We start from the raw sequence: 119998 nt of genomic DNA, 5'->3' as shown, positions 1-119998 counted from the left end.
ACCTCATGAACTCAATTTCGAAAAAATACTTGAGTTCCCCTAGGTACTTAACCTTAAAAAGAATGGTGTTGTTACTATCTTCTCGGAAAGTTATACAGTACCTACGAGATAAATTTATGATATTTTTAATATATATTTAGGTTTGTACACTTGAGTAATTATAGGAGCTGGCTCAATAATCAAATGATTGCTGAAAGTACGAAGCGTAAGGTTGATGGTTTGATTCTTACTCCCTTCAAGTGTTTTTAAATATTTTTATTAGTCAAAATTCATATCAAGGAGTACTTTTTAAAATTATGCACACTCTTTATAAAATGACTGACTCCACCACTATCGCGTGTTTAACTTTTATTGTGTTATTTTTGAACTATCTTTTATGAAATTTCTGACTATGTTACTGTTATATTTAATGATTTCATCAACATATTTCCTTTCTTTCATACTCTTTTTGTGAATGAACCTAAAGCTCTTATCTTAGGGACCCTTGCTTATTAAGAAACCAGAAGACCACAAGATTGAAGTCAAGAATTAAATTATTATTTTAGCTAAGAAATTTACATAAGAAAGAAAATTGTGGAAGATGTGAAAGAAATAAAGGAAAAGGAAGAGAAAAAAAGTATGTTTTTTAAATTGATTTAGAAATTTTAGCCAAACTCATGTTATTTTAAAGCCCACAAACACAATATCTCTCACTCGGAAGGATTAACTTGCATAATTCGAAATCAATTTCTACCACACGCATTGGTTAGATTGTAATGTATTATATCGTGTCGTATTTTTTTTAGAAAAATTTATATGAATATATTATAATAAATTTTTTTTATATCATTTATGGTAATAACATTTTTTTCACTTAATCATTTTTAATTTATTTATAAATAAGTTTAATACATATTACAAATAACAATTTATTATTCACATATAGTACAAGTTTTAATGATGGATAATACATTTATCCCACATTTTAATACATTTATTATACAATGTGTCAATTTTTTACCAAACAAACATAAATATATTTCAAAAAACAATTATAATTCATATATATTGCATACATAATTCACTTCTAATACATATGACAGATTTAACATAGTATTGTTATAAATGATAATAAATAAAAAGTGTCACCAAAATCAGTAATTATTTATTAAAAGGTACCAATTCATGTATTTTATTTTTTTTAATGAATATAATATTTGGATTGTGTTCATTCACATAACTTATCTATTTGGGCTTGTCCACCGTTCATGTGGCCCATTACAATCTTGATATTGGGCCTATATGATTGTAAGCTTCATTTTGTAATGATCTTAGTTGCTAGGTTTTACATTATTTGGATGACTTTAACAAATAGCCACTTTAAAGGCTGTTGATTGAAAACCAACCATCATTTAATTGAAATTATGTCATACTTTTAAGTACACTATATTTAGATGATAACACCTTTTCTTATATCAATGGCACATAAAAATGATTCTTCTATATGAATTAGTAACATATATACCTTCACTTCTTGTTGTTCAAGTAAAAAATTAACAATTTGGTTTTGTTTATTTGTATTTTTTTAGAAGAAAAAAAATCAATTTTGTTGATTTGGTTTTAGTTTAGATTAAAGTTGAACAAAACCAAGTTGGCCAACTCTTTTACTAGCTCTAGATAAAATTTCATTTGCACTAGAAGCGTAGCTAGGTCGGGGTTCGTGCGTTCGGACGAATTCAATAGCTTTTCGATAGATTTTGTATTTTTACTAGAAAAATAAATAAATATTTATGTATATTAACTCGTGAACACAGTTCAGTGCTAAAAAATGACTATGAAACGCTAGAGTACGTTATATAAAAAATGAGCTTTAGCTTAATTGCCGCTAAATATATATATTTTTAGTGGCAATTAGCACTCTTAGTATGTGTCCCTAAAGGCTTTAGCGACATTGGATCTAATGACACTTAACTAATGTCGGCAAAGACTTTAGCATTCTTTATTGCTATATCTATTTATTGCCTCTAAAAGTTTATTTTATTGTAGTAGTCGTAAGTTCGGACCCCCCTTAATCCGAACCACCATTTATTATAGAATTTCAAACTCTGGCTTCCCGTCTTATTTACACCATGTGTCTATTTAAATCAATACAACTCGTCATGATTAAGTGGTTTAATAAAGTAAAAAGCATATTAATTTAGTCATGATCAAAAAAAAGTTATTCAAACTTACTTGACGTAGATTACGGGATAAGTTTTTCTTTGGTCAAGTTAGCTTGGTGACAACTTCTTCATACATATTTGGAATTGTCGAACAAAAGTTCTATTTCTGTTTGATTTCTAACTATTGTTGAAAAGAAAAAGAGAACTTAATTTAGGCAAAAAGTACATAAACATCAACCATTTGGAAGTTAATATATTGCATCCTATCCTTAAAAAATGTTCAAATTATAATAATTTTCGACTTTTTCGAATTTATGGATACATTATTTCTTTCACACGATATTTTTTTTTAAAAGAAATACATAAATTATGTATCATATATATATATATATATATATATATATATATATATATGTTAGGGGTGTCAAAAAGTTGATAATATCGAACTGAATCGAATTAATTTAATTTTTTGGTTTGACATCAGTATTATTTTTTTGAAAATACGATTTAGTGTCCAGTGTAAGGGTCTCAGAACTTTCGATGCACCGAAGAACATAACTTTTATTTTTAAAAAAATAAAAAATAAATGAACAAATCAAAATAGCAACAAACGTACAATTAATAGTAAACTTCAAATATTAGTTTCTAAGAGAACAAATTATATTTTTATCAATGTACGTTATGTTAAGAACTCATCTTCGTCCTTATTTTTTCTTGAAAAATAGTTGAAGGCACAATATTTTTGACAAAGATAAATATAATCTTTTACTACCACAATAAGTACTCCTTCATTAATATACTTTTGAATTTAAGTATCTTATATATTGTGATATTGTTCTCATTTTACTTTTTATTCACATCAAAAATTTAATTTGAAAACACCAAACTAACATGAATTGAAATAGAAAAAGTTTGAATCAAATCAGATTAATCTGCTTTAATATACTGTTCATACTTTTATAAAACTAAAGAACCAAAATCCTATTCCTTAATTATAAATTAAATTTCAGATAAATAACTATAAACCAGATTAAAGCACAAAATCTATTACAATTTCTATATCGACGTAACATTACGTTCGTATCTCTCTCTCTTTATTTTGTTTTTTGTATAGAAAACAAAGTTAAAAGATAAGGCTGACAAAATGGTTTTAAAAAAGTAAACAATCATTTATTATGATAAGTTAAATAATACGTGTTGGATTAATGTTTATTATAATGGAACAAGCACTAAAAGATAGATAATCAGATAGATAATATATATGTCCACTAAAAGATAAATATTCATATTGTCATGAATAGTATTCAATTTATTTGTAACTTTTGATGAGTTTTTTTCCTTGATGGAAGTTTAAAAGTTTATTTTGAATTTTAGCGATTGTTTATTGCGCAACTTATATGAATAATTATATTTATAGGGTTATTAAAGTTTAATAGATATAAATATGTTATTTATTAAAAATGATTATTTCTTAATTGAATATCTAGTTGTATTTGTGTGTGTGTGTTTTTAATTATATAGTAATACAATTGGAATTATAGTGAATTAAAAAAGGTCCTGAAACCCTTTAATTATGTGCTGTAATTCTCAAGTTCCCATTATTACACTAACAACTAATGATTACCTAGTTAATGTGCATACTTTCGGATTCCAATTACTTTTTTTTAAAAATGGATACGTCGTATACAAATTTTCATTGTCGCTATTGTTTTTGTTCAAACCTAAAGGTATTTCACTTAAATTTCTTTAGTTAAATTGATTTATTGTAATTGTGAAGAATCTTGTTTGTTTCGATTTCAAATACACGATAAGCATAATTGTATCTCCAAGATTGCTCAATACAATTGTGTTGATATATCAATACAATTGGACAATCAAGAAAAAAATGACAATGAACTATACTACAATATAATTATCCAAATGTACATGTATTTCACTCTATGCACAAAAAAAAGGATATGTTGTATGCGTATACATTCAAATCTATGTAATGTGCTAATTTATTCAAATGCACTTGTATTTCTAATTGGGCAATCCTAGTGGCGAAGCTAGAAATTTTACGAAGGGTGTCCAAATATTACATAGTATTTTTTTCGATGAATAGATGCATTAAAAAAATTTAAATTGAACTACATAATATTAATATTACTTTTTTTACGAATAAATATTCCAAAATTTTAAAAATCAAACTGCATAATATTTTACTTTAATATTTGTATTTAATTTAATATAAAGTGAACGAAAAAAGCAAATAAAAAGAAAAGAAAAGAGGGGAGCATTAAGCTTAAAACGAAATCACTTTTACGTTTTAAGATTTCACTAATCTATGGTGATGACAACAATAACGATATATGAATAATGAAAGCAGATCAAATGAGGTGATCTTTTGTTTGCTTTTAACGGTTTTATAGAAATAGTTTAGAATTTGTTTATTAACTTTAAATTAAATAATTATATTTAAGTTTTATTTCATATTTTAATGAGACGAAATAAAAAGTCAAATTCATTGAAATTCAATTAGCTATTAAATCTAAATTTTTAATTAAGAATTTAATTTAATTAGTTTAGACAATTAAAGAAATAACGTTATAAATAGCATTTTACTTGTATATACGGTATATTTTTCGAGCGAAAGGTGTCCAATTGGACACCTTCGGGACACTGTAGCTCCGCCACTGGACAATACATGAAAAATAACAAGTATTCAAATGTATATGTATTTCCATTGTGTTCAACATTCAAATAAAATTATATGTGTGTATCAAGAGAATGAAATGTATTCATGTATTACAACATTTATATCAAAGTGAATTATAACATAATTAAATTATGTATTTGAATGTCGGTGAAAAATAACTTCTTCAAACAATACGAAAATTGAGAAACATATATATATGTTGACACCCAATTTTGGCCTAACATTTTAAAAATTCGTGATTTTGAAGCTTTGTTTATTTAATAGCAAATTTTTGTCCGATGATTTTAAAATTCATACATTTTGAGTCAAATACAAAAAATAAAATAAAAAATGCCTTTCCCACATTGTCTCTCAAACAATTTTCAATTTTACAATAGTCCCACATCGGTATTTCATCCTTTTTGAGAATTTTTGGGTTTCTATATAAGCCCACTTCATTCACTATTTTTAAGAGGATTTAGAGGGGAAAACAAAAGAATACTCATAAAATTTTGAGAATTCTTGGTTCCCATAGTTCAAAAATTTTAAAGTGTTTTTGTGGTTTTTCGAGTTGAGGAGGTGGAGTCGTCTCTTTCAAACTCGTAGTTCCGGTTCGCCGTCCAGAACCAGGTAAATTTTTTTTACTTAGCCTTGTTTTATTTAATTCCCAGTTCTTTTATGTTTTCTGTTTATTATAAGTAGCTTGTTTTGTTTTTTAGTTTAATGTAGTACTAAAAGTTAATTAACATTTGTGTTTATTGTAGTTTTAATATTAGCATTATTTTACGATTTGATGTTTATTTATTTATTATTACTATTGTTTTAAAATTGTTAGTCAACTATTTGCTATCATAACTTTTCAGAGTTTAGTTATTATTCTATTTTAATGTTATTTTTAATTTTTATATATTACGTTATTGTTGTTTCCATTTCTAATTATGTTATTTTAGTTTGGTTGTTGTTTTCCATATTCTCTTGGGATAAGTTTGTTATGTTTTGTTATGTTCACGTTATATTAAATATATTTGTTAAAGGGCCAATGAAAAATCTATCCGTCGGGTTTAGAGGCCTTTCCATTTTAAAAGACGGAATTTTAATTCAAGTTTATATGTTTACTTGTTAAATGGCCAATGAGAAAACTCTCCGTCGGTTTTGGAGGCCTTCCCATTTTAAAAGACGGAATTTTAATTCAAGTTTATATATTCTAAAATTGTTAAATTGGCCAATGAGAAAACTCTCCGTCGGTTCTGGAGGCCTTCCCATTTTAAAAGACGGAATTTTAATTCAAGTTTATATATTCTAAAATTGTTAAATTGGCCAATGAGAAAACTCTCCGTCGGTTCTGGAGGCCTTCCCGTTTTAAAAGACGGAATTTTAATTCAAGTTTATATATTCTAAAATTGTTAAATTGGCCAATGAGAAAACTCTCCGTCGGTTTTGGAGGCCTTCCCATTTTGAAAGACGGAAAATTTAATCAAGTTTATATAATAAAGTGTTAAATGGCCGATGAAGAAATTACCGTCGATTTCCAAGGCCTCCCGTGTTAATAAGACGGATTTTTATTTTTATGTTATTAGTTGAGTTATTCATTTTTATTTATATTTATTTGGTACTAACTTTTTTACTAAGTGTCTTTACAGGTACCCTGAGATGTTTCTCCTTGAATTATTCGAATGAAGTTCGAGTCATACTTTGTTTTATTATTATGTGAATATTGACGTTAGGCAAACCTTAGGCCGATAATTATTATTTTATTTTATTGTGTATATCGTGTGTGTTTTTATATGTGTTTATTTTACATTCTTCCTCAATTTGAAAGAAAAAATTAATTCAGTCGGGAACCACATTTGTGGATTCCGAAGGGTGCCTAACCCCTTCCCTTCGGAATAACTTGAACCCCTTACCTAGAATCGATTTGGTTTCGTAGATTAATAATTGGTTTTCTAATTTCCCTAAAATTAGGTGGCGACTCTTTTCAAAATTCGTTTATTATTAAAACTTTGTTAAAATTGAATCAATTAATTAATTTTCGAGTTGCCGCGACGTTTCGCCCTATTTCGACAGAGTAGGGATGTAAACAGAATGGCGACTCCGCTGGGGACTTTTAGAGGTTTTAACCAATACGAATTTATTTATTTTTTCAAATTGAGAAAATTTTTGCTTTATTATTATGTTATATCTTGTATTTTTATATTTCGCTGATTATTTGTGTATTGTATTTATTCATTATTTATCTTGTTGTGGGTATATTATCATTGCATTCATGGCATAATATTTTCTGTCAAACGACAATTATTTCATTTCCACTAAAGGACGATTATGCGGGTTCGCAGTCGTTCATTAACCAAAGATTTTCTCGGGACACCCTGACGAGTGTAGTTGGCTACTTGATAGTCAACGATCGTTAACTGTCCCAGCTCAAGTAGTCCGCTTGGGTTACCTATTCCACTATAAATACAACTCACTCCTAGTAAACTAGTGTAGAGTCGAGCAAAATCCCAAAAATAGCGCATTTGAACTAAGATGACCCAATACCCAAGGCGTGTTGGGTCCATTAGAAGACCACCTTGAGTCCAAAACGGCCCACGGCTTAAATGGACGTTCATACTTATGTGTTTAAATTTGAAGGATGTATACGTTGTTTGAGAAAATCATTGTCTCATAGGATAAATATTAGATTATAGTTTGTTTAGGTTAAAGAAAGAGTTTCATCAGCTGCAAGCCTATTCGAAGATCTTAGCACCCGGATATGACAACAAATCAAGAAAGCAGAAGGATATTTCGCGAAGTTAGGGTCGTACCCATGTGTGGGACTGATTATTTTGTATACATTTCCCCTATTATGTATCCCCATTAAGTTTTATTTATAAAGTTTGTATAATTTTGAGTTTTGGGGCAATGAAATATTTTGAAATGACTTATACATCCTTCAAATCGATAGGCCTACCCTAGGCATAAAAGGGTCACATACTTGTATAGGACGCGCAATAATTGTTTATATACTGTGTGATATATTCAGCTTGTCTTTAATTAAAACAGTTTTTATGTTTTTTATTCATTATTTTTTGTGATATTTTGAATTATCCACTATGTACAGGAACTAACACTTTTACATTTTTGAGTTGTTCTTCTTCAAAGCGAAAAGTTGATATTTGTCCAAAGTTGCAAGAGACAAGAGGATTAGCGAAATTAGAGTCCTCGCATTTCTCAATTATATCACGTCAAAAACGATAAATCAGGGGAGTATTTGACTATGAGGTCACATCCACTTATTTTTATTATTATTTTGCATGACGGTCCTGCTCTCACATATTTCTCATATTTTTGTAGGAATACCGACCCCGACATCAGTCGGGGATGGTCATAACAGTGTTTGGATCTCGTGAAATTTGGAAGGAGACAAACGTCCAAGAAAACATCCAAAAAGAGTACAACAAATCATTACTGTACAAATTCGTAGGATACGTTCAACTGACAGTATAAATATTGAAGATTAAGAGGCTATAAAACGTATTGGTACGAAAAAAAAATTCATCACTACAAATTTAGTGGCGCTAGATCTAGGAATTTCTTCGAGTTGTCTAAATCTTCAAATTCTTATATGTCTTATCTGGACGAACTACGCGTACCTGATTCTCATTTTAATGAGATACGTAGGCAACCCTTCTTGGGTTCGGTATTATCTTTTCAAAAAATAAATAAAAAATAATAATAATAAAAAAAGAGTATGTGCATATTTTCAAAGTTATATATGCACGAACTACGCGTACCTGATTCTCATTTCGGTGAGATACGTAGGCAACCCTTCTTGGGTTCGGTATAATCTTCTAAAAAAAAAATTATAAAAATTGTTTGTGTATATTTTCCCAGTCATATCTGGTCGAACTACGCGTACCTGATTCTCATTTTAATGAGATACGTAGGCAACCCTTCTTGGGTTCGGTATAATCTTCTAAAAAAAATTATAAAAATTGTTTGTGTATATTTTCCCAGTCATATCTGGTCGAACTACGCGTACCTGATTCTCATTTCGTTGAGATACGTAGGCAACCCTTCTTGGGTTCGGTATTATCTTTTTTTTAGAAAAAAAAAAGTTTGTGCATATTTTTCAAGTCATATCTGCCGAACTACGCGTAGTTGATTCTCATTTCGGTGAGATACGTAGGCAACCCTTCTTGGGTTCGGTATTATCTTTTTCTAAAAAAAAAAAAAAAAGTTTGTGCATATTTTCAAACTCATATTTGCACGAACTATGCTTACCTGATTCTCATGTTAATGAGATACGTAGGCAACCTTTCTCGGGTTCGGTAATCATTTTTCAAAAAAAAAATTGTTGTTTGTACATACTGTTACAGTCATGTCTTCAACTCGGTCGGGACCTATATGGTTAAGAGCATGTAAATATATTCGATATGATGAAAAAGACTGACTTTGCGGTAAACTACAGATTCTCGTGGTACCTCTTATCTGTACTTCTGTGATGCTTGAAAATTCTCTTGCATTCAATCAAGATAAGAATAAAACTAACCTTATGTTTCATAGGCATTGTGTGGTGAGATTTTGATCAAAGTTCAATTGTGTTACACTGTTGATCTAGAACTTGACCTGAATGTTTTTCGAGGCGAAATCATGAGTAATGTTTGGTTTGAGAAAGGATTGTAGGCCTTTTTGACTCGATTGTGCCTTTCAAAGCCTACCAAATTACATTAATCCCTAGTTTTCCCATTTTGAGCCTGAAACCTTCATTTGAACAACCACATCTTAACCACTACCCTTTTGAGTGCTTACGAACACTATCCTCTCTTGGCCCAACCTTCTTGAGTGCACAAAGAATGTGCAAATTATAAGAGGAGTTCCGTGTTTGAAATTTCAAAAAGCAAAGATATTGAATCTCCCAAGATCAAGGAAGCAAAGACTCTAGAGAAAAAGAAAAAAGAGGTGGAAGAAATAAAGAAAGGTAAAGAATACCCTTACAGGGTCAGTGAAAGATGGGAAGGAAAATATTCCAACAAAAAAGGGAAAATTATTATGATAAAGAAGTGAGTAAAGAAAGCTCCAAGGAATAAGGACCAAAAAGAAAAAAAAAGAGAAGAGAAAAGCAAAAAAAAAGAGTTAAAAAAAAAGGGCGAGCGTTTAAAAATGAGAATTCAAAAGAAGATGAGAGGTGGGAGAACAATGAAGAGGATCTGACGTCAAAGACGTACCAATCATTAAGAGCACAAATTTTGTGTGACGCTCAAGGAGGAATTCAGTCACTTTTATCTCAAATAAATATCATACCCATCCCTAAGCCTACGTTACAAGCCAATGACAAGCCCTACATGATCTCATTCCAAATGTTCTCACATTAGTGGAGATTTACATAAGGGTCAAGCATATGGTATCACAGTTGTGTACATTGAACATTCTTGTGAGTGTGAGTGCACTTTGAAAAATGTCCTATAATTAAATGTCTCAAATATGTGTGAAATAGGACTAGCTTTTGTCGCGAGGGCACTTGAAACATGAGGATTGATACAATTCAAAATCTTTGTTTGAAACAAGATGAACAGATCTTGTTAATCCTTAAGTATATTTGAGGAACCACTTGAAGCTGTAGGAATTACCTTAATTCAATCTTAAAAAAAAAAGAGATTTACCTGCAATCTTAACTGTTGGTACCAATCGTGGTGAAAATTTGACTATCTCATCGCATTTTTATTTTTGAAAAAAAAAGAAAAAAAGAAAAAAATTGCCTTTTGAGTTGTTCATTATAAAAGGTGTTGTTAAGTTAATCTTATATATTTGAGACGCCTATTTTACTTCATTGGATTGTCCATCCCCAAAATGTGATATGTCTTGTTTTAGGCTTTGAATATAGTAAAGGATACCATTTGCATACTCCATCATGTTCATATTGTGCATTTTCTACTAATAATCTTTTAGATTTTTTGCAGCACTCGTCATCCACAAGAGGGGAATTACGTTTGACCTGATTCCTGCTCCAACGGGATACGTAGGCGCCACAACGGCTCGGTCATATTCCCAGCAAGATTTCCATCTCTCTTCATAATGAAAACTGGGACAGAATTTTTGAGAGGATCTCAAAAATTCATTGAAAGTTGGACTTCTTTAACAAGTCAAACAGGAACATTATCGAGCCATCCACCTCATTACAGTTGGAACATTATCGAGCCATCCACCTCGTTACAGTGGAACATTATCGAGTCATCCACCTCGTTACAGTTGGAACATTATCGAGCCATCCACCTCGTTACAGTTGGAACATTATCGAGACATCCACCTCGTTACAGTGGAACATTATCGAGCCATCCACCTCGTTACAGTTGGAACATTATCGAGTCATCCACCTCGTTACAGTTGAAACATTATCGAGCCATCCATGCCTCGTTAAAAATCATGCATCGAGAGTCAATTCATGCATCACTAGTCAATATTCATGCATCACTAATATTCATGCATCACTCGTTAATATTCATGCATCGAGAGTCAATTCATGCACCACTAGTTAATATTCATGCCTTGCGAGTTAATATTCATGCATTGCTAGTCAATATTTCATGCATCGCGAGAAGATTTCATACCTCGCAGAAAATTCATGCATTGCGAGAAGATTTCATACCTCGCAGAAATGTATGCATCGCAAGAAGATTTCATACCTTGCGGAATTCGGAATTCATGCATCACTAATATTCATGCATTGAGAGTTAATTCATGCATCGAGAGAAGATCTCATACCTCGCAGAAAATTCATGCATCGCGAGAAGATTTTATACCTTGTAGAAAATTCATGCATCGCGGGAAGATTTCATACCTCGCAGAAAATTCATGCATCGAGAGTTAATATTCATGCATCGAGAGTTAATTCATGCATTGCGAGTCAATATTCATGCATTGCGAGTCAATATTCATGCATCGAGAGTTAATATTCATGCATCGAGAGTTAATTCATGCATTGCGAGTCAATATTCATGCATCGAGAGTCAATATTCATGCATCGAGAGTTCATATTCATGCATTGCGAGAAGGTTTCATACCTCGCAGAAAATTCATGCATTGCGAGAAGGTTTCATACCTCGCAGAAATGTATGCATCGCAAGAAAATTTCATGCCTTGCGGGATTCATGCATCACTAGTTAATTCATGCATCGCGAGTTAATTCATGCATTGCGAGTTAATATTCATGCATCGCGAATTAATATTCATGCATTGCGAGAAGATTTCATACCTCGCAGAAAATTCATGCATCGCGAGAAGATTTCATACCTCGCAGAAATGTATGCATCGCAAGAGGATTCCATACCTTGCGGAATTTATGCATTGCGGGAAGATATTCATGCCCCGCAGAAGATCATGCATCGAGAGAAAATTCATGCATCACTAGTTAATTCATGCATTGCGAGTCAATATTTCTGCATCGCGAGAAGATTTCATACCTCGCAGATAATTCATGCATCGCGAGAAGATTCCATACCTCGCAGAAAATTCATCCATCGCGAGAAGATTTCATGCCTCGCAAAAAATTCATGCATTGCGAGTTCATATTCATGTATTGACAGTTAATATTCATGCATTGCAAGTCAATATTTCTGCATCGCGAGAAGATTTCATACCTCGCAGATAATTCATGCATCGCGAGAAGATTCCATACCTCGCAAAAAATTCATGCATCGCGAGAAGATTTCATACCTCGCAGAAAATTCATGCATCGCGAGTTAATATTCATGCATCGAGAGTTAATATTCATGCATTGCGAGTCAATATTCCTGTATCGCGAGAAGATTTCATACCTCGCAGAAAATCCATGCATCGCGAGAAGATTTCATACCTCGCAGAAAATTCATGCATCGCGAGAAGATTTCATACCTCGCAGAAAATTCATGCATCACTAGTCAATTCATGCATCGCAAGTTAATATTCATGCATCGATAGTTAATATTCATGCATCGAGAGTCAATTCATGCATCGAGAGTTAATTCATGCATTACGAGTTAATATTCATGCATTGCGAGTCAATATTCCTGCATCGCGAGAAGATTTCATACCTCGCAGAAAATCCATGCATCGCGAGAAGATTTCATACCTCGCAGAAAATCCATACATCGCGAGAAGATTTCATACCTCGCAGAAAATTCATGCATCGCGAGAAGATTTCATACCTCGCAGATAATTCATGCATCGCGAGAAGATTCCATACCTCGCAGAAAATTCATGCATCGCGCGAAGATTTCATACCTCGCAGAAAATTCATGCATTGCGAGTTCATATTCATGCATTGAGAGTCAATTCATGCATCGAGAGTTAATTCATGCATTGCGAGTTAATATTCATGCATTGCGAGTCAATATTCCTGCATCGCGAGAAGATTTCATACCTCACAGATAATTCATGCATTGCGAGAAGATTCCATACCTCGCAGAAAATTCATGCATCGTGAGAAGATCCCATCCCTCGCAAAATTTTATGCATCGCGAAAAGATTCCATCCCTCGCAAAATTGGCGCATCGCGGGAAGATATTCAAGCCCTGCAAGCAATCATGCACTGCCAGAAAAAGAATTGTGCATCTCAAAGGAAATATTTATCCCTCAACGTCAACTGACGTTAATGCCGAGGAGAGAAATTGAGTGTCGACATGGTGGAAGACACTGTCTTCCACTTAAATTGCATTTTAAGCTGACGGGTTTTATCTCAATCTTTGTCAAGAGCATTTGAAAGGATGAATTCCTTCAAATAAAAAAAAAGAAAAAAAAATCAAAAAAAAAAAATTAAAAAAAAAACAAAAAGAAAAACAGGTGCAAACTACTTCAACAAGGACGCAACACATCATGGAACCTTTTGGAGACAGGTCTGGGATTGACTTCCACCAAATGCAACCGCACTTCTCTACAAAGGTCATGTGTTCGGTCAAAATTGGGATTGTCAATTTTCGTTGTCCACGATTTCTTTCATCAATCATACACAACGAAAGGGACAGTTGTTGACACCCAATTTTGTCCTAACATTTTAAAAATTCGTGATTTTGAAGCTTTGTTTATTTAATAGCAAATTTTTGTCCGATGATTTTAAAATTCATACATTTTGAGTCAAATACAAAAAATAAAATAAAAAATGCCTTTCCCACATTGTCTCTCAAACAATTTTCAATTTTACAATAGTCCCACATCGGTATTTCATCCTTTTTGAGGATTTTTGGGTTTCTATATAAGCCCACTTCATTCACTATTTTTAAGAGGATTTAGAGGGGAAAACAAAAGAATACTCATAAAATTTTGAGAATTCTTGGTTCCCATAGTTCAAAAATTTTAAAGTGTTTTTGTGGTTTTTCGAGTTGAGGAGGTGGAGTCGTCTCTTTCAAACTCGTAGTTCCGGTTCGCCGTCCAGAACCAGGTAAATTTTTTTTACTTAGCCTTGTTTTATTTAATTCCCAGTTCTTTTATGTTTTCTGTTTATTATAAGTAGCTTGTTTTGTTTTTTAGTTTAATGTAGTACTAAAAGTTAATTAACATTTGTGTTTATTGTAGTTTTAATATTAGCATTATTTTACGATTTGATGTTTATTTATTTATTATTACTATTGTTTTAAAATTGTTAGTCAACTATTTGCTATCATAACTTTTCAGAGTTTAGTTATTATTCTATTTTAATGTTATTTTTAATTTTTATATATTACGTTATTGTTGTTTCCATTTCTAATTATGTTATTTTAGTTTGGTTGTTGTTTTCCATATTCTCTTGGGATAAGTTTGTTATGTTTTGTTATGTTCACGTTATATTAAATATATTTGTTAAAGGGCCAATGAAAAATCTATCCGTCGGGTTTAGAGGCCTTTCCATTTTAAAAGACGGAATTTTAATTCAAGTTTATATGTTTACTTGTTAAATGGCCAATGAGAAAACTCTCCGTCGGTTTTGGAGGCCTTCCCATTTTAAAAGACGGAATTTTAATTCAAGTTTATATATTCTAAAATTGTTAAATTGGCCAATGAGAAAACTCTCCGTCGGTTCTGGAGGCCTTCCCATTTTAAAAGACGGAATTTTAATTCAAGTTTATATATTCTAAAATTGTTAAATTGGCCAATGAGAAAACTCTCCGTCGGTTCTGGAGGCCTTCCCGTTTTAAAAGACGGAATTTTAATTCAAGTTTATATATTCTAAAATTGTTAAATTGGCCAATGAGAAAACTCTCCGTCGGTTTTGGAGGCCTTCCCATTTTGAAAGACGGAAAATTTAATCAAGTTTATATAATAAAGTGTTAAATGGCCGATGAAGAAATTACCGTCGATTTCCAAGGCCTCCCGTGTTAATAAGACGGATTTTTATTTTTATGTTATTAGTTGAGTTATTCATTTTTATTTATATTTATTTGGTACTAACTTTTTTACTAAGTGTCTTTACAGGTACCCTGAGATGTTTCTCCTTGAATTATTCGAATGAAGTTCGAGTCATACTTTGTTTTATTATTATGTGAATATTGACGTTAGGCAAACCTTAGGCCGATAATTATTATTTTATTTTATTGTGTATATCGTGTGTGTTTTTATATGTGTTTATTTTACATTCTTCCTCAATTTGAAAGAAAAAATTAATTCAGTCGGGAACCACATTTGTGGATTCCGAAGGGTGCCTAACCCCTTCCCTTCGGAATAACTTGAACCCCTTACCTAGAATCGAATTGGTTTCGTAGATTAATAATTGGTTTCCTAGTTTCCCTAAAATTAGGTGGCGACTCTTTTCAAAATTCGTTTATTATTAAAACTTTGTTAAAATTGAATCAATTAATTAATTTTCGAGTTGCCGCGACGTTTCGCCCTATTTCGACAGAGTAGGGATGTAAACAATATATGTATACAAAAATAAACTTCATATAAACGAGAAAAAATACAATTAGAAAATATCCGACGAAGATGATACAAAAATCGTTCATATAATGATGCAAAGATCTTGATTAGAAGGAAATTGGAGAAAAAAATAATAATAAAAAATACATTAATACATGTACATTGAAAGAGAAAAATATTGAATAAGGTAAGTATGGGGAACATAGCCCATAAAACGTGCATGATGCATTTATTAGATGTATAGTGACATCTTTCCTATTTAGTACTCCCTTTGTACTTATTTAGTTGTCCATTTTAGAAAAAACACACATATTAAGATAACAATAATTAACATAGTAAAGTTATAATTTTACCCTTATTAAATATGATTTCAAAAAGATGAATTAAAACTTAGAAATTTTCAAGAGGTTTAAATGAGGGTATAATAGAAATTATTTTTGTCATTTCTTAATTTGTCAAAATGGATAAGTAAATAGGGACATCTAAAAGAGAAAATATGAACAAGTAAATAAGGATAGAGGGAGTAATATTTATTTAAATACATATAATTTTTTTAAAATATATTAATAATTCATAATTAATTAAGTTTGCTAATTAATATGTAAGTATATCCATATAGCTCGAAAAAAATAAATTGTAGCTAGCTATATACAATAAATATAAATTGATGTACAATAAATATGAATAAGATGGATAGCTATTTCACCGATATTTCTTTTTTAATCATGTTGAATATGAAAGGATTAAATACTTTATTTATTTTCATTTAATATATCTATTTTTAATCAATTTATATTTAATTCAACTTGCTGCTTTCCGATCGATCAAATTTTGTTGCATGTCGTGAAATATCAATTATTTAATTTTGAGCGTTTTTATTGAAATTTTTGACTTTGTTAGATAATCGCTTTATATATATTTAATACAATAGGGATATATTGGATTCTTCTTTGAATTATTTTCAAAATAATGGATGTGTTATGTGTTAGATTCATTGGAGAACTTAAATTTAGCACATTTTGAAGTTGGCCCATTATTGATGTATAAACAATAAAATATTATTATTCAAACTACTCATATTATAATATATAAAATTGGTGGGGGAGAGGGGTATAAAATTGGGGAGGGGGGGGGGGGGGGGGGAATTTACGTGTTTATATTTGATTAATGTAATTTTTAATTATAATATAATTTAATAAAGTAAAATATATATTAATTAATTAAGATTAAATAAAATAAATTATAAACTTAAACACATGACATGTATGTATGTATTGAATTAGTGCAAAAATCTTTCCCCGTCTCCTAAGCAATTTTGGGAGGCTACAACTATATATCTTTGGTGATTAAAAGTAGATTGTATTTGATCAATGAATTTTAAAGTATTTTTGAATAATAACTAATGTTTAACTAAATTTTTTCAAAGCATCTTTAAGTGTAATTTTTTTTTCAAAAAAAATTCATTTCAAGAGAACTCTTTTTTTTTTCCTTTAGTTTTTGAAGAACACTCCATGCGTAAACACCTTATTTTTAAAATAAATATTTATAGTTTTAAAAGAATGTAAGGTTATACGATTAACCGATATTTATATATATTTAATATAATTTTAATTTTAGATCACACAAATTAAAGTTATTATTTGTTTTGTTACGTTATATGTCAAATCGAATTAAATTATCTTTTTTTAAATAGGTAGAGTAAATACAATAAAATATATATTTTTGTCTTATTTTCTCTAGATAGTTTTGCCCCATCCACATCTCCAATAATGGACATCATTTAATTTCATCACGTTAACATATTATTTAACATCACTTGTACACAATATCCTCATAGTCCCCACTTCGTTTATCAAATTAAACCAATAAATGCGTATCTATTTAACAAATCACGGGCTTTAACGTTTCTGGTGAATTGTGTCATGCTTCATATTAATGGGATAAAATTATCGATAAATTGAACAGATAAAAATGATATTGGTTTATTATTATTAGGTTAATGAATTTTTAATGCTTAAAAAAAATTATTTATAAGTTTGGTATTGATTTCTAATATTGGATTATTCGGTAAATCGATGTTCCATTAAGACTAGTAATTTCCTACTTTTACTTGTACATAAATAATATATATTAATCTCAATACCTTAGTAGTTACTTCCTCCGTCCACTTTTATTTGTCATGTTGTGCTTTTGGAAGTCAATTTGACTAATTTTTAAAGTTAAATTAGATTTATTAATTCGATATCATTTTTTAAAAAAATTAGATATTCAAAAACTATATGAAAATTAATATAACTTGTAATTTTTTGCATATCAATATGATTAAAAAATACATACTAAAATGTTAGTTAAAATTCTTATAGTTTGACTCTAAAAATAAAAATCATGACGAACAATAATGGACAGCGGGAGTACTATGTTTGTCCATTAGCCTTCAATTACCACTTGACAATGACTTCGAGTTCACAATATCACATTACAGAAAATGATAAAATCTAAAGTAAGAATCTTTTTTCTCTTAATTTCTCTTTGTGTTACACTTGTATAGTCCTTTTTATGTTTGTTATTACGGTTCTATTTTATGAGCATTAGTAAAGTTATATTATCGTGTTTTTGCGTCAAATTTATTAGAAAAGTCATATATTTGTTTTGCAAGTATTTTCTTGTTGGTTAAATCGAAAATCGAATCGTTAAGAACCAAAACCAATAAATCGAAAATTGATAAAAGAATATCTTATTGCTTTGGTTATTGGTTTAACATATTTAAAAACCAAAAATCGATAAATCAATCCAATAATACATAAAACCGAACCGAACCAACAAATACACAATTCTAGTTAAAATGAGAAAACAGAGGGGTTCCGGTACTTGATACAACAATTTATTTTAGCATTTAAACTATATATTCCAAACATTTTAACTTAATGTTTGGATGCTAGAAGAACATCATTGACCACCTTGTCAATGTTCCCATAAGATGATCCTGTTGATTTTTGAGCTGATATTTCAGCTAACTTTTTCCATTCCATTGCCTTTTTCTTCATTTCTTTGCCTTTTTCACCAACCATTAATTCCCTAACAAGGCTTTCCACTTCATCCCTTTTCACATTATTATCAATTTCCATACCAACACCCCATTTAGTCTCACTATACCAACAATTTGTTTGTTGTTCCGCGAAAAACGGCCAACATAACATAGGCACCCCACTAGTAATGCTTTCCAGAGTCGAATTCCATCCACTGTGAGTCAGAAACCCTCCTATAGCCGGATGGTTAAGAACTTCTTCTTGTGAGCACCAACTCGCAAGCATTCCCCTGTTTTTAGTTTCTTCCACGAATTCAGGTGGAAGAATCGATTCATAACCCGATACAATATCAGGTCTTATGATCCATAAAAACTCTAGTTTGCTATTTGCAAGTCCCCAAGCAAATTCAATAAGTTGATCAGGAGTCATAACAGTAATGCTTCCATAGTTTACATAAACAACAGAGTTTGGTTCTTTGGTGTCAAGCCATTGTGTACACTCTGGCTCTTCTTTCCACAGGCTCGACCCAAGCCCCTTCAAATTCTCGTCATCAACATGTTTGACGAGTAAATGCAAGGGGCCTATTGGGTAGACAGGTGGAAGGAGAGTCCGGAGTGATTCAAGAACTTCACTCTCCAGTGTCTCGAATGTATTCAGGATAATCGCGGAGGCATTTCTCGCTCTCTCTGTTTCTTGGAGGACAAATTTGAACATGAAATCATCTGAATTTTAGTTCTCAAGAAAGTTGGAAGATCCCTCAAACGTACATCTTTCATGCCTGGTATGCAATCCAAAGTTGTCTCTAGGTATCCATTTGTCAAATAACTCACATCTATATAGAGAAAAAAAAAGATACATACGAAATTTATTTCAATTTGAGGCCTCTTATTAAAATTTAGTTTTATAGAGAACTGTTTATGTATACGTACCTTTGAGTGGTATATATCCTTTTTCAATAAGAGTGGTATAATGCATGTAACCTAAGAAACCACAAGCACTAGTTGTCCAAAACAAAACTTCTGGGACACCAATTTCTTGTGCAGCAGCTAAGGTGAAGCTCATGATACCATCGGAGACGATGCACGTGACAGGTGGCACGTTCGACGTGTTATTAGTACCATTGTGCTTTGCAAGTAGATCCCTAAAAGGAGGTAAGCAAGTTTCAGTTGTGGATTTACATAGAGAAGGAATGTCTTGTGTTGCATCAGCATCACAAGTTGGGAGTCCATCAGGAATAGTCTCGAATCGGAACGACGATAGGCCGTCGAGGGAATGGGGCCCACGAGACTTAAGAAGACGTCTATGGTTAAATTCGGTGTTGACAAAAGTTATGTGAAAGCCTTTGTGATGGAGAATTTTGGCTAATTTTAACATGGGATTAATATGGCCTTGGGCTGGATATGGTATACAAACTGCATGTGGTTTATTTAATTCAACATTATTTGAACCCATTGTTTCAATTTTTCTAAATAAATTTTCTCAAAAAAGAAATGAAATGAAGGATTGTTTTTTGTATGATTTATGGTAAGGAATATTGAAGAAGATAGAGGTATTTATATATGAAAAATTACATTAAAATAATGAAAGTACATATGTCAAAAAAGATGAGTCTAGACTGTTATTAAAAGGGAAAGGTCTACCAAATTTGATTTGAATAGGCTAAAAGGTCGTTTTCGAAGTCAAATATGACTTTACAACTATATTATAATTATTATATAAAATCTCTCCGACAAAAATTTGTCATGCAACGCATCATAATATAGACCAACCATTCCTTATCATCAATGAGAGATTCTTTACCCCAACATTAGGGAATAAGTCTTAAAAGGATCTCAGATAATATTGGAACGATACACAAAAGATTAGCATGTCTTTTTGTATTAAAATATGACAATACATGATTTTTTTTATATGTATGATAGACACAAATGAAAATAGTATGATATCATGCACAGATTTCATATTCAATGAAATTTAAAATTGAAATTTTTGATTAAAATAAAAATATATTTCATCAATCGTGTATATGATGTGATATGATATGACAAGTAAAATACATAATATAAAAATTATATAGTCTATGGTTTGTGACTTTGTGTAATTCAAATCTATACATAATAGGTGAATCTTGGATCAATTTAATTTATGGTCTCTTTTTTTAAAATGATCAATAAGATCCGAGGGTCATTTTATTTGGAAGAAAATGTTTTTAAAATGCTATTGAATTGTGAGAAAATGTTTGTTTATGTCATTTAAAAAAAAATTAATTTGTTTATGTTATTTTTGTTTGAGAAAAATTACATTCATGTCATTATTCATTAATTGAATGACATACATGAATTAAAATGTAAGAGATAGTATAAATGAATCAGATTTTTAAAAAATGACATAGATTAATCTTTTATCAAAGTTTGATAATATTTGAATATTTTTACTTTTCATTTTTTTTATTAATGATGTCACTGAACTATAATTACCACGAAAGATGATTTTGAAAAATCAACATATTTTTAGTGAGTAAATAATGTCATAGGCGAGTCTTTTTACATAAATGAACTAAATTTTTAATGACTTTTCAGAGTCCAATAACATATATAAAATTTTCTCTTTATTTTTTTATAAATAAGATTCAAAAGAGTACATAATTATTTATGCAAAAGACGACAAAAGAAAGAAAAAAAAATGGAGCCCAAAAATATAATCCCGTCAAACAATATTGTCCGCTATATTATTTTAAGATATTGAACAAAATTTGTTTATTTAAATTAATAAATAATTTTATATTTAATTTTTAATTCATCTTTTATCAATAATTATAGTTATTTTGTATAATGTTCTCAATACATTGTTTATATTTTTTATATTAAAAGAATATTATTAGGAGTGTACAAAATCGAATTGAAAATCGAATCAAATCGCAAATCAAGTCAAATTAAAAAAATCCGACTAGTGATTTAGTTTGACTTGATTTGGTGTTGGAAAATAAAAACCCAACTATATTTGGGTTGGTTTGGTTTTCACTAAAAAAATCAACCCGACATTATATATATATAATTTTTAATTTTATTAAATATTTCTTATATTTTTTCATAGTTTTTATCTTCTAATATATTTATTTCATGTTTGAAAGTTAGAATTCTTAATGATCTAATAAAGATTATAGTCTATACATGTTGATAATTATAATAAAGTTTAAATGAAAATCAAAGTAATACTAATACAAAAAGAAATTAATTCAACACTAATAATGACAATAATAGTGAATATTTGATTTTTAGTTTTACATAGGTTTAGACAATTAAAATACATAATCTAAATTTTCTTTTTTTAATAGTTAATCATGTAACTAATACTTATTGAACTTAATTTAGCATAAAATAGTACTTTTAAATTATGATAAATTTCACTATGACTTATTAACTTGTAATATTCATTTTGCAAGATTTCGTTATTATTTTTTGTTGGATATTTGTGTCATTAATCATATCATATATTGTGTTATTTTCTTAAGAAACAACTTATATAGTTACATTTTGATAGGACTAAAAATATATTTGAATTATAAATAAATTATATATTTATATAAGTACTTTACCGAAAAAATTCAAAAAATCCAAAAACCTTTAAAGTTAAAACCTCAAGATTTTATTAATTTAAAAACCTAACTCAATCATACACCCGTTATCTTATTGGACAGAGGGAGGGAGTAATAATTGAAGGTCTCATAAATTAATGTCACATGTCCAAAAACCAGCGCATAGGGAGCTTCCAGACAATAATTTGTTACTCTCTTTGTCTAATATTATTTGTCATAATTTTTATTTTAAAATTAAATTATAAAAGTTTTAATTAATATTTTAAGATGTATTTTTTATTATATTGATATGCAAAAAATTGCAATTTATAGTATTTTTCATATAATTTTAGAGTATCTAACTTTTTTGTTTAAAATATTAAATCAATATGATCTAATTTAACTATGAAAATTAGTCAAATTGACTTTCGAAAAGCGCAACATAACAAATAATACCAGACGAAGGAAGTAGTATTGAGTTTTAAATTTTTTTATTTATTAACTATTATGGTTTATAATATTTGATATCATTTTTAAATAACATATATTACTTTATTTGTTCAGATTCATGTGTTACGGAATTTTGAGATCCAATTATATTTTATATATATGTTTTTCCAAAAAAAATATAGATTCAATTATATATATATATATATATATATATATATATATATATATATATATATATATAAAGTCTTTTCCATTTCATAGTGTAAAATTTTTAAATGCTCACTAACTTTGCTAAACTGATTAATAAATTCAGTTAGAACCTGACTCTAATAGAAAAAATAGACTTTTTCACTTAAATTTCGATTAGTATTTATGTAAAATAGTCTTTTTACAAAAAAATGATTTGACCACTATTTGGAATAGAATTTAAAAGAAAAAATCAATTTTTTTCATAAAAAAGAAAAGTATTTATGATTCTACATTTTTCTTAGCACCCCCTTATTTTGCCTTTTGTTCTTTCTGGTTGGTTGACATTGGCTATCAAACTTTTCAATTTTAATATGTTAATTTAACTTTGATAAAGACCATTAAATGTTTCATATTATATTAAATTTATTTTTTGTATTTATATATATATATATATATTAATAATAAAAGAGACTAGTGTTCAATTTGTGGTCTTCACCTTTTTTTCAATTCAAATTACAGCTAATGTATTCTTAAATTGGTGACTCACGCTATAATAAAAAACCATCTGTATAATTAAAGATCAAGGTCATAATAAGATTCGTATCCAACTTTTAAAGAAGGTAATACCGTGTTTTAATTCATTCAAATATTTTATTTGACTGTTATAACGAAATATTTTAATCGATAATATATTATAATAATAAAGTTTTCAATTAAAAATATTCAAATATATCCCAACTAAGATCCACATTTATTTAAAAGCCGACCGTTCCGTTGATTTATGTGAAAGTTTCATTATGTGAAAGTTTCATTATTATTGTCCATTATTAATTAATTAAAAGTTTTAAAAAGTGGTAATAGTGTTTCACATGTGATCCTGTAACGACCCGCTAGGTCGTTTTGAGAACTAGGACTAGTTTGACTCCTTTTGAAAATTTAAAGGGGTATTTTTAAACTATTCGAAACTAAGAATATTTAATTGATAAAATTTTTAGTGAAGAATTAATCTAGTTAATAGTTAGTGGGTCATATCCATAATTCATTTAATACCTTTTTACTTGACCCATTAATTGATTTAGGGTAGTGGGGTTAGTTTATTTATTTTTCTTAATTAACATTAGAAGGGCAGAAAACAAAAGAGGTAGAAACTGATTTTTTTGGGCAGCGTAGATTACAGAACAAAGAGGAACGAAGTAAAGTATTGAAGGTAAAAGTTTTTCCTAAACCGATCTATATTCTGCATAAGCATGCATTAGTGGTAAAAATTGTTGGCGTGAAGAATCTGTTGATATCGTATAGATTGTCGTAACTTGTTAGTCTGTAATTTTCTCGTATATATTTTTTTTTATTAGTATATTTTTTAAGATCCATGTGTTAATCTAGCGCGAGGGAGAACCAACTGAGGAACAGATCTTTCACTGATAAGCAAGGACAGAAACCAACTGCAGTTCACACTTTTTCGATTCACTGCTCTACACTTGCTCTATAAATCTATCAGCGTAGTCATATTTTAGGACTGCATATATATGTCTAAAGTATTAAAATGGTGGGGAGGGGAATGGAATTCAAGCCAATCATTGGGCAATCATGCCAATGATTGGCAACTAGGGAAATTGGCATGTTGCATGCATATGTGACGTTAGGAAAAAGAAAAAGAAAAGAAAAAGGTCACATTGGAGCAGTGGTAGTGTTAATTCTTATTTTATACATATATAAAATTAAGATATTAGTTTGATATATTGAGATAGGTAATTAATTATTTTGGTGTATATTATATAATTTAACATTGAATTCAAGGGTATTGGGAGATGTAAAGTTAAGTTCTTGGCTTGAAATTTAGCAAGTATGAAAAATTTGGCATACCAATATATATCAAGATTGGGAGTTTGGTTGGAAATATGAGTGGGTTTAGCGTCTATGATAGACATATAATAATTTGAATATCTACAAAAATTTACTTACTTATGAATATTGCATAATTGGTAGATCGTGAATGTTCTGAAGCCTTGCGGAAGGGAAAGGAAAAATCTTGAGGATTGTGACGCGTGTTCTACGTTCGAGGTATGTTAAGACTTTTTAGACTTGTTGAAGGACTTTTTCCTAATTAAAGATTAAAAAATGAAAATAGACAAAGGGGTAAGGGGGAAAGATGGTGGCCTCGTATCAATGGTGTGACGGGCATTGGTACGAGTACCGGTGTTATAAAAAGGAAAAATTACTATTATAGAATGTGGATTGAAATTTGAGAATGCCAAAGCATATGGGCATTAGCTGATATATTATTGACTTAAATTCCTTGTGTGATTGTGTTTTATTTATTTCACCCGTATAGTTGTGATAATTGAGGTGGTTATGTATTATGTTCATATTGATTGATTGAGATGCATCATCATCCCCTCTATTGAAATAATATGGTGCACATGCATAGACATGAGACTGAGTATAAGTTGGGCACGTGGAGATCGTCCGTGCTGGGGATGGTGAGATGTTAAGATTGTAATTTGGGCACGTGGAGACCGTCCGTGCGAAAATTGTTGATATTATGATAGTGCGTTGAGATCGTCCGCACAGACACGTGGAGATCGTCCGTGTCGGTATATGGACCTCGCGAGTCCCCCATGGGTCATGAACTCTCGATGTATTTCCGAGGAGTATCATGTATATACGGTTGAGTGAGTACTGGGTATTCTGAGACATATCATTACATGGCATCATATTGCATTGCACTTCATCCCATCATTCATTCTTGATGACTATATGTTTCGTTGGTGTTTGGAAAATATTAAATGTTGATTTCCTTTATTGATGAAACTTAAATAGTAAGTGTAATATATATATATATATATATATATATATATATATATATACTTGTACAATCTAAGAAATTATTTTCTTATATAACTCCCGTCACTACTTCTTCGTGGTCGGTCAATGAGACATACTGAGTACACGTGGTTTCGTACTCATACTACACTTGTTGCACTCTTTGTGGTGCAGATTCGATTCCAAGTAGGAGCACATCTCGAGGAGCAGTTTGAGTCCGAGTTTGGAGTGTCTTGGAGTTGTGGTGAGCTGCTTGGCTGTTCCGTGGCCCACACCTCCCTCTATCTTTTACTTATTCTGTTATTCAGTATTCAGACAGGATATCCCTTATGTTAGATTTGCCTTTTTGGTTTCAGACTTGCATCGTATTTTAGAAGCTCTTGTACTCATGACACCATTTCTTGGGTAGTACTTTTTTTTCAGTTTTCCGCATTCGTACTTATAAGAACTCAGTGTTGGAGATTTGGAAATTGTTGTCTTTTCACTTCTTGTTAGTTAAGTTTGTTAAAATATGTTGGTTGGCTTACCTATTGGTTGGGAATATAGGTGCCATCACGACTCGTGATTTTGGGTCGTGACAAATTTGGTATCAGAGCTCTAGGTTCATCGGTCTCAAGAGTAGAAGAGCAATGTCTAGTAGAGTCTTGCGGATCGGTATGAAGACGTCCATACCTATCTTCGAGAGGCTATAGGACATTTAGGAAATATTCTGTTCTTTTATTCCTTATCGTGCACACTTGACTTTGTAGAAATTCTAATCTTGATATCTCATTCTCTCTCAGATGGCGAGGAATCGTACGTCGGCAAGTGGTGGTCAGGATCCTAATCCTGCGCCTGCTTCTGGGAACCCTATCCGAGGTAGAGGTAGGGGACGAGCTCGAGGTCGGGGTAGGGGCCGTATTGCAGCACCTGTGGGTGGTCAAGTACCAATAGCTACCCAGGGTCATGATAGGACCGTGCCTCCTGATGCAGATGTTCTTCATGGGGATGTGCAAGATCGTGTCGAGGGGGATGGGCCAGCTCAGGCTCCAACAAGTACTATTGTTCCCCCAGTGCTTCAAGATACCCTGGCTCGTATGTTAGGAATCCTAGAGGGGATGGCCCAGGCAGGAGCTTTGCCTGTCACTTCTGATGGCTCACAGACCCGTGTTGGAGGTCAAACTCCAGATCCGATAGTTGCTCCAGATTCTCAGACTCCCAGGACTCAGCCAGCTGCCGCTGTAGCTCCTCGTTTGGATAGTATGGAGTTTCCAGATATGACATCACATTTGGTGAACAGGCCTTCTATGACTATTGATGAGCAAAAGATGTTTGGGAGGTTCAGACTAATGAATCCTCCTACTTATACTGGTGACTTAGCTGAGGATGCATATGAGTTTATAGTTAGTTGTCATGAGAGGTTGCATAATCTTGGATTAGTGGAGTCTCATGGAGTTGACTACACAGCGTTTCAGATGACTGGCTCTGCTAAGCAGTGGTGGAGGGATTATATTAGTAGTAGGCCAGCTGGATCTCATCCACTATCCTGGACTGAGTTTACTCAGGTATTTCTATCCAAATTTGTTCCACGCAGTGAGAGGGAGCGCAAGAGGGCCGAGTTTGAGGGTTTGCAGCAAAATGGTATGTCAGTTGCAGAGTATGAGGGTAAATTTCATGCCTTGGCTAGGCATGCTTCGATGATACTTCCCACAGAGGCTGAGAGAGTGAGGAGGTTTGTTAAGGGGCTGATTATTCCAATTCGTCTAGGAGTTTCTCAGGTTGCTGCTTCTGGTGTTCCATTCCAGAAAGTGGTAGATGCTGCTAAGGAGTTGGAGATGATTCGACGTGAGGGATTTGAGCAGCGAGAGGGCAAGAGGACTCGTTATTCAGGTGATTATGGTGGTGCTCCGTCTAGGAGTCGGGGTTACTTGGGCAGAGGTTATCACCCTCAGTCCAGCAGACCCATTCATGCTGCCATACCAACGTCTGAGGCTGGTTACGCTGGGCATAACTCTTCGAGCTCGGTACATACTTCGCAGGGTTCATCTTCTAGACCTGTAGTTCGTGGAGGGCATTCTGGACATTCCGGTTCCTCTCATCAGCCGGCGTCTCGTAGGGGTTGCTTTGAGTGTGGTGATATGGGACACTTTGTGAGAGACTGCCCTAGGACCAGACGTGGTGGCTTACATCAGGGTTCTCAGGTTTCGACTTCCAGGGCTGCACAACCTCCAGCTAGGGGTGGTGCACAGAATGGTAGAGGTGGTTCTCATTCAGGTAGAGGTGGTTCTCCTTCTGGTCGAGGTGGTGGTCGTGGAGGTCCACAATCTGATGGAAGTCGTTCTCACTGTTATGCTTTTCCAGGTAGGCCAGAGGCTGAAGCCTCAGACGCTGTTATCACAGGTATTATTCCGGTTTGTCATCGACCAGCTACTGTATTATTTGATCCAGGCTCTACTTATTCTTATGTGTCCACATATTTTGCTCCTAGTCTGGATATATTGTGTGAGTCTCTTGATTTGCCGATACGTGTTTCTACTCCTGTCGGGGATTCTGTAGTTGTAGATCAAGTGTATCGTTTATGTACTGTTACTTTGATGGGGTATGACACTCATGCAGATCTAAAGGTCTTAGAAATGATAGATTTTGATGTGATTCTTGGTATGGATTGGTTATCTTCTTACCACGCAATTTTAAATTGTCATGCCAAGACCATCACTCTAGCTATGCCTGGAATTCCTATAGTAGAATGGAGAGGTACTCTTAGTCATCCTTCTAAGGGTGTGATATCATTCCTTAAGGCTCGTCAGTTGGTACAGAGAGGATGTTTGGCTTACTTGGCCCATATTCGAGATACTAGTATTGAGACTCCTATGCTTGAGTCTATTCCAGTGGTGAGTGAATTTTCAGAGGTATTCCCGACCGATTTGCCAGGTCTTCCACCAGATCGTGATATTGATTTTTGTATCGATGTGGAGCCAGGCACTCGGCCTATTTCTATTCCTCCTTATCGTATGGCACCGGCTGAATTGAAAGAGTTGAAGGAGCAATTGCAGGATTTGTTGAGCAAAGGTTTTATTAGACCAAGTGTATCTCCTTGGGGTGCTCCAGTGTTATTTGTGAAGAAAAAAGATGTATCTATGCGTATGTGTATTGACTATCGACAGTTGAACAAGGTAACCATTAGAAATAAGTATCCGATACCTCGTATTGATGATTTATTTGATCAATTACAGGGTGCTTCAGTTTTCTCCAAAATTGACTTGAGATCGGGCTATCATCAGCTGAAGGTTAGGGCGGAGGATATCCCTAAGACGGCTTTTCGAACACGTTATGGTCATTACGAGTTTTTGGTGATGTCTTTCGGATTGACTAATGCCCCAGCAGCTTTTATGGACTTGATGAATGGAGTGTTCAGACCATATTTAGATTCCTTTGTTATTGTCTTCATAGATGATATATTGATATACTCACGCAGTAAGGAGGAACACGAGCATCATTTGAGGATTGTTCTTGGGATTCTAAAGGAGAAGAAGCTTTATGCAAAGTTTTCAAAGTGTGAGTTTTGGCTTAGTTCGGTAGCATTCTTGGGACATGTAGTGTCCAAGGAGGGTATCATGGTGGATCCTAAGAAGATTGAGGCGGTTAGAGATTGGGTCAGACCTGCTTCAGTTACTGAGATTCGGAGTTTCTTGGGCCTTGCAGGTTATTATCGACGGTTTGTTGAGGGTTTCTCATCCATTGCATCTCCATTAACTAGACTGACACAGAAGGAGGTGACTTTTCAGTGGTCTGACGAATGTGAGGTTAGTTTCCAAAAGCTCAAGACTTTATTGACTACTGCTCCGATTTTAACCCTACCCGTGGAGGGAGAGGGTTTTGTCGTATATTGTGATGCTTCTCGGATTGGTCTTGGTTGTGTATTAATGCAGAAGGGAAAAGTGATAGCTTATGCTTCGAGACAGTTAAAGGTTCATGAGAAGAACTACCCTATTCATGATTTAGAATTGGCGGCTGTGGTGTTTGCATTAAAGATTTGGAGGCATTATCTTTATGGTGTGCATTGTGAGGTGTTCACGGATCATCGTAGTCTCCAGTATATATTCAATCAGAGGGATCTAAATTTGAGGCAGAGGAGATGGTTGGAGTTGCTCAAAGACTACGATATGACTATTCTTTATCACCCAGGCAAAGCAAATGTTGTAGCAGATGCCTTGAGTCGGAAGGCGGTAAGTATGGGTAGCCTAGCCATGTTACAGGTTGGCGAGCGTCCCTTAGCTAGGGATGTCCAATCCCTGGCCAATAGCTTTGTGAGACTTGATATTTCAGAATCTGGTAAGGTGTTGGCTTATATGGAGGCTAGGTCATCCTTGTTGGAGCAGATTCGGGCTCAACAGTTTGATGATGGTGATTTATGTAAGATTAGGGACAAGGTGTTAAAAGGAGAAGCCAAGGCTGCAATTCTTGATAGTGAGGGAGTTTTGAGGATTAAGGGTCGTATATGTGTTCCTCGTACAGGTGATTTGACTAGATTGATCATGGACGAGGCTCATAGTTCGAGATACTCTATTCATCCGGGGGCTACTAAGATGTATCGTGACTTGAAGCAACATTATTGGTGGTGTCTTATGAAGAGGGACATAGTAGATTATGTATCCCAGTGTCTGAATTGTCAGCAGGTGAAGTATGAACATCAAAAGCCTGGAGGTGTGACACAGAGGATGCCTATACCTGAGTGGAAGTGGGAGCGTATTGCTATGGACTTTGTGGTAGGATTGCCACGTACTTTGGGTAAGTTTGATGCTATATGGGTCATCGTGGATCGACTGACTAAGTCTGCACACTTTGTACCAGTTCAGACTACCTATAACTCAGAAATGTTAGCCAAGATTTATATTCGGGAGATAGTTCGGTTGCATGGGGTTCCTATATCTATTATTTCAGATCGTGGCACCCAATTTACATCTCATTTTTGGCGGTCTATGCAGAAGGAGTTGGGCACTCGGGTGGATCTTAGTACGGCCTTTCACCCTCAGACTGATGGTCAGTCTGAGCGGACTATTCAGGTTCTTGAGGACATGTTGCGGGCGTGTGTGATTGACTTTGGTGGTCAGTGGGATCAATTCTTGCCATTAACGGAGTTTGCTTACAATAATAGTTATCATTCGAGCATTGAGATGGCACCATTTGAGGCTTTGTATGGTAGGAGATGTCGATCTCCAATTGGCTGGTTTGACGCATTTGAGGTTAGACCTTGGGGTACAGATTTGTTGAGGGAGTCCTTGGACAAGGTCAAGTTGATCCAAGATAGACTTCTCATGGCTCAGAGTAGGCAAAAGAGTTACGCAGATAGGAAGGTCCGTGATTTGGAGTTTATGGTTGGAGAGAGGGTTTTACTTAAGGTTTCACCCATGAAGGGTGTGATGAGATTTTGAAAGAAGGGCAAGTTGAGTCCAAGGTACATTGGTCCTTTCGAGGTTGTGGAGCGTATTGGTGAGGTGGCATATCAGTTGGCTTTGCCACCTGGGTTGTCAAGTGTCCATCCTGTATTTCATATTTCAATGCTTAAGAAGTATCATCAGGGTGGTGATCACGTGATTCAATGGGATTCGGTGTTACTTGATCAGAATTTGACTTTTGAGGAGGAGCCGATCACCATTTTGGATAGGCAAATTCGGAAGCTAAGGTCCAAGGAGATTGCTTCGGTAAAGGTTCAGTGGAAGCATCGTCCAGTGGAGGAGGCTACATGGGAGACAGAGGCAGACATGAGGAGTAATTATCCTCATCTTTTTGAGCGTTCAGGTTAGTTCTTTTCTTTTCCCGTTCGAGGACGAACGTTTGTTTAAGTGGTAGGTGATGTAACGACCCGCTAGGTCGTTTTGAGAACTAGGACTAGTTTGACTCCTTTTGAAAATTTAAAGGGGTATTTTTAAACTATTCGAAACTAAGAATATTTAATTGATAAAATTTTTAGTGAAGAATTAATCTAGTTAATAGTTAGTGGGTCATATCCATAATTCATTTAATACCTTTTTACTTGACCCATTAATTGATTTAGGGTAGTGGGGTTAGTTTATTTATTTTTCTTAATTAACATTAGAAGGGCAGAAAACAAAAGAGGTAGAAACTGATTTTTTTGGGCAGCGTAGATTACAGAACAAAGAGGAACGAAGTAAAGTATTGAAGGTAAAAGTTTTTCCTAAACCGATCTATATTCTGCATAAGCATGCATTAGTGGTAAAAATTGTTGGCGTGAAGAATCTGTTGATATCGTATAGATTGTCGTAACTTGTTAGTCTGTAATTTTCTCGTATATATTTTTTTTTATTAGTATATTTTTTAAGATCCATGTGTTAATCTAGCGCGAGGGAGAACCAACTGAGGAACAGATCTTTCACTGATAAGCAAGGACAGAAACCAACTGCAGTTCACACTTTTTCGATTCACTGCTCTACACTTGCTCTATAAATCTATCAGCGTAGTCATATTTTAGGACTGCATATATATGTCTAAAGTATTAAAATGGTGGGGAGGGGAATGGAATTCAAGCCAATCATTGGGCAATCATGCCAATGATTGGCAACTAGGGAAATTGGCATGTTGCATGCATATGTGACGTTAGGAAAAAGAAAAAGAAAAGAAAAAGGTCACATTGGAGCAGTGGTAGTGTTAATTCTTATTTTATACATATATAAAATTAAGATATTAGTTTGATATATTGAGATAGGTAATTAATTATTTTGGTGTATATTATATAATTTAACATTGAATTCAAGGGTATTGGGAGATGTAAAGTTAAGTTCTTGGCTTGAAATTTAGCAAGTATGAAAAATTTGGCATACCAATATATATCAAGATTGGGAGTTTGGTTGGAAATATGAGTGGGTTTAGCGTCTATGATAGACATATAATAATTTGAATATCTACAAAAATTTACTTACTTATGAATATTGCATAATTGGTAGATCGTGAATGTTCTGAAGCCTTGCGGAAGGGAAAGGAAAAATCTTGAGGATTGTGACGCGTGTTCTACGTTCGAGGTATGTTAAGACTTTTTAGACTTGTTGAAGGACTTTTTCCTAATTAAAGATTAAAAAATGAAAATAGACAAAGGGGTAAGGGGGAAAGATGGTGGCCTCGTATCAATGGTGTGACGGGCATTGGTACGAGTACCAGTGTTATAAAAAGGAAAAATTACTATTATAGAATGTGGATTGAAATTTGAGAATGCCAAAGCATATGGGCATTAGCTGATATATTATTGACTTAAATTCCTTGTGTGATTGTGTTTTATTTATTTCACCCGTATAGTTGTGATAATTGAGGTGGTTATGTATTATGTTCATATTGATTGATTGAGATGCATCATCATCCCCTCTATTGAAATAATATGGTGCACATGCATAGACATGAGACTGAGTATAAGTTGGGCACGTGGAGATCGTCCGTGCTGGGGATGGTGAGATGTTAAGATTGTAATTTGGGCACGTGGAGACCGTCCGTGCGAAAATTGTTGATATTATGATAGTGCGTTGAGATCGTCCGCACAGACACGTGGAGATCGTCCGTGTCGGTATATGGACCTCGCGAGTCCCCCATGGGTCATGAACTCTCGATGTATTTCCGAGGAGTATCATGTATATACGGTTGAGTGAGTACTGGGTATTCTGAGACATATCATTACATGGCATCATATTGCATTGCACTTCATCCCATCATTCATTCTTGATGACTATATGTTTCGTTGGTGTTTGGAAAATATTAAATGTTGATTTCCTTTATTGATGAAACTTAAATAGTAAGTGTAATATATATATATATATATATATATATATATACTTGTACAATCTAAGAAATTATTTTCTTATATAACTCCCGTCACTACTTCTTCGTGGTCGGTCAATGAGACATACTGAGTACACGTGGTTTCGTACTCATACTACACTTGTTGCACTCTTTGTGGTGCAGATTCGATTCCAAGTAGGAGCACATCTCGAGGAGCAGTTTGAGTCCGAGTTTGGAGTGTCTTGGAGTTGTGGTGAGCTGCTTGGCTGTTCCGTGGCCCACACCTCCCTCTATCTTTTACTTATTCTGTTATTCAGTATTCAGACAGGATATCCCTTATGTTAGATTTGCCTTTTTGGTTTCAGACTTGCATCGTATTTTAGAAGCTCTTGTACTCATGACACCATTTCTTGGGTAGTACTTTTTTTTCAGTTTTCCGCATTCGTACTTATAAGAACTCAGTGTTGGAGATTTGGAAATTGTTGTCTTTTCACTTCTTGTTAGTTAAGTTTGTTAAAATATGTTGGTTGGCTTACCTATTGGTTGGGAATATAGGTGCCATCACGACTCGTGATTTTGGGTCGTGACAGATCCGTTTCAGAAATAATAATAGAGGAGGTGAGGAGGTATGGGAGGAGTCATAAAAGGTGACAGTAATATAATTGATAGAGAAAATGGTCTAAAATTTTCTGATCTAATTACATATTTTAATTTTTACGAGTGTTTTATTATCCTTAAATTTATATTTTTTTTATTTTCTGTACATTTAAAATGCTGACCTCAATACATATAAATCAAACAAATATTTCAATGTAAGACGTGTCGGGTCTCCCACTTTTTCAACTCCCAATTCCTGTTTTTCTCTTATTTCCGTGGTAAAAACGTAAAAGACCCTTCCCCCCACCAAAAAAAAAATCCTTTCTCCTTTCCATCTCATTTTCCATTTTCATATGCATTTCGGTTGATGATCGAAGGATTTTGCTGTGTATTTTCAAACTTTTCGTAGTTTATCAACTGATTAATTAGTAAAACGTTTTAGTTATTTATCTCTTATTTCGAGTTTTTGCTTTATCCCTTAGGATTTCAATGTTTTCATTTGTCATTTTTGATGAATTTCGAGAAAATTCAAAGTTCAAATTAGAGACCTAACTAAGAAATTAGAGTAGATTACAAACCCTAAATTCAAGATTTGAAGTAGAAATGAATATAAACAACTAAATCCTACTTGTTTTCTTAGAGAATCGTGAATCTTTTTTATAAAAGGAACAAGAGTTGATGGTGGGGAAGAAGAAATAATGGTTTATTTAATGGTGGGGAAGGTGATCGTTGGAGAAAGAGAAAATTATCGTCAAAATTTAAGGTGTTCTCACCTTCTAACGTGCCTAGAGGAGGTGTACTCACCTCCTATAACAGGCCAGCATTTAAGCGTGCAGAATATAGAGAAATATGAACTTCAGGGGTAATAGGACATCGTAAAGTTGGAGTGTATAATTGAAATTTCGGGTATAGATTTGAAAGGTGGGGGATTAGACCATTTTCTCTAATTGATATAATGGTAAAACTGTTTCATCTTTATAATAGATTTCGTACTTGAGTTTTCGATATAGAGAAAATTCTATTAAAAACATGACACCTTCAAATAAGTCTTGTTGTGTGCTCTGAATTTAATAAGAACTCTAATATAAGCTCCAAATACTTGATGAAAAATAAAAATAAAATAAAAATCGGTGACTGTTGTCTTGGATTCATGGAGTCTATAAATGGAGTTCAATTAGTATTATCTCACATTTTTCAACTATTACTAATTGAAATTGATGCACATGAACTACTTAGGCCCATTGATCATACGATATAAAATTATGATATGATATCATAATATGAAATTATGAGGTGAAAATGAAATTTTTGTTTGGACATGCAATATCGATTAAAAACTTTTGTTTTATATATTTTCGGAATATTATAAGAATTTTATAAGTTGTAAAACTATTAAAATAGCCTCAATTGTTTATTCAATCTACAAAATAAACAAAAATTTATAAAATTGCATAATATATTATTACAAAACTATTTATTCTCCACTTAAGTAATTGTTTCATCTAATTTTAATTAATCAAACTTTAATCAACAACAAATATTGAACATAAATTGTACGGTACTAGTCTTTTATATATAGCATGAACAATCTCCTCACGTTGAACTTTCATTTCTCGATCATATGACCAAGGACGAACCAACATTGTTACTTTGAGGTTTGAGCGAGCCATTTGTTGGTCAATATCATCCGCAACTATATTCTCATGCTTATAGACCATAAATATTATATCAGTTCTTTGGTATTCTCACAAATAATTATGTGACATTGTACAAGCTATGACAATTTTCACTTGTGTGTCAATATCATAATTGTTCTTGTCTTGTTTTACTTGTGTGCAATTATACATTTTCAGTGCATTAATTTCGTGTTAAAATCAAACATACTGAAAGTAGTAATTATCAAACATACATCACCAATTTTGTCTTTTTTCAAATTAAATTGTTTTATACATTTTCATATGTGTAGCGAAAAAAGAAGTCTTTTTTATTCGGAAAAAACAAAAAAAATTAACTCCCTCTGTTGTTATTTGTAGTTAGCAAAACAATTCCTACTTTATTATTTATATTCATCAAATTTAAAGTAATAATAAATTTTATGTCGGTGACAATAATAAATTTTTAAAACTAATAATCTGATTATAAATTTTATTAAATATGAAATAAATGGTTAGCATATGTAAATGTGGAGTTATTTCAACAAAATATAAACTTGTGAATCGGTTTTTGTATTAAGCATGATATGGAATCCCAAATTATAATTTTTTGGAGAGTATGAATTTCATTTTATGACATGAAATAATGAAATGGAATCAACATGAAATCACAAGTCTAAACGCTGATTTCATCTGGCGGTGTTGTACAAGAAGGAAAAACAACTGATAAAATTACAAACATTTAACTTAATGTTTGGATACAAGAAGAACATCATTGACCACTTTTTCAATGTTCATATAAGATGATCCTGTTGGTTTTTGAGCTGAAATTTCAGCTAATTTTTTCCATTCCATTGCCTTTTTCTTCATTTTTTTGCCTTTTTCACCAACCATTAATTCCCTAACAAGGCTTTCCACTTCATCCCTTTTCACATTATTATCAATTTCCATTCCAATACCCCATTTAGTCTCACTATACCAACAATTTGTTTGTTGTTCCGCGAAAAACGGCCAACATAACATAGGCACCCCACTAGTAATGCTCTCCAGAGTCGAATTCCATCCACTGTGAGTCAGGAACCCTCCTATAGCCGGATGGTTAAGAACTTCTTCTTGTGAGCACCAACTCGCAAGCATTCCCCTGTTTTTAGTTTCTTCCACGAATTCAGGTGGAAGAATCGATCCCGATACAATATCGGGTCTTATGATCCATAAAAACTCTTGTTGACTATTTGCAAGTCCCCAAGCAAATTCAATAAGTTGATCAGGAGTCATAACAGTAGTAGTTCCATAGTTTACATAAACAACAGAGTTTGGTTCTTTGGTGTCAAGCCATTGTATACACTCTGGCTCTTCTTTCCATAGGCTCGACCCAAGCCCCTTCAAATTCTCGTCATCAACATGTTTGACGAGTAAATGCAAGGGGCCTATTGGGTAGACAGGTGGAAGGAGAGTTCGGAGTGATTCAAGAACTTCACTCTCTAGTGTCTCAAATGTATTCATGATAATCGCGGAGGCATTTCTCGCTCTCACTGTTTCTTGGAGAACAAATTTGAACATGAAATCATCTGAATTTGTAGTTCTCAAAAAAGTTGGAAGATCCCTTAAACGTACATCTTTCATGCCTGGTATGCAATCCAAAGTTGTCTCTAGGTATCCATCTGTCAAATAACTCACATCTATATAGAAAAAAAAAATGATATATACGAAATTTATTTCAATTTGAGGCCTCTTAATAAAATTTAGTTTTATAGAGAACTGTTTATGTATACGTACCTTTGAGTGGTATATATCCTTTTTCAATAAGAGTGGTATAATGCATGTAACCTAAGAAACCACAAGCACTAGTTGTCCAAAGCTGAACTTCAGGGACAGCCAATTCTTGTGCAGCAGCTAAGGTGAAGCTCATGATACCATCGGAGACGATGCACGTGACAGGTGGCACGTTCGAGGTGTTACTAGTACCATTGAGCTTTGCAAGTAGATCCCTAAAAGGAGCTAAACAAGTTTCAGTTGTGGATTTACATACAGAAGGAATGTCTTGTGTTGCATCACCATCACAAGTTGGGAGTCCATCAGGAATAGTCTCGAATCGGAACGACGATAGGCACTCGAGGGAATGGGGCCCACGAGACTTAAGAAGACGTCTATGGATAAATTCAGTGTTGACAAAAGTTATGTGAAAGCCTTTGTGATGAAGAATTTTGGCTAATTTTAACATGGGATTAATATGGCCTTGGGCTGGATATGGCACACAAACTGCATGTGGTTTATTTATTTCAACATTGTTTGAACTCATATTTTCAATCACTCTAAATAAAATAAATAAATTTCTCGTAAAGGAAATGAGATGAAATGAAGGATTTTGGTAAGGAAGATTGAAGAAGATAGATATATTTATGTATGGGAAATATAATAAATTAAATTGTAAAAGAAAGATGAGTCCATTATTGCTAATATTATAATAGTATAAATTATTGTAATAATATTATATTAATGCGATTATTCAAAGAGAAAAAATTGTTATTCAAATTGCAACGCATCATTGATTCGAACAATCATCCATTGAATATTATTTTTTAGTCAACCTCTTAATTATTTCGAGATTCTACCTAATCTTTTAAAATTTATATATATTAAAATTATAAAATATTAATAAGATGATGCCAACTTAATTATGAGAGGGTCGTGAGTTTGAGGTATATATGCACTGTTTAGGTTTTAGGTTTTAAAAGTTGTGAATAAAAAATGAAAAATTGTTATTTTTATGAAAATTTTATGAGTTTTATGAAAAATTTTAATTTTTCTGAAAGGTTATGATATTTTCGAAAGATTGTGACTTATTCAAAGTGATATGACCTTTACGATAAGGCATAATAAGAATCTTTTTCAGAGAACTCGTTATTTTCGATAAATTGAGAGATTTCCTCTCATTTTAAAAGAATTAATTTTCTGGACTTCTCCTACTTATTATTACTATATTTGTAATCTAAGTGTACTTTATTGTAGTTGAGTCGTTCGTTGACACCGTGATTTTAGATATCGATACACCGGTGAGTAAGATCGTTGCAAGGATATATTGCATTAACCTAGGATAGTTGAGGGGAATAACTTTCCTAAGAAGATATTGTGCATTCAGTTTGCTCTATTTTATTTCTTTGAGAAAATTTTTTTGTATATGATTTCTAATCTGTTTCTGATTCTATTTTCTTAACTAGTTTTAATTTTATAATTTTGAAAACTCTTTAAACTTTGTTGTTTCTTACCAAATTCTCAAAGTTTTGTTCTAAGTATCTTAGAAATACTAGATGAACAACACTGTTTGGATTAAATGGAAAATTAAATTAAAATCTAATTGAATCTTAATCTGGATTGATTTTTTGGTATTTTGGTTTGTATTAATAATTTATTTGGTTATTTTTTGTTTGGTTGCGAATTTAAAAAATAAAAACCAAAAAATTAAATTATATATATATATATATATATATATATATATATATATATATATATATATATTGGTGGTTTAGAATTAAGTTGGAGCAATATATTCATTTCCATAAACTATTTAATTTGTCAAAAATGTGTTCAAACTTAATTATAGCTAGTTGGTTAGGTTGATTATTTAATCTTAATAATATTGCATAACAGAGAAGAAAATAATACTCTTATTTAGTACACGTTTTATTAACAAGTAAATAAATAATGAACTATTATGCAGTCCTACAGACAAAAACTTCTGTCAAGTTATATTATAATCTATATTATACTGATTAGATAAATCTGAAAGATATATTAAATAGAAATTTTGTCTTTATATGATTTTGAATCATAAAAAAAGGGGTTGATTAGAAAGAATCAACTAGAAAAAATTAAGAAAAAAGAGAATTACAATTTAATAGGCTAATTTTGTCAACTCTAATTAATAACTTCACTCTAAAATATATAAATCCATTTCCCCTATTGTATCCTTCACTCTTTTTTTCCTTTTTAGACATATGTTCAAAAAGAATAACAATATATATTCAGAAAAAATAAAACCTAAACTTTCCATGTTACCTTTATAAAAAATCTAATACTCACAAAAATTTTCACCTTATTTTAAGATTATAAGTATTGAAAGCCTTTAACTTTTTGTCATTTTTAAAATTTATATTTAATTAAATACTGTTACATAAATAAAATTAATAAAAATTTGAAAATATTCTATTTTCAAATATTCAAATTATTTATATAAAAAAGACAACTATGACATGCGAATTAGATATCATGAAATCATTCTTAGCTAACGTCATTGATCGAATAAATATACATTTATTAATATCGAAATATCTAATTGGTAAAAAATGTGGGGACTAGAAGGGTATTATCGGTAGGAGTGGTTAGAGAAGTGGGCAACTAGGACTAGTTGATATTGAAGAATCGATATATGTCAATATAATGAAAGGGATGGAGAAAAACAAATAATTATATTGTACAAATAAAGACAAAATTATTATTTTTTTGTTATACTTTGAATCTCTATAATATGTGTTAGAAGATTAGTTCAGATAAGTTCGAATTTCACTTTATAGAAGTTTAAATTTGGCTTTCGTAGTTAAGTTTAAATTATAATTATGTGTATCTTGAAATCTTTTAATTAAATTACTCTATTATGAAATTGATGATAACTCTTACCAAATTTGTTTCATATCGCGATATTAATATGTACCGTTTATTTTATGAATTGTACTAATTTCACACGTATAATCAAATTGAGACATAAATATCTTTAATTTACACGATGATCCTTATATTCAAACATTGTTTTATCATTTCATAATTTAGTGCCGCTTTCGAATACTAGTACTATTTCTTTTCATTTTTAATTGTTATATTTTTTTTAGAGTCAAACGACATTCAAAATTATATTTCATAATTTTTTAATATAATTTTTTATTTAAAATATTAAGTTAATATCTAAATTTTATAAATTATTTAAATTAACATTTGAAAAACATGTGTGTGTGTGTGGGGAGTAGTTGATGTATACACGCAGAGTCCCCACGAACATGTTGAAAGACAAGTGGAGACAATTTCTATATATCTTTGCCTCAATTTTTGTTTTTCCTCCCTTTTTAAAAAATTAATTTCATGAGAAAAACTAAAACTTTTAGTCTAATTTTAGAAAAAGCTTATTTATATTATTATTTTTAATTAAAATGATATGATAAATCAAATTTTTAATGAATAATATATATGAATATTTTCTCAAAATAATTACATGAATAAGCTTTTTCTCAAATAAAAATAACACAAATAAGCTAAATTTTTACTGAATATCACAAATGAACCTTTTCTCAAAATTTGACGAAATATTTGAACATTTTTCTTTAATTTTATTTATATAATATTTTGAAAAACCTAAAAGTTAACGTTGTGAAATTATTGCACATGTTATTATATTAATAATTTAGTTATTAGATTTTTATCTAAAAAAAGTTATTACATATATTGTTGCTAGGAAGAGTTGTTCAAATAGTTATAAACAATCTCCACCTCCGCTTTTAAGATTATGAATACGAATAATTATGGAAGAAAAACGATAAAAATTTCTACTACCTAAAAAGAAGTCAAAATATTGTTAACACTATTATATCATCATCATCATAACTTTTACAATATTTGAAGCCACATCTATGATGCATTGCATGACAAATATTATTACTTAGAGATATGGTATCCTACCAATAATGCATAATAAAACTATATAATATAAGTATAGAAAGTCATATTTGACTTTATACCTACCATCCAGCCTATCACAAATCAAATTTAGAGTTTTCCCATTTTATAACACTATTTTGTCTTCATCTTTTTTGGTACTTTACTATCTATAAATATCTCCATTTTCTTCAATCTTCCTTACCAAAATCATTCTTAAAAAATCCATCATTTCATTTCCTTTTGAGAAATTTAAATTATGGGTTCAATTAGTACTGAAATAAATAAACCACATGCAGTTTGTATACCATATCCAGCCCAAGGCCATATTAATCCCATGTTAAAATTAGCCAAAATTCTCCATCACAAAGGCTTTCACATAACTTTTGTCAACACTGAATTTAACCATAGACGTCTTCTTAAGTCTCGTGGGCCCCATTCCCTCGACGGTCTATCGTCGTTCCGATTCGAGACTATTCCTGATGGACTCCCAACTTGTGATGCTGATGCAACACAAGACATTCCTTCTCTATGTAAATCCACAACTGAGACTTGTTTAGCTCCTTTTAGGGATCTACTTGCAAAGCTCAATGGTACTAGTAACACCTCGAACGTGCCACCTGTCACGTGCATCGTCTCCGATGGTGTTATGAGCTTTACATTAGCTGCTGCTCAAGAAATTGGTGTCCCTGACGTTCTGTTTTGGACAACTAGTGCTTGTGGCTTCTTAGGTTACATGCATTATTCCACTGTTATCGAAAAAGGATATGCTCCACTTAAAGGTAATGTATAAACACCGAGCAGCTCTGTAAACTTCAATATTAATAAGAGGCCTAAGATTTGAATATGATATTATTGATGTATTGCACTAAATTTATGTTACGTATCAAAATGAAAAGAAATTAGATGTTTTAACCGTTTTTGTTTTTTTTTTTCGATTTTTGGATTATTGTAGATGAAAGTTACTTTACAAATGGATATGTAGAGAAGCCATTGGATTTTATACCAGGGATGAAAGATGTACGTTTAAGGGATCTTCCAAGTTTTTTGAGAACTACGAATCCAGAGGAATATATGATTAAATTTGTTCTTCAAGAAACAGAGAGAGCGAAAAATGCCTCTGCGATCATTCTCAATACATTTGAGACACTAGAGAGTGAAGTTCTTGAATCACTCCAGACTCTCCTTCCACCTGTCTACCCAATAGGCCCCTTGCATTTACTCGTCAAACATGTTGATGACGAGAATTTGAAGGGGCTTGGGTCGAGCTTATGGAAAGAAGAGCCAGAGTGCTTACAATGGCTCGACAGCAAAGAACCAAACTCTGTTGTTTATGTAAACTATGGAAGTATTACTGTTATGACTCCTGATCAACTTATTGAATTTGCTTGGGGACTTGCAAATAGTCAACACGAGTTTTTATGGATCATAAGACCTGATATTGTATCAGGTTATGAATCGATTCTTCCACCTGAATTCGTGGAAGAAACTAAAAACAGAGGAATGCTTGCGAGTTGGTGCTCACAAGAAGAAGTTCTTAACCATCCGGCTATAGGAGGGTTTCTGACTCATAGTGGATGGAATTCGACTCTGGAGAGCATTACTAGTGGGGTGCCTATGTTATGTTGGCCGTTTTTCGCGGAACAACAAACAAATTGTTGGTTTAGTGAGACTAAATGGGGTATTGGAATGGAAATTGATAATAATGTGAAAAGGGATGAAGTGGAAAGCCTTGTTAGGGAATTAATGGTTGGTGAAAAAGGCAAAGAAATGAAGAAAAAGGCAATGGAATGGAAAAAATTAGCTGAAATATCAGCTCAAAAATCAACAGGATCATCTTATGGGAACATTGACAAAGTGATCAATGATGTTCTTCTTTCATCCAAGCATTAAGTTTAAAATAATGTTTTTAATTTTATTTTCTTTAATGTGTTCTTGTAATAAGAGTTGGTCCTACTATAGTTCGTTTTCATAATAATAACGGCAATTTAAATAAAATATGTATTTATGATATATCAAGTATTTAATATATATTTTTTAAAAGATATTTGCGTTTGATCAAATATGTTACATAAATGTGACCGACATAATTCCAGAGTGTCATTTAAATTATTTATGGAGAGTTGGGTGAATCTGCATTTATCTATATGGATCGTGGAGCCAATCCCAGCAAGCATCAACGCCCATTCTATTATTTGTTTGGTGAAATTGACAACACCTGTACTAATAAAATATCAAACTAAAATAAAATATTTAACACATCAACATTTAAATTGATGATAATAAATAATACTTATCACTGTTTCTAATTACTTATCTATATTTGAGTTGACACACATATTAAGTATGAAGCAAGTGAAATAAAAAATTAGAAACATTGAGTATTATTTATCATAATAGTTGGCACAGTGAATTTACATTTTACCACCACTAATTATGAAGTGAGTAAATAAAAATTATTTCTATATTTATTTTATATCTGTTTTTATTTATTTGTCTATTTCCATTTTAACAAATCAAGAAAGGATAAATTTTTTTTCTTAATATGCTCTTATTTATTTCTAGAAAAATTCTAGTACTACTAAATTATAATACAAGTTTTTTGGAATCAAAAAATTCATTTATTATAGTTAGAGAATTACACAATCTTTTAAATTAACGATAAAATTGTAACTAACATTGTGTGTCATTTCTAAAGTAGACAACTAAATAGGGATAAATAGACTATTAATATAAAAAAAAAGTTACAATATATTTTTTTCTTTTTATCTAATAATAATTGTTTATTATTAATTTAATGAATAATAAAGTTAATTTTAATATATTATTTTTTTGACTTTATTAAATTTAACATTTATTAAATTATGTACGAATATTTGTAGCAAAGAATAAAATGAATACAAAAAAAAAAGAAATTATCTCTTATTTTTCAAAATCGAACAAATATTATTAAATAATTATTTTTTAATAAAGTACAATTAATTATTGAACGGATTGTATTAATTATATTAAAACGGAGTTGGTGAAATGATATGTCACGTGATATTGGGCTCAACAAAATATCACATTCACGTTACATATTCAAAAAGGAGTATCTTTCACTGTTTTCATGATAATTTTTTATTGATAATACTTTATAATATAATTTGAAAGCCCTTTTTATGTTAATTTTGTATTAAGTTAAAATTTGGCACCTAAATTGAAATTAAAGGAATAGTGTCCACTTTATAAGTTTCATGAATATCAATGATCTTTTTGCATTTTCTTTTACTTGAAATTTGATACTTGATTTGAGATTTAATTAATTTGGATCTATTTATACCAAAAGAAAAAAACTTCACTTTAGAGTGTGTTTGGTACGAAGGAAAATGTTTTCCATGGAAAATATTTTCCCAGAAAATGTTTTCCTGGAAAACAAGTAGATTTTGGACTTATTTTCTCATGTTTGGTTGGTGAGTAGAAAATATTTTTCGGAAATGATTTTTAGTGTTTGATTTATGAATAAAAAATATTTTTGAGAAACATCTTTTATTTTTGCTAGAACACAAATAATTTATGAAATTGAAAATATTTTTTAAAAATAATTTTTTTTGGGTGATGGTGATGGGGGGGGGGGGGGTAGGGGAGGGGCAGAGGGAGGGGGTAGGAGTGAAAAATAAAAATTTGAAGTTGATAGTATTTTTAAAAAATAAAATTAATTTTTTGTGGGGGTGGTGGTGGGGGTAAGGGGGCTGGTAGGGGGGGAGGAGGTAGGAGCTTATAAATAAAAATTTGAAGTTGAAAATATTTTTAAAAAGCAAAATTAATTTTTTGGGGAGGGGGTGGTGTTGGGGGCGGGAGGGTGGTCAGAGATCGGGTGAAAAAATAAAATTTTAAAATTGAAAATATTTTTTTAAAATTGAGGTTTTTCCAAAAAAAATGTAATTTAAAATTGGAGCAGAGCTTTGAAAAATGTTTTCCTTAATTTTTGAAGGGAAGTCATTTTTCTTAATTTTGAGGAAAATAAGTTGATTTGGAAAACATTTTCCAAAACTTTTGCCCCAACCAAACATGAGAAAATTGAAAAACATTTTTTAAAAAATGATTTCCTTTATACTAAACACACTCTTAATGATAAATATATTGTTTTTTTTAATTAAAGGTTATATTTTATTTTCGAATTACATATAAAAATGATGTTAGTATTTTTGTTACTATTTAGAAAAACAAGTCGGCATGCATATGGATGCAGAGATCGGCAATGGACTCCATTTTTGTTCGTATAGACCAAAATGTCGTGCCGCATTTAGATAATAAACATACGTATTAAAGTTGGATTAAATTTAAATATACATAAAAAAAAAAAAATTTATTTGTGCCCTGTCATTTTCTTTTGCATTATCTCGAAGGAAACATAAACTATTTGTTTTATTTTCAATCTAACAACCTATAAATAAACAGATTGAAATCAAGATGACCACCATCACTATAGTATAGACGGAAAGTAATTATATATTTGATTTGTAGCGTGTTCTAAGTAAAATATGTTTCTAATTTATTTTTTTTTGTGTATTTTAAGCAAAATATGTTTCTTTATTTTTAAATCATACTCTTTTATTCCCGAAAAAGAGATTGAAGAATATAATTTTAATAACTCAAAAGACTTGACTATTTAAATTTTCATCTTATTGGTGAGGGTTTATTTTTTCATCTTATAATCTCGTACCCATTTCCCACTCCCATATTTGCAAGAAAAAAAATCTCTAAACTTATATCTTATTGACAAGCGATTGATTTTCCACCTTGTAATTCCTTTTACTATTTCTCAGTAGCAAATTTGCAAAAAAAAAAAAAGAAGCAAAGTATCACGGACTTAGGGGTCGTTTAGTCGGAAACGAGTTACTCATGATTAGTTATCCTGGGATAAGTTATCCATCATGTATATGAGATAACTCATTAATTTCATTACTATAATATAAATAGTGAGATAAGTTATTCCAAACATGACAATCAAACAAGACACAATAATTATATGAGAAAATATATCAAATCCCTCTAAACTTGTATCAAAATTCACTTTAGTACTTTAACTATATGGGCGTTTCAATAACCTCCTTTACAATTTTGAAGTGATTATATATCACCCAAAAAGCTTACTTGGCAAAGTAAGTGTACTCACTCTCATAAAAATGCATGAAATAGTTAAAAAAAACTTAATAATTAAATAATACACACGACATTTTTTTATTGACCAATATATAACTAATAGTTTTATAATTCTCGATAACTCTATATTCTTCCTCTTTATTTCATGCTAAATATAAATGGTAAGACAGAGAAAATACATCTGTGTGTTGGATTCTCGTTCTCTCTTCGACTAAACCATCAATATAACATAATTTTTTTTGTCTCGATGGCACTTAGTCAATAAATATTCAATCTATACGAGAAAGGAACTATTCAAGCTCTTTTTTAAAATGGTCTTATACAAGTACGAGACTTTGCTACATTTACATATTCATGCTTTATTTTTATATTATTGACATTTATAAGCTTTCGTTTGAACATGTTACACGTGATATCAAATTTAATTTCAAATCAACATTTAAACATTTCGATCACGGCAAAAATGAGCCATTTTTAAGGTTAAACGAGCCCTGGAGCAAGCAAATCCCAATTTTACAGATTTTCATTTGATATAGTTCACCATTTTTTTTGGTGTCCGAAAATTCAACGTCATTTTTGTCGAAATTTTTCGTGGACGTCCATTAATACCTTAGATATGGAGCCAGTTGACCTTGGTAAAAAAAATCCATTTTCAAGGTCAGCGAGCTAGGAGGAGATAAGCCTCCCATTTTACCGATTTTCATGTGCTATAGTTCACCATATTTTTTGGTGATCTTTAATTTCTATGTCATTTTCATCGATTTTTTTTATGTATGTCCATGAAGACCTTAGCTATGGAGACAATTAGCCGTGACAGCCAAAATGACCCATTTACAAGTTCAAACAAGCCTCGGAGTAGGCAAATCTCTCATTTTGTCAATTTTTGTGTGTTACAGTTCACCATCTTTTTTTATGATCCCGAATTCTAATGTCATTTTTATCAAAATTATTCGTTGACGTGCGTTAAGGCATTAGCTATAGAGCCGATTTTGCTGCTTGTCGTGTGCTATAGCCACTCATTTTCAAGGTCAAACGAGCCCCGGAGCAGGTAAACCCCTTGTTTTGCTGCTTTTCGTGGCTATATCCAGGATCTTTTTTTGTGATCTAAAATTTTGACGTCTTTTTTGCCCAAATTTTTTGTGGACGTTCGTTAAGACGTTAATTATTGTGTCAGTTGATGTAATGGTCAAAACAATCCATTTTGAAGGTCAAACAAGCCCCGAAGCAGATTAACAGTTTTTTTTGTATGCTATAGTCCATGAATTTTGGGTAATCTAGAATTTCTACGTGTTTTTTGCCAAGATTTTTCGTGACATCCGTTAAAATGTTAGCTATTGCCAGTTGGCTCTGATGGGAAAAATGGTCCATTTTCAAGGTCAAACAAGCGCTGAAGCACATATACCCCATTTTTCTAATTTTCGTTTACTATAATCCATGAAATTTTGGTGATCTAGAATTTCGACATTATTTTTGTCTAAATTTTTCTTGGACGTCCATTAAGATGTTATCTCTGGAGGAAGTTGGCCCTAACGGCCAATACAGACCATTTTGAAGGTCAAACGAGTCCCGGAGCTGGTAACCCCTCATTTTGCCGATTTTTATGTGCATAGTCCACGATCTTTTTTGGTGATCTATAAATTTCGACGTCTTTTTTGATAAATTTTTTTGTAGACATTTGTTAAGACGTTAGCTATGGATCATGTTAGCCCTGACGCCAAAACGACCCATTAAGAAGGTCAAACCAACCCTAAACCAAGTAAACCCTCCATTTTGATGATTTTTGTGCTTATAGTCCATTGAGTTTTGCTGATCCGGAATTCCGACGTCTTTTTTGCCCAAATTTGTCATGGACATCTATTAAGACGTTAGTTATGTAGTCAGTTGGCGTTCACGAAAAAATGACTCATTTTCAAGTTAAACAAGTCCCGAAGAAGATATATCCTATTTTATCAATTTTCGTATACTATAGTCCATGGATTTTTAGTAATCCAAAATTTTGACTTAATTTTTGTCCAAATTTTTCGTGGATGTCCGTTAAGACATTATCTATAGAGTCAGTTGGTCTTGATAGTCAAACGACCCATTTTCAAGGTCAAATGAACCCTGAAGAAGGTAAACCCTCTATTTTGCTGATTTTCTTGTGTTATTGTCTATAGATTTTTGGCGATCTGGAATTTTGACATCTTTTTTGCCAAATTCTGATGGATATCTGTTAAGACTTTAGTTATTGAGTCAGATGACCCTGATGGCTAAAACGGCCCATATTCTAGGTCAAACGAGCCTCGAAGCAAGTATATTCCATTTTGTCAATTTGTGTGAACTGTAGTCCATGGTTTTTTGGTGATTCAAAATTTTGACTTGATTTTTGCCCAAAATTTTCAAGAACGTTCGTTAAGATATAATCAATGGAGTCAATTGTCCATAACGGTCAAAATGATCATTTTGAAAGTCAAACAAGCCTCCGTACAGGTAAACCTCTCATTTTATCAATTTTCTTGTGCTATAATTCACAATTATTTTTGATGATCAAGAATTATGATGTATTTTTTTACCAAATATTGTTGGACGTTGTTTACGATGTTAGCTATGGAACTAGTTGGCCCTTGCGATCAAAATGACCCATTTTAAGGTCAACTGAGCACTGAAGCAGGTAAATCCCCCGAATTTTTAATTTTTATGTGTTATAGTCCATGACTATTAGTGATTCGGAATTACAAAGTCTTTTGCCCAAAAATTTCACGGACATCTGTTAAGACGTTAGCCATGGATCCAATTGGTTCTGACAGCTAAATCAACCCATTTTCAAGGTGAAACGAGCCCTGAAGAAGGTATACCCTATTTTGTCAATTTTCGTGTACTATATAGTCTATGAGTTTTTGGTGATTCAAAATTTCGACGTTTTTTTGTCCAAATTTTTTGTGGATGTCCGTTAAGACGTTATCGATGGAGCAAGTTGGCCCTGACAGCCAAAACAAACCATTTTGAAGGTCAAACGAGCCTCGAAGTAGGTAAACCCCTCATTTTGCCAATTTTTGAGTTTATAGTCTACGTTCTTTTTTGGTGATCAAGAATTTTGACATTTTTTTTCAGTTCTTTCATGGATGTCTGTTAAGACGTAGTTATAGAGCAAGTTGACTCTAACGGCCAAAACAACCTTTTTTTGAAGGTCAAACAAGCTCCAAAGCATGTAAACCCTTATTTTGTCAATTTTCGTGTGCTATAGTTCATGAATTTTTTGTGATCCAAAATTCTATTTTTTCGCTCAAATTTTTTGTGGATGTCCCTTAAGGCTAAAACAACCTATTTTCAAGGTCAAATGAGCCCCCAAGCAGGTAAACTTCACTTTGTCGATTTTCTTATTCTATAGACAATGATTTTTTTTTGTGATCCAGAAATTTGACATTCTTTTTGTTCAAATCTTTTGTAGACGTCCGTTAAGACGTTAACTATGGAGTCAATTGGTCCTGACGGTCAAAACGATCCATTTTGAAAGGTCAAACTAGCTCCAAAGAAGGTAATCCCATTTTGCCAATTTTCATGTGTTAATAGTCCATGTATTTTTGATGATCCAAAATTCTGACGTCTTTTTTGCCAAGCTTTTTGTGGACGTCTGTTAAGACGTTAGATATGGAGCCAGTTGGGCATGACAGTCAAACAAGCCCGAAGCAGGTATATCCTATTTTTCTTATTCGTGTATTATTGTCCATGAATTTTTGGTGATCTGAAATTATGATTTTTTTTTGTCCAAATTTTTCGTAGATGATTTTTAAGACGTCATCTATGGAGTCAGTTGACTCTAATGGCCTAAACGAACCATTTTAAAAGTCAAATAAGCCCCTGAGCAGGTAAGCCCCTCATTTTACCGATTTTCGTGTACTATAGTCCACAATTTTTTTGGTGATTCAAAATTTCGATGTCTTTTTCACCTAAATTTTTTGTGGACGTTCGTTAAGACGTTCGCTATGGAGCCAGTTGGCCCTGAAGGCCAAAGCGATCTAATTCGGGTCAAACGAGCTCCGAAGCAAATAAACCCTTAATTTTGTCAATTTTCGTGTGCTATAATCCATGAATTTTTGGTGATCCAGAATTCGACGTCCTTTTCGCCCACATTTTTTGTGGACGTTAGGTTTGGAGTCAGTTGGCCCTGACAGTCAAAATGACCCATTTTCAAGATCAAACGAGCCCTGAAGCAGGTATACTCCATTTTGTCAAATTTTTTGTACTATTATAGTCAATTGATTTTTGGTGATCTAGAATTTCGACGTCTTGTTTATCCAAATTTTTTCGTGAACATCCATTAAGATGTTATTAAATGAGTCCCGGAGCAGGTAAACACCTAATTTTATCAATTTTCGTGTGCTATAGTTCGCAATCTTTTTTTATGATCCAGAATTTCGATGTTTTTTTTGTTCAAATTTCTTGTGGACAACCGTTAAGACGTTAGCTATGGAGAGCCAGTTAGACCTGACGGTCAAAACGGTCCATTTTGAAGGTCAAACGATCCTCGAAGCAGGTAAACTCTCTATTTTACGATTTTCGTGTGCTATATAGTTCATAGATTTTTGATGATCCGAATTTTCGACATCTTTTTTGTCCATATTTTTCGTGGACGTCCGTTAAGACGTTAGTATGGAGTCAATTGACCCTGACGGCCAAAACGATCCATTTTCAAGGTCAAACGAACCCCGAAGCAGGTATACTCCAATTTACCGATTTTTGTGTACTATATTCATGAATTTTTTATCATCCTGAATTCCGACAATTTTTTTGTCCAAATTTTTCGTGAATATCCATTAATTTTTAACTTTACTATTGATGAGAAGAAACAAGTAATATTATCACATATATTTTTGTTAAGAAACTTAGTAATTTTGATGAACTATTTATGATCATTGTCCTAAATTATGAATGAATTTGTTAAATATTATTTTAGTGGGAGATATCAGATATGCCACGTAGAGCATAAACTTTATAGGTCTTGTGTAAAACGGGGAAAAACTATTTTGCTTATGGCAATTGACTAAGAAAAAACTGAAAATAAATTATATTAAATCTGAATTTTCCACCTGATTTTGAAACAAAACACAAGAAAGTATTACTAGCTCTTCCTTGTTTTCAAATTCAAATGAGACCAAATTTATTTGAAGTGATTTCTTCTTTAGTTTCGATGATTTTATTTAATGTCTGATATCTGTATTGAAATTTGAATAATTTAAATTTGTGCCGACAGATAAAACTCATTCAAAACTAGCATTTTTCATCAAAGATTTTTCATACTCAAAACTCTAACATTCTTATCCGCGACAATTGATGATCCTAAAGTGAGTTTGTACCAACATAAAAACAAAATGACATTAGTTGAAAAAAAAAAGTATATCTGATCTCTATGACTTGATTTTAAGTTATAAAAACGTGTTTCATTTTGAATTAAAAATAATAACAGCGTTGAACACAACCTAGATAAGTACAAAATAGATTTGGGTTCAAATGTGAAATTAATATGTTTAGCATATTGTTTTAATTTATTCACACGATATTTCTTCAAGTTATCATTGTTTTAATTTAGTCACACGATTTTTTTCCTTCCATCATTTGCGATGACTATTACAGTGGAATACTGAGACATGAGGTAATTTAAATTGACTTATTTAAGTTGCTTTTAAAATCATGTCTTATGATAAAGTGGACCAGGAGTAATGGATGATATTTAATAGTAATTGATAAGTAATATGTTATAACATGTTAGATTACATTTGTTCATTTTAATATGAATTTAAATTCTCCGTATTGAAGGTGTACACATTATTTATGTAGCCAGATCACTTATTATAAATAATTTGCTGAAATAAGATTCATGAACGAAATATTTTTCCCAATCACTATTCTATCACTTTTGTATCGCTCATATATAACAACACTTTCCCATATTCCAGAATGTCGTAACAAAATCGAAATATTCATCTTTGAATCTTCACAAAATGCGTTTCAGAATTTTCTTATGCAAAATTGATATTTTTTTATCCGATTCATAATATGAATTTTTCACTATTTTGAAATTCAATAATGTAATAAATTAGTTAGATGTTTATGCAGATTATATGTTAATTTTGTTAAATGTTAACGTGAATCATGGGATAATTGTTACCCTTTTTTTGCGCCGTAACTGTTAACAAAAAACAAATCATTAAAGTATTCGCCACTTTCAATTAAATATCGTTATATTTTATAAAGTATTTGGATTACTAAAAAAAAAAAGGATTTTTGGTAAATAGTTATACAATAGGGATACAATATAATTTGTGGTTTAGAGTATGTGACTAGCGTAATTTTTACAATAATAAATCCCTTTGATAAGCCTTAATTACTAATCTGATAAAAAAATTAAATAATAACCTACCCTGCATAACCCAAATTGTTCTACCAGACTCCTGTGGCCCATTTGTTAATATTGGTTTAGGTCCATTCATAACATTAATTATACAAAAAAATTAGTTATTTCATAAAAATAATTTTGTGGTCGTTTGTTAACTAGTTAGGAGAAATATTATACATACATTAGATTTTGTATGAGTAATATATCATATTTGGTAGTTGATTAGGATTATGTGTTAAATTAATATGGATATTTGGTTTGTAATTTAAAAACACGCATAATTAATACCTGTAATTCTCTGTATAATGTTACGTAGGATAGAAGGAGATTGTTAATGCATGAATATCTAAATCATGCAAGATGAATCATTGCATAGAGTTATACTTACATTTCTCAAAATTAATTCATGAATTATTAATACTTGTGTATCAAATGACCCTTTATTTTGTATTATTATGGATAGCAGAATTGAAAGTATCAAAGGGGTGGTGGCGCAGTTGGCTAGCGCGTAGGTCTCATAGCTTCTGAGTAATCCTGAGGTCGAGAGTTCGAGCCTCTCTCACCCCATTAAACTTTTTTTAGTTTTTTTTTTTTAAAAAAATAACATCGAAATATTATTCTATTTATTAATAAAATAAAATTTTGAGATCGACATTTGACTTATGTTCTTCATGTTGTATTCAAAATGAATGATTTTACAAAAATAAATCGATACTTCCATATATTATAAGAATCTTTAAAGATTTTTCTTTTCCATTTAATCGTAATAGACTTTTTTTAATACTTAGACTTATTCAAAATATATTTCTATCTTCCAACAACTGCCGGCTTGGAACAAACAATAGAATTACACAATTTTTTAATAAAATATTTGTCCTTATAAGAATAGATTTTGTAATAAATATTTGTCCTTATAAGAATAAAAACAAAATGTAACATCATTAAAATTCGGCACACAAATATTTTAAAACATTAAGAAAGGTTCCCAAAACTATCTTTAAGTTCATCTTTACGCTTCACTGTAATCGATCAGAGACGAAGTCAGAATTTTAACTTTATGAGTTATAATTTTATAACGATGATTTCAAATATTGATGACTAAATTCTAAACGCAATATTTATACATATTTAATAAATTTTTTAATACAAATAGACTATTATATTTAAACAAAAGTTACTGAGTGCGACTATATTTTTTTTAATAAACTGTCACATCAAGAATTATATCTAGGGATAATATCTTTGTGCCTAGTCAAATTCCACACACTATAAAAAGCCAAGAGTAATATTGGTAATAACTAATAAGCTACCCTTAAACTTGAAATAAATAATGGCCAGCATAACTTCTATAATCTCTACAAATTCATCTAAAAATGGAATATTTGCTGATTTTTCAAGCATTGAAGAAGGAAAACATGGAACTATTCAGAGTCCATTCCTATCTGCTTTCCAAAAGGTAGCTACGTATAATTATAAAGTACATTCATTTTGAACTCACTGACTCTAGATTACGTATTTGCCTCTATCTACTAGCTCATGTTATGTTGGTCACGATGTACTAATAGGTAGAGTGTGTATGAACGTATAGATTAAAACATTTATGTATAATTTATAAAGTACATTCATTTTGAACTCACGACTCTCCTCTGCCTACAAGTTCATGTTATGTTGGTCACGGTGAGCTAATAGGCAGAGTATGTACGAACGTATAAATTAAAACATATATCTATAAAGTACATTCTTTTGAACTTATTAACTCTAGATTACGTATTTTCCTCTGCCTACAAGCTCTTGTTGGATTCATTTTTAGTTGCAAAATTAAGTAGATTCTGAACTCATTGACTCTAGATTATGTGTTTTTCTCTGCCTACAAGCTCTTGTTGGATTCATTTTTAGTCGCAAAATTAAGTAAATTCTGAACTCATGGACTCTAGATTTTGTATTCGCTTCTGCCTACAAGCTCTTGTTATAACGTTTGCTAGCAACAATTTGTTTCATTTCATGTTTAATCGCGCCATTATGCAGATTATAGCTGAGCTGGTGGGAACCTATATTTTCATATTTGTGGGTTGTGGATCAGCTCTTGTTGATAGAGAAAGGACACTCACTATTGTTGGTATAGCATTGGCATGGGGTTTATCATTGATGGCTCTAATATACACTCTAAGTCATGTTTCTGGCGCCCATTTCAACCCCGCGGTCACCATTGCCTTTGCTGCAGCTCGAAAACTACCATTAATGCAAGTAAGAACTTTTAATCAAACACCAATAATGATAATAGTTCCCACTTAGTACAGTGATACTCGTTCTGTTTCAATTTGTTTGTCTGATTTTGACTTGACAAAAACTTTAACAAGTGATGAAGACTTCTAAATTTTGTGTTGTTAAACTGAAGATATGTAGAATGTACCAACAGTTATATGCACATGGATCGGACACAGATCCAAGATTTGAACTTTATGAGTTTTGAATGGTAGAATAGTGACCTCAAATGCAAGTATAGGGTTCTAATGTTTAGTTTTGTACATATTTAGGAGATTTATCAACACATATACAAGGTTCGGGCCAAAGTTATTGAATTCTGTCGAACTAGTAACTTAAACCCTACTTCCGCCCCCGATTCTTGCAGGTGCCTATGTATGTACTACCTCAATTCTTGGGATCTACACTTGCAAGTCTTACCTTGAGAGTGTTATTTAATCATCAAGGTGACATACTACCAATGTTAACTCAGTACAAAAGTCCAGTCACTGATTTTGAAGCTATATTTTGGGAGTTCTTAATGACTCTCATTTTGATGTTTGTGATCTGTGGAGCTGCTACTGACGATCGAGCGGTACGTTTTTCGTGAATATTTCGTCAATTTAATCAACTAGAATGTCCTCCTAATCAGTTTACTATCTTCAAATGCAGACCAAAGGGGTAGCTGGAGTTGCAATTGGAGTGACATTAGTGTTTGAAGTCCTTATTGCAGGGTAAAATCATTGATGTACTTGTAATGTTGTTGCACCCGTGTCGGATCCTCCAAAGCTACGTAGCTTTTGAAGGATCCGACAGACGACCTATTTTTGAAGAATCTGAGCAACGTAAATTCTTGACTATGAAAAGACTAGGATGAGTAACTTATCCTGCTTTCCTATACTTGATTCTCTCTCTTTTCGTTCTGTTGTAAAAAAAGGAAAGATCCCAACAAATTGATCTTTCTTTTCGTTGTTGAATCTCTCTTTGATTAATCGATGTGTGATGTTCCGATTTGAAATTGCTAACAATGTAGAGTATAACATTTTGTTACTTACTAAAAGTTCATATCTGCAGGCCAATTACTGGAGCTTCAATGAATCCAGCAAGAAGTTTAGGCCCTGCAATAGTCTCAGGTGTCTATAAGAACCAATGGGTCTTCGTTATTGCCCCGATTCTTGGAGCCATGACAGCAACTGGGATATATGGCCTTCTCCGACAACCAAAGCAGAATACGAAAATCTGAAGCATAAGATGTATACCAACAAGTACGTAGGAGATTATGTAACACCAGAAAATACATGAATGTCAAAATGTGAGTATTCGTGCTATAGGAAAACGAAGAATGATTGCATTTTTTATAACTTAATTATATTATATCTCAACGAGACTTCAATCCCTTTCGACACATTGTCTTTAAAGAGTACACCTATTCTATACAACGGAAACACACCAGTACAAACCGGTAAGAGATGCAGAAAAATAAGAAAATCTGGACATATTATACACAAATTTACAGCTGATATAACCAAGCTATATAGATTGATCCCATGCTAAGTGTGCTTATTCGTAATCCAAATGCTCGGTTGATTTCTCATATAGTCACTTGATTAATAGTTATTATCTCGAAAGTCCCCTTTCTTCTTGATTCCAAAACTTTCAACAAAGAAAGTGACTTCCTGAGATGATAACAATTAGTCGAGTGATCATCTGAGAAATCAAACTCTCCAAATGCTGGCCACAACGATACACCTGTAGCAAGTGCATATCACACACAGGTTAAGAAAGTTCCATGAGGCTTCGACATCCTCTGGAACTAAAATCATAACTACTACGTATTGCCTCAACTAATGTCTGGTACAGAGAAGTAGAGGCATCATATCTGTATATAAATGTGATATTTTGATCTTCGGAGTTCCTGCTTGGTCAAGTGTACGTATTCCATAGTTCTTGCATTACATCGATATTATTGGAACTTCTGCTCTACTATCTACAACTGAATTTCTAATATCAACAGAGGTTTCTTCGTCTTCATTCCTAAAAAAGGAAGATGACATGCTAGGAACAATCTGATCTCCATAACGTCGTAGAGCAGTAATTGTAGGATTATTGTTCCTGACCGGTACATTATTAGCTTCCATTTCCATCTGCATAGCCTGAGGAAAAGCTATTGGGACAAACTCATCAGTGGAGTCTCCATGTCCTTCCTCCATTCCATTCTCAATAGCAGATCTTGCAGCTGCTTCAAGCTGCCACATTTGTGACAACGCTTCTTCTAGTCGTTCTTTTGCTGCAACGATTTCAACGATAGGAAAAGGATAATTGGAACCAAGCTCAATTCCAGCAGCTTGAAGTACAGATTCTGGTGCATCCCATGGGTGGTGTATCCATTCTGTGGGCAGCCTAGCAAGTTCAGGAAGCCATCGTCGAACATATTCCCCATTTGGATCAAACTTGTATCCCTCAAACTACGGTTTAGACAATTAACAATCAATAGCAATTAAAGTTATACATGACAGGATGAACGTGTTGAGAACATAATTAAAGGTATGCTTTATCTAACAGCTTGAGCTTTAGATGAGACTTTCAACATGACGTTGGAGCAGTCTGAAAAAAGGACAGTAACTACAACAAAATGCTACGATTACAAGGAAATACCTGTGGATTATCAATTCCGAGGAACTCACAACCATCAGGTAGGGTACCGGTAATAAATTGCCAACCAAGAGCATCACTCTCGAGATCTGCATCTAACAGTGTGTCCCAGAAATACTTCATTCCCCATGTCCAAGGAAGCTGCAGAACCTTAACAGAGAAACTAGACACAACAACTCGAATACGATCATGTAACCAGCCAGTGGCCCAAAGTTCTCTCATACCTGCATCAACTAAAGGATAACCTGTTCTACCTTGCCTCCACGCCTTAAAATAACCCTCGTCTACTAACCAAGGGAAGTACTTCAACTGACCAAGCAATGGCCTTTCATGACTGTAAGGATGATAAAAGCTCATGTATCTCGAGAACTCCCTAAGGCCGATAGACTTGAGGAACAAGTTGACACTCTCTTCACCTGCTTTGTTTCCTTCATTAGCCCAGAGTGTTTGTTTAGTACGAATACGATGGAATACCTTACGAACACTGACTTCACCAAAATGTAAACACGGTGACAGAAATGAGGTTGTTGCACTATCAGCTTTACTACGATTCTTGGAATACTCAATCAACGGTCCATTAATGAAAGTAGTGAGTGCCTTATCAGCATTGCTCCAACCAGGAGACCACGCTCGAGCAAGAAGTGCATTGCTTCCTTTCTCTAATTCACTCTCAAACACCAAGTTGTCTGAAGGGCATCTTGATGCATCACCTGGAAAGTGTTCCACGAAACAAACAGTATACCCAGTCAAACGAAAATGGAAAAAATTGCGGCAGGTTCTATCTGATTCTTAGCTACATCAGTAGAACAAAATGGTGAATGTGCATTTAACACGATCACGATAGATGAGAACAAACCAGATATTATCCTTTTAGGCGGAAGAAGTGGAGCTTCAGGATCATAAGGCATGGTAAGACATTTTTCCCAAAAATCAGAAAATGTGCTGAATGGACGGCTTTCATCATCGACAACTTCCCATGGTTCATATAGCAAATCAGCATTGAAAGAACACACAGATACACCTTCAGCTGATAAGGTTTCCTTTGCGCGATTATCCCTTACAAGTGATATTGGATCTAAAGCAAAACACAATAATACTTTTGTTTATAAACCTTCTGATATAACAAATCCACATTCACAAGCATATATGATCAAGCATTTGAGTGTACACCTCTTATGTCAAATTACAAATTATACAAAAACACACGAAAAATGATGTGCTTATTGTCCAATAAGTAACTTCTTTGTTCTCTTCTACTTATCCTATGAGACTTTGTTCGCACATATCCAACAACGTTCACCAGCATACGAGCAACTAAAAACACGGAGAATATATAACTTATATACTACATCAGTTACAGAGGAAGTGAAACATAACAAAGCATACTGAGTAGTAACTACAACAAAATAATACGATAAAGCAACAATAATCGAAGGACAAGAAACTACATGAACAAAAAACCAACAAATAGGAACATGTACTAATATAACAAAAGGCATAACTAACCATATAAATGATTGAAAAAAACTCGAGTTGCACCGGTAGATTTGACAACTTGAAGAAGAGAAGAAACACTATCATTAGATCTCTTTGTAATGAGTGAAGTGCCAAGTTTCTTCAAAGATGAATCAAGATGAGCCAAACTTTTCTTAATCCACCATCTTGACACTCTTCCAGGGCAATAGTATCCTTCTTCTTCTGGTGCCCATATAAACACAGCAATCACTGATCCTGCTCTCACTGCAGCAGCCAGTGCTGGATTATCTTCAAGCCTCAGATCCCTCCTAAACCATACTATACTACAACCACCACTTGACATTTTTTTTTTTTTGCCTCAAAATATTACCAACAATGTGTCACCTATCTTTAACACCACCATGCTAATGTGTCTTTCTTGGACATCAGTGAACTAGGATTAGTCTTATCCCTTTATTGCTTTACATGTAACTTTCACTAATGAATAGGATGTGTTACAAAAATAGGGCATAATACACAAGCAAACAGTCAAGTTTGACCTCAGTTGGTAAGTAAGCACTCTAACTTTGACGGTGAACATCTAGACACCTCAACTTAGTCTTGATTGACAACTGAACACTCCAACTCATCCTCAAGGTGTCTTTTGGATGATTTGACACATAAATTTAGATGATCAAATAACAATCTGGATTACGAGTTGAGGTGTTTAGTTATGCATGCTTAAAATTAGATTATTTTTTCTTTTATGTATTGTGCCTACAAAAAACACTTTGATAGGGTGGCGTCGATCAAGATTTGAAGCTTATAGGTAGGTTAATATGTATATATTTATTAATTTATTCAAGACAAACAAAAGGATTGGACTAGAGATATTGGGTCCGAATGAACCTGTAAGCTATACTATAGGTTTAATCCGACAATTTAATATGATATCAGAACAAACAAATATGTTAGCTCGTGTCGAGGCTTAGTATAATTAGAAATATTTTTTTTCAATAAGATTAATGGTTCAACAACAAACAGAAAAAAATGAACTTTTTGAAGGATGAAATTTAGTAAGATAGCTATCTAACACAAGTTAATTCTCCCACTTGGGTAACCCCTATGAAAGTGATTGGTTAAGGCAATGAGTTGGAAGAAATTGATGGACAAATTGCAGCCACAATTTTTATTTATTTAATTTCATTTTATATTTTGTTTCTTATCCTAGGTAGAAAACAAGTCCCAATAGAGTGCTTTTGGGAAAAAATTGTGGTTTTAAAAATCACCTTTTACATTGTCGATTTCGAATCCGAATAAAAGAAGAGTATTATAGAGGATTAAGGTTATATACATGTTATTATTTTTAAAATTTACTTGTGAATTTTTACGGAGTATTTCCAAAATATCTTTTAACCTTACTGGATCAAAATAAGTGCTGGTGTTATGCTGTCATATTCGTCATATTCACAAATTTGGAATATCTTTTAAATATATATGGTACCAAATCTTAACAACAAAAATCCACCATTAACATTTAATAATTAAAATGGCAAGGCTTATGCACACACACAAAATACAACAAAACAAAGAATTTTTTTTAACTTTTTATAATTTTATATTAAAGATATGTCAAATGTATTCAAATATCATTTAATTTTATAATTTTAAATATGTTATATGAAGAATTAAAATTTAAAAAATAAATCATACCTTTTTAAACAAGCTATAATGAAAAATAAATCAAAACATATTAAACCAAAAAGCATATTTAATTAATTCATTTTTTTTCCTTGATACATAATTACAGTAGACTAGTACAATAAGTAGGGTCCTCATATTCAAGGCCTATTAAGTTGGTTGGTGATATTAGATAACATTACATATTAGTAGATGAATGCTATGAAGTTCTTCAAAAAAATATAAAATATTATATAGAGAGGTAAAGTAGAATTTTAAAGTCTATGAATTAAGATGTTTTTTTATTTAAATTTAGAATCGTCAATATAAGTTAGGTTCGTTGGGATAAAATTTTAAAGTGTATGAATTAAGATGTTTTTTATTTAAATTTAGAATCGTTAATATAAGTTAGGTTCGTTGGGATGATCTTACTTAATCTATGATTTGATAAGGATGCGTTATGATTTAGGAGCTCATTATTTAGGAAAAGGATTTTTTATCTCGACCTAAATAAGTCTGTCAATTTGTGAGGCTTGAAAAATATGAACAGTGTCAGCTCCCAAGCCAAGTAAAAATTAATTGAAAAATAAAAATAAAATAGACTATTAAAAATAATAAAAGTCTGCCCTCAAATTTTGTTTAAAGTTTAAAATATTACAATTTAAATATAAATTATATTTATAAAATATGTAATACTTAAAACAAAAAATTTCTAATATTTCTAGGGAAGAACTACATAGGTCACAATCTATGGAATGTTGTCGTAATTTTTGTATTTTATTATGATCATTGATAAACAATTAGGTAAATATTTCCATTTAGCTATTAAGTTTTTTATTGAAATCAAACTTAATAAATATATTATAAATAATTTTATTTGTGTATGATTAACAACTAGTAACATTAACCCCGTGTAATATTATTTTATCGATATTTATGATAATATTTTTAACTATAATATAATTTAAAATATTATAAAAAATATGTTTTTGAAAAAAGAGGGCTAGCTCGGCAAAATCCGTAGCCCACATACTTATGGGTTAGGCCGATCATTTTTTAGCCCACACAAAAAAGGGGCTAGTGCCGCCTGACCCGTCAATTAACAAAGTCTGTGTCGATTAGCCCAGAGGGAATGAGTCAGTCCATATTGAGAACTCCGTTTAAATTATGGGAAAATTGTATATAATAGCAAACTAATAACCTAAAATAAATGGAATAGCTAGGGATTGATTTAATTGTGCTCCATAGCAAACGTTAGCTAAAATTTGCCAGCGTCTCTCTCCCAGAAATCTCGCTCGCCACTCTCCATTCTCGCTCGCCTCTCTCGCTTTATACACAGAAGTGTATAATTCTGTTTCTGTTTTGTATAAAGCGAGAGAAAATTGTATATACACATGCAAAAATATATATCTTCGTGTTATACACTTAATTATACAATTTACAAACATTTTATTTCAAATATTGCAGAGAAAAAGGTCAACGAATTATACAATTGCGAAATATACAATTGCAGTAAAATACAATTTTCTCTAGCTTTATACAACAGAAGTGTATATATTGTGTTTCTGTTTTTGTATAAAGCGAGAGAAAAACATATATCTTCTTGCTATACACTTAATATTGCAGCGAAATAGGCAGTGAATTAAACAATTGTGCATTATACAATTGCAGTGAAATAGGATAGCAAATTATACAATTGCAGCGAAATGGCCAGCGAATTATACACTAGTATATGTATAGCGAATTATACAGTTTTATGTTTGCTATGGAGCGCAATTATGCAAAGTTTGCTATAGCATACAAATATGAACTTTTTGTTTGCTATATGTGAAAGTTGTCCTTAAATTATTGAGATCTAAAATAATAATGGAAAAATTAAACGGCTAAATGAACATATAGTATTTAATTACTCATTATGGCTATAGTTTGTTTTAGTTACCACTAGCGACTAATATTATACATTAATTACGTTGGCTGACTTGAGTTTGTATAATTAGTCACGTTTGTATTTGTATAATTCGTCATATTTGTATAATTCACAATTCACACTTCTTTGTTTGATTTGCATTTGTATACGATTGTTTGTATTTATATATGATGATGACTTCCTTTGATTTTTCAGTTTTGTTATCGTATACATTCAATCTTTTTGTGTATAACTTTTTAAAGTTTGTATAAACATGTAGCTTTGGGTTTCGTATAATATGATTTTTATAATGTATTTTGTAAAATTGTTTAAAGTTCATATATATATATGTGTGTGTGCGTGCGTGTGTGTGTGTGAGAGAGAGAGAGAGAGAATTAGTTATTTCTACTTTTATTATATTTGTATATTTCAAGACTTTATAGTCAATTTGTTATTTCTAGTTTTATTATATTTGTATATTTCAAGACTTTATATTAATCAATTATACAAAAATAGAAAAATTGTACAAACGTACCTGCGAATTATACAAATTATTGTCCTCTCTAACTCGCCTCTCTACTCCCTCTCCCAATCACGTTTATCATATATACAAGTGCATATGTATAATTATACAATTATCTAACCGATATACATATATAATTCTCTTCTCTCTCTCTCGTCTCTTTCCTCTCTCCAATTTCGCTTGCCTCTTTTCTATCTTCCAATCTCACGCTCCTCTCTTTTTTCTATAATATTTATTTACGAGTTATAATTATCAAATTTTAATTACAAAGAATAGTTAGATTATTTTTTTAATCGCTATATATAAAAAAATCCTCTGTAAGAATTGATATATTAAATAAATTATCGAATCCGTGCAATTATATAATATAAATTCTCGGGAAGTGAATCAACAAATGAGACTGATATTTTACTCATCTTGATGTTTGTAAGGCTATTTTACTCATCTCGAAGTGTGTAAAAGAGAGAATACTACACAACTTATGACGGCTTGGTTTAAACAAATACCCACATTTATCAAGTCCATTTTACTCCCAATTAACTTAGAGTAGAATAAGACAAATTTTATTAATTTAGGAGTATATTGTTGTTTTTTTTTCATAATATATAAATATGCTTTTTAATTTGAATTTAAGTTATATTTATGTTCTTTAGTTTTAAAAATGTACAAATAAACACTTAAATTTGTATAAAGTTGAACAAATAGACACACATGTCCCATATGTTATTTTTTGTACTACGTGGTATCCTACGTGTATTGTGTCACGTAGGACTCATGTGTTTATTTATTTAAAAGTTGGATAGGTTAAGAGTCTCTTTGTACATTATGAAAGTTGGAGGTCGAAGTTAAAATTTAAAATCAAGTTTAGGATCCAATATAAGTATTATGTCATTGTTTTTTGTATGACCGTTTTTAATATTATGAATTTTATTACCATTTGGACTATATATATGACACGTACAAATATATGAATTTCGGATACATAAGATTAAAATTAAGTGTAATGTGTTCTAGACATGTTGTCTTCAAGTAGATTTGTATATATTCAACTCTCTCGCTTCTCCTTATTTATCTATATTTCAGAATGTATTTTGAATGTATGTACGTAATATCCCGGATACTTGCAGATTATGTTTAGAAGTAAATCGCTTTCTTATATCACGAATCATACTAGAAATTAGACTTTAGATTCATGTATATGGTGTGTTCAGTTATATTTGGGATCAAAATTAGTTATAATTTGTTTCAGATATAGCGTATCCAAGTGTTTCACATATATGTATTAACTCTCCTGCTTCTTCTCTGTGTATATGGTATTTTATATATATATATATTTATCTAGTGTGATTCATATATATATGAGATACATATATAGATTATCTTCCTTATTTCTCTTCTTATTTTAGTGTATTTAGTAGTAGAAATATATGTATTAAGGGGTATTTGACTTAAAATTGATATAAATTATCAATTAATGAAACGATGCATAATTATTTCAAAAAATAAATTATAAAAATATTTACTCTTTTCGTTCCATATTATGTGGCATTTTTCATTTCTCGAGAGTCAAATAGTTTAACTTTGATTCGGACATTTGTGTTTAAAATTTTCAATCTTTTTGAAATGAAATTTATATATTTGTAAACTACGTAAAGAGTACTATAAATAACAATAATTGACAATTCAAATGTAAAAGGATCTATAAAAAGATTACGATAAAAATACACTTATTTAAATTTCATAATATGAAAAGTGTCATATAAAATGGAACGGAAAGAAAATATAATGAAATAGTTTTTCGCTAATTAAGGATATGGACTTTTAGCTAATACTAAAAAAAACAAAATCTAGGTAAACGGTCAACCCAATCATTTATTTTTCATTTCTCAAGACTCAACGAGGCCAGCCTTATTGATTATATGGTCCTTCACTTATATCACAAAAATAAATGCAGGGCCAAGTCCCAACTAACTCCTTGTTTGGCTATAATGGAAAATTAAAATATGTTTTTTTTTTAACTCTACCTTCTTCTTCCCTCTTTTGTTTTCCAATTTTCCTCACATAATTAGGGCAATTTTAGCAACTTAATAGTTGACTGGTCTCGTTGATCATATAACTGTGAGGAAACGTGTCATATTAGAGGTCTAATGAAAAACGTTGAAAAGAATTTCCAAATATCAGTGGCCTGTTTGGCTGTAGTTATAGTTTTTATAGGTTTGTACACTCAATCTTTAAACAAAATGATGGGCACTTACTTCATTGGTATTTTAGGGATCCTTGGTGTGTTTTTACCTGATTGGGAGTCCTTTGACCAAAGTGTTTCACATTGGGTCACTCCTCTCAAAGTGGATGAGTTCACCGCTGAGTCTTGCAGATCGATCAGGTAATTGAAAAATTTCATTTTGAATTCAAATTGTATAATAAAATCATATTATTGAATTATAATATGTTATTTTATCGAACTTACTTATAGTTAACAATAGTATTTAACTATTTATTGTATATGTCAATGATAATTCTTAGGTTGTGAAAAATATTTTGTTGTGAATACATGGAAATTGGAATACAATATCAAATAATTAGAGTTCAAATTTTATCTGCTAAAATGTATAAATGATTTTTACATAATTAGGTAATTTTAATAAACATGATCGAGAAATTGAAGTCAAAAGATATTATGCTAGTAAATTAGTAACTTGAAAGATGACATTATTATATATTAGATCTAATCAAATTTAGTTAAACACATAATTATATGTGAATTAATCTTTTAGAAATGATTAGCTAACAATCACTTCAGAATTGAACCGTGTTGTTTCAAGTTTTTGTTCTTCATCTTTCATCATCTTTTTCTTTCAAGTTGGATTTCCTGTGGTTTTGTCATTATATTCCTGTGGAATTTTAACTTTATGTTTTGAAGTATGATTCTTTTTAGTTCACATTGAACATTAATTTCTATTGTTTCAATTGCATGATTGGAATATGAATAGATTTTATAATCTCCATTTTATATTAGTATCACATAATTGAACATAACACACTTTTCATATGTACTACATGCAAGAAATCTATACATATTGAATTGATTAAAATAAACGTCAAAATATATTGAACTAAGAATGGAAATTTCTCTCCAATCTACGGACTCCCAAATTGGTGAGTTGTGATAAGATAATGTATTATGCAATAGTTGTTGAATGTTATTAACTCTTTTAAAAAATTATAAAATACTTTGTAACAACACAATATATTCTAAAATTTGATTTTCTAGGAAAGTGAATCAACAAATGATAATGTACAATTGTTTTAGTTGTGGCTTTTGACATATGCTAAATTTATTTTACTTGTTTTTATTTGTAGGTTTAGATTTTATCCAGTCAGAATGGCTATCTTCACAATTTTATATGGATTTGGTTTATACAAGTGGTGGATGTTTATATCCACATAATAAATTCACATTAATGCATTCATATTTGGTGGTTTTTTTGTTTTGTTTTGTGTGTGTTTGATTTTAGCATCTTTAGATTAAGCAATTTTCGACATATTTAATTAATAGTTGTATTTCTTGTTTTGTTTAATCATAAATATCTCAAGTTTATCAGTTTGATTAATTTGAATTCGAACAAAAATAAGTGATTCTTAGCTTACGGTGAATTAGAGGTGGAACTAGAATAAAGAGTTTGGAGATTTCAAATTTCTTTTAGAATTGTCAATCAATTTTGTTAAGGATTCTTAAATAAATGCACATATATATTTAATTAATTTTCAAGTACGATCTACGAAAATTTTACTGAGTTCTTCCGAACCCACAAAATCCCTACCTAGCTCCGCCTCTGAATTCAATTATTTATCATAAGAAGACTCATATAATGTGGAATCAATAGGGAAACAAAATTTGTAGTATGAATGACATAGAAATAATAACACCAGCAAACATCTATTTTTTTAATTATTCTTTTTACCTTTAAATACACTTCTAACATTACACAATAACTAGTTTGAAGAGGGGAGAAACACCTTTTGAATTTGAAGGAAGGCATTAGCCAACATCTCCCCAAGCTGGACTTGTGCTGGAGTTGTAAGATGCAACATATCTGGCCCAATTGGAAGCCCTTTAGCATCTACACATCTCACATTTGGAAGATTTATTCCCAATTGAGCTTTTCTAATCACTTCCATATATGGCCCTGGTGCTGTTGCTAATGCCACCTACACCCACAATAAACCAACTACAATCACTCAGAGTCTTTATAGTTTGACTGGCATGACGTTTGCTTCGGTTTGACTATAGATTCTAAAGTACAAACCTAAAGATTTGGGTTTTTGTAGTTGTGATTTTTTGAACTTGAAATTGTATTTGGACATACATTTTGCTTTGAATAAAAATTGAAATTTTGTCAGAAAAAAGTGGAATTTCTCCAAAAAAAAAGTACTAGTCGAAAATATTTGAAGACCAAGTTTTTGAAATCTGATAAAATTTTATGAACAAACAGATATTTAAGGTAAGTTTTCAAAATCTGATTCAACATCTATAATCAAACACTAACTAAGAATGTATTAAAAAAACTTTTGAATTATATAATCGCGAATATTATATACAAAATATACATCCTTTTATATTGGTCTTTCATTATGTCATATCTAAGGAAGTGCGTGCCGTCAAGGGCAAAACAAGAATAGTGGAACTAAAAGCCTACTAAATACTAAAAACAAAACAATCTTTTTAAACCGATTAAAAGAAAAAGTAAGACATGTAAATTGGAACAAATAGTTATTTCTATTACCTGAACAATAGGGAGTGTAGGTAGCTCCAAATCTCTACGAACATCTTTAAAGAATTTCTTCAATCTACCTTTATACAATTTAGCATCGTCAAGATCAATTGCATCACTCTCCCCTTGGTACCACAACATCCCTCTTATCATCCCTCCACCTTGTAACGCGACCTTAGTCCTCCTAATCATTTCGTTATAAAGCCATCCACCACGCACCCATTGAGTAATATTTGTCCCTCCTATCGCGCAAGGGACCAATCCAATCACTCCGATATCCGGGTCATCCATTTTGAGTTTATTAGCAAATGACATACCCGGTCCAACCCCACAAGTCTTATTCACATCTATATCTTTGTGCAACGGCTCGTGAGCCTCAACCCATGTAAGTCCTCCGTTTAGTCGGAGGACTGATGGATTGGGCTGACATTCAGGTGGAACAATACCATCCCAAGTTAAACTAATCGTACCTGATGAGCTTGTCTGATTAAAGACTCCACCACGCCCTGACATGTTGCTTTGTCCAGATAAAATGAAAATATTCTTCGCAATTGAATTACAATCACTAGTTACATTCGCGGTGGCTATCCACCGCGAATGTGACAAAAGCATCAACAATAGAAGGGGAAGCATTTTTGTTAAAGCATAGATTAAAATTTTAGAAATAAAAGTCTTTCTTATAGACAAATAAAAAAAAAAGAGACTACAGGAATGCAGGGGTTGTTAATTAATTATCACATTAAATAACAGTGTTATTGATTTAAGACTACGTGACAAAACCTTTTTAGCTAGCTGTACATATTTCAAAAGTCTTTGAGATGTTCGTTGAAAATATACTTAAGTAAATAAATATATGTTATTAAGACAGTAATAAAAACAGGTTGAAATTTATTTTTCGTTTGAATTTAATCTTAATTATATTCTTATCATTGATTAATTGACCTATAATACGAGAATTCGAATAAATTTGCCCTTCATATTTTAATTTGATCATAAATATGTTTTTACTATTAGTAGACTAACGTATATTTGCTGTCTGTTTTAATTTGATCCTAAATTTATGTCCTTATAATTAGTGGATTTTGCCATTTGCTATAAATTTTCTGAATAAAGTAAGCAGATCTGCAGTAGTTGTGTAGGAAATAATTTTGGTGGGCATGTGCATAGGTTGGATAGGCACGTGCCAACTGCAGGTGGGTCCCACATCTTTTTTTTTTAATTTCTCATCTCGATATTCATATTTGAATTCGCGCAAAAAATTTCATATTAAAAAAGGTAAAGCGCTCCTGGATATCAAGATTCGTGCCGAAAAGTCTCATACGGAGCTTTAGCCTTGGACTTTTTCAATGCAAATTTAGATTTAGTCAAACCAAAGTAAACCGCTACTTGATATCAAGATTCGTGCCAAAAAGTCTCATACGGAGTTTTGGCCTTGGACTTTTTCAATGTAAATTTAGATTTAATCAAACCCTAATGGAGGCACTAGAAAGAACAAAACAAATAAATATATGCTAATATTCATGTCAAATTAGGTTTGAAAGCATTTAGCATTCCAAAAACCTATACTGAAATAAAAGAAAAAAAAAATTAAGCCCCAAGGTCGCCATATTCGAGGAGCCCAAATTATGCGATTAAAAAATTTCCTAAGGGACCAGAAGACATAATAATATAAAGAAGATAAAATTGTTTCAACACCGACATAATCGAAAATACATGTCAAATGACATAGGACTACAAGACTAGAAAGAAGAGTACATCTTTTCAGAAAGCTAAGTTTCTCTAATATATATTATATTTGTTACAATGTGATAATTCTTGTTTTGCAAAAAAAATAAAATAACTTGTGTCACTCCATTAACTATATCAATTTGTATTGTGGCCTTTGTCCTGCATTCTGGTTGTCCATATGTTAATTGAAATGTCATTCATAGTCTATGCTCTATTGTCACGGAATTAGACCTGCTAGTAACGTCAGCTTATGTGTCAGTTGCATTAGGTCTATTACTCACTTGACTACCTCCTATTCAGCAAAATTTGAACTCGTTGGACGACGATAGATCAATGTCTTGTCATCACCATCCTCAAAATCAAGTCCATCCTCATTGTAGTCCATTTCCTCAACGGTTTTTTCATCGTTATAACTCTCTTGGTTTTCGGATGACTTGACTAGTGAATATTGTCCGGTAAGAGACAAAGGATCCAAGCTCAAGAGTTGCATCTCGGATTCGATCAGAGCTTCCATTTGAGCCTTCTCCTTATCCCTTGGATAGGTGCAATAGAGAAAAGAGTAAATAACACAACATAGAGCCATTGGAGTTCCTATTGCAGTGAACAACGCCTTCGCTAAAGACGTAGCATTTTCTCTGTCAGTAGAAATACTATCAGCACCTTGAGTTACTGGCATATAACCATAAACATCTTGAGCGAGTAAACCAACAACAGGAGGAGCAAATGATGATAACACGGATTCAAAAGATCGGTCTAGAGCATAGACACTTGTTCGTGCCTTCTCGTGTACTATCTCTGCAAAAATTGGACTGTTGGTGTCTCTTTTAGTACCCTCTGCAGTTTTATCATGATAAATGCAACAACATGGACAAGGAACTAGTATTTCTTTTACTTTTTAGGCATAATACATAAACAGACACTCAAACTCGGTCTCAGCAACCACTCCAACTTTGACACTGCACATCTAAACACAGCAACTGACAACTAAACACTCCAAGCCAACCTCATTATATCTCGTGGACACCTTGCATTGACATATCACATAAATTTTCGTAGATGTACTGTCTAGATGATCATTTAGTAAGTTGGAGTGTTTACTTGTCTGCTGAGTCAGCAACAAGTTTGAGTGTCTGTTTATGTATTATGTAAAATTTTGACCATGTTTAAACGCTATAAAGACAGATTAAAGATAATGATCAATTACTTGTTTGTAGCTGGTGCAGTCCAAGATATGAAAAATCCAGAGACAAACAAGACTAAACCATGCATGAAAATTGATGAAGGATCATCAGGCAAAGCAAGAAGAAGAATTGCAGCAAGTGGAATAGCTGTTCCTGAGCTTATTTGAGCCAAGATTATCCTTCCACTATTAGGTAAACTCCGCGATAAAACGTCTCCCATTCTGCCTCCAAACAAACTCCCAATAGAATCACCAACAACAAACAAACTAAGAAGAATAGCAGTCTCCACATGAGTAAAACCAGTAAGTTCTAACCACATTGGAGCAAATGACAAAGCTGACCAGGGGAATGATCCCATAACACCTTGAGCTACAATAATCTGAAAAGACCGTATCTTTACGACTGATTTTGCTTCTTCAAGTAAACCTTGAACTTCTGATATAAATGAATAAGAACTTCCATGAACTTTACTACTAGACCTTAGATTATCATCTGGAAAATGAGGATCAGTCGCGAATAAACGAACTAGAATGCCAACAACCACACTTATCAAACCAACAAGATGAAATGAAAGTCTCCATCCTGGAATTCTCATGAATGTTATAGGAGCTATCAATAAAGAAACATAACCACCAACAAGTGAACCAATGTTGCTTGTAAATTGCAGCCATCCGAATGCCATTCCGCGATTATTTTCATCACAAGAGTCAGCTACTAGTGATTGAATTGCAGGTGAAACTATGGCTAATCCAATCCCATTCAAAGCTCTTGACACTGCCAACTTACCAATAAAAAAAGGATGTCATGAACCATACACTCAGTCGCAGTAGCAGAGCCAGGATTTTCATTAAGAAAATTCAAATATAAACGTAAATTTAACTTTAATACGAACATAGTTTCCTCTGTTTCACTACAATAACTTATACTCTATCTGTTTCATTTTACGTTACGTTTTATGATTGGATACAGAAGCTTTAAGGTGTTAAGGTGAGCATACATCATATCAAAGTTACATGTGAATAGCTTAACGTATTTAAATTATAAAAAAACAGAACAAGATATAACTTTTTATGACGTTTTCAAAACAGAACAAGTGTGTCATATAAACTAAAACGAGTAGATAGTAGCACTCTACTTGAAAGAAGGTGGTGGAGAAAGCGACGAGGAATGTAGCTGCAGCCCATAGAAATGCACCATAGGCAATAACATGAACACGATTGTGACGTGCAGCTAGATAAGCCGCGATAGGATAACACGCGGACTGGACCATGGACCGGAAGAGAGTGAGTGAACCTAAACCGGTAGGGTCCGTATGGAGTGCATCACCAACTTCTTTATAGACTCCTGGTAACAATGATTCATCTGCTTTTTCCATAATACCTGCTAAATTAACTAACACAAGAGTAAGTGTTTCTACCTTCATTTTTTTTTTTATTGATTTTTGTTATGAACACTATACATTCATGAAGAACAAATTATATTTTTTATACAAAATTATTTTACAAGGATAACAAATCATTTTAGTTTCATTTTTTTTTTCAAGTGTTGTAAGAGAATAGGGTGAGAAATTTGAGACTAGATTAGAAGGTAGTTGAAAAATGATGGTTAGGGAAAAAAGACTAAGTCCCAATTGACTAGGACAAAACAAGATTGCCTCCATTCTAGCAAGCATTATAGGATCCATAGTGTTCTATTTTCCATCAATTGAAGTTGCCTAATTGAATTTTTTTTTAATTGTTATAGCCTATGTATCAAATTAGTTATCACGTTTTGTTTCTCGAGAGTCAGATTGTGTGAACTTTGACCAATATTTTTAAAAGTGTATTTCTTAAATAGAATTGACTTGACAAAAGATACAACTTGTAGTACTTCTTATATGGTAATTGCAATAGTAACATATCCACGAAAAATAGAGTGTACGCAGGTCTTAGCACTATATACGATGCTACCTACCAGGGGCGGAAAGATTGTCTCCAAAAAACTCTTGGTTCAAACAAATCAAAACAATAATTTTCTTTAAAAAAGAATAGTAGACAAAAACATGACAACTAATAGCAAAGCAGTGTAGAGCATATATACAAGGAACCGTAACATAACAACAGGGTGCAATCACCTAAATATAGTAAACCACATATGATATTAGATCCCAAAAGTAAATAAAAAAAACTATATGAATAAGCTAATACTACGATAAATGCAATGCTCTTTCTACCCTCCAAGTCAAAAACATGAATAGCTAGTGATGCTCAAAAGCTAATAATTTTCTATTTTTATCCACAACCTCCATATCCTTTTATTTACGGTCATATCTTTGATATGAATATGGAATATATCCATATTTTTGTTGTAATATGTAGAATTGATCTGATACAATTTTACTTCAAAGATTAATTAAATTAAATCTAAAAAAGCAAAACTAAAGTGAGAACCATACAATGGCCTCCAAAGGAGGCCATTTTTTTTTTTTATAAAAAAAATCATATATTTTCAATAACTTGATAACGCTGAAACCTTTTAAATTGTTGTGTATTGAAGTTAAGTTAGAAGAATTATAATCTAAATAGTTCAATGGGTATTCTTATACTAAAAAATAGACAATGAATGTATTATAATAGTATAATTTAGTCGTGTAATAATATTTATATTTCAATTTTAAAAAGTAATCAATAAATACAATTGGCTATGCAACAATCTAAATACGATGGAGGATTCAATTGATATACAGTCAAATTACACTTGAAATCCTGGCTAAATGAATGAGCATGTGCACTAAAGATATCTATATATAAAGAGAGAATGAACTATTTTATAAGAATTATGCAATGAATTATGTTTTTTTTTAGTTAGCTATTTTGTATTAGCAGTCTGAAATCTCCCTTTTCTATTGGACCATAGTAAATATTGGACAATAATATTACTAAAATTTTGTACATAAGACTCTTCCATCATATTTTATATTTCATAATATATATGCAATTTGAATTTTAAATTTCAGAACTAATAAGAACTGTCTATTATTTTTACATTTAAAATTAATTCCTCATTAAATAGAAAAAAAGATATAAAGTCTCATATTCTTCATATATTCCTAGTAAACGGCAAAATCTTTTCAGAAGATATGGAATCTAATAGAAATGACCTCTTAAATCCTATGGAATTAAGACAAAAGTTGAGACTCCATATAGACTTTAATTTGTTTGTTAGGTATTTATTCCGTCTCAAAATAAGTGTTATGAAAAAAAATTGTCCCTAAATAAGTACTATCTTAGAAATTTAAGAAAAAAAATTAATATATATTATTTTTCCAACGACTATATGGTCTTTGTACTCCATCTTTATAGTCGTGTTCAATTTTCAAAAAACATTTATTAAATAATAACAATTTAATAGATTACACATTGTCTATATTTATTGAATTCTCAATAAACGTGATGTTTGTTTAGGTAATATCATTTTTGAGTGGGTGGAGTATTTTCTTATTCTTATGATAATTAAAGAAAATTTCAGTTACATGCCCTTTTTATATATATATGATCAAGGTATCATAATTTTAGTTTATGGATTATCTATCACCTTTCAAACTCATATCATCATGTAACATTATGTCCACTATATAACCTAAATCTTATTGTACTGAATATATTGTTGGTAAATTAAATTTTAAATTAATTTGTATAAAGAAATTCACTAGGAATTCTATCTTAAATTGTCAATAATCAACAAAGATCGTGGTGAAGTAGTAAGTACTTTTTCATATATCAGATATTTTAATTTGGGCTTAAATCATCTTGGGTATGAAGTCGCTAAAGCACTTTATCGATGTGAATCCAGATTTAGTCGAACTCCAATATGAATACCTAAAGATAGATGGAAAACCAAAAATAATAATTGCCAATGAAGAAAGGATCTTATTGAACAAAGTCATATATAAATGAACCAAACATTTGAAAGAAAATAAATAAAAAGTTTGTGGACCACCAATAATATTGAAAATTCAACCAATTATATATAGTTTTAGGTTTGATGATATTGTGGTCATAATAATGCTAGATATAAATTGCTAAAATGTGGCAAAGGTGGGATCACAACTTTAATCGATAACATGCCTCGAGAGCTACCAAACAAGATATTGATAGGATGGACATATAGAGACTTCACAAAATAGGGCCTTCTATTAGATTGAAATCTCTATTTGCTCTGATATCACGTTAAAATATGTAATTATTTCATTTGAAAATTTAATTTATTTGAGAAAGTGCATATATCACAATTATAAAATACTGGAATTAGTTACGAACTTCATTATTGGTACATATATAGCTAATTTGCTCGTAGCTAATGAAAATTTATCGTATGATTACATTCAATTACACAACCTTATATTCTATCAGTGCATTTTATGTAATACTCTTTCATTTTTTTTGTTCGTTCGAAACAATTGACCTATTCTTTTTTATATATATATTTTAAAACTCATTTGTATTAACCTTCCCTTTAGTACTTTTAATAACGTTTTATATAAATGACCTAACATGTTATAGAGTAAATTAACCTCAACATTATAAATTATGATGACATTTGTGTCATGTTTCACATATTAAGTTTTGGGAAAAAGATGGGGATCTTTGACATAAATAGTCGAACAAATTAAGAATAAAGAAATAGTCAAATACATTTTTTTTCTAATCAATATATATTGATTATATATCTATGATTATACACATAGTATATAAAAATTATACACATATTATATATGCATTGACTTTTTAGATAAATCTTTATTATTTTTTTGTGAATAAATCTTTATTCACAAAAAAATATACACATATTATATATGCATTGACTTTTTAGATAAATCTTTATTATTTTTTTGTGAATAAATTGTGAATAAATGATAGAACTTCTAATCACAGTAAAATATTGTTCTTCATAGCTCTTGGGATCTTTGCATGTGGAGTGTTCTAGAATACAACGTTGCTAAATTTGTTGGGGATAACGTCTATATCCTGTCAATATTTTATCTGTCGCTAGGCCCAAAGAAAATGACAATGGGTTAGAGTCAGGATCATGATCAAACATGACGTTTATTTGGTGAGCTTAATTAAAAAATAAAGTTATGTTCTAAATCAACGAGGATAATTTGTGTTGGAATCATAATCGAACATAACACTTGTTTGATGAGCTTAGTTAGGAAATAAAATTACATTCTAAAATAAACAAGAATGATTTGAGTCAGAATTGTGATCGAATAAAACGCTCGTGAATTATAATGACTTTAGTTAAGAAATAAAGTTACGTCTTTGTTATCAACACAATATTACTAATTATCCCTCGAACATTTCCATTGAGGGAAAAGAATATAAGAAATCTTTAAACGTTCTTTCTAATTGCAAAATATTTCTTCTTTTATATTTAGTAAGTTTTTCAATTTTAATATTGACAAATAAGATAACAAAATTTTAATTTAATATCGTAAAATTTTAGAATCTTTTTACAAATTTGATAGTCTAATCAAATTAAGCTGTAAGTAGTACTAATTGTTAATTAATAAGTCTAATATTTGTGTTGGTCCAAAGTCTTTCTCCATCCCACATGTTTATATGTCTTAAACAACTTTTGGGCTCACATGCAGCAATGATATTTCATTTTGATTTGTTCTATGGTGAAGCTTGAGGGCCCCACCCCCCACCCCCCACCCCACCCCCACACACCATGACACCCCAACCTAAACATCTAGGTGTTTGATTCGATTTATATTAGTCGATAATTTTAATACGAACTTCAGATATTAGATGAAAAATAGTTTTAATAAATTCTATATAGTGTCAATAATTTAGCAAATGATTTTAAAGGATTTATATTGTAATATACCAAGAAAAGAAATATTTGTTAATAAAAGAAAATAAAAAGAGTATGATTGTAAAAGAGATAAATATCTGTATTTTTTTTCACTATGACTATTACCGATGGACATTAGTAAAATATATAATTATTTATAAATATTAATACTTGAAGTTTATAACGTGGATGACATTAACGATGATGGCCGTTTATTTTTATAAAATAGAAGATTTATTTAACAAAAATTATGTATCTAAATGTCATTATTAATATAATAGAATATTATCATAAAAGATTAAAATATAACATAAAAAGTTAATTTTAGAAAAACTCAGACTATTATAAAGAAATAATGTTATAATAAAGATTTGACTTTATCTACTAATGATCCATTGAGTTTAACGAAAATAATATTTTATAAAATTATGAAAGAATTTTCTTCATAATTAATTTAATTATCAATATTCTTTTAAAGTGAACTGGGACTGCTGTGTATAGTAGAAGATTCTTCTTCTTTTAATAATATAAACTTTGGTGCATTCATCTTTCCTTTCCCATAATCACGGACGTAACGTAGGGTAGGAAATTGGCTATGATTTGCCACTGTATTTTTTATCTGATATTCAATATTTATATTATTCGAGATTCGAATATAAGACTTTTAATTAAATTAAAAATATGCTCAAATCATATTATCACAATCAGGGCGGAGCGGAGCTATCATGTCTTTAGGGATTCACCCGAATCCTCTTCGATGGAAATATTACAATATATACATGGTTAAAATTATCTTTTAGATATATATAATAGATATCGAATCCCCTTCGACTATTTCATATATTTACTCCTTCAAATTTTGAACCACCTTATTGAAAACTGATCACAACTCATATTTAGAGACAAAGCTAGGTAGGACCAAGTTGGAGGGCTTCATTTAAATCCTTTCGGTAAAAGAATATATATTATTTATATATGATTAACTTTATATATATATATATGTTGAACCCTCTTCAATTTATTGTTGTTATATTTGATTTCTACCTATTTTAAATATTTTTTAATGAAAATATTAACTCTGTCACTATTAATATCAGTACGATTTATTAATATATATCAATCATGCGTAATATAAAGACGAACAAAAATACTAAGTGAAAAGACTATATTTAATACTTTTTCATTATTACTATTGCCCTTTCAAGAAATTAATCATGTCTATGCTCATGTAAAGTTTATGATTTTTTTTTTTATTTCTTTTTTGAAATTTTAAAAAGTAAAAGTAGATGTAACAGGTAGAGGAGAATGAGGGTCGGATGACGAGGAGAAGATGTAGAGCTTGGTCATGCTTTATCTAGTCTAGTTAGAAATTATTAGGATAAATACGTATTCGTATTGAAATTTGATTAAATTTATATTCACTTGAATAGTTTTATAATTAAAGATAATACGTCTCCAAATAAAAGTATATCTTTATTTAGGGAGACTTGATCCTCAGGTCTCGGCTTAAAGGGCATTAAAGGAGTATTTACAATTAGGATAATGCTAAATAGTTAGAAATTTTGGTCAGAATTTGAACAAAAATTTAAAGTATTCTTTTTATTTTAAAAAAGAAATTGATATTTTTTTATTTTTTAATTAAAAAATATTAAAGCTAAAAGAATAAAAATATTTAAAAAGATAATATAACATAGTGTGAAAAATGTTATTTTGTCATTTTAAATAAAATTTTCTGACCAAAAGAATTTTTTTTACAAAATCCCCGGTCCCTTTTAACTTATTTATTATACTAAAAATAAAAAAGATATTTATTTTACTTTTTTAATTTTAAATATCAAGAGATAATTTATATTTATTTTTTAATTTATCCTATTATTAACTATAATCAGACAAATAAAAATAAACCAAAAGAGTAGTAAATTAATTATTACAATTATTTTGTATAAGTACTAGTAAGCATTTGCTTACAACAATTTTTACAAGTGACTAGATTGTATTACTCCTTTGTTTATTTTAGGTATAGAAGAGATGGAATCAGAATTTTAAATTTATATGATTAATAACGATCTTGTATTAACATACATTTAATAATAATTGCCATGGATCCACAATAACATATACATGAGATATATCTAAAATTTATAGGTTTTTTGGTTCACATGCACCTATATATGAACAACATTCTATATTCGTTACTGTAAACAATGTTATGACATAATATTTACACGCTATACTTAACAAAATTTGATGAGTTAAATTATATCACATGAATTATAACAATTTTTCTACAATATAAATCTTGGCATAGAATTCAATTTTCTTTTAGCAAGGGACATATATCTAACTAAGATTTGGCAAAAGGAGACAAGTTTGATTAAGATTTTTTTTTTGGGGAATAAGAAACAATCATCATAATTGATTATTATTATTATTATTATTATTTATTATTATTATTATTATTATTATTATTATTATTATGTAAAAGGGGCCACCATGATTCAATAGAGAGTTTTCATATGTCACACCATCCTTTCAAAAGGTTCTATAAATTAAATCTCCACAAATAAATAAATATATAAATAAATAATAATTCTATTGGTTAATCATATCTATCAATTTTACTTTGCTTTTTTGCCCCCTCCCATTCCCCAAGATTTCACTATCATTGGTATTTTGAAATTAGAAATTATGATACACTCATTTTAACCACTCAAATTTCCTAATATCTTCTACTCTCTTTGTCTCTATTTTTTTTTTTATGTTTGACTTGATACGTTTTTTTAATAAATAAAATAATAATTTTACTATGTTTTATTTTGTTTTTGAACAAAATTCTATAGTGAAGTGTAATTGATAGAGATATATCTTCCTCCATTATGTTTCAAATTAGAGTATTGATTGAAGTGTAATTGATTATTAGACACCTTTATAGGAATTAAAAACATTTCTTAATTGAAGAGTTAATTCAACATCATTATGAGGTCAATAAAACGACAAAATATTGTTTCATGATTAATGGAACATAACAATAACGACACCTCCACAATTTAAAAGCAATGACCACAATGATGATAGCAAGAACAAGCTAAGAAAATGATGATATAGTGCAAGTTTTTTTTAGAACAAAAATATTTTTTTTAATTTTTATTAAATTAATAAAAGAATTTGAAAATAGGTTCGAAAAATGACTTTTCTAGTGATGTAGAAAAAATGAATTCTACAAATTAAATTTCACATTAATTGCGTCATTCCCACTCTCTAACACACCTTCTCTTCACCCTGGCCACCCCCATAGTCCCATCCCTACTACCACACACTCCCCACTCCCGCATTCCAACTTTCATATAGTATGTATCTACATTATATACAAATATTTTGATGAAAATAATACTTCTTTTCTTTCGAATAATAGACGATATTCGAAATAACTATTATCGACATATAGTAGCACACCCTAAAATTCTGTAAAAGAAGTACTCCTAGTAAAATCTATGTCATACTAACATGTGTTATATAATTAAACAAAATAAACCATATCAAACAAATAACCAAGATGAACAAAGTCATAATGAATTCTCCACATACTTGATCATAGTAAACATTAGTCCATAACATTAATCTAAGACTAAAAAACTAATTAATTAGGGTCAATCAAATCATCTAAAGATGATTGAATTCTCATGTTTAAAGAAGCTTGAACAATTCATCAATAAATATAAATATCCATCAACATGAATGTTGTGAATAATTAGTACTACCACTATATATTCCCATCAAACAATAATCTTGAAATATTCCTATCTTTTCTTGATTGTTCTTGATCTCCACCAAATGTCCCACATTGATCAAATCCACCAAGATTTGCACTAATTTGCTCATGATGGTTCATCCCCATTTCAACCAAATGAGAAGGAATTGTACTAGTAAATGACTTATTAATTTGATCAAATGTGGAAGCATTTGTAGTGCCAACTATGCTATTACTTGTTGGCATTATTAATGTATCATGATTAATACTAGAACTCAAAGATTGTGGCATAAATTGAGAATTTTGAACCTTTTGTGTTGATGGCCTAAGAGTATAATTAAGAGGTCCCATATTATCCATATGAGTTGATCTTTTCATGGCTGAGCTAGCAGTTGAGAAAAGATCAAAGCGTCGAGTGTAGGCTGAACCTGTAAATGGAGTTGTTGGGATCCCAGTAAATTCTTGAACCATTTGTCTAAAATTTGTAGTGTCTGTGGTGAGGACAGTTGTTGGGGCACGCCTCGATGCCCTACTTCTTTTTCTTGGATTTTTTCCCATATTAGGTTGAACAATGGAAGGGTTTATTGGTATTGTAGTAGAATCATAGTATGGAGCTTGGTGATGATGATGAGGAGGAGGAGCAAGATTTGGTGATATTGTGGATGTTAGGCTTGCAAAGTTGTTGAAATTATTAATGTTAGGGTGATGATTAGGTCTTGTAATGTCTTTAGGCCAAACAAGATCATTGTTGTATGGAACATTTGTTGAATCATGGAAATTGGAGTTGAAATTTTGTGTGTCATGATGAGGATTAAAGAGAGAGGGTTGTTGAGAATGAAATTGTGGTAATAATGGATGATCACTTGATGAGATTGAACCAAAATGGTTTGAAGAATTCAAGAAAGTTGAGATTGGTGATGTACCATGATGTGAATCATATTCTTGATCATCACCACTTGAAGATTGTACACTACCACTATTACAAGAATCCATTGTCTCCTTTAGGAAGAAAAAAAAAAGTTGAAAATAATTAGTTTGGTGAAAGAAAAGAAGAAAAAAATGGGAATTCTTAAAAAGAGATTGATCAAGAAAAGGAATATGAAAAAGGGAAAATTTTACACCTACCTTATATCTTGAAAGATCTACAAAAATTAATAAGAGTTTAACTTAACAAACTTGTCCTTTGCCTCTTATTCATGGACCACTAGGTATATAGGTTATTTTTCACACATGTTTGATTAGAAAGAAAAAGAAAAAATCAAACATGATGGTTATTGTTCAAAGTGTAGAGATTTGAGAGTATCAATTGTTGGATCATATGTTTTCTTGTAAGATCTTGTATTAGGGTTTTGGAATGAAAGGAAAGAGAGAAAAAGAGTTGTAAAAGGCTTCAAGAAGGGTTCTAAAAGAGAGGCATACAAGGCAATAAAGCTTGGATCAATTTATGTTTTCCACTAACTCAAAAGAGAAACATGAAACAATTACATAGGGGAGGTGAGGGGGCTAGGGGGTGGGGTCTCCATTGGAAGGAAGCTTTAAGGGTAAGTGTGAAAATAAGAAAAAATGAAAACAAGAAAAGTGTCATGAAAACATGAATGGAAGAAAAATATGTGCATACCACATTAATAATATCTTTGAGTAATTTTAATCAACCATGTCATTTTTGTATAAAGTTATCCCTTAGGGTAAAATGTGGATTTTAAAACTAAAAATTATTTTATTTGTTGATATATCTAAATGTGACTCTTTTTTTAAAACAATAATAAAAGAAAATACATTAATTGAAACTAATGTATCAAGGTATATATATATATATGACATTAATATAACTCTCTTTGTTTTAATTTATGTTTCTTACTCTTATTTTTATTTTATTTTATTTAAAATATCACTTTTTATATCAAGTGACATATTTAAGATTAAAAAATTTAAAATATGTTTTGGTCCATATTAATCTTTATTAAGATGACGAGATTTGAAAGCTTTCACTTGATTTCTCAAACTCCATATTTACTCTAAGAGGGATCAAATAAAAAGGAGATGATCACTCAACTATAGATAATATTAATCATTCTATTCTCTCTATTTTGTTTTTTCTTCCAAAAGTCACTCAACCAATTTAGTTTTTATGGCCATTATTTCGATAAATAAAATTTTCAGTACCCATCTAATGGACAATTACAAGATTTTTTAATTAAAAAATAAAATTAATATCATAAAATTATTTTTCTAGAATTAATGATCACAGAAGCTAATTTGATAAAATTGAGTGACTTTTAAAAGAAAATAAAATTAAATAATTATAATAATTAATTATTCAAATTTGAGTGACCATCAAAACTTCGCCAAAAAAACATGTACCAAGTAGAAGTGGTCACGATTAGCTTAACTAGTTGTAAGAGCTAATCCCTCTATTTCATAGTGTGGCGTTTTTAGCTTTACGAGGCATAAATTAAGATAAATTTCTCAACTAGAGTAATTAATAATAGAACCTATTGATATAATGCCCGCTGAAACGTAGAATTTTTTATATTTCTTGATAATTTCTTGTTGGACACACAAAGCTTTTAATCTTACCTCACATAGTTTCTATTTAGAAAGGAGGTCTCAAATGAGGGTGTTTGGTCATGAAAATCAAATATCTTCTACTTTGATTTGGAATTTTTTATATTAGAGTTAGAGTTATATTTGACTTTTCCTTTTGCAAAGAATATCTAGAATTTGAACGTACTTTTTCTAAATATGAAAGAAGAATTGGTTCTACAAATTATGCTTCATCGAACCGTATTAGTAAAATAAAAAAGTACTATTATATGGTAACAACTTAACAACTTAGGTGAAGTAGTTGATGTTGCATACATTGATGGATCATTCAAACATTAGTATAAACTGTTATGATATATGAAGTCTGTGTTATGGCTATGTTTTCAGCTATTTTATAAATGCAAACTATATTCTTAAATACAACCTTTAAAGTAGGAATCTACTGCTCAGATGGTCATTCAACTAATGTAAATTGCGTATTAAAATATTATCTTTTTCTTATATTATTGCAAAATAATGAATTTATGTAGTTGGTTTGATGAGACAAGCCGGCAGACCAAAGCATTTCCTACAAACAAACATGCAGGCCTAATTTTATGAAATTCAATTTGAAAAACTTAAGAAAGAGCCATATGTTGTAAAATTATGTTTATACCCAATGTAATAAAAATAAATCAGTAAAATACAAAACAAGTACAACAAAAGAGAGTAATACATGTCGAACCGACATTGGTTGTGGTGCGGTTGTGAGACTACTCCACCCTTAAAGGTCTCGAATCCGACTTTGAATATGGAGAAAATCTGTTAAGAGTGTTACCCCTGAATGGGGCCCTGCAGTACGCGTATACTCATGAATACTATCAATACTCTCAATAGTGTTGCTTTTGAAAAACCAAATGTATAGCTCGAAGCAAATAATATCACATCATGCTAAAAATAGATATCTGTAAAATCCATGCGCGTAAAATATTAAAGAAAATACATCCACTCTAGAATATATTCACTCATCTTATATGAAAAATAATAATAAATAAATAAAACAGGCTTATCATTAAGAAAATATCTTTGATTTCTTTGTTTTTATATATTTGAATTTTTTTTTCAGTTGACCCTTCTTTTTTATCATATATAAAGTGTCCTATTTTATTTCTTTTTAGTGATTAGTTGAGAGACCTGTTAAGAAACTACTGAGATGGAAAAAACTAGAAAAAATGGTCAATCTCAATCAACTATGTCAAAAATTGCAGATAATTCATTACTAAATGGATTAGGTGGTTGTTTAATAGGTGCTTTTTTTCCTAGAAGAAATACTAACACAAAAATCAACATTACAACTAAGTCCAGTGACACCAATTTTGTCAAGAATTCAAGAAGATGTCACACCAGCTCTTGTCCGAAAAATTCGACTTCTAGTAAGAACAGAGTGTCACAAGTTGTGAACTTGGCATACACACAAAAGCTTAGAAGAGAACCAACATTCACCTCAAGTGAATTGAGCATGACAATCTTTAGTTATCGAAAATCCAAGGTGAATGGAACGTTGAATCGCAGTTCAACAAGCAATGTTACACTACTAAGCCACTTGGGAAACTTGAAGAACCAAAATTCCTCAAGTGACAAAAAGGCTATCCAGAAGAAAGGCAAAATCTTGAAGGATAACATAGTAAGGCAAACTAGTTCTGTAAAAAGCCATCAACCAGGTAGTTCGTTTCGCGGTTCTGCAAATAAACGGGACCCTGATGTGCTCAAGTCCATAGGCAATGAGCAGTATAGACAGGGGAAAATTGAGAAGGCATTGGATCTGTACAATCAAGCAATTGCAATTGATCCAGGAAATGCTAGTTACTATAGCAACAAGGCTGCAGCTTTGATGAGTTTAGGCCGCGTGATTGAGGCAGTTGTTGCATGTATAGAGGCTATCCAGCTAGACCCTTCTTATCACAATGCACATTATCGTCTTGCAAGACTATACGTTAGGTTAGTCATTTTGAATCGTCAATTATTTTTCTTTAGATGATTTTGTCTGAATTTGGTTGATGTAGTCAATTTCTTTTTTCATTTCGACAGGCTGGGAGATGCAGAGAAAGCGATAGATCATTACAAACAATCAGGGCGAAAAGTTGACAAGAAGGACATTGCAGAGGCTCATGATATTAAGAGACAGCTCTTAAAATGCACAGAAGCACAGAAGCTGAGAGATTACAATACATTGATAAAGGAAACACAAAATTCTATCACCTTAGGAGTAGATTCAGCTCCACAGGTTTCACTACAACTAAGCCTCATTCTTTAGTACTTGGTGGAGGTCTTAATGTATATGGTTCAGATATTAGGCCATTAAGCGTATTTGTTTTCATTAAGATTTAAGCACCTAATTGGTTTGTATAGGTCTTAATCATTAAGATCTTGAACAAAGTCTTCACTATCACTAACCGCCTTTGCCATCACAACCACCACCACCATTGTAAACTACCATTATCGTCATCAACTACCAACCACCTCTGTCATCACCATCACCACTATTGTCAGCCAATACCACACCTGTCACCTCCATTACTACAATTATATCTATCCCACCACCACTGCGACTAACTCCTACTACCAACCAACTCCACCATCACAACTAGCACACCTACCACCTACCACAACCACAACCATTACCGCCATTGTTGCCGCTAACTCCACCACAACTAACAGCCACTACCACCATGACGGTCAATTCTTATAACCAAGCATACCGTTAACTACCACCAATACATTCTTTAGCCGCCATCATTGGCACCATCAACCATCTTCACCATCACAACCACCACTACCAATGACCACCATAATAACTATCACCACCACCATTCATAGTCACTAAAGGACTAGAACAAGAGCGTACATAAATATTTAGTGAAGATATTATCGCCACTATCACAACCACCACAGACCGTTACCACCATCATTAGCTAACATAAATATTTCATTTTTTAATCAGATAAAAAAAAATTATTAAATTAATTTTTTAAAAATCTACTAATTGATTTATTGTTTATTTATTATGTTTACAAATAAATATATTCATTCACATGTCGAAAAACACGATATTAATCCTTCCGTATTCAAATCTAAAGACAACATCCTAATCATTTAGATGTGCATATAGATTAAAATGTTGTAATCTTAATGGGGGAAAATGAGGTCTATAGTCCATCCCTAATGTACAAATTATTATAAAGAAAATTAGATGTTTAAACATTCTTATTTTTTTATTCCTTTGACTTGATTTCAAATGAAGATCTTTGCCATGAGGGCTGAAGCATTAATAAAGTTGCATAGACACGAGGAAGCATACACCACAATTCAGAAAGTAGCTCATATCAAAACAGAGCTATGTGCTTGCCTTTTTGGTTCAGTAAAAACAGCTTATTTATTGATCACTCGAGCTGAGGCCTATGCAACAGTTGGCTGGTTTGAGGAGGCTACAGCTGCAGCTCAAGAAGCAACAAAATTGGATCAAAGCAATGAAATAATTATCACAATTCTAAGGAGAATTAAAGCGTTGGCATCATCTCGGTTAAAAGGTAACGAGTTGTTCAGAGAAAATAAATTCTCAGAGGCTTCTTTCGAGTACACTGAAGGACTAGAACAAGAGCCATACAATTCTATTCTACTGTTTAACAGAGCAGCATGTCGATTCAAGCTAGGACAATTCGAAAAAGCTGTGGAAGATTGCACTGCAGCTCTTGTACTGCGTCCTTCCTATACAAAGGCTAGATTGCGGAGAGCTGACTGCAACATCAAGGTAATTTGTTGAAGACATAATTAATTAGGTGAATAGAAGTGTGCCAACCCTCACTAATCGCTTAAGATTTTAGATGATGTGATCACACAAGGTATATATCATAAAGTTTTGGTTGATATATGCAGTTGGGAAGATGGAAAGCAGCTATTCAAGATTGTGAAATGTTAATACAAGAAATTCCAGAGGATGAGGAAGTGAAGAGGGTGTTCTTACAGGCAAAAAGTCGGCTACAAAAAACTTGTTAGAGAATTGCTATTGCTATCCAACTTATTTTTTACTTCTATTTTATTTTAGTTTATTTTATATGATGAGGATACAAATGAGCTTGAATGAAGAAGTGAAGACTCATATGGATGACTACCCACTAATTCGAAACTGGAACATAGTAATTATTATTGTTTTTGTAAAACTAATATTAGTACCAGCCAAATATATATATTGAAGGAAACTAATCATAGATACTACAGATAATCGGATGTCTAGTCTTGGGTGTGAACCGGGTGTTGAAGAGTCCCAAATCGGATGAAAAACGGATGGGTGGTCTCCTTATATAAACTTGGGCAATATTCCCTCAAGAGCTCATTTCTTAGGTTGAGTTACACCCATGATCCATTTCTTACATGGTACTAGAGCAGGAACCATCCTTATTATTGTTTACCTATGATGGGTCCCTAGATTTAATTGCTCAAGTCCCAAATCGGATGAAAAAGAAATGGCGGTTTCCTTATATAGACTTGAATAATCCTCCCTTAAGAGCTAGCTTTTGGATTAGGCCCAAGATCCATTTCTTTACAAGAAGAAACAAATAATTAATTATATCTTGATTTTTTAAAACAGACACTATTTTAGACTTTATTTTTCCATTACATGGATGTATAATAGGTCTTTACAATAATCTTCTTTACTTTCTAATTCATTCTCAACTTTAGATGTGTTATGATTTTACACTTTCCCACTTAGTGGAACTATGTTGGGTATGTTTATGTTGCTGTATTGGTTTAAAAAGGAAATTCTGAGCATGAATATTTACCCGATATGCACACTGATGATAAATTTTTGAAGTGGAAGAGGTCATTTTTGAAAACCATCCTAACAATAACATTTTCATTAATAGTAATAAAGGAACAAATAAACATACGAGTATCTAGTAAACATTAAAAAAAACTGAATACAGATTTAATAAGTGAATGATACCACACTTTGAACAAGAAAAAGAAAACAACAATAGACACTTCAAATGAGGACACATGGAAAGAGATATGAAGAGTCCTATAACACAATTTAAACATGGAAAACAGCAAATAACACAAATAGTCCACAGGACAACACGAACCTACAAAACAATGCTAATTAAAAGAGACATATTAGTCCTAGATCCTTATAAATTGTTGTGGTGGTTTGGATCATTAATTAAAGCATTACATCATCATCATAATTTCCGACCAGCATCTCAGATAATGTTGGACTCTCGAAAACCAGCGAAGCCATTATTGGTGAAAGTATTTGAAAAGCCATTGTTGTTGGATGCATTGGAGGGGGCATTTCATGAGCCCTTCTAAAAACCATTTCTTGAGGTTATGGAGGATACAATTGGGGAAACATTGGAGGAAACATGTCTAAAGAAAATGGAGAGAGAGGAAGCGGAGGAAACCTCGAAGGGTCTACAAAAGGAACCGGTTGAGGAGTCCTTGGTTCGAGCATCTGAACGGGAGCGGATGAAGAAGCCATCGATGGCTCCGAGCAAGTCATTGGAGGAGTAATTATTGTTGAAGGTATTGGAGAAGCCATTTTTGTTGGAGGAGCCATTCTAGGAGCCCCTCTAAAAGCCATTTCTTGAGGTAATGGAGGATACGATTGTACAAACATTTCAGGGAAATTTTCTAAAGAAAATGGAGAAAAAGGAGGAGGAGAAGACCTTGAAGATTTTACGAGAGGATCCATCAGATTACTCAATGGTTTGGGCATTTGAGCAGGAGCGGATGAAGGAACCATCAATGGATCCGCTTGAAGAACCATCAATGGATCCGCTTGAGGAGCCATCGATGGATCCGCCGGAGGAACCATCGATGGATCCGCCGGAGGAACCATCGATATTGGATCAACAACAGGGACCAACATATCAGTACTAAGCCCTTCGAAGTTGGCTGCACCAATAGCAGTTGATGGAGCCACCAAAGGAACTATTGATACTGGAGCCCTAATTATTTCTACCAAATGAGCCCTTGGCTCCTCAGAGTTGGTCCCATGAGATACCATAGGTTGACGGGCATTTAATGTGGAACCCTCTCCGTCAATCTTCGCTTTCATCATTTCACATACCTGTTTGAGGTTTTGTTTTATAACGAAACTCAAATCGTTCAGATCGTAAGGGTTCATGTCAGCAGGAATATCAATTTCCTTCAACGCTCGATACATCTTATTTGTGCACTCATTCACCCTGTTTTCTTTCCTTACCTTATGTAATTGTTTCTCCAACTTCTCAGTCCTTCGCTTCGTGAACTCTTCTCCCGTCATCATGTGTTTTGATTGATCTAACACCGAAAGCTCACTAAACTTTTTAAAGGTATTGAATGCGTTAGCATTATTTGGAAACAAAATAGGTTGAATCTGGTAAGGACTATAGACGGTTATAGCCATTTCAACACCACAAAGTGTAGTGAGTTCATAAGCCATTTTAAATAACCCTTTCAATCTTTGCTTGTAAGAGGCTTTCCTCTTAACCTCATTTTCAATCAAAGCAAACTTCACTTTTGTTCTAGGCATGGCTAAAGATGAGAAATAGTAGGAGATATGTGTTTGTTTGGATATTCGAGATTGAATGGCTTTATTTAGTGAGTTTCTTTGTCTAGGATTGACTTCTATTTATAGACGGAATTTAGATTGTGTAAATTTTTGAATAGTTTGAATTAGAAGATATTTAGGAGTCGCCCATACCTATTATGGCATAAAACTAATTAATGGTGCATCATATACCAAATTAGATATATCATTTTGAAAAATATGCAGTTTATGGCTTCGGTCTTCTCCTGACCAATTTTTTAGTCAAACTTTTCTTATTAAGAAAATATTCAATATTTGTTCAGGATAAGAAAAGTTTTCTTAAATTATTAAATTATTTTCTTAATAAGAAAAGTCTGACTAAGAAATTGGTCAGGATAAGACCGAAGCCATAGACTGCATATTTATCAAAAACATACCATCTAATTTGGTATATGATGCACCATTAATTAGTTTTATGTCATAATAGTTATGGGTGGCACCTAAATATCTTTTAATTCAAACTATTCAGAGATTTACACAATCTAAATTCCGTCTATCAATAAAAATCAATCCAAGACAAAGAAACTCACCACAACAAAGTTATTTGATCTTGAATATCCAAACAAACACATATCTTCTACTATTCCTCATCTTTAGCCATGCCCAGAACCAAAGTGAACTTTGCTTTGATTGAAAATAAGGCCAAGAGGAAAGTCTCTTGCAAGTTAAGATTGAAAGGGTTATTTAAAAAGGCTTATGAACTCACTACGCTTTGTGGTGTTAAAATGACTATAATTGTCTATAGTCCTTAGCAAAACCAGCCTGATTTGTTTTTAAATTATGCTAATGCATTCAATACCTGTAAAAGGTTTAGTAACTTTTGGTGTTAGATCAATCAAAACACATGATGACGGGAGAAGAGTTGACGAAGCTAAGGACTGAGAAATTGGAGAAACAATTACATAAGGTAAAGAAAAAGAATTGGGTCAATGAATGTACAAATAAGATGTATCAAGTGTTGAAGGGAATTAATATTTCAGCTGACATGAACCCTTTGCCATTGTACCTATATATTATTTGGGATTCCCCAACTATAACAATTGTAGCTAGATTCCTTGAAAGCAACGGTAAATTCACTCAAAAAGCTAGAGTCTATTATCACAATGAGGGTTATTATATTGTGAATTCCAATCAATAACAGATAGAGATGTAATACTTAGTTTTGGCCCTCACATGATCAATACTAAGTCTAAGTCTGCTGTTAAACCTTGGGTAGCCAGTTTCAATTCTAAGGATGAGGTATTGAAAGTTATCCCTCTATAGTGACGTTCCTCAATCTTCTATTTAGTTGTTGGGGTCCTAAGTCCCTAAGTAGGATTGCTAGTGTGCTACGAACACCTATATGTATTGCTGATTGTACAACTAAGCTTAAAAGGATTTCTTATGTTCCCTTGCTAATTGAGATCAATTTCATTATCCCATTACCCAAATCAAAGTAATGGATCCTCAAGGCATAAGGTTTGAACAACAGTATTTTGAATGCTGTTGCCGATGGTTTCAAACCCCTGATTACAAAACAATTCACCACTTTCCGGGAGGCTATATAACTGGTCACTGATAGAGAGAAAATGTCGTAAAGGTGGTAATAGTAAAAGCCCCAATTCCCCCAATTCTTCAATAACAACTAATAAAATACAATCAAGGCTCTTAATACATTTTACATAACAATAATAGTAATATGTAAATAGCATGGGCTACTTAGAATTACCTTTTAAGGTTCAAATCCAAAAAGCTTACCCTTTTAGGGTTGTTGACAGAACCCTTCATATCTAGCAATTTCAATGAATTTGAATTACCTTTTAAGGTTCAAATCCAAAAGCTTACCCTTTTAGGGTTGTTGATAGAATCCTTCATATCTAGCAATTTCAATGAATTTGATATCAAAAATCTAGGTTACAGAGTGATAAATAACAAAAATTGGTATTGATTTTGTTAAACTTGTACCTGATCAATTCAAAATCTCACCTTTAAAGCTGCGGGAAATAGGAATAATACCGCCGTCTATCGTTCTCATCTCCGGTGGAGAGACTTGATTTATCTTCGGAATTTGGCTGGTGTAACAATAGTGATAAAAAAAAAATTGAACATATATTAGAGTTGTATCAAATTTGATCCTTTATACAAGCCCTAGAATTTGTATATGAAATGAACTTATTTCACATATGTGAAATATAAATATTACTAACACTCAAAGTCATCTCCAATAAAGAGAAAATTTCAACAATCTTGAGTCAATTATATTAGGAAAAATAGAAAAATTGACGTGTTTAATAGAAATTAGTTGTGAATATAAGAATGTTGAGATGGATATGAGGTTAAAGTTGGAGAGATAGGATATAAAATGAGGACATACTCGACAAAATGACGACAATGATAGTTCAATTAGTGGTGGATTTAGGATTTGAAGGTCGGGGTGCTCACTGCTCTTCAATCTTCATGAATTATCAAGTGTGTATTCTCGAGCATATTTTCTTGCCTTTCTGCGGAAGCAATTCGTTATCTTGGCCACTGGCAAGCTTCCCGAGAAGATTCTGAAGCTTTTTCCTTTTTTATTGAGTCAGACTGTTTTTCGATAAAGTGAATGCTCGAATTCTTATTTTCATACTCGCTAACTTTCTTTAACATAAAATCATTAGTGGTCGCAAAATATAAATATATAGAAACTCGAGCACGTCAATTAAAAAGTACATGATAAGATGACACTTAATTTATCATCGTAAAAAATAACCTATAATCACGGATTACACTAAAGAAAAAGAGACCAAAATTTTTTTTGAAATAAAAAAGATTTAAAAGGTAAATGATACTACATATCAAAAAAATAAAAAGGAGAGAACATGGAAAAATTCAATTGAAATAATAGGTGCAATTTAGAAAAAAAATCTCCTAAAAAGAGTCGATCTCGTGACCTATGGACAGAACCAAAGCAGCCACTAGTAGTCTTTGTTAAGTGGGTGCTTATTTATATTCTATATCTATTTCTTCACATTTTCTCAATAGATAGAAAAAAAATTGTTGAAGTCAGATGGATGCTCGATCACTCGAAATGCTCCATGTAGTTATGCCCTTGGTTGAGTGCTACTTAAATTTTCTTATCAATATTAGTATTACTTTGTTGTTTTCCTTGATTAATTTATCATACTATTTTGTGGTTATAATTGTTTTTTACATGATTTTCTATATGATCTATATGCTTCGTTTAAATTGATGATCTATTGGAGATAATATTCATATCTTCACACAGTACGAGTAAAGTCCTATATGCACAATCTTTTCAGACCTTCACTTGTAAAAATTACACTAAATATATTAATATTGTTATATATATATATAATAAAATCAATTAGAATTATACTAAACTACTGTAATATTTAAGAACCATCCGTCTGTAATATACTCCTTCTACGTCTTAATTTATGTGACACTTTTTGTTTTTCGAGAGTCAAATAGTTTAAATTTGACCAGGAATTTGTATAAGGAATCTTCAAATTTTTTGAAATGAATTTTATGTGTTTGTAAACTACATAAAAAATATTATAAGTCAATAATTGATAATTCAAAATATTTAAAATATTAATAAAAAATTACAATAAAAAAAATTATTTAAATTTCAAAATCCGAAAAATGTCATATAAATTAGAATCAACGGCCTAATTGTTTATGATTGCAATCTCAAAAGAGGTAAAACTTTTACCCTTTTTTTTTGGTCAATAATCTTAGAACTATTTTTGAAAAATCAACGGATTTGAAATGAGTTCAAATGATTTTGTTTTTTATTAGTAATAGAGATAAAATATATGTTAAACTCTCTTCACCTCATATTAATTATCTAAAAAAAAATCACGCCTTTTAAAAACTCCAAGAGGTATTCACTCCATTTTAAATTATTTATGTGTTTTAACTTGATACAATATTTAAGTAATAAATAATATATTTTATCTTATGGCATAAAAATAATAATATATTAAATGTGCTAAATTATCTTTTAATTATGTAAAAATGTTAGAACTAAAGAACGGCTATATATATATATATATATATATATATATATATATATATATATATATATATATATTTTAGATAGACCAAAAAAGTAAAAGTAACAAATAAAATAGATAAAATATTAGTATGTTTTACTAATTTACCCTTTATTACCAATTATTAATAATTTTTACTAATTTACCCTTAATTATCAATTATTAGTATTTTTACTAATTTACCCTTAATTACCAATCCAATATAGGAGTAGGACCAGCAGTACTATGAGGATAATAAAGAGAGACATAATAATTAGTCATAATTACGACCACCAAACATTCCTTTTACCATTATTTTCTTTGCTTTTGAATGACAAGATCATGTACATACATTGTATATGTTATGGATCGTTTGAACATAGATTTTTGAAGTAAAATTTAGGAAGAAAATTGGTGAATATTGTTTGTCATATAATTTGTTATTATTTGACATATATTTTTGACAAATAATTTAAATGTTAAATATTAGAAATTTTTAGTATTTGGATCAAGTCTCATTATTTGAAAATTTTTAATAATTAAAATTGTATATCAATTTTTTATCTTTTATAAATACACTCTTTATAGTAGTTGTTTATGTTTTTTTGCATAATTTTTTATGTGAATATCAAAGTAGTGATGAAATATTCAGTAAATACTAAAGTGATGATATGATTATTGATGAAAATGATGAATAATCGGCTTAGAGTAACAAAGTCATGTGTCATGTAATACAAACATAGTTTTTAAAACTTATTGATATAAATCAAATTTCTTAAAAGGCACAATACATAAATATACTCTTTAACTTCGCTTCAATCACATTTATACCCTTCAACTTTGAATGTACACAAATAGACACTTAAACTTTCATTTTTTATTCTTTTCTTGACGGTGTATATTATAGTTACAAATATCATGTCATATTCAAAATTAATTTTAATTTGTTTTTCTCTTTTGGTATGCAATAAAATAATGATGCTTCTAAATAATTAGCAAGGAAAGTGTACTTATTAATGGAAAATTCATGTTAGTAAATAATATAAATACATTTTGTTATCTTTTATTAAACAACAGCGCCCATGGCCTAATGGATAAGGCGCTTGACTTCTAATCAAGCGATTGTGGGTTCGAGTCCCACTGGGCGTGATTTATTTTTTGTCTAAAAATTCTTTTATTTTCTCAAACTCCGTATCAAATTAAAAAACTGATATGAATTAAAATAGTATCTATTTTTCCTTCTAAAATTTCTTTTATCTTCTTAAACTCCCTATCTTATTATAAAACTGATATAAATTGAAATAGAGGGAGTAGTTAAGTTCAAATTCTTTTATTTTTCTTAATATCTAGTAAAAAAACGGATATTCATCGAAATAGAAGGAGTAGTTAAATTCAATTTGTTAGAGATTGAAACATAGTTAATTTTTGTTTCCCTTTTCTTTTACTTCATTTGATGCACTTGAGCCAATAATCTTTCGAAAATAACCTGTGTACCTTGCACAAGACAATGATAAGATTTGAGTACATTGTACCCTCATCAAACTCCACTTTTCAAGATTTCACTAAAAATATTGTTATATCATTCTCCCTTTAATACATTTTATGTGATATGAAAATTTATATAAATATAACTTATAAGAATGTCATTATATCTTTAAAATAGATTAAAAAAAAAAAAATTCTAGTCATATAAATATTGTGATATACTTTGAATTATAGTTCTTTTTTGTTAAAAAAAAAAAAACTTTTCTTCTCATATAATACTTCACGTATTCTTTACGTCAAACTAATAATGTGACTTTAATTTGAAAAAAAAAAAAAAAGAAATGTGAAGTTTAAATTTCTTGTCAGCTTCTTCAAAGTCATAATTCCTTTTCTTTTTCTTTTTTCAATATTAAATTTCAACGAATAAAACGTTTTTCATCATCAATTTTTTAAATTTTACCAATGACGTATCATTCATTATATCCCTACTATTGTTTGTAGGGCATTTTCTCTTTGAAGATTTTCTGCACTTAACATAAAAGCTACACACTGCCGTAACAAAAGATCTCGAATTCAAGTTTTACCGTTAAATATAATTTAAAACAATAACGCTTATTAATCGTCTAACATGATTCAAAATGTTAGACCATACATAAGTTAGCGCATTAAGACATATATCCGTAGAAACCTTATGATAACATTAGATTCATTTGAATTCGATATTATTTTATGAAGTAGAGTGTATAGATTATATGGAAAAATATACCAAACATTACAACAAACACTCCTACTAAGATAAATCCGAATCTTTAAAAGTATAGTAGATTCAATATGAAAAATTAAATTCATAGAACTTAAATAGTGAATCCTGCTTAAGATACATAAAATTAAATAAAAATGTCCAAACACATAAAGCAACATTTGTAAATCTTCTCCATTAAAAATATATCTCAAGATTGTATATTGTTTGAGTAAACAACCCTATACAAAAATTACACATCTACGTACACATCACAAAAAGATAAATTCAAACATCAAAAATGTAAATGCTACTAGTATTTGAAGAAACTTCAAAAAAAAAAAAAAAAATTGAGAACAAAAGTGGGGATATTTGGCCAAAAGAAGCTAGCTCTAGTGGTTGAATATCTCCATCGTTTATCGATAGGTTGACGATTCAAGTCATGTCGAAGGGTAAGTTGATCGATAGGTTGAACATTCGATTCACGCATTGGAAGATAAGTGTGAACACTATTGATCCTGTTATATTGGCCAAAGAGAAATGACCTTGAAATTTGATCATCATGAATGTTAATTACCTCTTCGAACTTCGACTTCTTGAAAATGGATCTTTAATTCCATCTACAACCCAATTCTCTTTTGATATATCAGATGAAAATTTGTAGAGATCACTTCCATATCTCATCACTACTAAGCTTTTCTTCATATTATTCTCCGTTCTTGATTTTTCATTCTTTCGTTGATCATAATCACTGTCGTTGTCTTTATGTTTCTGCTCCAGCAAACCTTTTGCTGGAGCAGAACGACAACGCATAAGCAAAAGTGCGTTTGGTGGTGGAGCATCATTATGACTAAAAACAGAGTACTCTGTTTCCTCTGTTTTTTTGGCATGCTCTGTTTCCTCTGTTTTTTGGTTTTCTTGTAAAACCATAAACCACTTAGAGAAAACAGTTCTCGATGCTGTTTTCGCTTCATCGTCGTGTTCATCTTCACCCTCCTGATCATCTTCTTCGTCATCCTCATCATCATCAGAAGTAATGACATCTGTTTCATCGTTATGAAACGATCCAAAACATCGAAAATCAAACCTTATATTCCTCAAACATGTCAACAACTGCATCGCGTCTTTCTTGAACCCAACGCCTTCCATATTCCACACAAGTTTTTTCTTTTTTTGCTTCTTAACATGTAACTTCTCAATCTCTTCCATCACTGATTGCCAATTCTTGATCTTACATGATTTCGGTTTGTGTCTTACTTTGATTTGTCCAGCACAAGTAACTTTCGGAGACGTAGGCTCAGATATCTCTGTCCTCTTCCATAACATAGGGCTAGCTTGGCCAGCAGGTCCAATACCTCTTGTGTTTGATCTTTTTAAATGGTGATGATGAGAAGCTGGACTTGGCATAAGTGTTAGATGAGCTCTTGAAGGAAAACAGACTAATAAATCTGTTGAAGGAGCTTCTTTACACTTTCTAATACCTTTCATGTTGAATGTATAGTTTGAATTTTTTTTGAAAATGTTTGAGATTTGATGAACAATAAGAAGAATGATGTTTGTTTGTTTTGAAATTGTGTTTGGAAGAGTGAAGTTTTTTTAAAAGAAAAAGTACAGAGAGGAGGCAAAAGGCAGTGGACAGCTAGCTATCTTTTCTTTTTAACTTTTTTTTTGTTTATTGCTTCTATCTTTACCATCCATTATAAGAGTTCGGACTCAATTTGAATTTGTGATCGGAAAGTTTCATGTTAAAGGTAAAACGATTACTTTGTATTGAGGTTTCGATTAGATTTAAATTTGTGTCGAGAAGTTTTAGGTAAAAAGTAAAATATTGACTTCGTATTCAAGACTCAAATATGAAATTGCTGATTAAGAATGATGAGTATTCGCCTTAAGGGATCTAGATGGGTAACAAAGGGTATTCACTATCTTATTTTTGGGTGTCCCTGCTGTTAAAAAATTAGAGCATATATGTTCTTCACTCTACGGGAGACTAAATAGGAACATGTGGCACAATCTTATTCGTTGATCCGATATTTAATAAATGTCGGGTCGGTGGATAAGATTATGATACGTGTATGTTCGTTAGTATAAATGGTATATTTGCTCTAGTTTTTTTTACGGTAGGATCACCAATGTTTAAAAATATGACGAAGGATATTTGTATATCATTTACGATAATTTGAGAGGTATATTTGTTATTTTCCCCTATATTTAAAGTACTTTTTTTTATTTACATATTTTTAACCTCCTAAATAAAGTACAAGAGATTGACTTAGTGAATGAAGGGACTCGGAATTCTTCTCTTTTAGATTTTAAATTCAAATATTAAGCACTATATTCTTATTTTTCGAACGGTTGGCTTTGCTTTGTTTTGAAATGGGGTCACAAAGTGTGATTTTTTCTTCTTCTTTTTTCTTGGTGTTTACTTTTTCATCAACCCCTTGCCAAACAAAGTGGAGTAATTGAAAAAAAAAAGAATAATAAAGAGATAAAGAAGGAAAAATTTGTATCACCAACTTTGTTTCATGATCTAATCATAACTTACAAACTTATTTAATTGTGAGACCATTGTCTACCAAGTGCCAACAAATTAAATAGTCCTACCAAACTACCAAATTCATTGATTTTATATAATTAAAAGGAAGACAAGAGGTTTTGATTAAGTTCCCTTTACTAAAATATTATACAAGGTAAATAGAGCAAAAAACAAATTATTTTTGGTTACATATAAAATGTTGAATCTTTGTCATTAATGTTTACATCCCTACTCTGTCGGAATAGGTCAAAACGTCGCGGCAGCTTAGAAAATAATTAATTGATTCAATTTTAACAAAGTTTAAAAAATAATCGAGTTCTAAAAAAGAGTCGCCACCTAATTTTAGGAAAACTAGGAAACCAATTATTAATCTACGAAACCAATTCGATTCTAGGTAAAGGGTTTAAATTATTCCGAAGGGAAGGGGTTAGGCACCCTTCGGAATCCACAAATGTGGTTCCCGACTGAATTCTTTTTTTTTTCAAATTGAGGAAGAATGTATAATAATGTACAGATATAATAAACATGCAATATTCAAAATAAAACAAAATAATAATCGGCCTAAGATTTGCCTAACGTCAATATTTACGAAATAATAAAATAAAATATAATTCGAGCTTTTCGAATGGCTTCAAGGAAGCAAGTTTTGGGTACCTGTAAACACACTTAATAAAAGTGTTAGTAAAGAATAAATATGATTAAAAATGAATAACTCAAATAATAACCTAAAAATAAAAATCCGTCTTATTAACATGGTAGGCCTTGGAAATCGACGGTAATTTCTTCATCGGCCAATTTCAACAACTAAAAATATATATAAACTTTAATTAGATTTCCGTCTTTTAAAATGGGGAGGCCTCTAAATCCGACGGATAGATTTTTCATTGGCCCTTTTTAACAATTTTAACAAAACAATTTATATGAACTTAAACTAAAAATTTTCGTCTTTTAAAAATGGAAAGGCCTCTAAACCCGACGGATAGATTTTTCATTGGCCAATTTAACAATTTTAGAATATATAAACTTGAATTAAAATTCCGTCTTTTAAAATGGGGAGGCCTCTAAACCCGACGGATAGATTTTCATCGGCCAATTTCAACAACTAAAAATATATAAACTTGAATTAAAATTCCGTCTTTGAAAATGGGGAGGCCTCTAAACCCGACGGATAGATTTTTCATCGGCCCAATTTAACAAAATAAATAATATGAACTTAACTAATTTTCCGTCTTTTTAAATGGGAAGGCCTCCAAAACCGACGGAGAGTTTTCTCATTGGCCCTTTCAACATATAAAATATATAAACTGAACATCAACAAAACATAACAAACTTATCCCAAGAGAATATGGAAAACAACAACCAAACTAAAATAACATAATTAGAAATGGAAACAACAATAACATAATATATATAAAAATTAAAAGTAACATTAAAGTAGAATAATAACAAAACCCTGAAAAGTTAAGATAGCAAATAGTTGACTAACAATTTTAAAATAATAGTAATAAGAAATAAACATCAAATCGTAAAATAATACTAATATTAAAACTACAATAAACACAAATATTAATTGACTTTTAGAACTACATTAAACTAAAAAAACAAAACAAGCTACATATAATAAACAGATAACATAAAAGAGCTAGGAATTAAATAAAATAAGGCTAAAAAAAAAATTACCTGGTTCTGGACAGCGAACCGGAACTCCGAATTTGAAAGAGACGACTCCACCTCCTCAACTCGAAAAACCACAAAAACACTTTAAAATTTTTGAACTATGGGAACCAAGAATTCTCAAATTTTTATGAGTATTCTTTTGTTTTTTCCCTCCAAATCCTCCCCTAAAAATAGCGAATGAAGTGGGCTTATATAGAAACCCAAAAATCCTCAAAAAGGATGAAATACCGATGTGGGACTATTGCAAAATTGAAAATTGTTTGAGAGACAATGTGGGAAAGACATTTTTTTTTGTATTTGACTCAAAATGTATGAATTTTAAAATCATCGGACAAAAATTTGCTATTAAATAAACAAAGCTTCAAAATCACGAATTATTAAAATGTTAGGCCAAAATTGGGTGTCAACAGCTGTCCCTTTCGTTGTGTATGATTGATGAAAGAAATCGTGGACAACGAAAATTGACAAACCCAATTTTGACCGAACACATGACCTTTGTAGAGAAGTGCGGTTGCATTTGGTGAAAGTCAATCCCAGACCTGTCTCCAAAAGGTTCCATGATGTGTTGCGTCCTTGTTGAAGTAGTTTGCACCTGTTTTTCTTTTTGTTTTTGTTTTTTTTGATTTTTTTGATTTTTTTTTGTTTTTTTTTGTTTTTTTTTTTGAAGGAATTCATCCTTTCAGATGCTTTTGACAAAGATTGAGATAAAACTTGTCAGCTTAAAATGCAATTTAAGTGGAAGGCAGTGTCTTCCACCGTGTCGACACTTAATTTCTCTCCTCGGCATTAACGTCAGTTGACGCTGAGGGATAAATATTTCCTTTGAGATGCACGATTCTTTTTCTGGTAGTGCATGATTGCTTGCAAGGCACGAATATCTTCCCGCGATGCCCCAATTTTGCGAGGGATGAAATCTTCTCGCGATGCATAAAATTTTGTGAGGGATGGGATCTTCTCGCGATGCATGAATTTTCTGCGAGGTATGAAATCTTCTCACGATGCATGAATTATCTGTGAGGTATGAAATCTTCTCGCGATACAGGAATATTGACTCGCAATGCATGAATTGACTCTCGATGCATGAATATGAACTCGCAATGCATGAATTTTCTGCGAGGTATGGAATATTCTCGCGATGCATGAATTATCTGCGAGGTATGAAATCTTCTCGCGATGCAGGAATATTGACTCGCAATGCATGAATATTAACTCGCAATGCATGAATTAACTCTTGATGCATGAATTGACTCTCGATGCATGAATATGAACTCGCAATGCATGAATTAACTCTTGATGCATGAATTGACTCTCGATGCATGAATTTTCTGCGAGGTATGAAATCTTCTCGAGATGCATGAATTATCTGCGAGGTATGAAATCTTCTCGCGATGCAGAAATATTGACTCGCAATGCATGAATATTAACTCTCAATGCATGAATTAACTCTCGATGCATGAATTGACTCTCGATGCATGAATATGAACTCGCAATGCATGAATTTTCTGCGAGGCATGAAATCTTCACGTGATGCGTGAATTTTCTGCGAGGTATGGAATCTTCTCGCGATGCATGAATTATCTGCGAGGTATGAAATCTTCTCGCGATGCAGAAATATTGACTCGCAATGCATGAATATTAACTCTCGATGCATGAATTGACTCTCGATGCATGAATATTAACTCTCGATGCATGATCTTCTGCGGGGCATGTATATCTTCTCGCGATGCATGAATTTTCTGCGAGGTATGAAATCTTCTCGCGATGCAGAAATATTGGCTCGCAATGCATGAATATTAACTCTCAATGCATGAATTGACTCGCGATGCATGAATATTAACTCTCGATGCATGATCTTCTGCGGGGCATGTATATCTTCCCGCGATGCATGATTTTTCGTGATGCATGATTTTTAACGAGGCCTGGATGGCTCGATAATGTTCCAACTGTAACGAGGTGGATGGCTCGATAATGTTTCAACTGTAACGAGGTGGATGGCTCGATAATGTTCCACTGTAACGAGGTGGATGTCTCAATAATATTCCAACTGTAACGAGGTGGACGGCTCGATAATGTTCCAACTGTAACGATTTGGACGGCTCGATAATGTTCCACTGTAACGAGGTGGATGTCTCGATAATGTTACAACTGTAACGAGGTGGACGGCTCGGTAATGTTCCAACTGTAACGAGGTGGACGGCTCGATAATGTTCCACTGTAACGAGGTGGATGTCTCGATAATGTTCCAACTGTAACGAGGTGGACGACTCGATAATGTTCCACTATAACGAGGTGGATGGCTCGATAATGTTCCAACTGTAACGAGGCGGACAACTCGATAATATTCCACTGTAACGAGGTGGATGCTCGAAAATAGTCCAACTTCAAATGAATTTTTGAGATCCTCTCAAAAATTCTGTCCCAGTTTCCATTATGAAGAGAAATGGAAATCTTACTGGGTATATGACCGAGCCATTGTGGCGCCTACGTATCCCATTGGAGCAGGAATCATGTCAAACGTAGTTCCCCTCTTGTGGATGATGAGTGCTGCAAAGAATCTGAAAGATTATCAGTAGAAAATGCACAATATGAACATGATGGAATATGCAAATGGTATTCCTTGCTATATTCAAAGCCTAAAACAAGACATATCACATTTTGGGTATGGACAACCCAATGAAGTAAAATAGGCGTCTCACACATATAAAATTAACTTAATGACACCTTTTATAATGAACAACTCAAAAGACAATTCTTTTTTTCAAAAATAAAAGAAATGTGAGGAGATAGTCAAATCTTCACCACGATTGGTACCAACAGTTAGGATTGCAGGTAAATCTCCCATTCTTTCTTTCCCCTTTTTTTTTTAAGATTGAATTATTGTAATTCCTACAGCTTCAAGTGGTACCTCAAATATACTTAAGGATTGACAAGATCCGTTCATCTTGTTTCAAACAAAGGTTTTGAATTGTATCAATCCTCATGTTTCAAGTGCACTCACGACAAAGGCTAGTCCTATCTCACACATATTTGAAACATTTGATTATAGGGCATTTTCAAAATGCACTCACACTCACAAGAATGTTCAATGCACACAACTGTGATACCATATGTTTGACCCTTATGTAGATCTCCACTAATGTGAGAACATTTTGAATGAGATCATGTAGGGCTTGTAATTGGCTTGTAACGTAGGCTTAGGGATGGGTAGGATATTTATTTGAGGTAAAAGTGACTGAATTCCTCCTTGAGCATCACACAAAATTTGTGCTCTTAATGATTGGTACGCCTTGGGCGTTAGATCCTCTTCATTGTTCTCCGCCTCTCAAATTCTTTTGAATTCTCATTTTTAACGTTTTTCCCTTCCCTTCTTTTTTTTCTTCTGAGCATTTTCTTTTAGCTTTTTTTTTCTCTTCTTCTTTTTTCTTCTTTTGAGTCCTTACTCCTTGGAGCTTTTCTTTTATTCACTTCTTCATTATAATAATTTTCCTTTTTGTTGGAATATTTTCCTTCCAACCTTTCACTGGTCCTGTAAAGAAATTTTTTTGCCTTTCTTTATTTCTTCCACTTTTTTTTTCTCTAGAGTCTTTGCTTCCTTGATTTTGAGAGACTCAATATCTTTGCTTTTTGAAATTTCAAACATTGATCTCTTTTTATAATTTGCACATTCTTTGTGCACTCAAGAAGGTTGGGCCAAGAGAGGATAGTGCTCGTAAGCACTCAAAAGGGTAGTGGTTAAGATGTGGTTGTCCAAATGAAGGTTTCAGGCTCAAAATGGGAAAACTAGGGATTAATGTAATTTGGTAGGCTTTGAAAGGCACAATCGGGTCAAAAAAGGCCTACAATCCTTTCTCAAACCAAATATTACTCATGATTTCGCCTCGAAAAACATTCAAGTCAAGTTCTAGATCAACAATGTAACACAATTGAATTTTGATCAAAATCTCACCACACAATGCACATGAAACATAAGGTTATTTTTATTCTTATCTTGATTGAATGCAAGAGAATTTTCAAGCATCACAAAAGTACAGATAAGAGGTACCACGAGAATCTGTAGTTTACCGCAAGTCTTTTCCATCATATCGAATATATTTACATGCTCTTAACCATATAGGTCCCGACCGAGTTGAAGACATGGCTGTAACAGTATGTACAAACATTTTTTTTTGAAAAATTATTATCGAACCCGAGAAAGGCTGCCTACGTATCTCATTAACATGAGAATCAGGTACGCGTAGTTCGTGCAGATATGAGTTTGAAAATATGCACGAACTTTTTTTTTTTTTTTAGAAAAAGATAATACCGAACCCAAGAAGGGTTGCCTACGTATCTCATTAAAATGAGAATCAGGTACGCGTAGTTCGACAAGATATGACTGGGAAAATATACACAAACAATTTTTATAATTTTTTTTAGAAGATTATACCGAACCCAAGAAGGGTTGCCTACGTATCTCACCGAAATGAGAATCAGGTACGCGTAGTTTGACCAGATGTGGCATATAATAATTTAAAGACTTAGACAACTCAAAGAAATTCCTAGGTCCAATGCCACTAAAATTTTTAGTCATGAAGTTTTTTTTTCTTTTATTTTTTATTTTTTCCGCACCAATATCTTTTATAACCTCTTAATCGTCAATATTTATACTGTCTGTTGAATATACCCTACGAATTTCTACAGTAGTGATTTGTTGTACTCTTTTGGATGTTTTCTTGGATCTTTGTCTCCTTCCAATTTTCACGAGATCCAAACACTGTTATGACCATCCCCGACTGATGTCGGGGACGGTATCCCTACAAAAATATGAGAAATATGTGAGAGAAGGACCGTCATGCAAAATAATAATAAAAATAAGTGAATGCTACGTCATAGTCAAATACTCCCCTGATTTATCGTTTTGACTTGATATAATCGAGAAATGCAAGGACTCTAATTTCGCTAATCCTCTTGTCTCTTGCAACTTTGGACAAATAATGATTTCTGAATTCGAACATAAATCAATTTTTTGCTGAGAAGAAGAACAACTCAAAAATGTAAAAGTATTAGTTCCTGTGCATAATAGATAACTTTAAATATCACACAAATAATGAATAAAACACATAAATTTTGTTTTAATTAAAGACAAACTGAATATATCACATAGCATACAAACAATTATTGCGCGTCCTATACAAATATGTGACCCTTTTATGCCTAGGGTAGGCCTATCGATTCGAAGGATGTATTACGCCTTTTGACAACTTTCCATTGTCCCCCAAAATACTTTATACAATTTACGAATAAATGAAATAAAATTATGAAGTTAGAGGAAAAAGTAAGAAGGAAAAAATATTACAAATATTCAAGCCCACGTAGGGGGACCATCCTATTCTAAGCCTTTGCCGAAGGGTCTTCCTCTTGAAAATCTTGTCATCTCCGATTGCCAACACTTTTGGATGGAATGATAGTTTCTGCAAACTCGAGCTTGACAAAAATAAACTATTAAAATAACCTTCTAATTAAGATGGACAGTGGTTTGTCAAACGACGTATACATCCTTCATATTACACACAATCATGATCGTCCTTTTAGGCTAAAAGCCATTATGGACTCAAGGTGGTCTTTCTAATTGACTCAACACGCCTTGGGTGTTGGGTCATCTTAGGCCGATCTTAAATTCGGATTTAGTTTTTGCTCTATCCTAGGGTGATTAGAATTGGTATAGAAGTGACGGTTACCCGAGTCGGACAGACAACGGGGTGAAGCTAATAAACGACGTTGGATGACCGCAAGCCAACTATTCGTTTATTACTTCCAAAGATTAGACTTGTGTGTTTTTCTGAAGGAAGCCGTGGTAAGCCACGTAACTTCATTTGTCCTAATGCAAACTATTTGTCAATTGACGAAAATTATGCCATGAAATGCAATGATAATATACACAAAATAAAATAAATAATAAATAAATACAATATACAAATAATCAGCGAAATATAAAAATACAAGTTATAACATAACAAAAATTTCCTCAATTTGAAAAAAAAATTAAATTCATATTGGTTAAAACCTCTAAACTCCCCAGCGGAGTCGCCATTCTGTTTACATCCCTACTCTGTCGGAATAGGTCGAAACGTCGCGGCAACTTAGAAAATAATTAATTGATTCAATTTTAACAAAGTTTAAAAATAATCGAGTTCTAAAAAAGAGTCGCCACCTAATTTTAGGAAAACTAGGAAACCAATTATTAATCTACGAAACCAATTCGATTCTAGGTAAAGGGTTTAAGTTATTCCGAAGGGAAGGGGTTAGGCACCCTTCGGAATCCACAAATGTGGTTCCCGACTGAATTCTTTTTTTTTTTCAAATTGAGGAAGAATGTATAATAATGTACAGATATAATAAACATGCAATATTCAAAATAAAACAAAATAATAATCGGCCTAAGATTTGCCTAACGTCAATATTTACGAAATAATAAAATAAAATATAATTCGAGCTTTTCGAATGGCTTCAAGGAAGCAAGTTTTGGGTACCTGTAAACACACTTAATAAAAGTGTTAGTAAAGAATAAATATGATTAAAAATGAATAACTCAAATAATAACCTAAAAATAAAAATCCGTCTTATTAACATGGTAGGCCTTGGAAATCGACGGTAATTTCTTCATCGGCCAATTTCAACAACTAAAAATATATATAAACTTTAATTAGATTTCCGTCTTTTAAAATGGGGAGGCCTCTAAATCCGACGGATAGATTTTTCATTGGCCCTTTTTAACAATTTTAACAAAACAATTTATATGAACTTAAACTAAAAATTTCCGTCTTTTAAAAATGGAAAGGCCTCTAAACCCGACGGATAGATTTTTCATTGGCCAATTTAACAATTTTAGAATATATAAACTTGAATTAAAATTCCGTCTTTTAAAATGGGGAGGCCTCTAAACCCGACGGATAGATTTTCATCGGCCAATTTCAACAACTAAAAATATATAAACTTGAATTAAAATTCCGTCTTTGAAAATGGGGAGGCCTCTAAACCCGACGGATAGATTTTTCATCGGCCCAATTTAACAAAATAAATAATATGAACTTAACTAATTTTCCGTCTTTTTAAATGGGAAGGCCTCCAAAACCGACGGAGAGTTTTCTCATTGGCCCTTTCAACATATAAAATATATAAACTGAACATCAACAAAACATAACAAACTTATCCCAAGAGAATATGGAAAACAACAACCAAACTAAAATAACATAATTAGAAATGGAAACAACAATAACATAATATATATAAAAATTAAAAGTAACATTAAAGTAGAATAATAACAAAACCCTGAAAAGTTAAGATAGCAAATAGTTGACTAACAATTTTAAAATAATAGTAATAAGAAATAAACATCAAATCGTAAAATAATACTAATATTAAAACTACAATAAACACAAATATTAATTGACTTTTAGAACTACATTAAACTAAAAAAACAAAACAAGCTACATATAATAAACAGATAACATAAAAGAGCTAGGAATTAAATAAAATAAGGCTAAAAAAAAAATTACCTGGTTCTGGACAGCGAACCGGAACTCCGAATTTGAAAGAGACGACTCCACCTCCTCAACTCGAAAAACCACAAAAACACTTTAAAATTTTTGAACTATGGGAACCAAGAATTCTCAAATTTTTATGAGTATTCTTTTGTTTTTTCCCTCCAAATCCTCCCCTAAAAATAGCGAATGAAGTGGGCTTATATAGAAACCCAAAAATCCTCAAAAAGGATGAAATACCGATGTGGGACTATTGCAAAATTGAAAATTGTTTGAGAGACAATGTGGGAAAGACATTTTTTTTTTGTATTTGACTCAAAATGTATGAATTTTAAAATCATCGGACAAAAATTTGCTATTAAATAAACAAAGCTTCAAAATCACGAATTATTAAAATGTTAGGTCAAAATTGGGTGTCAACAATTAAAAAGATTCTAGTACAGAGAGATTTATATTTTCGGCGTGAATATATATTTAGATTTTTTAAAATAAATTTCTGACTTTATCGCTGATTACTTAAATAGGAAAAGGGAAGGATGGACAATGAACAAGAAAGAGAACAATATTAGGAAGTATAAAGTGGAGAACATGCTATTATGAGAGCAGAATTATAATTGATGTTGGGACATCTTACTTGAAGATTAGATTTCAGTTTTGCTTGTGTCCTTCTTCAAAGATGGTGAAGACTTCGAGTCGTTTAGTCGGTGGGATGAGATAGATAAATATTTTTAATATATATATTTTACATGCGATAACTTGTTTTATTATTTATATTAAAATGATAAGATAAAATAATCTCTAAATTTGATAATTTTCATTTTCAAATGCAGAATAAAATAGTCCTATCGGATATCTCGAAAATATTATTTTTATCCATCGATCAAACAATTCCTGGGGTTATTTGGTTGATGGGCAAGATAGTATGATAGACGAGGATATTCGGTGAGACTATTTTATCCCACCTTTTATATGAGATAACTTATTTTACTATTTATCATAATGATGGAATAAAATAATTGATCTAATGCAATTAAATAATACTCATTATCAAAATACGAGATAAGTTAATCTCATAAAATATTTCAAATTATTATTTTTATCCGATCAACCAAACAGTCCCTTAATACTCACCTATATACATAATAATAAAAAGGGAAAAAAGATTTAGTTACGGAACTAACCAATAATATATCATTAAATAGTTTATAATTATTAATATTTTCTAATAATTTATCATATAATAAGATTAACGATTTTTTTTATGTCAAGCACATAACGAAGTTATTGTTTTGAAATTCTTAGGAAAACCCACATCCACCATTCTTGGGATACATATATGTTGCGTTAAACTGTTTATGTACAGTAGCTTGCAAATCACACATGAAATATAAACTGCACTAGATAAATTTAGTGCGATAAACTCGACTTAGAGGGTGTTGATATCAAGTATCGATCTTTGGCCTTCCTCAAGAAATACCAAAATGCATCGTAATACCATTTGGTAGTTGACTAGAGTTATGCATGTATAAGTAGTGTAGCGATTAGTAATGACTAAACTACGTATTATTAATTTACATAGGTATTAGTTATGCAATGATTAATTATGAGTGAATTTATGTATTACTTTATACACGTATTAGTTACACAAAATTTAGTCAGTCCACCTTTTGTCCTGCATAAAATAATTTCACATAGATTCTCTCAAAACTTGTACATGTATTAGTCATGCGGGTTATAAATTGTTAACCAAACGTTATATAAGTTTTATACATAAAAATAACTTATTTCCTATCTATACACCAAACATCGTATTAGTCATACAAAAATTGATAAATGAATAACTTGTTATTTATCCATCTACCTAACATTAGCAGTTATGCAAGTATTATTAGTAATACAAAGATTAATCATATAAAATATAGTTATTTGCGTATTAATTATTTCATCTTGTATCATACATAAAATAATATATAGATTCCCTCATAACTTCCACATTTATTAAATATGTGAGATTCTAAATTACTACTCAAACGTAATACAGATCATACAAAATATAATACATGAATAAATCACCTCCTAACAAACGACCAAACAACTATATTATAACATAAAGTTGGATTAAATGCAATGCAGGACATAAAGTTTCTAGGAAGTGTTTTTAAGCAGAAAGAAAATCTCAAAAGATTTTTTTTCGTTTCCTATCAAAGTCCGATATTATTATAAAGATATGATAAAATTTTAATTCGTGCAAGAGTCTAGTTTTGAGGCGACATTTCCAAATATAAAATTTATTTTTATAGAAAGTCAAACTCAAAACTTTGAATTAAAAATAAAGAATTCTCAATCTATTAAAAAAAATACCTTATATATCATGATATGATCATTAAGAGGACAATTAATTAGAATCTCAATCTCAACAATCACTATTATAAAACCTTACAAAGTTACAAGCCTATTAGTCCTTAGAGACAACTTTCACACTAAATTTTGTCCAATCACCATACAAAGGTCCAACACATACCAATTCAAGCCCATAACACACATCTTCTGCTTTGACCCAATAAATCTCATTGAATGTTTGTCAATTAGACTACGCTATCATCGAACAAAAAAATATGTTTATTTATAATGTAATTACAAATATTAAACGTGTCACCCAGGGAACTAAAAGACCTTGTGGCGCGGCTGGCTAAGGATCATAATCTCGCTGAGGCCCTAAGAGTTTTTTAATTTGCAATTTTAACTTGCTCGCTGAGTCCCCTTTGTAATTTTAACTTGCTTCCTTAATATGATAGCGATACATTATTTTTTTTGTTTGTTTCTAATAGTAAAACGTGATCCATTTATAAATATAAGCACTGATATCGTCATTGATCATTTTAAAAAATGTAAAAACTTGTCGAGTACAATTATGATTGAATGGTGAATATTTATGATATATATAGTATAATTGAAATTTTTAACTTAATTTACTAAATGCTCTCAATCAAATGTGGGGTGAAAATTTGTAATTATATACGGAGGTAGGGAAGAAAAGGGAAAATTGTAAGATGAGAGTTCAAATAGTCAACCAATTGAACTAAAGTGATTTTACCAAATATTATGTGAGAAAAAAAAAATCTTCCGTTGTCGGTCATGAATTCGACTTTTAACAAGAGCATCTAAATTAAAACGGTAAACTTTTGCTTCGTTGAAAACATCTGATAAAGTTAATATAACGCTGAAAAGATTAGCATGACCCATGCACAAAGAATTTGTAGTATATATAATTAAAAAAATTGTTATCTTATTATTATTCATATTTTTTTGAGAAGGACTTATTATTGTTCATATTTTCATAGACCAAAAAGATGAATAATTCGATAGAAGCCTAAAATTAATTTAACTGATGAAACTACTTACTCATTATCGATATAACATTACAATTGAAGCCAAGAACACGAATCAAATGTCAAGAATTTCGTATAATTATAAAGGGGATGGAGATATTTCTTTGTATATCAAGAGTTACAAATTTATAGTGTCAATCATAAAATAGTATAAACTTAATTCTGAAATATCTTTATCTTGTTTTGTCTAGTGAATACGATAACGGAAGGGGTTGGGTGGGATGGGGGTGGGGTGGAAGATTGAACCAATAAAATCAAAGAAGGGATGTATATCCTTTTCACTTGATATTTGAAGAGATAAGACATATATCATCCCACTTGGGCATATATCCTTTTCTTGAACTTGAATGCAAGCTAGGCCTTTCTAGATATAGTGGCTACATTTTCCCTATCCCATTCACACATAATGTGGCCTTTGATTGGATATCAACAAACACACCAACAATTTTTAATCAAATAAACAAAATAGAATATGAACAAATGAAGAAAAGAGGGTTTTTGAATTATTCTACCACTAGTTTGGTGCCACCTTTTCCTGTCCCTTTGGTATTTTGTCAATTGTCTAAAGTCCAAGTTTGAATTTGGAATCTTTGAGTGGAAATTATGAAACTAATATGATGACTTTGAGATTATCTGGTGATTGGAAACAAGTTATCTTAAGATTAATTATTTTTAGATAAGTTATTTTAGACGAATATATAAGCTATGTAGAATAGTTTATCTCATCACTAGATTATAAATTGTAGAGTAAATAATTTATACCTTCAATCAAACACAAAATAAAACAGTCTTACATTTTATCCTTATAATTATTATATCTTAATCATTTCATATGAACGATTATTTTGTGAAAACTTAGTGAGTCGGCTAGGAAAATCAGGTGCGACTTTCACTACTAAAATCGATCCTAAAAGTGGTTTGAAAAAAAAACCTCACAAAGTCGATATTTAAGTATACTTTTTTTTTCCAACAAATTGATTTTCGAAGGTTGATTTTCTTAGCACTAATATTCGATAAAACTTAAAACCAATCTCAGAAAATCGGTAAATACACCTAAATTTTTTTTATTCATAATAGTGATACCCGAGGTCGATATTATTAATTTAAAAATTAAACTAATCAACCTTATAACATTGTTAATAATAATTTTTAAATAATTCAATTTATATTATCTATACAGGCTTTATTATTTTTAATCAATATATTTTAAACAAAATATCTCATAATAGCGATGAGCAGAATATGAACGTTTTTAAGTGTAACAATGAAGAGTAATATAATCATAATTTTACTAGGCGAAGCAGCCCGAATGTTACACCTTGGATTATACTATTTTCTTTTTGTTCATATTTTCTTATAAAATATTTTTACAATTATAGAAATATTTGACATAGATATCCAATTGTAATTTTCATATCCTTTTCTGTTTTTTCTTGTAAGAACTACTCGGACACGAATATTCATTTGTAGATTTTACTTGTTAAAAAATAGAATAAAAAATGAGTTATACAACTAAAGAAATATAGATACAAAACAAAAATAAAACATGAACAAAAAAAAAATTCACTGGCCTAGCCTTGACAAAAAAACAACAGCTGACCAGTTTGGATTTAACAATAAATCTAAGGACTAGCTATGCAATTACCAAAAATTAATTGCAATGGCTATCCCACTAATTCTATTCACCTAATTACACAATTAAACATCTATAAACAAAAAATTACAAAAGATAACATAACTATAATTACTAAATTTAACTAATTATAGTAGTGAAGCCCAATTAAAAATCTCTTGAGATGGATCCTTGTGCAACACATAATTTTCTGAACACATGTCCCAAATTGAATCGAAAGTATATTCCGAAATTGGTGATGATCCAGAACCCGATCCTGATCCTGACCCTGATCCGGATCCATCACTTTCCGACCCAGCTTCTGCCGTTGTCTTGCTTTTCTTATATTTTTTCTCCTCCACCTCCACCATCATCGCTTTAGAAGACACTTTTCGCTTCTTTTTAGTATCAATGCTCTTTCCTTGTGCCAAGTCTTGACAAATGGCTTGTAACTTAGCATCAACTGAGGAGTGAAGCGGCTTATACTCACCGAATTCACTCCCAATTAATGATCCGTTATGACGGAGATGGGGGAAATTCAAACGAGCAAACTCGCCTCTGAGTTTATAAGCCGCCTTGTCATATGCCAAGGCGGCCTCCTCAGCAGTATCAAATGTACCTAGCCAAAGCCGGGTCCTGTTTTTAGGCAATCGAATCTCTGCCACCCATTTCCCCCAATGGCGTTGTCTAACACCGCGGTATAGCTTTGGGGGTTTTGGGGGCGAGCCCGTTTGCTTCATGGAAACGGGCTTTGGCCCCAAGTAAGAAGCATACTGATTATTATTTTGGAAAGTGACAGCTGGCATAACTTGCTGCGATAGATAGATTTGGGCTTGGTTCAGCCCAATTGAGCCTGGTTGCTCCATTTCCATCAAGCTCGAAAATCCCTGTGAAAAAGTAGGGGTTATCGTGCTGAAAGTGGAGCAACCATTATCACAATAGCTCATATTGGGTTGACTCGTTGAAGAAAATGATTCGTAAAGAAATGAAGTTGATAAAGAAGAAGATTGTAAATCAAAAGACGGAGAAACAGAAGGAGAAGGAGAAGGAGAAGAAGCACTTTTAATAAAAGGTGCAAGTGCTTCCATAAGCTCACCACCAGAATTTGATGAGTTAAGATCTAAAAGAGTAGTAGTCCAAAAATCCATAGTAGAAGTAGCCATAATTAGATTTAAAACACACAAATTTTAATTAACTAATTTAATTAATTAAAAATATTAAAATTAAATCAACCTGTTTCTTATCAAATAAAAAGAACAGGTGATTAATTACAAAAAAAAAGTGGTCTTCAAATAACAACCCCTTTTTTTGTGTAGTGATTAAAAAAAAATCAACTTTTTGAGGGACAACTAATAAGCCCTCTAAGTTGAAGAAAGAATGAATAAACTCTACAACATTTAATGATAAATAAATCTCAATTCTGAAAACACCTGACTTTTTTAAGAAATTAATGTCTAAAAGTTTGCATTTTCTTCAAAAAAAAAATATAATTTTTTTTTAATCAAAAAACACAAACCCAAAATCCAAGAATTGTTCTTGAAAGACAGATTGTTAACAGAAAGGGATTAAAGAAGAGGGGAATTAAACAGAAGGGGGGGAAATAAAATGAAAATTAAAGAAAACTTAAGAATTTTTAAAAATGTGATTAATTATTAATTTTTGTTTGGTGTGTGTGGTGTGTGCAGGTGTGAGAAATAGATGAATTATCTCTCTCTCTCAGCCTCACTAGTTTTTGTTTGTGTGGTATTAATCTTCTCATTTGTCTCCTTTTATAGCCTCTTTTGTCTAGTGATTTTACATCCTTAACCCTCCTTGTTTCTTACACTTTTTTTCTGGAAAAAAAAGGTATAAATTAATCTATTTTAAATTAAATAATAATGGTTAGATCGTCCTTGTTATATGGTTCGAGAGTGTTGGCCAGTTGGGAACTCATATTTTCAGAAGATCAGAAGAAACATGTTGCAGAGATCAAAATGTTGAGATGAGTGTGTGAGCATACTAAGAGCGACAAGTCTAGGGATGAGGTTAACCGAGAGAAGGTAGAAGTAACTTCTGTGTGGCAGATAAGATGAGGGAAGTGAGACTTATATGGTTTGTGCATGTAAAGAGGCAAGGTGTATACACGAACGCCCCAACAAGGAGGTGTGAGAGGCTAGGTGTTGGGAATACACGAAGGGGTAGAGGTTGGACGAAAAAGTATCGGGGAGAAGTGATTAGACATGACATGACACAACTTCATATAATCAAGGACACGACTCAATATAAGGAGTGGAGAGGTCACATATTAGGGTTATTGTTCTTTCTTGTAGATCTTACACTGCTTTTCTTATTAACTGTTATGCTTTCTTTATTGTTTTCTCCTTCTTTTACTTATTGTGTTTGATGCACCTGCGCCAAGGATTTTTCAAAACACAACATCTTTACCTCCACGAGATAGTAATGAGGTTTACATACACTCTACTCTCCCCAAATTCACCCTAATGAGATTTACAACCTCTTTACCTCTATGAGATAACGATAAAATTTATGTACACTCTACCCTCTCTAGACCCCACCTAATAAGATTTTATTGAGTATCTTTGAGAAATTATTTAACATAAATTATTATTTCAAAGTTTTTACTCTGTCTCTCTAGATAATACTTATTTCATATATTTATATATACAAATAATATAAATTTATAGCCATGTTATTTATTTAATTAAAAAAAGATGATGCATGTCAATTAATTATGAGTGAAATATTAGTAGTAATTTCTATTCACAAAAACAATACTAATTTTTATATCTATTGTTTGACGTTATATAGAAAAGTCAGCTATGAGTATAGCATCTTTCTATCTAACCATTCTTCGAACAAGGATATGTAACCAATAAGGTGGTGACATTTGGACAGATATTGACACGTGTAATTTCCTAATTTACACATGAATAATATTCACTTTATTATGGAATTTTTGGTTGATCGAAAATTGTAGTAGGTAATTTCGTATTATAAATAATCGTTATATTTTTATAAGGTAAGAATAACGGTATATATACATCGTTTTTCTGAGGTTTTACTTGTAAAATTATACTAAATATACTATTGTTATTGTTATTCTGTATTATTTCAAAATTAAAATATTTATGCCTAACAAATATGTGTAATGTGTATCCAAATGCTATCTGAGGAGAATTTTGAATAAAATTTTGTCAAAGCCAACAATATAAATTTATTTAAGGGTTGTGGGTTGTCATGAAGTTGGAAGAAGTGTGTGGATATTATATTTAAGAAAAATTAAAGTCAGAAGTTGTAAAAATTTAATAGGCAAGTGCAATGTTTGGACATTAATTTATGATAACAATCAAAAGAGGCAATACTTGAATCAATTTCAATAATTTAATTGCAAAGGGCCATTGGGTTGTCACGTTATCATGTCTGCTTGTAGAAAATAGAAAGTATTTCATATCAAAATATGCAACTATTTGAAGGCATGTACGAAAAATAAGCGAAAAATAAAATTTCATAGTAAAGGCAATAAAATTTTCATACTAATCGTATTTAGTTAAAAATCAGTGATGAATTATTAAAAAATTAAATTAATTACGAATATTTTGAAGACAGATGAACTAGAAACAACCAACAAATTTCATAGCTAATTTCATATTTTCTAGTCAGAAAAGGGGTATATAGGCTTTAATTTGTATTTAGCATTGACTTCATTTCGGTGACATGATTTTGTAAGTATTATCCTTAAGTATAAATAAATGTGGTTTGATTGAGTTTTTTAAAAATAAATCACCAACAACCACAACCACATGATAATGATTATTTTTAATTAATGAAGTGATTAGAGATAATATTAACATCTTCTTCATGATTAGCATCTTATAAGCACAAGTTATAAAGAATTGAAAGTGCTTGTGGTAGTGTTGTGAGGACCTAACATTTGACATTTTTATGCTCTTTTTTTTTTATAGTATAAGGGAATTTAGTTGGTATTTATTCTAACCTCCACTTAATTAAACTCCTAATTTATACGTCAATTAAAATAATAAATATTATATTCATTTTGTTTCAATCATGAAGTCATAGAGTAATCCACAATAGGTTTAGCACGAATCCTTTGCTTTTCAAATAAAACAATTCTTTTAATGGTTGATTAATCAAAATTTGCAAAATTATTCTTTTAGAGAAGACAACAAACAATTATAATGTACTCTATGTAATCTCAACTAAGAATTGAAAGAGTCTAATATACATTAACACTATTTTTACCCGGTAGAAATAAAAAATTAGTATAGATAAGTCACAAAATAATAATAATAATGTATTCGAAACATTATTTTTTATTGGCAACTTTCACATATAGCAAATAAAAAATTCATATTTGTATGCTATAACAAAACTTGTATAATTGCGCTCCATAGCAAACATAGAAACTGTATAATTCGCTATACATATACAGTTGAAGCAAATTGTATAAAACGAAGTGTATAAAACAAGAAAGAGAAAGACACTTGGGCAGAGAACTATATAAAAACAAAGTGTATGAAACGAATTGTATTATTATAAGTGTATAGAACGATTATATACAATTTGAATTTGTATAAAATGAGAAAGAGAGAAAGACAAAAGAGACTTGACAAGGAATATACAATTGAATCGAATTGTATAAAACGAGAAAGAGAGAAATTAGATACTATTTGAAAATTGTATAAAACGAGAAAGAGAGAAAGACAAAAGAAACTGGGCAGGTAAGTATTTTTATTGTATAATTATAAGTGTATAGGACGAAAATATATGTACTTGCATATGTATATACAATTTTCTCACGCTTTATACAAACAGAAACGCAATTTATATATTTCGCTTTTGTTTGTATAAGTGAGAAAGGTGAGGGTGGCGAGCGAGATTTGGGAGAGTGGCGAGCGAGATCTGGAAGATGGGAACAAAAATATATGTACTTATACAATTTTCCCTGCTTTATAAAATTAGAAACAATTTTTATACACTTGTGTTTGTATAAAAAGTGAAGAAGCGAGCGAGAGATTGGAGGAGAGTGGCGAACGAGATATTTGGGAGAGAGGCGTCTGCAATTCTTTTTCAAACGTTTGCTATGGAGCACAATTAAATCAAACCCTAGCTACTCCATTTATTTTAGGTTATTAGTTTGCTATTATATATAATTTTCCCTTTTTGTTTACTTATCAAAGATATAAATAAATTAAATATTTTTTGTTCATACCAAATACGCCCTTTGTATAAAAACTAAGAAAAGTTTAAAGAGTTTTGTAACTTAGTACAAAATGGTTAATTGGAGCACTATGGCACACATTTAAAATCGTCAAATATTAATGCGGATTTCAAATATCAAGCGAAAAATCAAAATCAAAATATAATATAGTAAATATTTATAAACTTGTTAGTAACTTAATGCCTCAACTATCGTACTCATAATATATTACTCCCTCCATTTCATTTTTTTAATCTATATTTCTTTTTTAATCCATTTAAAAAGGATCATCTTTTTTAATTATTATTAGCTACTCTTTAGTTTCAACTTAAAACCTAATATATTTAAGATCAGTAAAACACAATACCACATCATACCTTAATATATTTAATATATCTTTAATTTTATACCATGAAATTTAACACTCTTTTTTATTTTCTCAAATTTCATGTCAAATTAAAATATGTCAAACAGATTAAAAATGAAAAAAAAAATTCTTTTTTTTTCTTTTAAAAAGGAGTAAATTAGACAACATATATATTTTTCCCAAGTTGCAATGGTCAACAACTCAGCATGGGTTTGGTGCATAGCATACATAAGGATATTGCGGCGGAGGCTACGGCGGAGATCAGGTGGCTGCGCCGTGCAAAACAATTTTTTTTCTCCACGTGGACAGCTGAGCTTTAGTACAAAATCATTGATTTGCGGCGCCACTATCTGGATTCGATCCCCTCTCTCACGTGACTACGAATCGTGTAATTGCACGTTAATTATTCATTTTAACGATCAAATTTTAACGATCAAAATTAACTAATACTCGATATGAATTATAAGTTACATTAAGGGTGAGCATAAACACCGGAAAATCGAAGCACGAATCGAACTGAATTTTTTTAGAATTTCGGTTTTGATATTTTGGTTTTTAATTTGATATTCGGTTTACTTTTTTGTATTTTTCAGTATTTCGGCTCGGTTTTTGGTACGTAATATTTTGGTTTTCGGTATTTTGGTTTAGACGAAATATTATACTATAATTTATATTATATTATTTAATAATTATTAATGTTAAATAATCTTTTTTTTAAAAAAAAAAAAGTATGTGAAACCCTATGTAATGTCCCTATTCCTATACCTCTTGGAGGCACACCTCTTCTAGTCTTCTTCCTCTTCCTCTTTCAGGCAGCACCAGCAGCAGCCGCCTGATATTTATTTTTGATGTATTGTCTATTTTTACTTTTCAGTCGATTAAGTTAAAAAATCAAACAAAAAAATTGTAAAGTTTAAAATTTTAAAAAATTCACTAAGCAAGCCCATTAAAAAATCAAAATAACAAAAATCGAACCGAATCGAAATATTTTGATTTGATATTAGGTACACATTTTTACAAGAACCGAAACCGAAAAAACGAAACCGAACCGATAAAGTATTTGAAAAAATTATGTTTTGACTGTTAAAAAAATAACTACGATAAATAAATTGAAACAAATGAAATATTATTTATTATTGAAATATTTATACTTAATTTTAAATTATTATTTTTTAGAATTTCCTTTTTAATTGGGAGAATGAAACTCGGGGCATGTCTTATGGGTCTTCTACTTATTTGGTAAGTTAATTATTTCATGTAACCAATCAAAGCTTCAATAATATGCTCATACTTTTGCACGTTGCTTATTTTTTCCAAAATATAAAAAATAAAACTAATAATTGGCTCATAAAAAGTTCTACCATGATAATTTATCATTTCAAATACATTTATTTTGATATATTCTGATAATTCGTCGCAAAATAGAATTAGCGACCAATTTAATGGTTTAGTAAAGAACTTTTTTCAGTTGTGACTAATAGTTTTTTGATAATTCTATGTTTGGTATTCGTATTGAAGTTCGACCTATTTGAATTTTCGATAGGTACGGCCCCATTTGAGGGGGGTAGTACTCTTTATCAAGGGATTTTTTTCATACTTAAAGTTTGAATATAAAAT

At 31.4% G+C, this 119998-nt stretch overlaps 12 protein-coding genes, 1 long non-coding RNA gene, 2 other non-coding genes and 1 pseudogene across 18 annotated transcripts; 6 read left to right on the top strand and 10 right to left on the bottom strand.

The window, feature by feature from the left end:
• Positions 1 to 18364: 18364 nt before the first annotated feature.
• On the bottom strand, positions 18365 to 20240 carry LOC101248084 (7-deoxyloganetin glucosyltransferase-like; annotated as a pseudogene).
• Positions 20241 to 26380: 6140 nt separating this feature from the next.
• On the top strand, positions 26381 to 34053 carry LOC138340694 (uncharacterized). The gene is made up of 2 exons (XM_069292625.1): positions 26381 to 28098; positions 33664 to 34053. The coding sequence occupies exons 1-2, from the start codon at positions 26502 to 26504 to the stop codon at positions 33702 to 33704; spliced, it is 1638 nt and encodes a 545-aa protein (XP_069148726.1). The 5' UTR covers positions 26381 to 26501; the 3' UTR covers positions 33705 to 34053.
• Positions 34054 to 36283: 2230 nt separating this feature from the next.
• LOC101248369 (7-deoxyloganetin glucosyltransferase-like) lies at positions 36284 to 38094 on the bottom strand. The gene is made up of 2 exons (XM_004252484.5): positions 37506 to 38094; positions 36284 to 37408 (listed from the first exon to the last, which is right to left on the bottom strand). The coding sequence occupies exons 1-2, from the start codon at positions 38026 to 38028 to the stop codon at positions 36477 to 36479; spliced, it is 1455 nt and encodes a 484-aa protein (XP_004252532.2). The 5' UTR covers positions 38029 to 38094; the 3' UTR covers positions 36284 to 36476.
• Positions 38095 to 41490: 3396 nt separating this feature from the next.
• LOC101248655 (7-deoxyloganetin glucosyltransferase-like) lies at positions 41491 to 43427 on the top strand. Its single transcript, XM_004252485.4, has 2 exons — positions 41491 to 42211; positions 42385 to 43427. The coding sequence occupies exons 1-2, from the start codon at positions 41689 to 41691 to the stop codon at positions 43320 to 43322; spliced, it is 1461 nt and encodes a 486-aa protein (XP_004252533.2). The 5' UTR covers positions 41491 to 41688; the 3' UTR covers positions 43323 to 43427.
• A 10002-nt stretch (positions 43428 to 53429) lies between these two features.
• Positions 53430 to 53514, top strand: TRNAM-CAU (transfer RNA methionine (anticodon CAU)). The gene is given in 2 exon segments: positions 53430 to 53467; positions 53479 to 53514. It is a non-coding gene; the product is annotated as a tRNA-Met (tRNA).
• A 763-nt stretch (positions 53515 to 54277) lies between these two features.
• Positions 54278 to 56431, top strand: LOC101253463 (nodulin-26-like). The gene is made up of 5 exons (XM_004252582.5): positions 54278 to 54403; positions 54973 to 55191; positions 55577 to 55783; positions 55861 to 55922; positions 56263 to 56431. The coding sequence occupies exons 1-5, from the start codon at positions 54278 to 54280 to the stop codon at positions 56429 to 56431; spliced, it is 783 nt and encodes a 260-aa protein (XP_004252630.1).
• A 522-nt stretch (positions 56432 to 56953) lies between these two features.
• Positions 56954 to 60158, bottom strand: Cry1b (cryptochrome 1b). Its single transcript, NM_001247648.1, is given in 4 exon segments — positions 56954 to 57653; positions 57844 to 58550; positions 58697 to 58915; positions 59347 to 60158. Coding segments are annotated over 4 exon segments (1752 nt in total). The 5' UTR covers positions 59660 to 60158; the 3' UTR covers positions 56954 to 57140.
• Positions 60159 to 65341: 5183 nt separating this feature from the next.
• Positions 65342 to 67036, top strand: LOC101249251 (signal peptidase complex-like protein DTM1). Its single transcript, XM_004252487.5, has 2 exons — positions 65342 to 65787; positions 66765 to 67036. Exons 1-2 carry the CDS (start codon positions 65552 to 65554, stop codon positions 66850 to 66852), a joined length of 324 nt encoding a protein of 107 aa, XP_004252535.1. The 5' UTR covers positions 65342 to 65551; the 3' UTR covers positions 66853 to 67036.
• Positions 67037 to 67247: 211 nt separating this feature from the next.
• Positions 67248 to 68885, bottom strand: LOC101248955 (probable carbohydrate esterase At4g34215). Its single transcript, XM_004252486.5, has 2 exons — positions 68189 to 68885; positions 67248 to 67613 (listed from the first exon to the last, which is right to left on the bottom strand). The coding sequence occupies exons 1-2, from the start codon at positions 68807 to 68809 to the stop codon at positions 67398 to 67400; spliced, it is 837 nt and encodes a 278-aa protein (XP_004252534.2). The 5' UTR covers positions 68810 to 68885; the 3' UTR covers positions 67248 to 67397.
• Positions 68886 to 69452: 567 nt separating this feature from the next.
• LOC101253760 (uncharacterized) lies at positions 69453 to 72805 on the bottom strand. 2 transcript variants are annotated; one of them, XM_004252583.5, is made up of 3 exons: positions 72221 to 72805; positions 71109 to 71866; positions 69453 to 70713 (listed from the first exon to the last, which is right to left on the bottom strand). In XM_004252583.5, exons 1-3 carry the CDS (start codon positions 72506 to 72508, stop codon positions 70197 to 70199), a joined length of 1563 nt encoding a protein of 520 aa, XP_004252631.2. In that variant the 5' UTR covers positions 72509 to 72805; the 3' UTR covers positions 69453 to 70196. The 2 variants fall into 2 exon arrangements, with proteins under 2 accessions (XP_004252631.2, XP_069148627.1); XM_069292526.1 differs by having other exon boundaries at positions 71109 to 71859; positions 72221 to 72407.
• A 7663-nt stretch (positions 72806 to 80468) lies between these two features.
• On the bottom strand, positions 80469 to 82127 carry LOC101249533 (uncharacterized). Its single transcript, XM_004252488.5, has 2 exons — positions 81797 to 82127; positions 80469 to 81670 (listed from the first exon to the last, which is right to left on the bottom strand). Exon 2 carries the CDS (start codon positions 81662 to 81664, stop codon positions 80684 to 80686), a length of 981 nt encoding a protein of 326 aa, XP_004252536.2. The 5' UTR covers positions 81665 to 81670; positions 81797 to 82127; the 3' UTR covers positions 80469 to 80683.
• Positions 82128 to 83848: 1721 nt separating this feature from the next.
• LOC104645128 (uncharacterized) lies at positions 83849 to 92105 on the bottom strand. 3 transcript variants are annotated; one of them, XR_011213552.1, is made up of 4 exons: positions 91788 to 92029; positions 91531 to 91678; positions 86601 to 86989; positions 83849 to 84046 (listed from the first exon to the last, which is right to left on the bottom strand). It is a non-coding gene; the product is annotated as an uncharacterized lncRNA (long non-coding RNA). The 3 variants fall into 3 exon arrangements; XR_011213551.1 differs by lacking the exon at positions 83849 to 84046 and having other exon boundaries at positions 86219 to 86989; positions 91788 to 92105; XR_011213553.1 differs by lacking the exon at positions 83849 to 84046 and having other exon boundaries at positions 86219 to 86989; positions 91767 to 92024.
• LOC138340758 (agamous-like MADS-box protein AGL80) lies at positions 84605 to 90074 on the bottom strand. The gene has a single exon (XM_069292876.1). The coding sequence runs from the start codon at positions 89763 to 89765 to the stop codon at positions 88578 to 88580; it is 1188 nt and encodes a 395-aa protein (XP_069148977.1). The 5' UTR covers positions 89766 to 90074; the 3' UTR covers positions 84605 to 88577.
• Positions 92106 to 94914: 2809 nt separating the features above from the next.
• On the top strand, positions 94915 to 94987 carry TRNAR-UCU (transfer RNA arginine (anticodon UCU)). Its single transcript has one exon. It is a non-coding gene; the product is annotated as a tRNA-Arg (tRNA).
• A 1246-nt stretch (positions 94988 to 96233) lies between these two features.
• On the bottom strand, positions 96234 to 100434 carry LOC101249802 (uncharacterized). Its single transcript, XM_004252489.5, has one exon. It carries the CDS (start codon positions 97548 to 97550, stop codon positions 96636 to 96638), a length of 915 nt encoding a protein of 304 aa, XP_004252537.2. The 5' UTR covers positions 97551 to 100434; the 3' UTR covers positions 96234 to 96635.
• A 12209-nt stretch (positions 100435 to 112643) lies between these two features.
• On the bottom strand, positions 112644 to 114547 carry ERF-H11 (ethylene response factor H.11). Its single transcript, XM_004252490.4, has one exon. The coding sequence runs from the start codon at positions 113957 to 113959 to the stop codon at positions 112946 to 112948; it is 1014 nt and encodes a 337-aa protein (XP_004252538.2). The 5' UTR covers positions 113960 to 114547; the 3' UTR covers positions 112644 to 112945.
• Positions 114548 to 119998: the final 5451 nt, after the last annotated feature.

Source organism: Solanum lycopersicum, chromosome 12 (assembly GCF_036512215.1).
Source record: "Solanum lycopersicum chromosome 12, SLM_r2.1".
Taxonomy (NCBI): domain Eukaryota; kingdom Viridiplantae; phylum Streptophyta; class Magnoliopsida; order Solanales; family Solanaceae; genus Solanum; species Solanum lycopersicum.
Note: the sequence above shows the minus strand (reverse complement) of the source record. Positions and strands in the feature narration are given on the sequence as shown.

Bases quoted from the DNA above. Each gene is read 5' to 3' on its own strand.
- LOC101248955 (XM_004252486.5), bottom strand. From the start codon at position 68,809: ATGCTTCCCCTTCTATTGTTGATGCTTTTGTCACATTCGCGGTGGATA. The intron at 67,614-68,188 runs GTAATAGAAATA...TTGTGGGTGTAG, and splicing joins CTACACTCCCTATTGTTCAG to GTGGCATTAGCAACAGCACC.
- LOC101249802 (XM_004252489.5), bottom strand. From the start codon at position 97,550: ATGAAAGGTATTAGAAAGTGTAAAGAAGCTCCTTCAACAGATTTATTA.
- ERF-H11 (XM_004252490.4), bottom strand. From the start codon at position 113,959: ATGGCTACTTCTACTATGGATTTTTGGACTACTACTCTTTTAGATCTT.
- LOC101248655 (XM_004252485.4), top strand. From the start codon at position 41,689: ATGGGTTCAATTAGTACTGAAATAAATAAACCACATGCAGTTTGTATA. The intron at 42,212-42,384 runs GTAATGTATAAA...GGATTATTGTAG, and splicing joins AGGATATGCTCCACTTAAAG to ATGAAAGTTACTTTACAAAT.
- LOC138340694 (XM_069292625.1), top strand. From the start codon at position 26,502: ATGGCGAGGAATCGTACGTCGGCAAGTGGTGGTCAGGATCCTAATCCT. The intron at 28,099-33,663 runs GTATTATTCCGG...TTTGTGGTGCAG, and splicing joins CTCAGACGCTGTTATCACAG to ATTCGATTCCAAGTAGGAGC.
- LOC138340758 (XM_069292876.1), bottom strand. From the start codon at position 89,765: ATGCCTAGAACAAAAGTGAAGTTTGCTTTGATTGAAAATGAGGTTAAG.
- LOC101249251 (XM_004252487.5), top strand. From the start codon at position 65,552: ATGAAAAACGTTGAAAAGAATTTCCAAATATCAGTGGCCTGTTTGGCT. The intron at 65,788-66,764 runs GTAATTGAAAAA...TTTTATTTGTAG, and splicing joins GAGTCTTGCAGATCGATCAG to GTTTAGATTTTATCCAGTCA.
- LOC101249533 (XM_004252488.5), bottom strand. From the start codon at position 81,664: ATGGATTCTTGTAATAGTGGTAGTGTACAATCTTCAAGTGGTGATGAT.
- LOC101253760 (XM_004252583.5), bottom strand. From the start codon at position 72,508: ATGAAGGTAGAAACACTTACTCTTGTGTTAGTTAATTTAGCAGGTATT. The intron at 71,867-72,220 runs GTAGAGTGCTAC...TTTATTGGTAAG, and splicing joins TCTCCACCACCTTCTTTCAA to TTGGCAGTGTCAAGAGCTTT. The intron at 70,714-71,108 runs GTAATTGATCAT...AGACACCAACAG, and splicing joins ACTGCACCAGCTACAAACAA to TCCAATTTTTGCAGAGATAG.
- LOC101248369 (XM_004252484.5), bottom strand. From the start codon at position 38,028: ATGAGTTCAAACAATGTTGAAATAAATAAACCACATGCAGTTTGTGTG. The intron at 37,409-37,505 runs GTACGTATACAT...TTTTCTATATAG, and splicing joins AGGATATATACCACTCAAAG to ATGTGAGTTATTTGACAGAT.
- LOC101253463 (XM_004252582.5), top strand. From the start codon at position 54,278: ATGGCCAGCATAACTTCTATAATCTCTACAAATTCATCTAAAAATGGA. The intron at 55,192-55,576 runs GTAAGAACTTTT...CGATTCTTGCAG, and splicing joins GAAAACTACCATTAATGCAA to GTGCCTATGTATGTACTACC. The intron at 55,923-56,262 runs GTAAAATCATTG...TCATATCTGCAG, and splicing joins TTTGAAGTCCTTATTGCAGG to GCCAATTACTGGAGCTTCAA.